The following is a 144,179-nucleotide window of genomic DNA, read 5'->3' as shown; positions in this document are numbered from 1 at the left end:
AGTGAATTTGAATGTCTGCATAGATCAGCATTATTGTTCATCACATCTGCACTTACATATATTTATATGCACACTCATAAGTGCAAAGATGCAGTTTCAAACTTAATTAAAAATAGGAAGCAACCTAAAGTGTGCTAGTATTTCCCCTGACTTCAGCATGATCTACCACTTTGACAAAATTTCATAAATCTCCTGCAATAGAAAATTCTACTGCATAGAACCATTTTATGTAGCAATATAGGTATTTAAAATATTCAACAACTTTCATCATGTTTTGCCTCATGGTACATAGGATTTTTATGTATTTAATAGTTACACATGTTATATATTTTAAACAGTATTTTTTACTAATGGTCCCCAACAGTACATTTTTCTGAAACTCTAACATCTGTGTTTTGTTCTTGTAGCTTATGATAATAATCTTAAATTGAGCACATCCAGCCATAGAGGATAAATTAGTAGCTAGCTTTCAAAGGTGGCTGGATCCAGCAACCAAAGCGTCAAAACTTATCAAGTCCTGGTGACAGAAAGGCCTCCTTCTTCACTTTTTGAAGGGCAATTCCAGATCTGGCATCTGAGTGGCTCCTGCTGTTGCCAGGCCTGCAGCAGGTACACAGAAACTCAGAGGAGAGGAACCGTGGGGAATGTTCATTTGTAATTTATTTATAAACTTGCCGTGCCACATCATGTAAAATTAACACCTTTAATGGACTCCTGCCTCAGTTGCTTGAAGGACGAGCTTTCACCAGCCAAGGCCACCCACTGGCTTCCAGGAAGTATTGCTGTGTGTTTGATTTGGGCTTCGAGTTCCATGGAGTTTACCTGCTGAAGTCATGCCTGTGCCCAGCCGGTCAGCAAAGGTCTGTCCCATTAGAGAGAATGTTCAGGAAGTGGAATCTTTGGGGTTTTTGTGCTGAAGAGATGAGTGATTACTTTGGAGCATAAATTCCTTTCTCCATCTAGTTAATGAAGAGATTTACTTCAACATTCATTTATTATAAATTGGAGGGGGGATGGCTTCTCCCATGTACCAGCATCGAGAGGGTCCCTTTCCTGTAAGAGTTCATAAATAATCAACGTTTGCAATGAAAAGGTTTTGTAAGCATTATCTTTTCCTGTCACAAAAATCTCCTCATGTTTCTAAGGGAAGACCAATATAGTTTGCAGACAATGATTCTGGAACAAAAATGGCTTTATACATAGGGAATGGATGTAAGCATTTGGGGATTTCTAAGAAAGAGCTCACCTTCTACACACATCCCATTGCTCCAGCTTCAGTGCCTGAAGTTCCAGTCTAATTCTGTAACATTACTGAAATGCAAATAATGTCTGTGAGAGTGGAGGAACAGGTTAGGTTATTCAACAAACATTTGTCAGCTTACCATATGCTGAGTATTGCACTTGATAGATATAAAGGCTGTAGAAGAGATCACGGTCTAATGGTGGCAAGAAAAAAAGTGACAGACCATTAAAATCCAACTTTAAGTACTATAGTTGAGGCCAGTGCTGAGTGGTAGGGAAATAGACAGGAAGGAGGATTAATATTGCCCAAAGAGATTGGAGAAGGCTTCAGAGAGAAGACACTTTTTGAGCTTGAAGAATGGATAAACTTATATCCAGATGGGAAGAAAAAAACAATTCCAGTTAATTTTTGAGGGAGCAATGACAATATGTATTTGAATCCTTGCTAGATGCCAATTGTTGTGCGAAGGGTCAGGCCCCGTGTAAAGTAGACCCATCATCCAGTCCAATTCTTACAGGGGAGGAGCATTGTCAGTGCCTTATGTGTCAGAACACAGAGAAGGCCCCCAGAGGTTAACTAACCTGCCCAGTGTTGGAATTCGAACATAGGGCTATATACTCCCCAGCCAGTGCTCTTATTGTGGCCCTGCAGCATTCACCGCTGCCTTTTTCCAGAGCCATGGGGAAGTATGACCTGTTGGGAGATGGCAGAACCATGGGGAAGTACAACCTGTTGGGAAATGGGTGACATCTAACATGGCTGTGAGTTGAGAGAGAGAGCGTGCTGGGAAGTCAGGTTGTGACCAGATTGTGAAGAGCTTTGAAGGCTGTAAGACGTTTGAACTTTGTGCTGTATCCTGTAGGCAATGGGAAGCCAGCCACTGGAGGTCTTTGAGTGTTTGTGCTTGTATGAGAGAAAGAGAAAGAGAGATAGAGACAAAGACAGGATGAGATTAAGAGAGAGAGAGGGAGGGAGGGGGTTATGTTTGTGGTTTAGAAGGATGACTATGGGCCGGTGCGGTGGCTCATGCCTGTAATCCCAGCACTTTGGGAAGCCAATACCGGCAGATCATGAGGTCAGGAGATGAAGACCATCCTGGCTAACACGGTGAAACCCTGTCTCTAGTAAAAATATAAAAAAATTAGCCGGGCATGGTGGCGGGCGCCTGTAGTCCCAGCTACTCAGGAGGCTGAGGCAGGAGAATGGCGTGAACCGGGGAGGCAGAGCTTGCAGTGAGCCAGAATGGTGCCACTGCACTCCAGCCTGGGCAACTGAGCAAGACTCCATCTAAAAAAAAAAAAAAAAAAAGGATAACTATGGCAATGTGTGGCAGATGAACTTCAGAGAAGGGTAGTAGTGGCAGGTGGGGTAGTGAGATGAGGAGTGAGTTATGTTATATCTTCTGCGAGATACAGCATAGGTCCGAATGTAGGCCTTCCATTCATTGTGGTACAGAAAATCGACCAATTTTTGGTTTAAGAACATGTAGATTTGAAAGGTGGACAGGTCTGTAAATTACTAGCTGTGGCATCCTAAGCCAATTAGGTAAGCTCCTTTTACATAGTCACAATGCCAGCCTCAGTCTCTTCACCTGTAAAAAGGGGATAATAGTAGTATTTTCCTCACTGGACTGTTGTGAAGATTAAATAAGATAGTGATCTATGGTCCAATGCCTGGCTCATTGCACATTTCCTATTATTGATAGCTATTACTCTATGAGCACTTTCCAAGGAGAGTTATTTTATCAGACTACTCAGTGAGCCACCCGTGAAGGCCATGAGGAAATGGAATTTGAACACTCATTGATGTGTACAATGGGTGGCAGGTAGAATAGAAATGAAGGAGAGGAACCAAGGTCTAGAGCATTCTCCCAGAGTGAGAGCTGGGCCTGGAAGCTGTGCAATGATGTCTACAGTTAGATGGGAAAGAGGAAACCAAGAGAAAATTGAAGGCAAGCATTCCTTCCCAAAGTGGCACTGGAGATGAACTTAGGTAGTGCACAGATGAGTATCGACATTGTGATGATGTTATATTTATTCTAGTTGTTGCCAATAATTACTTCTGTGTCTTTTCCTCCATTCACTGTGGTGTTATGAAGTGGGTCTGTCTGAAGATAAATATTAAACGAATAATAGTGCATGTGATATGTGGATATAGCAAAAATTGTGAATATGGTCTGAGGTTGGGGACATGTGGTGCTAGAGAATGTGGCCTTCTCCAGGACATAGAACTTATCTGATGCACGACTCTCTCTCACCCTGGTATGTAGCACCATAAGCCTGGCAGAATGGATGCTTGGTAGATGTTTGTTCCACCAAATCATGTTCCCTGCTGGTACTCTGGGAGCACTGTGAGTTTTTAGTATCAGCTTCATGCACTGCTACTGTCATCCTTTCTTAGAGTTCATCTCTTGCCTTCTCTATCTCTCAACAAGGGAATTTCCACTAACAATACAGATTCTAAATTCTATGGTGCATAATACATACACGCTGAATTTACACCAAATAAATGAAGGAGGTGTGCGATGCTCTCTGTAGCCTTCAGCAGGGAACATAATAAAATGATTAGGAGCAAGGGCTTAAAGTCACACAGACCTGGTTTCAAGTTCCTATTCTACTGTTCATAGCCACTTAACCTGGGGTAATTCATTTAATTACTCTAAGACTCAGATTTCTCATCTGTAAAGCAGTGATCTGATAATAAAAGTACTGAACTCATCAGGCAATTGTGAACAGTAGATTATATAAATGATGGAAAGTACTTGGCACAGGACTTGTTAGAAATACTTAGTAAATATTTATTATTATCATAGTAATATCATGCTAGCTATGGTGACTGGAAGTTTCTGGTTTCTACAGGTAGAGTGTCCAGTTTATGTCTGTTTTGGAAGACAGCACATGCTTCATCTGTTGCCTACCACAAGACCTGGCACATAAATGTTTACTAAATAAAGGGGGTAATGAATAAACATTAAAAGAGGAAGTGGAATGAGCTGATTTTAGGTGATTTGAAGACATTTTGCATACATGGTTTAGTAAGCTTTGTTATTAAACACAAGGCAAGATGACTTGTGTTTGCTGACACAAAAGTAAATGGCCACTCTCCTTTTAAAGAGTGATAATCTGTCAATATACGCATCAGCCAATATCGCCTTTGCTTCTCTGCTTTTTGCACTCCCAGAGATATCATAGGTGAAACTAGCATAGGAGTTAGATACCTTTTAACCAAAAAGCACTTGGGGCAATACAGGACTTGGCAAGTATAGCATAGCTCATGCAGTGTTATAACTCTGGAGTCTGAGAGGCTGAATTTTTTTACTCACCTAAGAAATGCAATAATCCCTTCTGAATATACTGCCTTAAGCATAACACTGCTCATAAGATAAGAAGTGCATTTTGACCAAGATGGCCAAAAGGTCCCCCTCAGCTTAACTCAACTTTAGCCAGGCAACTCTCGGGCCCTGACCTCCCTTTTCTTAGAGTATTTTACTTTAGAAAATTTGCAATTGTAAATTCTTTCTCTGCCTTTATGAGATGTAAATCTCCTACAACCTAGCAATGTGTTTCTCCCTGAGCTGGGATCTATCTCTCTGAAATGTAATCATTGAAGGTGATAGCACCCCTCTCGTGGTCTCTGTGGGAGGATAGGAGCCTAACTTCTATAAAGGACAATTAGCAAATACAGATGGCCTAATCACATTGACTACCCTCCCCCTAATGTCTTCTGGTACTTTTCCATCAGCTTACCTCAGGGTTAAAGTACTCCTGCCTTTTGTTTCAGTGAAGTTGAGTTCAGCCTCTCTCCCCATTGCAGTAGTCTTGATTGAATAAAGTCTCCCTTGCTATTTTTAGCAAGTGTACAGTGCAATTTTTATTTTATAGTTCCTTGAATTAAAAAGGGGGGAGGTGAAGATTCACCCTGTGAATTTACTGACTGTTGTTAAAATCAGCATGTTGCCCATCACCATCAATCAGACAAGTCCCACAATATCCAAAGCCTTCTGATAGTGAGTTTCACAATTAATTAATGAGACAGAATAGGGTGTGGATTGCATGATTTTAATCTGCACAGAAGAGGGTGCTGAAAAGCCTCAGGTTAAAGACCCAGCACTCTGAGGTCAGCCAATACAGAAGGAATGCTGCTCAACTTCCCAAGCCAGGGCTTGACTAATACGCTAATGTCTTTAACAAGCACACTGCTTTAAAAAAGTAAAGAATGAGGTTCAGTGGATCTGAGATGGGATGAAAGACAAAGAATTTGAAATATCTTTGCCAAAGTGGACTCAGTGAATTCTGAAAATTAGTCAGATAATTGATTTTATCAATTTGTTTTTATCAAAATATTCAGATCCAACTTCTTGTTGAAATAACAAGTTTTGAGGGGCACATCACTCCTTTCCCTAAAACTGTTTCCTGGTTTATGTTGGACTTAAGGATATCATTCAGCCTTCTTGAAGTGGCTCGTGGTCTTGTCTCTATCTCTCTGTCCTCCTTTCTTACTGACCCCCTCTCATGCCTTGTGGTCCAACCATTCTGACCTGCCTAAAGTCCTCTGGATGGGCCATGTACTCTGCTCCTATGACTGCTATTAGCTCTGTCTTAAAGACTTTTCTACCATTTTTCACCTGTCAAACCTAGCCAATCCTCTTGGAAGCCTCCAGCGGTCTCACAGGGTTAGGGTCTCCTTCTTGATATCCTTAACCATCCAGTTCATAGCCCCATGGCATGAGAGTCATAAGATGTATCAATGTTGCTTTTTTATTTGTCTAAATTCTCCACTAGGGTGAGGACCCTTCCTTGTCCATTCTGTGTATTCCCAGAGGAGTTGCTAGACCCAAGAGAAGTACTAGATAATACTTTTTGAAATAACTTACAGGTGCATAGTATCAGGAGTTCAGGCTGAGTCTACAAAGTGAAGGGAAAGATGGGTCTGCTTCTAGTGCTAGCAGTGACTATCAAATGCTAGCAGCAGCTCTAATACGAGCAATAATTTCCCAGGTCTTCTTGACTTTAGCCAAGTTTAGTAAATCTGTTTTTACTCTAAATATCAAAAAGTAGTAGCTTTAAAGGGACAGACTCTTTATTGACCTTAGGGACACTGAATGTTCCTCAAAAACATACTTAGAAGGCATGATTTCAGCGTACAGATTAATCAGTGTGATGCTTGCCTGATAAAGAGACCCATTTCACTGAAATAGAAAGATCTACTTTTGGGTCTTGATGTTTTACTTGGCTGGTCTCTGAGCCAGTCCTAACCATTACACCCCATGTGGGCCATGCCTATTGGCCTTAAGTCTCATGAGGTATTGGAGTTCAGCTACCTGCAGCATTCTTTACTTTGCTCTTTTGGTTCCTTTCCTGTCATCATTGGCACCCTTAGTTCTATAACACCTACCCTTTCTCCCATTCTTTTCTTCCTGTAAATTCTGGTGATCTTATGTCATTACATTGAAAAAGAACTACTCTGCTCACCATAAATTGGCCATTCCTGCTGAGAAAGAACAGAGACATTTCAGATGCCATGGATGTCTTTTTCCTGCAATGTACAGGTCAGCTTTGCTGCAGTTATGCGTGTCTGGTTGAAATGCTTCATGACTGGGCAAAAGAAGAAAGGAAATTTTTTTGAGTGTCAGCCTAAAAGTGATGCTTGAAGTGCTTTCAATATTCCAACATCTTATGGCACTTTCTCAGTTCAGTTTGCTTGGTAGTCATTAGATGCCTTCAACTTGATGACTGAGTGGTAAAAAGAAGTCTTAATAAGTCAGCATTTTTATTGTATAATATAAGAGTTTACCAGTAAATACTAAATTTTTTAAATAAACAATATGATTGATGCCCTAAGTTCTAAGTGTTATTTTGGATCAAACTCTACGTGTACTGATGAAAAAGCACTTGAGGAATGACAACCTGTGTGCTTCTCTATTAGAGGTAGGCAGTAATTCCAGGCACAGAGCTATTAAGGATTAGGGAGTCTGATGGATTGGCAGCCTCGTCAGTCAACACCTGATGCCTAAGTGCAGACAGGATTCAGTCCTTGGCATGATGTGAAAGGCCTTTTATGATGTGGTGCTTGCCTGCTTCTCCAGCCTCATTGGTGAATGTTCTCCTCCTTTATCTCACTTTCTTCTAAGTCTCAGCTATGTGTCCTCTCCCTAAAGATTTGTCGTATATGCACCCACAGAACCCTGTGAGTATCGCCATCCTAGAACTGAGAACAGTATATTGTAATTATATATTTACTTTCCTTTTTTCACAGGATTGTGAACTTTCTTGAGACTAGAGGCTGTATCTTATTTATCTTTGGATCTTCAGAAACTAGCACAGTCCCTCTTTCAAGGTTAGCACTGACAGAATCTAATTTTTTAAGATTCATCAATAGAAATATATTATTATTGTTTTTAGTTCAAGATTTAAGATATTAAGACTTTGGTACTATTTTGGATATTTACTTATCAAATATTCACAAATTAAAACTTTTACTATAAATTTCTTTTAAAAATCACAGAAACATTTGTAAAATATAGAATAGAGAAAAATCACCTATATTCACATTTTTTTCTGCTTCTTTTAGCAATATTTAAAAAATACTTTCTCAAATGAATTTCAGAATAGTTTCATCAAATTTGCATTCTAGAAATTCTTACTGGGACTAGAAATGCATTAAATCTATAATAGATTTGGAAAGAACTGTTTATAGTTTTTAGTCTTCCCATTAGACACATCATTGCTCCTGCCAGTTTTGCAAACTTTATTCTTTTAGAATGTGTGGAAGTTTTCTTCACTAAGATTATTTTAAGGTATATTGCTTTTCGTAGCTTTAGATTCTGATTAAAAGTACACTGGCCTCAGGCGGGTGCGGTAGCTCACGCCTGTAATCCCAGCAGTTTGAGAGGCTGAGGTGGTCGGATTACCTGTGGTCAGGAGTTCGAGACCAGCCTGGTCAACGTGGCAAAACCTTGTCTCTACTAAAAAAAAAAAAAAAAAAAAAAAAAATACAAAAATTAGCTGGGCAAGGTGGTGGGCGCCTGTAATCCCAGTTACTCAGGAGGCTGAGGCAGGGAGAATCACTTGAATCCGGGAGGTGGAGGTTGCAGTGAGTGGAGATCATACCATTGCACTCCAGCCTGGGTGACAGAGCGAGACTCACAGAGTGAGACTGTCTAAAAAAAAAAAAAAAAAAAAAAAAAAAAAAAAAAAAAAAAAAATCACTGGCATCAAATATTCAGCACGCTGTTTTCAGCAATCCACCTACTGAAGGGCAAAGTCCTGAGCCTCCCTTCCTGCAAATCTCCAGTCTACTTGTGGAAGTACCAGGACTCCAGAGGAGAGTGGGGAAACTGTGGGAATCCATACCTTGTGGGGCTCCTGTTCCTGCATCACTACTCTATTTAATATAAGTTGGAGATCAATATCAGTTCATGAGATTTCTTTACCCTGCTTCTGGATTGTTGTCCTAGTGAGTGAGAAAGAGGTCTCTAGTGGGAGACTCTTAGGGTATGAGGAATAGCTCATCCCTTCTCTATATACAGTTAGGAAATAACAATGGATAGAGTGAGCAGAAAATTGGTGTCCCAACTCTGATAGTCTGTTCTATTGATTTCCCCCCTAAAGATTTCTACAATGTATAGATTTGTGGTTTTTTTTCTTCCTTTCTTTCTTTCTTAAAAAAAAAAAAAAAAAGCAAAAACAGTTCATGGTTCACTCTACTAAACAGGTTCAATTTTGCAGGCAAGTGCAGTGTCACCATTATCAAATCTCACTTTCTTCAAATATCTTAACAGGTTGTTCTGTGACTCAGACCTGCTTTTCTCATGAAACTTCTAAACCCACCCTAAACTGCCAATCTGTGGAACCCATGAGCAAATAAATAGTCATGGTTTTAAGTCACTTGAATTGAGTAGTAGCTTTTTGTACAGCAATAACTAACTGATGCACTCTTCTTATTTCCAATCACCTTTCATAGTTTATGAGAAGGAAAATAAGATAATACTTGAAAATAGTAGTCACTGAATAAATAGTAGTAGAATAAATAATTAAATGAATGTACAAATGAATGAATGAAACAGTATAATTTTTTTCTTAAATTTCAGGTTTAAAACAATTCATCTTGATACCTTGAATGTTGGTTTTCCCCTCCGCTGCTATATCACCTGGTGCACACATTTCTAGTAGCAGCAGTTACGCTGAATTGCAGTTATTTATGCATGTGTTTCTTTACATTATGAGGAATTTGGGGACCAGGACTATTTTCTAGCTATTTTTGTATTTTTGGTGCTCATATATTCAGTGCTCCCAAAAGGTTGATTCTCTGGGGATTTTAGAAATTGGAAGTTTTGACCTTCGGAAGCTGAACAGCAGCTCTATAGGCTGCAGTGATTCTAAACTGTGGCTGAAAATTAAAATAATCTGAAGCTTTAAAAATATATCAGGGCCCAGTATCATTTCAGCAGTCAATTCAGAATCTCTGGGGGTAGGACCAGGCAATGCCAATTTGCAACCAGGACTGAGAACCTCCAGGTTTAAATGTCCTTAAGGTTTATTAGTATTAGCACCAAACAAATGATTCTCTCCAGCATCAAGGAAGACATATTAGGAAATAATTTGGGATCACTAAATATTCTTACTTTCCAAGTTGAAACATTAATGATAATTGAAGTGCTAAATATTATGCTATACATATGAATATATGAGTCTATGAATTACATAGGAAAATTCATTAAAAATTATGTTTAATATTTGACATAAAATTGTCTTTTATTTTTCCTTTAATATTTTATCAAAGCTATAAAAGTTTCTACAGTTTTAAACATTTTTTTGAAAAATGTCAATTTTATTTTTCCATTTTCTTTTCAATCAAGAATTTTATGATATTTCAGTGTTTATTCCTTGGTGTTGATTTTGAATATTTAAAAATGGGTCATTAAAATTTTTTTTTTTTGGTTCAACAATAGCTCATTTAGAACAAATTACTCAAGATATTCTCTCACATGAATAGTTGTGCTCCAAGGTTTCAATTTGACAACATTAAGCTCTATATTCTTATTTCTTAAACAACCAAAACACAGCTGTAGATTGATTTTAGTGCACCTTTTTTCCCCACTTGAATTCACTATGATTGAAAGTTCACAGCCTTGGTTACAATATATAATTTGAGAAATAACCAACAATGTCTCTAGTGATTAAATATTCAAGTTTGCAATTATTTTGTAACTTTTGTTCTGCTCTTTGCTCACTCTAAAAATTATCATAAAATTTTGAAAGATGTCCTCAGTGTAGAATATGTCCATAAAATATTAAATATTCAATTTTCCTCTATCATGGCTTGAAAAATTCATAATTACATGATGATCCACATAATAATTCATTCTGAAAAGTCATATATGGCACTCCCTCTGTGACTGAGTTAATAATTTACTGCTGTGTGGGATTTTCACTCTGCACTGTTAGTCTTGGGAACATTTATTAAGCAAATGTTCATTTTCAAAGATCAGGATGTGAATGAAGAGGGTAAGAATTTAATGAGGAGTGACAGACAGGTGAACTGATTCCATATAGAACTTTAGTACAAGGGAAAGCAGAGAGCTTTATCTTTCGTTGCCTCGATAGACACCTGAAATGAAATATAGAAGACAGAGGGCAGAGAAAAAAAATGATGCTCTCCTGCAGGGGCCAACTGAGGGATAAATCAAGGGAATTGAGGAATACAATTCAGGTCATTTGAAAAGATGCCACTGAATGTGGCTCTTTAAGCTTATAGAATAGAGGGGATGCTCACTTTTTATTTTAAAGTCACCAAATCCTGCCAAAAGAGAATATTTTATGTCTTATTTTTTTCCCTTTGGTATCCCAAATTTTTCACTGCCAAAAGCTTGAGTGACCAAAGCATGTGATTGAATAAGCAAAGAAGTTTCCACAGAACTGGTTACTTTAAGGGCTTGCAATTGCTTAGAGAGGCTTTTAGGAAACCCGTGTTATTTAAATGAAGACCTAAAATACAGCATCTAGAAATAAATCTTACAATGAATAATCTTTATTCTCTTATTTGGGTCAGTTCTGTGAAAATACAAGCAGCGTGAATGAAGCAAGAAGTTTGTGTTTGATTTATTAGATAATTACATTATGTGGGTAACTGTGACCTCACTTTTCCATGTTGCCTTGGGCAGATCTTGGATATTCAGAGAAGTGCTGGGTCACCAGGAGTCATCAGATGGAACCAAGAAGGAAAACTGTTCAGTTACCTTATTATTATATTAATTTTTGATTGACAAATGTTGAGACTCAATAAAAGGGTACCATGATAGGTTACTTCTATGCCCTTTTAAATGATTTTTGGAATATGATGCAGGTTAAACAAATACATAAATAAATAAAACTAAAAGAAATGACAATAAAAGAGGCCACACTACACACATATTATTTGAAATTTATTGAAGATTTCTCTGTAGTCACCAGTTTTAATATCTCCACACTTCAATTTTTTTTTTTTTTTTTTTTTTTTTTTTTTTTTTTTTTTTTTTTGAGACAGAGTCTCGCTCTGTCGCCCAGGCTGGTGTGCAGTGGCACGATCTCGGCTCACTGCAAGCTCAGCCTCCCGGGTTCACGCCATTCTCCTGCCTCAGCCTCCCGAGTAACTGGGACTATAGGCGCCCGCCACCACGCCCTGCTAATTTTTTTGTATTTTTAGTAGAGACGGGATTTCACCGTGTTAGCCAGGATGGTCTGGATCTCCTGACCTTATGATCCACCTGCCTCGGCCTCCCAAAGTGCTGGGATTACAGACGTGAGTCACCGCGCCTGGCCTGCACTTCAATTTTTGGTGAGGATAAGTTATGAAAACCAGAGTGGGGCACCAAGAAGGATGTTAAGGAAGAATCAAATTTTGTTGATTGAAAATAACTTTGCTTTGTTTTGTTTACCCTTAAAAGCAAAGTTGATGTTTGAGGTCCTGGATCATCATTATTGAACTTTGCCTGAGCCCTGTGCTTCTGAAAAACACCGAAGTTGAAAATATATGTAGATATAAGTAGACCCGATTCAAATCCCAGCTTTGCCATAAGTTGGCCGTGTGACCTTAAACATGTCACAATTCTGAGTTTGTAATCTCCACTGTGAAAATGTGCATCGTAAACAAGAATACCTTTTCGGAATTCACAGAGTTCTGAAAGCCCATGATTAGAGAGCGATGCTGGTGTTTCCATACAATTTGATAATCCTAAAAATTTCTTTTTCTTTCTTTACTGTCCCAATTATTATTTTAGGGACATATAAAATAGGTCCCTATAGTTCTTCAGGTTTAACTTATTTTAAAAATCAACCTTGTTGAAGTATGCGTAATACAGAAAACTGTACATATTTAATGTATACAACTTGATAAGTTTGTAGATAAATATATACCAGTGAAACCATCACCACAATCTATGCCATAAACATATACATTATCTCTAAAAATTTCCTTCTACCCTCTTTATTATTAATATTTGTGTGTGTGGTAAGAACACTTAACATACAGCAGAGTGCCTAGAGTTAACAATACTGTATTGCAGGGGTCCACAATCCCCATGCCCAATCAGTCCATGGCCTGTTAGGAACTGGGCTGCAAGCAGGAGGTAAGCGGTCTGTGACCAAGCATTACTGCCTGAGCTCTGCCTCCTGTCAGATCAGCAGCAGCATTAGATTCTCCTAGGAGTGCGAACCCTATTGTGAACTGTGCATGCGAGGGATTTTAGCTTGCGTGCTCCTTATGAGAATCTAATGCTTGATGATCTGTTACTGTCTCCCATTGCCCCCAGATCAGACTGACTATTTGCAGGAAAACAAGCTCAGGGCTCCCACTGATTATACATTATAATGAATTATATAATTGTTTCATTATATATTACAGTATTACAATAACAGAAATAAAATGCACATAAATGTAATGCACTTGAATCACCCTGAAACCATCCCCCACACCACCCCGTCTGTGGAAAAATTGTCTTCCATGAAACCAGTCCCTGGTGCCAAACAGGTTGGGGACTACTGCTGTATTGTATACTTAAACATTTGCTAATAGGGCAGATCTTGCATTAAGTAATGATAGCACATCTAATGTTTTGTTTAAAATGGTTTTTAATCCATATTAAGAGGTTGTGGATTCTTGGATTTGAACATGTATTCTTAGGGTTGGCCAGAAATATTTGTGCTAAAAATGTATCTTTGGACTTCCATTTTATTGCCTGGAGATGTTTACCATTTTGACCAATAATAAATGCCTGAGATTTCCCTCCTATGCATTTGTGTAAATCTGGGGCTTCAAATTTATCTAAAGATTTGGGTAAATGCCAAGGCTATGTTTTCAAACAGCCAGGTACTTTGAAGAGCTCTGTCTTCATTGTTCTCCTCTTGATGGCGATGTTAATGGAAGCTGACCTTGACTGGCACTCAGTGAGAAATCAATGAGATATTTTTTTCAAGGTGTTTGAAAAGGTGTAAAAAAGGTTTGGCAACTGTTTTTAACCAAGGCCCAGATTTTAAAACCAAGTTGCTCCTGTTTTATTAATAGAGAATAATCATTTTTGTAGTATTATATTTTACAGATAGTTTGAATGAAAGAGAAAGCCTACGTTCCATTTTGAATGTCCTAGATGGGTGAAATATGTCAATTACTCTATTCTATATGTGTTTATTAAAGAAAGCATTTAACATTAATGTTTATTTAAAAGTCCAAATGGGCCTAGTCTTTCCTCTTAGTCTCCTGGTTTTGTCCTCATTCTTTCTAGTTTTCACTTTCAAATAATATATAATGTAAATTCTAGCTTATTCTTGCTGAAACCTATATTGTACCAGTGGTCAACTTGCTTATATTCATTACAACAAGTCAACATCCTAAGAAAGCCTCAATTTTCAAGACTGATAAGGACTGGGAGAGGGTTTATCACCAATTTCTTTGCATCAGAATAAGTCAATTTCCTCATCAAAAATATTAGTTACCAAGGTCTAAATGAGGTCACTTTTAAATGCCAAGCGGGAATAGAATACTCAATAGTTTACCCTAAGTAATTTCTCTGACTATAAATTTCAAGATGAATGAAGGCAGAATTTTAATCATTGTACTGAAAAAACTCAAACTGATTGTGTTTCTACTATAAGAATTTGTCAAAACAATAATAACGGTAACAGTGAACATTGGAAACATATTTTTCTCAGATATCAAATACAAGTTCATCATTAATATGTGTTATTCTATGGTAATACCAAAAAGCATGAATATATATGTAAAATACACACTACTCACATACAGATCATTAAAAGTGGTGAACAATACAAAGTATAAATTTTTAACTGCAATAATAATATGTTGTAGGATATGTAAACTAGAGGCTCCATCGAGTTGCTCAAAAATTATTTGGTTAAAGGGTAAATACACCTTGTACATTATAATGAAAGTCTTATAGGTAGGGGTGGAGATTAACACTTCAGGCTGTCTACAGAATATTAATAAAATTCAATATATTTTCTAAAAGGTATAATTTATATTTTGTGGAAATGAGACCCTTTTCTAATAAAATTCTTCTGTCCTTCATTCTGTTCATATAATTTTGCTATAAATCATCCTGTAGGAATTTTTCCCCTAAATATTCATCTCAGGGAGAACCTATTTAAATAAGCCCTCTTAGCAAGATCTTTCAGAATTAAAATTGCACCACAAGCAATACTTCATCTAATATGCTTCCTTCTATAGAATTTTCTTATGCTAAAATGATGTTTTTGCTGAATTCCATTAGGATAAAATTGTTGATTTGAGGTGACTTTGATAGTAAAGAAACTCCGTGTTAAAAGATCATCAAATTATCCTTAGTCTTTTTAATTGTAGTGTCTCTGAATTTGTACCATTGCAGCTCCTTGCTGCTTCCCATCTACATACATAGTGAGAAAAACCTAAGGGCATTATTCTCAGCTTCACTGCAAAGAAAGAATAAGAAAGAACAAAAATTGATGCTGGATATACTAGGTTTCGTAGGCTTCTAGTAAACTAGAACATTATGGTCTTTCTTAGTCATTTAAAGCATATTTTACTCTACTGTCTGGTAGCCATTAGAAAAAAATTCTTTTATTTCTGATATAAATATAATAAGTAATTTGGTTTTCTAAGATGTGAAGTACAATGTGGCGAATGGACATATCAGGCATTCACAGGTACACATACATAAACACACACACACACACACTCTCTACGTTAATGTCAGGTCTTTGGAAGGTCTCAAATACTGGGAGTGTCTCTTGAGGGTATTATAGGAGGGTTCCATAGGAAACTCATGCTGCAGAGCTCAGAGAAGATTTTGGATAATGTAATTAGCAAAACTCTTGCTTTGCAAATTATCAGGTGCTTTACAAGTGAACATTCAGATGCTTTAATTCACCTGTTTCTTATATCTGCTCATTGAGGTAGGTGAAATGGGCTTTATTGCCTTCTTTTTCCATATGGAAATGGGTTCAGTCAGGTTACCTGACCTTAATACAGCTCACAGCATTGTTTTCTGATGCAGAGGCCAGGATTCTTTTACGTGACGTTTACATGACGTAACGGAAAGTTGACTTTCAGTCAACTAATACTTTTTGCTCTTGGGCTCTCACGAGACCTCCACATCATTTCAGTCCCAAGTATCAAGCAGGAGATGAGCTTGGGGATCAGATTAAATGTATACATTTATGGTTTGCTGTGGGATATATGTGGGAAGCGGTAATGTGCATAGGCTCCACAGTTGTTGCAAACATTAAACACCTGAAAAACCCTCTGTATGGGCCATGGGGCATCACAGACTATAGCATCAATGTGTTGGGGAATATCTATCTGCTCCACCATCCTCAGTGTCATCTGTCTCCCATACCTGTAGATCCCTTCATGATCTCAAGTTGGCTGCCACATCCCAGGAGTCATTGGCAGACAGACAATATCAGCAAACTTATCAGAGAGGAGTTGAGCCTCTTCTGATGCACATGGCTGCATGATACAAAATTAGGGTTCTTGTGGCGAGATATAAGACAGGAAGCATTTGAAGAGGCAATAACAATAGTGCCTGCCCAGAATGCATAGAGAAATAAGATAATATTTAGCTTCTTGCATTTAAAAAATAGGATTTTTACAGCAAGAATGGAGACCTGTTATCTAAATCCCTTCATCTGCTCTTCTGGCATGCCATTAAGCAGGTTTAGAAGGTGAGAGTTTGATGTAAAAGAGGTCTTCAGGCTGGAGAAGGAAGTGGGGAAGACATAGTCTTCTTTGGGTCCAAAAGATTGTGGAGAGAAAGAGAGAGAGAGGAGGAGAGTGAGCTGTTGTCCTGTTTTCCCTTCTTGGGGTTGGTTTGGGGACGTGCCTGTGGGGGAGGGGCACTGACATTAAGTAGGTGTCAGGGAGCAGTGAAAGCACAATGCCCATGTCCCACTCTCACATTTGGAATTCTGGAAAAATGCTAATTTGCCAAGAATCTTATTAGGAGGGACTAGCATTGCAGTCAGCACAAATAACTTGCTGGCACTATTTTTTTTTTTTTTTTTTTTTTGAGATGGAGTCTCACTCTGTCTCCCAGGCTGGAGTGCAGTGGCAGGATCTCGGCTCACTGCAAGCTCCACCTTCTGGGTTCACGCCATTCTCCTGCCTCAGCCTCCCAAGTAGCTGGGACTACAGGCGCCCGCCACCGCGCTCAGCTAATTTTTTGTATGGTCTCGATCTGCTGACCTTGTGAATCGCTCGCCTCGGCCTCCCAAAGTGCTGGGATTACAGGCGTGAGCCACCGCGTCTGGGGGGCACTCTTGAGGCTTTCTCAGGTTCTAGCGCAGTAGAAACTGAGTGGACACATAGGCAACCCGTCTTCAGGACAGCACGGCAGAGGACTGAGTTCCATGAGCAAAGGAATTGGCTAGTGGACATGGTGGAGATGCAGAATTTTCCCAGGATCCAAAAGAATAACCCCAAGTTCATCACCTACAGGACTCCCAGGCGACAGGTAACTCAGGACTTCTCATCAGAGGTGTGCAGTTGCTGGCCATGGCATACCAAGAAATAGCACATCAGCTAGTGCCAGTTTCCATCCTCCGCCAGAATCGTGAAGCCACTTACTCCTTCCTCTTTATATGTGGAAGCTCTATCTGGGATAGAAGCAAGGAAGATATTGGGCTATCTGAGAGCCTGCACCAACCAAGATGAAGTGAGCCAATATTTCAACCCGTTATGGTCTGAATGTTTATGTTCCTCAAAAATTCATATGTTGAAATCCTAACCCCCAAAGTGATGGTATTAGGAGGTAGGGCCTTGGGATGTGATTAGTTTATGGGGCAGAGCTCTCAGGAATAGGATTAGTGCCCTTACAAAAAAGGCACAGGGGAGACCCCTCACTCCTTCTATTATGTGAAGTTACAGTAAAAAGATGGCCGTCTGTGAACCAGCATGCTGGCCTTCACCAGATTCCAAATCTGCTGGCACCTTCATGTTGGACCGTTCGGCTTCCAAAACTGTGAAAAATAAATTTCTGTTGTTATAAGTTATACCTGGTTTATGGTATTTTGTTGTAGCGGCCTGAGCAGAGTAAGACACACTCCCTCCATGTTGTCTGCGGGCACGGGGTGGAGTTCGGAGATAGTTCAGGATTTCATAACATGGTTCCTTTTTCGCTGAAGTATTGGTTCCTCTAGTGTGGTACGACATGAAAAATATCAACATACTTATAACATACCCGTTTAGGAAAAGGAGGAAAATGTTTAACACGCCTGTATGATCCCTCCTCCATACTATAGGAATATTTTGTTTGTTCTTATGTATAAGAAGAAAGTACTTATTACTAACGTAGCATATTAATGTAACGAAAAGAAGTGTTTATGCTAAGGAAATCTTTACTAGGAGGTATTTTTGAGATAAGGCCTAATTCTTTAATTGCCATTAATTTGTACCCAATTAAATAGTAGGCACTAAAAACTGTAGTGAGTATAAATGAGGGAAGTCAAGGGGATGATAAATCTGAAAACGCTGGGGGAGTTTCACCTGTGGAAGATAAGACAAAGTTAAGTCTTCGTATGAGTGAGGATAAACTGCCGGCTATGAATATATAAAGGGTTCTGTTGATAAAATCACATAATCAAAGTAAAATTGCTTTATAAGTTCTAAAGCATTATGAAGGTGTTATCTCTTTATGTTTTATTTTATTCTCTAGTTCCAGAAAGCATGAGTAGACCCAATGGATAAAAAGTAAGAGGAAGCAGCTTGTTAGCAGTTCACTAGTGGAATGTACTACCTTAACCATGGGAGCCCAGATAAATCAAGGGCAGGGTGAAGCTCTCTCTTTCAGGGTGAAGGTGGATGTGCTTTAAGACCTCTGTAAGGCTCTAGGTCTCCACTGTTCCAAGAAACAATTTCTTTTATTTATTTTCATATACTGTATTTTATTTTTTATAATTTAAATAATATTTTATTATACTTTAAGTTCTTGGGTACATGTGCACAACGCGCAGGTTTGATACATAGGTATACATGTGCCATGTTGGTTTGCTGCACCCATCAACTTGTCATTTACATTAGGTATTTCTCCTAATGCTATCCCTCCCCCAGCCCCCAGCCTTCAACAGGCCCCGGTGTGTGATGTTCCCTGCCCTATGTCCAAGTGATCTGATTGCTCAGTTCCCACCTATGAATAAGAACATGCAGTGTTTGGTTTTCTGTCCTTGTGATAGTTTGCTGAGAATGATGGTTTCCAGCTTTATCCATGTCCCTGCAAATTTCTAGTAGAACGTTTGTCCATTTATGGGATTCCTTCCCCTGAAATTGAAGAGGCTAAGTGATACACTTAAGGCATAGATCAGGTAAATGGTGGGTTTTTACACCTGTGAGGATGCCTGAGCCAGATGCTTGCTACTGAGAATGTGGGGCTGGAGCCAGGATTAACAGCATCACCTGGGAGCAGGTTAGAAAGGCAGACTCCTAGCCCCACCCCCTGGGATTCTCAGGCCAGCATGCCAACAGGATCTTCAAGGCGTTCCTGCACACACGGAGCTAGACACTTAAAGAACTCCTGTAAATGTTAGACTCCCAAGTGGACCCAGAGAGCTCCTACCTGGGAGGCAGTTGAGTTCTCTGATCCAAAGCACCTGCAGCTGAGACTCCTGCTCGCCCTCACCCTCCTATCCAGACAAGTAGCTAAAACCACAGTGAACCCAACGTGTTATTTTGGGTTAAAATCGGTGGTGCCCATTGTAAGAACAAATGCAAATTAAAAATAAAAAGCTTAATTTCCCGTGTTGAAATGAGGAAAGAGATTCCCCTAATTGCCTGTACCTTCTTATCTCTTTGAAATGTATACAAATCCTTTTGAAAACTAAATAGGCCTTTTGTCAGCTTTATGACCTAGGAATGCTTTCTCTAGAACCTGGGAGACATCTCTTTGAAATGTAATTGTACAGGGAGCCAGCGTTTCTGTCTCCCAGTTTCTGTGAGAAGGAAGAATCCTAACTTAGGTGTGCACCTTGTTCCAAGTTGCAAACCTTCTATTTTTAAGATATTAGAAGTTCGTTTTGCTCTGGATAAAGTCACTTAGCCAACACAGATGGTGACCCTAATTACCAGATAAAGTTAGAATGAACAGTATGACAAAATATGGTCCTCTTACTTCAGGACTAGTTATTGCTTATCTCCAGAACATGTATGTAATGCATTGTATCTGCTTAGCTTTATAAAAGGGTGTAATTCCTTACTATTGTTGCAGTCTCTTAGTGGATTGTCTATAATGTGCTGATGCACATTCTGGTTTAATACTTAGTCGACAATGAAACTGTTTTCTCTACTACCTTTGTGGAGAGGTTTTCTGGGTGGAAGATTTTCATTTTTAAATTATATTTCCTCAACGACATACTATTATATTAATAAATAATTAAAGTATCCTATTTATTATTCTTATATTCCTGCAGTGCCATAGTCCTGCCTCCCTTCCTCCCTTCCTTTTTTTCTCTTTCTTTCTTTCTTCCTTTTCTTGTCTTTTTTTTTTTTTTTTTTTTTTTGGACAGTCTCGCTCTTTCACCCAGGCTGGAGTGCAGTGGCACAATCTCGACTCACTACAACCTTTGCCTACTGGGTTCAAGTGATTCTCGTGCCTCAGCCTCCTGAGTAGCTAAGATTACAGGCATGCGCCATCATGCCCCTCTCCTTTTTGTATTTCTAGTAGAAAGGGGGGGGGGGGTTTCACCATGTTGGCCAGGCTGGTCTCGAACTCCTGACCTCAAGTGACCCGCCCACCTCGGCCTCCCAAAGTGCTGAGATTCCAGGCGTGAGCCACCGTGCCCAGCTCGTCTTTCTATCCTTCCTTCCTTCCCGCTATCTCCCTTCCCTCCTTCCTCCATCCCTCACCAGCTGTCTTTCCTCTTTTCTTTCTTTTTTCTTTTTTTCTTTTTTCTTTTTCTTTTTTCTAAATTGGCCTTAAACCAATTCCTCTCCAGCCAAATTATTCAGTAGAGATGAGATCATAGATTTTATGAGTGAATATCTGTCCCAAATGTTCTGAAAAAAAGGTAATAGCATGGACCCAAACAATTAAAACACTGGTTTAATCCAAAGTTTGTTTTTTCTTTGCAGTGAGGAAGTTTTAGGACTGAGCTCTTTGGTGTTTAAACTTGAGAAGTTAGAACAAAGGGAGTTCCTTATATCATGGAGGATGGTAACTCACAGACATTAAAAAAATATGGACTTCTAATTTTGAGAGGTATTAGGTTGGCAGTTGTAAGATGTCATTATTATATTATAACTGGTCAACTGTGTGTGTGTGTGTGTGTGTGTGTGTGTGTGTATGTATGTGTATATGTATGTATGTGTATATACCTATATCCAACTATTATCTTCCTATATGTCAGGAGCCATTTTACTTGTACTTTTTGAGATTAAAGAAACATTCATTTGAAATATATGAAAAATTCCATGTGCTAGCCGACAAGGGAAATGCAAATTATCACCATTGTTCATTTCTAAGGCACCATTCTTTGCTTATAAAACCTATCCAAAGAGCATGTTAGCAAAATAGTGTATTCAAATTACTATTTGTACAAAAACACAGAAGCTCTATAATAATTTAAGCAAGTGATATTATAATTTTATTTCTGTTGATACCATATAGGAATTGATGAGCTAATGTTGTCCCCCAAATCTGTGGTGGCAAGGAAGTTCCTAGGGGGAATATAAGAACTACCTAGCTTAACCTAAAATCTACACAGCGTTTGTGCCCCTGAGCTTTTTAATAAGCAATAGCAGTGGGGTTTCTGATTGAATACTCTCCTTGGTCAGTATCAATAAATACTTAACCTTTTGGAGCCAAAACATGCATGTGAAATAAACAATGAAATATCTCCTGATTCTCTAAGAAGGCTTGGACTCTGAAATTGTTTTACATACTATGACTTAATTTCTGACCGTTACCTTTTTCACCCCTGATATTTTGATCCTGTCCTTGCCAGAGAGCCACAAAGCACCTTCTGACTAAAAAACAATACAAATAAAAACCTCACATTCTGCAAAACCACAGATATAATTCTACATCGGACAGCACTATTTAGTATCATCCGAGGTTTACTGAAGCATTCTATTTTTTTTTTTTTAACCACAAATTCAAAGCTATCTAGTGTTACTTTTCTTAATTAAGCTAGGCTGCTCTCACAATTCAAACAGCTTCATTTTTTTTTCTTGCTTAAATTAAACTCCCTGTGCAATGCAGTGACCAAAACAAATAATCTATGACCTACAAACAAGACACTTGCATTCCCTGAAGAATTACGTTCTTGTTTCCTCTAGGTTATACATCTTTGAACCTCTCTTTGCTGTAACGACCTTCTGGTGCTCATTAGCATGCTGATTACCATTAACACAGCTATAATGCAGCAATTTTCTTGGTGTATGTCGAGGAGAAATGCTCATCTGAATGCAGTCAGGGGACAAAATTAACTGCATAAATCTACAGCGCAAACTGGATCTCGTCCAACTTTGCATGAGTCGTCTTTCCTCTCCTGGTTGTGACATCATCATCTAGATTCCCACTGACGGCTTAATAAGTATCTCAGGGTTTCATATTTAATTTCCTTTCTTCTCTGTATATTACATTTCAACTTAATTTCAGGAATGCCTGACCACCTTATTACTATGTCTCATAATATATATTTACCTTTAATCTTTTAGCTATATCCCTTAATGGCTCTGTTATGAGATTCCTATCAACTCTACTTTTTACATCTTTTTTTTTTTAAACATTTATATCTTTAAAAAATATTGACTGATAGAGTAGAATTTAAGCACATGAACACACACACATTAATACATTTATAGAACTAAGAATGAGATTGAGATCTGTAAGTCGTCTGTATGTTTGGAGGCAGGCATACATACTACTCTTTTGCAAGAGAGAACTCAATGAATAGTCAGGAAAGGAAGAAATTTTAATGGAGAGAACAATGGATATATGAGATCGGATTTTCTTCTGGCTGCTGTCATGGGCATTCGATGGTTTTTTGATGATGTTGGTCTCCAAATGTAAACTGAGGGCTGCTGACTCTCAGCTTGCGGGTTCTGAAGCTAACAGGAAAGCTCCTGTTCCCCTCTAAAATTCCTATCCTGGATCATTCTTCAAGGGTGGCATTGCAAATATTATAGCTAATTAAATGAACAAATTGGCACCAAGAATATTTTGAAATGTGGTTCTCTTAATGCTTATATAAGTGGAATTATAGAAAATGTGGCAGAATAAGAATCACTTTTTTTTTTAAAAAAAAGAACATTTGATGTGATTACAAACTACATCACAGTATAAATTATCACTTCAAATAAGAAAGGTTATGCATTTTCTAATCAAGAGTGGGCTGACGTTTGCATTTATAATCTTTAAAAATGCTAAGCTCTGGCCATTTTAATGTTTAAAGACATAAAATAACTTCTGCCCCATACTTTAAGAAAAGCACAGATTAAGAACACAGGCTGTGAACCACTCAATTGCTACCTCAGGATGATTAAATCTGATGGAGAGTGGTCTCCTGGTAACTTCCTAGCACTTCCCGCATGGAGGGAGACTGGGAAAGGGTGGAGCAAGGAGAAATAAATGTCACTAGAATGCCACTTCTCTTAACACACTGTGATTCACTCCATATTAGCAATGTGAACAAAGAGCTTGTGGATGCTCATGGAAAAGGAAAGTTAATTCTGATTCTTCTCTGTGGGCAGAGAGTCAAGGGACATAACGGAGAAGATGTGGGGGAGCATCAAGAAAAAAGGAACTATTTGGATTGAGTTTTGAAGATGGTGTAGAATTTCATGACCCTGAGAAGGGTGAGAGAGAGAGTCTTCTTTTCTGACTTTGATCATTGCAACTATAGAAACAGAATCATTGGCTGGGACAGCTGGGAGGATGTTCAATGATCTCTTCTGTCCTACTCACCAACTTACAGATGATAGGAAGCACTACTTTCTTATAACCCTGACCTGTTGATGGGAGAAATGATAGATCATTAGTTTCGCAACTATATCACTAATACAAAGAATGATAGGATACTTTTTAATATTCCCATTTTCACTTTTATATGCAAATTAAACATTGTAAAAATGATGAAAAAAACTCGTCATTACTCTCACACAAAATGCTTGCATTTAGTATATATCCACATACTTTCTGAAAGTCACCTCAGTAAGGCTCAAGCTCTAGTTTGAATAAAATTCTTTAAATATTATAATAGTCATTGCTGTAAAAATGACTGCTTAATCAAGCCCAAATCTCTTTGTATGACCCATCTCTCCTATGTCTACATTCTAAAAGCATGATTTCTTTTATAGAAGCAGTGACCTCTAAAGGTTAATGTGTCTTTCCAACGTTCCCAACTGATTCTCAAGGAAAAACTCATCTTGAGCAAATGCTCGTGATATTCTATACACCATCCCGATCACACAGGTAAATTTTCTGCAACTTGGAAAGTTGCACAGATTTGCTAGATGGATATAGGTATAGATGGATATCAGAAATGATTTGCCCCAAATTAAAAATCTGTAAACTTGAGTATGTCTGAATCGTAAAATTCAGTTTGAAGTGTTTATCTTTCAATCTTTCTTCAATCGTTTAATTATTCACTCATCCAACACTCAATGCCAATCTGTTAGACTTCTGTCTACTATATTCCAGTTACTCTGCTACAAACTAGAGTTATAAAGACAACTGATGAACAGTTCACATTGCGAGACATCACAGTATTACAGGGGGAAAAAAAGTCAGGCTGTAAGTGATTGGTCAACAGGCTGCATTAGTCTGTTTGGGCTGCCATAAAAAAAACTTGCCACAGATGGGGTGGCTTATCAACAAGAGAAATTTATTTCCTCACACTTCCAGTGGCTGGCAGTCTGAGATCAGGGTACTGGTGTAGTTGGGTTCTGGTGAAGACTCTTTCTAGCTGCCTTCTCCATGTGTCCTCACGCAGTGGGGAGAGAAAGAGAAAGAGCCAGAATGCTGGTGTTTCCTCTTATAGGGGCATTGATCCCATCATGAAGTACCACCCTCATGACCTTATCTAAACCTGAATTCTTCCTAAAAGTTCCATCTCCAAATACCATTACACTGGGGGTACAGGGCTTCAACACATGAACTTTGGGAAGATAAAATTCAGTTCATTGCAACAGCTGTGCTACTTTGATAAAATTGTGTAACCTCTCTGGGAGTCCAATTCTTCCACTATAAAGTGAAAATAATACTGCACACATTTGAGATTATTGGGATAGTAATATAAGGTAGTATAAGTAAAAGCATTTATTAAAGATGGTGCCTGATAAATAGTAGGGACTAAATAATTAGTGTCACAGCCCTCTTCTACCTGCCCTTTCTCTGCTTAAAGCTCCCAATGGTAGGAATAGATTGGATAGTGGGACAGGGAAAAATAAACTGTAAAGGCACCTCTCATAAGGCATTATGATATGTTCTGTATTGGCAATACTTTATCACAGAAGAGAGACATTAATTCTGATTCTGACTTCTTGGAGTAGTGAGCAGCATGGCAGAGGGCTGCAGGGGAGTGACTAGGAAGGAGGAGATATTTGAATTGGGTTTTGAAAACGAGGTGGAATTGCCCTAGGCTGAGACCCTCTGTGCTGATGGACACAGTGCATCTGGGGAATCTGGTTGGCATGACTATGAGCACCTATCTGAGGAATTTCAGCACACTCTAAGGTGATTTGCATTTTTTCCTTTGAAAGCTCCTTTACCACCTCATCTTCTCATTGTAATAGTCTATCATCTCCAGGTAAGAAAAACATATGCCATGTATTACTGAGTGCAAACTGGAAAGATTACAGCACTCTGGGTTTCGGAGTTGCAGATATAAATCTCTTCACAGGGACTCCCAGACACAAGGAGGCACATGTGGCAAGTCTCAGCCTTCCACGGGGCCTGACTGAGCCTCTCAGCAGCTGCTATTTTATTTCCTTGAAAGCATGTCTGTTAGAGAAAATCCTTTTGCACACAGTCTCTAATGCTAACAGTTTCTTTCATAGATAAAAAAAAAGAAAAAAAAATTTATTTCACATACAGAAACCAAAGTAATAGAACCATTTAAATGCACAACTTAGGGTATCTGATTTTTCTTCTTAAAATAAAATATTAATGCCTTTTTTTTCTTATTACAGTGGTAGTTCATGTTCAGTTTAAAAACTACAAAATACAGATAAACAGGAAAAAAAACAAACATAAGTCACCCGAATTCCTACTACTTAAAGATAGTTAATGTTTAAATCCTAGGGGAACTTAAACTCTTTAATTTGTATTTTATGCATATAATATTTTACTTTTCTATATGGTTTTTAATGTTTTATCAAATATTTTTGGAAATAAGGTATTTTTCGAATATAATTATAGTAGCTGTTTAATATTTTAGTATAATGTGCTATAATTTGTTTTCACCAACTTTATATTCTTGTTTATTTAGCTTGTTTTTTTTGTGAAATTCTGTGATATCACATTTATAGCTTGTAAATTTTGCATAAGTTAATACTTCTTAGGATAAAGTTCTAGAAGTGGAAATATTTTAAGTTACAGGTATATATATTTTACATGCAGTTGATAAAGTATTACCAGTTTCTGACCACAAAGAATATGTTAATATAAAAATTTACCAAAATTTTGTGAGAAAATAGATTCTTTCTGCTTTTTTCAACACTGGACATTAGTATTTTTTAAAAATATTGCCCATTAGATGTCTTTTTCTTTTTAAGAATAAGCTTTAATAGGGAGGTACTACTTGAGCTTTAAAAGGGAGAGACCTGGGGAGAATAAAACCAGAACTAGAACAAAGGACTTAAGAGTCCAAGGATAGAGCTTCCCTAGCTTACGTTTTTGCCTGGGGTTAGCCCTGAGTTGCAAGACATATTGTTGCATTTTGTCTGAGATGCTATGACATACTTGTTTGGAATTCTAAAAAGACCACAAAACCACCTTTCTTTTTTCTCCATTTCTCTGTTGTTGTTTTTTTCTTCTTTTCTTTTCTCCGAATATACCCTTTCTCACTGGAGTTGCCTCCACTATTGCAGGAATGACAAGCAAGTAGCAGAGATTAGACTTTGGCTTCTCTACGAAGGGTGTCTATACTTTCTTCAAAGACTACTATGGAAGGGGGCCACAAAGATGCCTATTCTGCAGGCAGGATTACCTGGTGGAATACTTCAGTTCATTGTTTATTTATTCGATGACACACAGAAATGGAAATTTCTACCCGATAAACTGTTGAAGTGATCATGGAAATAAAACCAACAAAACAGAACTTTTAAAAATAATGTTTTTAGGGAATGTCATTTTCCTCACTCAAAATTTACTAAATCACAAACCTGGACCTGACTATGAAGTGCATGTTCCAGCCTTGGGGTTGACTTAAATTGTAAATAGGTAGTTGCAGTGTGGCCAAGAGGACTGTGTCTGGCCCAGTGCCATGTGGGAAGAGGACTGATTAAGGGTAGAGTGAAGTAGTTAGAGGACTGGCTATGAGACTGAGACCTGAGTTAGAATTCACTTCCATCATTCACTGACTGTGTAACTTTGGTAAGTGGCTTAAATTTCTAATACCTCAGTATCTTATCTGTAAAATAGAGATTATAAAAGCCCCCTGAAAGGATGTGAGGATTAAATGACATACTTGTAAAGTATTTAGCAAAACATCTGGCTCATTGTAAGTGGTCAACAAGTAGTAAATATGTAGATACAGTTGTATCTACTACCAAGAACCCAAAAGTCTCATTACTTCACACTGTAGCCCCTTGTGTTCACATTGTGTGAAATGAAGAGGCCACATTCCATTGAGTGTTAGTTTTAAAATGTTCACAAAGGATGAAAGCAAGAGGAGGAGGAGACCGGTAGAAAACTGTGAAATTCTCCCATAGAGGGAAAGATGCCATGTAGATCATAATCCTGCTACTTTACTGAGATTGTTCAAACTCATTTCAACTGGAAAATTGATCTTGGCTGGGGCATAATTTACAGATAGTATTTTTATTCTTTAGGACAGGCCTCAGTTCCTATAGTCTTCTTGGACTGAGATGAAAGATAGCTGATTTTTCCCCCCAGGAAACAGGTAAGGCAATATTAAACAATAAATTTATAAACAGGCTTTATCTATTGGTCTCAAGAAAGTGAGAATTCTGGTCAAGTGACAAATCAGATTCTTGAAAATGAATTTGGATGTGAAGACCATTTAACAAGAGGCTGGAAACAACTGATGAATGATTCAACCATATCTATCTCTAGATTGATAAATCAAGGGTGTTGAAGCTGGTGTAATGAATGGCTAGACACCAAAGTGCTTGTTTATCCTTTTTATCCTCCCCAAGTGTTTAGCAGGGCTCACATATGTAGGTGCTCAAGAGCTACTCATTTTTAATTAAATCAAATGCATATTTCATTACCATGTTTTTAATATTATATAATACTTCAGTGTAGAGAAAGTAGAGTATTAGTATTCTGTATGTGCCAACTGGTTTAATGTTTAGTTCCAGAAACAATCAGTTGTTTTTATAAAGAACCCATTCTCCAAAGATGGTGGGCTAACATTTTATCAGACGGGCCACACTCCAGAGATGGCTACCCCAAGATGTATAGCAAACTATCCATATTTCAACTAACATGTTAGGTAAAGTTAGTTAACACAGTGAATGTCAAAAATGGGTTATTATTGGTGAAATTGGTGGCTTGTTATTTAGTATGTTTAATATCAGATGAGTTCTCACTGTGATGTTAAAGTATACAAAACATGTGAATTGGCCAAAATATTTTTTAAAATCCTACCCCCTTTTCCTTCTCCTTGCATGAACGAGGATTAAGAATCTAGTGTTGTTGGTAGCCAGTGCCTTTAGGCACAGGAAATGAAGCCCCAAAATGGCCCTGAGCTCAGCCATTGGTTTAAGAAGCTTAGTGGCCTGGTACCAACTATAAGGGTAATAAAAATCTGCTTCTAAAATATGGGTCACATCTCAGAATTGCCTAAAAGGATACTGAGTTCACTGAAGAGATTATATGAAGTGTGTTGAGGGTTACTTGCTAATGAATGCTGAATGTGTGAAAGAATTGGGCTTGAAGTAGTTTTCATTGGCAAAGCTGTATTGTGCAGAGGTAGGAATGGAATCCTCTCACCCACCTCAAATTTCTTCAGGAACTACCATAAAGAACCTAAGAAATGTGCTTGTCCAAAATGGGTAACGTATAATTTGCAACATGCCTTGCTCTCTACAGAGTTCCTTTTTTCAGATCCTCTGATTTTTCGGAGGAGCTTCTATTTGTTCAGAAATGTTCAGAGCAGATTATGTAGACTATTCTACCATCCCTAATTAACATCATTATTATATTTATTTTTTTAAAAAAATTGATATTGTGTTCTCTTTCTTTCCTCTGAGTGTACTAGACTCATTGACATTTGGTTATATGGATAATATATTGCCTTCAATTTTTCCCAAAGGAAATGTTGGTAAAAGGAGAGAAAGGGCTTCTTCTCTATGCACAAATACAATGGTGCAGGGATACAACTTGTCATATGGCCCCAAATGTGAAGAAGGCCAAAGGAAGGAGCAGAGGAATGGGTGCATTGTTGGCCATGACAGGAGTCTGGAGGGGACAGAAGAAAACTCTTCTCTAAGAATAGCAATTATTTGTTTTTGTTTTTGTTTTTATTTTTTTTTTCTGGGGGGGTGGGGGGGATGGAGTCTCCCTTTGTCACCCAGGCTGGAGTGCAGCGGCACAATCTCGGCTCACTGTGGCAAGCTCCGCCTCCCAGGTTCACGCCATTCTCCTGCCTCAGCCTCCGGAGTAGCTGGGAATACAGGCGCCCGCCACCACGCCCGGCTAATTTTTTGTATTTTTAGTAGAGAGGGGGTTTCACCGTGTTAGCCAGGGTGGTCTCTATCTCCTGACCTCGTGATCCGCCCACCTCGGCCTCCCAAAGTGCTGGGATTACAGGCGTGAGCCCCCGCGCCCGGCAGAATAGCAATTATTTTTATGGTGACAATTTATTGAGGATTTAATATGTGTAAGGCAATGTGATAAACTCTTTTAGTACAGAGTCTGCTTTTACTTAGCCTCTATGAGGTAGTTACTATTATCTTCATTTTACAGAAGAGAAAACTGGGACTCAGAGATGTTAAGCAACCTGCTCGTAAGTGTTAGGGACAGAAATCAAACCAGCTGACCAGCAACACTCTTTCAAGCTCTCCTTTCTTCTTCTTAAAAGAAACATTTTTAAGAATAGAAGTTTTTATATACTTTTGAGACAATTCTACACAATTTCACATACCCTTTTTACGTTTCGTATTCTTTCAGAAATTTGGTTACTGAATCCTATACTTGCTTCTACTAGCACTTGTGAAGATTCTGTAACCAGGGAAAGAAAGGGAAGAAAGTCTCCATTTTTTCTGTGACCTCCATTATAGCAGGGATCCCCAAACCCTGGATCATAGACTGGTAGTGGTCTGTGGCCTGTTAGGAACCAGGCTGCACAGCGAGAGCTGAGTGATCAGGCAGTGAGCATTACCGCCTGAGCTCCTACTCCTGTCAAATCAGCAGCACGAGAGCACGAACCGTATTGCAAACTGTGCATGTCAGGGATCTAGGTCTCGTGCTCCTTACGAGAATCTAATGCCTGATGATCTGTTGCTGTCTCCCATCACCCCCAGATGGGACCATCTAGTTGCAGGAAAACAAGCTCAGGACTTTCACTGATTCTATAATGATTCTACAATTCTATACAGTGAATTGTATAATTATTAATATTTTATTATATATTACAGTGTAATAATAGAAATAAAGTGCACAATAAATGTAATGCACTTGAATTATCCTGACACCATCCACCGATCCCAGTCTGTGGAAGAATTGTCTTCCACAAAACCAGTCCCTGGTGCCAAAAAGGTTGGGGACCACTGCGTTCTACCATTCTAGCACAATTCTAAGTGTTTTAGAGGAGCTCTAACTGAATAATACTATCACTCAGAGGACACTGCTATTAAATTTTTGAATATTTATCTGTTAGGTATTTTCCCCCAATGCACATGTAGCAAAATGGAATCACATTATAGACATTATGTTATAACTTGTCTCTTATTAACAACACATTATAAACACCTTTTGGTGTCACTAAATATAAACATGGAATATGTAGTCTTAAGAATTATGTAATTGGTTTCAACAGCACATCCCCCCATCCAGGAACTCTTAAAATCTCCTTACTGTAACTCTGTTGAGAGGATGCATATGACATTATTACCCAAGAGGAAATCAAAGTTATCAAATGCATCTGTACTATTCTCCCACAGCATTGTTTTGACAGGAATTGCAGTATTTTCAACCACTGTTTTGGCACAGTCTGAAAATTCAACCTCTCTTTGATGATCACAGATGGCATAACTGAAGCAACTTGATGCTGCTGTTGTATAAATTTTGTTACATTTTGTTCTGGGAATGGGGTCAATATGGTCATAGATCGAAGCTGGGCACTTTGGCAGCAGTGAAATCAATGCTGTTTTGCATTTCCTTTATTGATAGGCTCTAGAGGACCACACTTAGACCAATTCTGAATTCACATTTTGGTAAACACTCATCCAAAAAGTAGATGTTAATGATTTGACATCTGATAGGGTAGAGAGCAAAGTATCCATCCTTCAAAGTGAAAGAAGTACAAACTATCAACAAAAATTTTCCTTATTTTATTTCTTAGATTGCTGTGATATTCTACCCACTTCCCTCTCTTTGCATACCTGATGGTTATGATTGTTAATCTTAAGTAATTGATATGCATATAGATATGTATGTATATCTCCACATTACAGTTTTTAAAAATTGCAGTTCTTTACCGACAATACCCAAATATGGCAGATAATCTTACAAAGAAAAAAAAAATCAGAAACAAACCTCAGATGAAACAAGAATACCAAAAAGAATTCAAGGTTTTTATCTACCAACTTAAGACGAAGGCAAGGCACTTAGTTGATCTTGCCTTTTGCTGGTGTTTAGTCTCTCAGGCCCTCCTCGGTTTTATGAACCAAGAGCCACCAGAGGGAAATAGAAAGTTGAAACATATTAATATGTCAAAGTGTGGAAAGGTGAGTCTCAGCATTTCCCATGTGAGTGTGTTTTGATTTCATGTCGATTTGCTTATTTCCTCTCTTACCTGGAGCTTCAGAGGCTAAAATTGAAAGTGCAGGAGATCCTGACTGAAATGCTAAATTACTCTTCCAGAGGCTATGATTCCACATAGCCTAGTACCCCGGCATTCAAAGAATCCATGGAGGAGGGCATTTTCTTTATTAATCTGTTCATTTTTAAACCTTAATCTATTATAGACTAATATTTTGGTAAAATACAAAATCTTGCTCTTGGCTGTCATGGCAATGCCAAATTGTTATAAAAGATTTTAATCATGTATTCTCAATCTCTGTACCAGTAACAAACAATTTGAATAGTACTGGTCTACTGAACTAAACATTAGTTTGACAGTTTAGAGATTGGGACTAATCTCGATTTGAATGCTAAAAGTCCAAACGACTCAGTTAGATCATTTAGCTTTTCTAGGACTCTGGCTTTTTTAAGCTTTAAGTTTCTATATCATAGGAGATGTTAGATGTTAACCAGCTTTGATTAAAGATGTTTAAGCATGACACACAAGCTGGTGGGAGAATTTGATAGCAGCTCATTTGGTAACTGGGAACAACTTCAGTGCATCTGATTTCAACATTTTCTGTGGAAATTGGTTTCTTAACTGAACTGCTGGAAAGAATCATTAATAACAGATAACATAAAACTAAACACCCACATACACACACACACACACAGACATCCATGTAATACAGCCATTGTAGATATGTGTGACTCTTACAAGAATTGGTCCAAGAAGCCCAAATGGATATAAAGTACGTGAGATTAAATGTGTCTTCTTTTAAATTATTTTAGGCTTTTTCAAAGAAATGTGAATTTTCTTACACAGAAAGTGGGTTGCATAATGCTGATTATGCTTACCTTAGGTACATTTTTTTTCCTCCTTATTTTGAGGCAGAAGATATTGGAGGAAATAAATGTGACTTGGATGAACTTAGTTTATTATAATTTGCAATGGGAAACATGGTGTTTTCGAGAAAACATTATATTTTAATTATAGTTGACACACATAGAAAGTGCATAAACTGTAAGAGAACAGTTCAGTGAATTCTTATAAAATGTATAAACCCACCAAACCAGCACTCAGTGACTGAAGAATATGAACAACCTGGTACCTCTCCCTCCCTTAATCTCCCTTTCAATCACCAATCCCCCCATGGGTAATTATATCCTGGCTTCTTATGCAATAGATGAATTTTGCCTGTACTTGAACTTTATATAAATGGACTTATACACTAAGTTCTCATTTTTGGCTGACTTCTTTTGCTCAACATTGTTTGTGAGATTCATTTCTGTTGTTGCCTGTAGTTGTGGTTTGCCTATACTCATTGCTCTACAATGTCCATTATATGAACATACTCATGTTTTGTTTTTAAATTGGGGAAAACTTGAATGTATTTGAAACTTTTTGAACCCATCTACAAGACAGAATTATAAATCCATGAAATGTTTATAAAGATGTTGCTCCTGGGGTGTTAGACTTCTGTGTGCCATCCCATTTTCTCTTCCCAATTTTCATTCTACAAATAGTCCGGCAGGTTGCCTAAGCTGAGTCAGAAGAAAAAAGGTGAGCAGATCCCATCCAAAAGCATCATCAGCCAAACAGATGTGGTAAGAGTGATGGTTCTGATGTTAGAAGGCACCTGGCTACTGCCTCCCTGATTTGGGAAAACAGTACCCAGAGAGTTGCTTTGGAAATGAGTCAACTGATCCATGATAAGAGAAGCTGATTTATTTGTCGAAATTTAGGCAGGAGGTATTGAAACTAACCTCACTCATCAAGGTTTATGCAAGGCCATTATAGTATTTCCACATTATCTCTGCCTTTATTAATTCATCCAAGCAGCCTATTCGCTTTTTGGCCCAATGTAGCCCATTGAGCAGACATCTTTCTGAGTTGTTCATAATGACGCCTAGATCTTTTTCGTGAGAGGTGCCAGCTAATTCAGAGCCCATCAGACCCATTAGTGTGTGGGAATGTTAAACGATCTTTTTCAATATGCATTACTTTGCAATGAACTATTTGGGAGTGTGTTTTCATGCATAACCTAATCAATTTCTCTTTTAGTTTCTTTCTTTGGGAATGCCACAGAATCTCTCAATGTTTCAATAAGGCTTAAAAGTGATGTTGAGATCTCATAGTTAAACGGGTCAAGTTTCAATTCTTTTTTCTTTCAGGATTTACATTTTGAGAATTTATTTGCCTAGCAAAACCCTAAGGTTTTTATTTCGAGCTGAAGTTATAGTTGAAATATATTTTGTTTGTTTCAAAAAAGATCTACTTGAAAAAAGCCTTGGGCATTACAAAGCTCCAAAGAATGAAAAATCAGAATGTGTACCTCATAATGAAATCCTACACAGAGAAAATGAATTTAAAATTCAACTATAGTAATGGATCCTATAAAGGAAACCCCATCTAATAATTCTGCATATATTTGAATCAAGCAAAGCACTGTTTTGTTTATATTCTATGATTTGAAATTAGTTGAAATGAGCTGGAGGTTTTTCTTATTTTGAAAAATTCTCAATAATCTTAATAATTTAAGACTGGAAGCAATCTGTAGGATCCATCCTTTTTTTTTTTTTTTTAAGAGATTGACTTAATTTAACTTTCTCTGAGGAGGTGGGCATCTAATGTATTATAAAAGAGGCAGAATTATGCTCTATGATATGATGACTCTTTAGTTCATCTGTAGTTTTACAAATATAAAGGGAAATCAATCATAATATTTTATCTCTATAATGTAGAATATTTAGACTGGTTATAAGGCTAACCTACAATTAAGCCTATTAGTCTTTCAACTTTGACTTGAGACAATTTCAAAGCTATATAAAAAATAATTTGGGAATTTTCTAAAAATAGAGATAAATTCTTACTCTGTGTGGGAAAATAGATTTTGGCTGCAGCTCTGCTGACCACCACCCTCACCACCCATAGGTCAGGTTCTTGTTCTTTACAACATTTTTATAAAACAATATATAATGATGAAAGCACATACTGATCATATGATGTCTTTGATTTACTTAATTCTAATTGACTTAGGATCTTAATATTATATTAAAAGAGTAGTAGCAATAATATGCATTATAATCCATAATGATATTGTCATGCACGTCCATGTGAAGAGACCACCAAACAGGCTCTGTGTGAGCAACATGGATGTTTATTTCACCTGGGTGCAGGTGGGCTGAGTCTGAAAAGAGTCAGCGAAGGGAGATAAGGGTGGGGCCGTTTTATAGGATTTGGGTAGGTAAAGGAAAATTACAGTCAAAAAGGGGTTGTTCTTTGGCGGGCAGGAGTGGGGGTCACAAGTTGCTCAGTGGGGGAGCTTTTTGAGCCAGGATGAGCCAGGAAAAGGAGTTTCACAAGATAATATCATCACTTAAGACAAGGACTGGACATTTTCACTTCTTTTCTGGTGGAATGTCATAGGTTAAGGCGAGGCAGGACATTTGCACTTATTTTGTGATTCTTCAGTTACTTCAGGCCATCTGGGCATATATGTCCAAGTCACAGGGGATGCGATGGCTTGGCTTAGGCTCAGAGGCCTGACAGATATAAAGCAACAAATATATCTGTATTTTGAGAGTAATTTTTTTCCCAGGTGGTAAGTGAAGGTCAAGAGGAATCTGTTGATTTTTCAGCTCCAGACTCTTAAGTATAATTTCATCTTGAAAATGGCAAAACAAAATATTTAGTATTGCACGAGTCAATGACAAATAATGCCAGGAGCCCAAATATACTTCATCAAATTCAGATATCCCTCTGGAACCACTGGCGGATTTTGATCACCAAGGATGATCAGGTGAGAAGTTATTTATTGACAAGGTTTTTCCTGGTTGATAGAAGCCAAACATCATGCTCAATTGGCTGTTTAGTAAATGATTTTGCTGATAATGATATCAATTTTACATGTATGTGTTACCCTTTATTTACTCCTTTATTTTTAAAAATTATTATTTTCATTTTGTAGAGGTGGGGTCTCTCTATGTTGTCTGAGTTGGTTTTGAACTCCTGACCTCAAGTGATCCTCCTACCCTGGTCTCTCAAAATGCTGGGGTGAGCCACCACTCCTGGCCAATGTCACCATTTTTTAAAACTTTTAAGTTCAGTGTTACATGTACAGGTTTGTTATATAGGTAAACTTGTGTCATAAAGATTTGTTGTGCAGATTATTTTATCACCCAGGTGTTAAACCTAGTGCCTATTAGTTATTTTTTCCTCATCTTCTCCCTCCTCCCACCCTCCAAGCTCAGGTAGGCCTCAGTGTCTGTTGTTTCTTTCTGTGTCCATGTGTTCTCATCCTTTAGCTCCCACTTATAAGTGAGAACATGTGGTATTTAGTTTTCTATTCTTGCATTAGTTTGCTAAGAATAATGGCCTCCAGCTCCATCCATGTTCCTGCAAATGACATGATTTTGTTCTTTATTTATGGCTGCATAGTATTCCATTGTGTATATATACCACATTTTCTTTATCCAGTCAACTGCTGATGGACATTTAGGTTGATTCCTTGTCTTTGCTGTTGTGAATTGTGCTGCAATGAACATATGCATGCATGTGTCTTGATAATATTTACAGAATATTTATATTCTACATTATACTATATTATATAATTTATATTCGTTTGGGTATATACTCAGTAATGGGATTGCTGGGTTGAATGGTAGTTCTGTTTTTAGCTCTTTGAGGAATTGCCACAGTGCTTTCCACAATGGTTGAACTCATTTACTCTCTCACCAACAGTGAATTGTCATTATTTTAAAAGTCAGCTTTGGCAATTTGCCTCCTTACATCTTTCTGGTGTTATCAATTACTTCCAGATCCCTGGATCCACTCAAACATTCTGGAGAATGATTGACACTTACTGGTAACCAGTGTCATTAAAAAGGATGTAGCAACAGAGAAGTTATATTAATAATATGACTTTCTAATGATTTGAATCTGAAGAAATATCTATGCCTTTGTATGTATAATATTAATGCATTGAGAACTCAAAATTTTATGTGAGAAGGAAATATAATACTTTTCTGTGATGACACTTTGGTCCACTTTTTCTCAACTCAAAACTGTGGAATTAAAAATACAGCAGGACCTAAAAATTCATCATTTCGATAGTGAGCACAAATAGATACTCAATACTTCATCTTTGACAAACCAGAAATATAGAACTCAATTTATATTTCATGTTCTTAGCAGTTAAGTTATTTGAGGACAAAAATTATTTTTTAATGTGTTTTGTGAACAACTCTTGCAGGAATGTGGGTTATTAATAAATTTCAGTTGGGGAAGATGATGATGGATCACACATGAGATTGGATGGACCCTTAATGGTGGATTAGATTCTTTTAGCATGCCTCAGCCACTTGGAAATAGCAACATAATACATAAAGATCAACTTTGGGAGTTCTAATGCAAGAAGAAAAATGGCAATACACTGGAACCATGAAAGATACCCCAAATCCTAGCAGGAGGATGGATGCCAGCAAACAACCTCTGTGACAGTATCTGGCTGAAAAAAGTGAGTGAAGCCCCAGTACCTGAGAGAGGCAGAGTGCCTCCCCCTGTGACTCACCTTTCCACCTGGAATTCAAGCAACTCAAGCCAAACAAGAGCACTTTGTTTATCCCAAGCTCTGGAGCTAACTTGGGGAGAGGCTTGGAGGCTCTGAGAGGGAAAGACACTGGAAAAAGCTACAGGCATTTTCACATACCCAGCACCTAGAAGAGGATGCCATTTTTAATCCAGGTGCATACAAAATCAGCCTTCTTTGGGGACCCAGCAATGTGGCTGCACAGACACGTTAGTCCCGGGTCAGAGATTGGAGCATCTCTTGGGCCAGAGATTGCAGTTGGGTAGAGGCCTCCACAGCCAGAACCGTGGAAAGTGCCTCAGCAGTAGGCACTGGAATTGTGCTCTCCCCTATTGTAAGCCTAGGGCAGGAGGAGAGCTGCTACAGCTGCAGTTTCTCCTGGATGGCAAGACTTGTAGCCAGAACCAACTTGGTACTAAGAACTGGTCTGCATGTGCCATGGCTGGGTGCTCCAGCATGCTACCCTGAGTTCATGGTGCAGAAAGGCCATCTCTGCTCCATCCCCAGGCAGATATGTGGGCATTTGGTGCACGTGCTTGCCTGAACCAGCAGCCTTGAGCTTCCCCATCCTTCCTGAACATAGGTCATGGAGCAGCAGGGCTCTATCCACTCCACACCCAGACAGATCTCCAGGCATTCAGAGCACCCATTCACCTGGTTCAGCAGCCTGAGCAACTCTACCCTTTCTGACATAGATTGTGGTGCAGTGAGGACCTCCTCATTCCATGCCCAGGTAGATTTTCAGGTATTCAGAGCACCTGTTTGCCCAGTTCAGCAGCCTGAGTCACCCCATCCTGTCTGTACAGAGATCTTAGTGTAAGGGGGCCTGCTCTGCTACATACCTAGGGAGACCTCCAGGCATCAGGAACACCCAATCTCCTGGTTTAGGAGTTTAGTCCACCCTCATCCCCATATATAGAATTAGGGCAGAATACAATGGATGGCCACCAAGTGCCCGGAGGTGTGCCTAGGCATGGAGCTAGGAAACCATGGAGCTGCTATCCCAGTTCCATGCCAAGGCACACCTCTGGGCACTTGGTGGCCACCCATTGTATTCTCCCTCAGTACTGGTGCTTGTGCTTGTCATCGGGTGACCTGTAGGTGGACCTGCCTGGTCTGGCCCTGCTCATTGTGGCCCCCACTCACCCTGACCTGAACAGGAAGCTCAGACCACTGTGCATACCACAATCAGCCCACTTCCTGAGGCAACAGAGAACCTCTCCCACTAAACAGGGATCAAGGATATACCCAGCCACATTGTACACAGCTGGTTCTTACCTGTAACTGCCATCTACTGGCTTGCAAAACAAACTGCACAGCCCAATATAAAACCTGCAGACAAAGGTACATAGGGCTATAGGAAGCAAAACCAAAAGACCCTACCTAACATTCTCTATAGTCTCACCCCTAAGGAGCAGTGGGGAGGAAAAGGGAAAGAAAAAACCCAATATTATGGGGGGGAAAAGGGGAAAACCCTACATACACAAAAATTACAAATATTGGAAGTGCTATTGTCTCAGATGAGAAGGAACCAACTCAAGAATTTTAGCACCCTAAAAAATCTGAACGTAGTGACACCACAAGAGGATCATACTAGCTCTCCAGCAATGGTCACTAAGCAAAATGGAAACTCAGAAAAGATGGATAAAGAATTCAAAGCATGGATTGCAAGAAAGCTCAATAAGATCCAAAACAAGGTTAACAATCAATCCAGAAAATAAAGGAAAAGATAAACATCTTGAAATCAATTAGAGATTCTGGAATTGAAAAACTCACTTAAAAAGTTTTAAAATACAATTGAAAGGTCTATAAATAGATTGGACCAAGCAGAATAAAGAGTTTCAGAGTTTGAAAACTGATCTTTCCAACTAACAGAAATTTTTTAAAAGATTATAAAAAATGAAAAAAGTCTTTGAGAAATATGGCATTGTGGAGAGTGACCAAGCCTAAAATTATTGACATTACTGAGGGAGAAAGAAAAAAGTAAACAACATGGAAAACATATTTGAGGGAATAATTCAAGAAAATTGTGCTAATCTTGCTATAGACATAGACAACCAGATATAAGAAATCTAGAGAACTACTGTGATATACTATAAAAAAGTCAATAATGCTAAGGCATATAGTCAATAGACTGTCAAAGGTCAATGCCAAATAAAGTATTTTAAATGCAACTAGAGAAAATCATTACATCACATGTATAGGGCAGCCCAGCTTGCCAAAAGTGGACTTCTCATCAGAAACCTTATAAGTCAAGAGAAACTGGGATCCTATTTTCAGCATTCTTAAATAAAATAAATTCTAACCAAGAATTTCACATCCCACCAAACTAAGCTTCTGAAATAAAATCTTTTCCTGACAAGCAAGTGCTAGGGGAATTTGTTACCACTAGATTAGGTTTACAAGAGATCCTAATGAATGTTCTAAACATGAAATGAAAGAATAATACCTGCTGCTACAAAAACATATGTAAGTACATAGCCCACAGACCCTATTAAACAACCACACAATAAAAACAACAAAGCAACCAGCTAACAACTTCATGATAGGATCAAAACCTCACATATCAATATTAATCTTGAATATAAATGATCTAAATGCCCCACTTAAAAGACACTGTGCAAATTGGATAGAGGCAAGACCCATCTGTTTGCTGTTATCAAGAGACTCATCCCACATGTAATGATGCTTGTAGGCTCAAAGTAAGAGGTTGAAGAAATAGCTATCATGCAAACAGAAAAAAAAAAGAGCAGAGGTCACTATTCTTACATAGGATAAAACAGACTTTAAACCAATAACAGTAAGAAAAAGGACAAAAAAGAACATTACATAATAATAAAGGGTTTAATTCAACAAGAAGACTTAAATATTCGAAATATATACCCACCCAACATTGGAACATGCAGATTCATGAAACGAATTTGTCTAACATATGAAAAAGACTTAAACGTCCACATAATAGTAGTGAGGGGCTTCAACACCCCACTGTCAGCATTAGTAGATTATTGAGGTGGAAAACTAACAAAATAATTCTGGACTTAAGCTTCACACTTAACCAATTGGACCTAGTAGACAAGTATAGAACACTCCACCCATCAACTATACATCCTTCTCATTTGCATACTGTATTAGTCATGGTTCTCTAGAGGGACAGGACTAATACAAAGGGGAGTTTATTAAGTATTCACTTACATGATCACAAGATTCCATAAAAGGCTATCAGAAAGTGAGGAGCAAGGAGATCCACTCTGAGTCCCCAGACTGAAGAACTTGGAGTCCAATGTTCAAGGACAGGAAGCATCCAGCCCAGGAGAAAGATCCTCATACTATTAGGAACATCTCTATGCACACAAACTAGAAAATCTAGAGGAAATGCATGAATTCCTGGAAACACACAACTTCCAAATATTAAGTCAGGAAGAAATCAAAACCCTGAACAGACCAATATTGAGTTCCAAAAATCAATGAATAATTGAAAACTAACCAACCAAAATAAAGCCCCAGACCAGATGGATTCACAGATGATTCTACCAGAAGTACGAAGAAGAGCTGGTATTCTACCTTCCAAAAAATTGAGGATAAGGGGCTCCTCCCTAAGTCATTCTGGGAAGCCAACATCACCCTGATACCGAAACCTGCCAAAGACACAACAGAAAAGAAAACTACAGGTCAATACCTGTGATGAACATAGATACAGAGATCCTCAAAGAAATGCTAGTTAACTGAATCCAGCAGTGCATCAAAAAGTTAATTCACCACAATCAAATAGATTTCATTTCTGAGACTCAAGGTTGCTTCAACATAAATTACTAAATGTGGTCCACCACATAAACAGAATTACAAACAAAAACCATATGATCATCTCAACAAATGTGCAAAAACTTTTGATAAAATCCAACAATCTTTCTTTTTTCTTTTTTTTTTTATTATTATACTTTAAGTTCTAGGGTACATGTGCATAATGTGCAGGTTTGTTACATATGTATACTTGTGCCATGTTGGTGTGCTGCACCCATCAACTCGTCAGCACCCATCAATTCATTATTTATATCATGTATAACTCCCAATGCAATCCCTCCCCTCTCCCCCCTCCCCATGATAGGCTCCAGTGTGTGATGTTCCCCTTCCTGAGTCCAAGTGATCTCATTGTTCAGTTCCCACCTATGAGTGAGAACATGCGGTGTTTGGTTTTCAGTTCTTGTGACAGTTTGCTAAGAATGATGGTTTCCAGCTGCATCCATGTCCCTACAAAGGATGCAAACTAATCCTTTTTTATGGCTGCATAGTATTCCATGGTTTATATGTGCCACATTTTCTTAATCCAGTCTGTCACAGATGGACATTTGGGTTGATTCCAAGTCTTTGCTATTGTGAATTGTGAACACAATAAACATACGTGTGCATGTGTCTTTGTAGTAGAATAATTTATAATCCTTTGGGTATATACCCAGTAGTGGGATGGCTGGGTCATATGGTACATCTAGTTCTAGATCCTTGAGGAATTGCCATACTGTTTTCCATAATGGTTGAACTAGTTTACAATCCCACCAACAGTGTAAAAGTGTTCCTATTTCTCCACATCCTCTCCAACACCTGTTGTTTCCTGACTTTTTAATGATTGCCATTCTAACTGGTGTGAGATGGTATCTCATTGTGGTTTTGATTTGCATTTCTCTGATGGCGAGTGATGATGAGCATTTTTTCATGTGTCTGTTGGCTGTATGAATGTCTTCTTTTGAGAAATGTCTGTTCATATCCTTTGCCCACTTTTTGATGGGGTTGTTTGTTTTTTTCTTGTATATTTGTTTGAGTTCTTTGTAGATTCTGGACAATAGCCCTTTGTCAGATGAGTAGATTGTAAAAATTTTCTCCCATTCTGTAGGTTGCCTGTTCACTCTGATGGTAGTTTCTTTTGCTGTACAGAAGCTCTTTAGTTTAATGAGATCCCATTTGTCAATTTTGGCTTTTGCTGCCGTTGCTTTTGGTGTTTTAGACATGAAGTCCTTCCCCATGCCTATTTCCTGAATGGTACTACCTAGATTTTCTTCTAGGGTTTTTATGGTATTAGGTCTAACATTTAAGTCTCTAATCCACCTTGAATTAATCTTCGTATAAGGGGTAAGGAAAGGATCCAGTTTCAGCTTTCTACTTATGACTAGCCAATTTTTCCAGCACCATTTATTAAATAGGGAATCCTTTCCCCATTTCTTGTTTTTGTCAGGTTTGTCAAAGATCAGATGGCTGTAGATGTGTGGTATTATTTCTGAGGACTCTGTTCTGTTCCATTGGTCTATGTCTCTGTTTTGGTACCAGTACCATGCTGTTTTGGTTACTGTAGCCTTGTAGTATAGTTTGAAGTCAGGTAGCGTGACGCCTCCAGCTTTGTCCTTTTGACTTAGGATTGTCTTGGCAATGCGGGCTCTTTTTTGGTTTCATATGAACTTTAAAGCAGTTTTTTTTTTCCAATTCTGTGAAGAAACTCATTGGTAGCTTGCTGGGGATGGCATTGAATCTATAAATAACCTTGGGCAGTATGGCCATTTTCACGATATTGATTCTTCCTATCAATGAGCATGGTATGTTCTTCCATTTGTTTGTGTCCTCTTTGATTTCACTGAGCAGTGGTTTGTAGTTCTCCTTGAAGAGGTCCTTTACATCCCTTGTAAGTTGGATTCCTAGGTATTTGATTCTCTTTGAAGCAATTGTGAATGGAAGTTCATTCATGATTTGGCTCTCTGTTTGTCTGTTACTGGTGTATAAGAATGCTTGTGATTTTTGCACATTAATTTTGTATCCTGAGACTTTGCTGAAGTTGCTTATCAGCTTAAGGAGCTTTTGGGCTGAGACAATGGGGTTTTCTAAATATATAATCATGTCATCTGCAAACAGGGACAATTTGACTTCTTCTTTTCCTAACTGAATACCCTTGATTTCTTTCTCTTGCCTGATTGCCCTAGCCAGAACTTCCAACACTATGTTGAATAGGAGTGGTGAGAGAGGGCATCCCTGTCTTGTGCCAGTTTTCAAAGGGATTTTTTCCAGTTTTTGCCCATTCAGTATGATATTGGCTGTGGGTTTGTCATAAATAGCTCTTATTATTTTGAGGTACGTTCCATCAATACCGAATTTATTGAGCGTTTTTAGCATGAAGGGCTGTTGAATTTTGTCAAAAGCCTTTTCTGCATCTATTGAGATAATCATGTGGTTCTTGTCTTTGGTTCTGTTTATATGCTGGATTACGTTTATTGATTTGTGAATGTTGAACCAGCCTTGCATCCCAGGGATAAAGCCCACTTGATCATGGTGGATAAGCTTTTTGATGTGCTGCTGAATCCGATTTGCCAGTATTTTATTGAGGATTTTTGCATCGATGTTCATCAGGGATATTGGTCTAAAATTCTCTTTTTTTGTTGTGTCTCTGCCAGGCTTTGGTATCAGAATGATGTTAGCCTCATAAAAAGAGTTAGGGAGGATTCCCTCTTTTTCTATTGATTGGAATAGTTTCAGAAGGAATGGTACCAGCTCCTCCTTGTACCTCTGGTAGAATTCAGCTGTGAATCCATCTGGTCCTGGACATTTTTTGGTGGGTAGGCTATTAATTATTGCCTCAATTTCAGAGCCTGCTATTGGTCTATTCAGGGATTCAACTTCTTCCTGGTTTAGTCTTGGAAGAGTGTAAGTGTCCAGGAAATTATCCATTTCTTCTAGATTTTCTAGTTGATTTGCATAGAGGTGTTTATAGTATTCTCTGATGGTAGTTTGCATTTCTGTGGGGTCGGTGGTGATATCCCCTTTATCATTTTTTATTGCGTCTATTTGATTCCTCTCTCTTTTCTTCTTTATTAGCCTTGCTAGCGGTCTGTCAATTTTGTTGATCTTTTCAAAAAACCAACTCCTGGATTCATTGATTTTTTGGAGGGTTTTTTGTGTCTCTATCTCCTTCAGTTCGGCTCTGATCTTAGTTATTTCTTGCCTTCTGCTAGCTTTTGAATGTGTTTGCTCTTGCCTCTCTAGTTCTTTTGTGATGTTAGAGTGTCAATTTTAGATCTTTCCAACTTTCTCTTGTGGGCATTTAGTGCTATAAATTTCCCTCTACACACTGCTTTAAATGTGTCCCAGAGATTCTGGTATGTTGTATCTTTGTTCTCATTGGTTTCAAAGAACATCTTTATTTCTGCTTTCATTTTGTTATGTACCCAGTAGTCACTCAGGAGCAGGTTGTTCAGTTTCCATGTAGTTGAGCGGTTTTGAGTTTCTTAGTCCTGAGTTCTAGTTTGATTGCACTATGGTCTGAGAGACAGTTTGTTATAATTTCTGTTCTTTTACATTTGCTGAGGAGTGCTTTACTTCCAATTATGTGGTCAATTTTGGAGTAAGTGTGATGTGGTGCTGAGAAGAATGTATATTCTGTTGATTTGGGGTGGAGAGTTCTATAGATGTCTATTAGGTCCGCTTGGTGCAGAGATGAGTTCAATTCCTGGATATCCTTGTTAACTTTCTCTCTCGCTGATCTGTCTAATGTTGACAGTGGAGTGTTGAAGTCTCCCATTATTATTGTATGGGAGTCTAAGTCTCTTTGTAAGTCTCTAAGGACTTGCTTTATGATTCTGGGTGCTCCTGTATTGGGTGCATATATATATTTAGGATAGTTAGCTCTTCCTGTTGAATTGATCCCTTTATCAGTATGTAATGGCCTTCTTTGTCTCTTTTGATCTTTAATGGTTTAAAGTCTGTTTTATCGGAGACTAGGATTGCAACCCCTGCTTTTTTTTGTTCTCCATTTGCTTGGTAGATCTTCCTCCATCCCTTTATTTTGAGCCTATGTATGTCTCTGCATGTGAGATGGGTCTCCTGAATACAGCAGACTGATGGGTCTTGACTCTTTATCCAGTTTGCCAGTCTGTGTCTTTTAATTGGAGCATTTAGTCCATTAACATTTAAGGTTAATATTGTTATGTGTGAACTTGATCCTGCCATTATGATATTAACTGGTTATTTTGCTCGTTAGTTGATGCAGTTTCTTCCTAGCCTCGATGGTCTTTACAGTTTGGTATGTTTTTGCAATGGCTGGTACTGGTTGTTCTTTTCCATGTTTAGTGATTCCTTCAGGGCCTCTTGTAAGGCAGGCCTGGTGGTGACAAAATCTCTAAGCATTTGCTTATCTGTAAAGGATTTTATTTCTCCTTCACTTATGAAACTTAGTTTGGCTGGTTATGAAATTCTGGGTTTAAAATTCTTTTCTTGAAGAACGTTGAATATTGGCCCCCACTGTCTTCTGGCTTCTAGAGTTTCTGCCGAGAGGTCTGCTGTTAGTCTGATGGGCTTCCCTTTGTGGGTAACCCGACCTTTCTCTCTGGCTGCCCTTAAGATTTTTTCCTTCATTTCAACTTTGGTGAATCTGGCAGTTATGTGTCTTGGTGTTGCTCTTCTCCAGGAGTATCTTTGTGGCGTTCTCTGTATTTCCTGGATTTGAATGTTGGCCTGCCCTACTAGGTTGGGGAAGTTCTCCTGGATGATATCCTGAAGAGTGTTTTCCAACTTGGTTCCATTTTCCCCCTCACTTTCAGGCACCCCAATGAGATGTAGATTTGGTCTTTTTACATAATCCCATACTTCTTGCAGGCTTTGTTCATTTCTTTTTCTTCTTTTTTCTTTTGGTTTCTCTTCTCGCTTCTTTTCATTCATTTGATCCTCAATCGCTGATACTCTTTCTTCCAGTTGATCGAGTCGGTTACTGAAGCTTGTGCATTTGTCACGTATTTCTCGTGTCATGGTTTTCATCTCTGTCATTTCGTTCATGACCTTCTCTGCATTAATTAGTCTAGCTGTCAATTCTTCCACTCTTTTTTCAAGATTTTTAGTTTCTTTGCACTGGGTACGTAATTCCTCCTTTAGCTCTGAGAAGTTTGATGGACTGAAGCCTTCTTCTCTCATCTCGTCAAAGTCATTCTCTGACCAGCTTTGATCCATTGCTGGCGATGGGCTGTGCTCCTTTGCAGGGGGAGATGCGCTCTTATTTTTTGAATTTCCAGCTTTTCTGCCCTGCTTCTTCCCCATCTTTGTGGTTTTATCTGTCTCTGGTCTTTGATGATTGTGACGTACTGATGGGGTTTTGGTATAGGTGTCCTTCCTGTTTGCTAGTTTTCCTTCTGACAGTCGGGACCCTCCGCTATAGGTCTGTTGGAGATTGCTTGAGGTCCACTCCAGACCCTGTTTGCCTGGGTATCAGCAGCAGAGGTTGTGGAAGATAGAATATTGCTGAACAGCGAGTGTACCTGTCTGATTCTTACTTTGGAAGCTTCCTCTCAGGGGTGTACTCCACCGTGTGAGGTGTGGGGTGTCAGACTGCCCCTAGTGGGGGATGTCTCCCAGTTAGGCTACTCAGGCGTCAGGGACCTGCTTGAGCAGGCAGTCTGTCCCTTCTCAGACCTCAACCTCCCTGTTGGGAGATCCACTGCTCTCTTCAAAGCTGTCAGACAGAGTCGTTTGCATCTGCAGAGGTTCTGCTGCTTTTTTGTTGTTGTTTTTTATCTGTACGCTGTCCCCAGAGGTGGAGTCTATAGAGACAGGCAGGTTTCCTTGAGCTGCTGTGAGCTCCACCCAGTTCAAGCTTCCCAGCGGCTTTGTTTACCTACTTAAGCCTCAGCAATGGCGGGCACCCCTCCCCCAGCCTCGCTGCTGCCTTGCGGTTAAATCTCAGACTGCTGTGTTAGCAATGAGGGAGGCTCCGTGGGCGTGGGCCCCTCCCGGCCAGGTGTGGGATATATTCTCCTGGTGTGCCCATTTGCTTAGAGCACAGTATTGGGGTGGGAGTTACCCGATTTTCCAGGTGTTGTGTGTCTCAGTTCCCCTGGCTAGGAAAAGGGATTCCCTTCCCCCTTGCACTTCCCAGGTGAGGCGATGCCTCGCCCTGCTTCAGCTCTCGCTGGTCGGGCTGTAGCAGCTGACCAGCACCGATTGTCCGGCACTGCCTAGTGAGATGACCCCAGTACCTCAGTTGAAAATGCAGAAATCACCGGTCTTCTGTGTCGCTCGCGCTGGGAGTTGGAGACAGAAACTGTTCCTATTCGGCCATCTTGCTCCGCCCCCCCCCCCAACAGTCTTTCATGTTTAGAAACCCTGAATAAACTAGGAACTGAAGAAACGTACCTCAAAATAGTAAGAGCCATCTATGACAAACCCACTGTCAACATCATACTAAAACTGGAAGCATTCCCACTGAGAATTAGAACAAGAATGCCTACTCTCACCACTCCTATGCCACATAGTACTGGAGGTGCTAGCAAGTCTCATCGGGCAGGAGAAAGAAATCAAAAGCATCCAAATAGGAAAAGAAAAAGTCAAATTTTCTCTCATATCATGGATGATATGATTCTATACCCAGAAAACCTTAAAGACTGCCAGAAGGCTCCTGGAAATGATAAACAACTCCAGTAAAGTTTCAGGATCCAAAATCAATGTACAAAAAATCAGCAGCATTTCTATACACCTATAACATTCAATCTGAGAGCCAAATCAAGAAAATAATCCCACTTATGATAGCCACAAAAAGTACTTAGGAATACATCTAATCAAGAAGATGAAAGATCTCTACAAGGAAAACTATAAAGCCCTGCTGAAAGAAATCGGAAATGACACAAATGGAAAAACATTTTATACTCATGGATTGGAAGAATCAATAGCGTTAAAATGGCCATACTGCCCAAAGCAATCTGCAGCTTTAACACTATTCCTATCAGGCTACCAACATCATTCTTCACAGAACAAGAAAAAGCTATTTTAAAATTCATATGGAATCAGAAAAGAGCCTAAATAGTCAAAGCAATTCTAAACAAAAGAACAAAGCTAAAGGTGTTACATTACCTGATTTTAAACCATACTATAAAGATCCAGTAGCCAAAATAGCATGATACTGGTACCAAAACAGAGACATAGACCAATGGAATGGAATAGAGAACCCAGAAATAAAGTTGCACACCTACAGCCATCTGATCTTTGACAAAGTTGACAAAAATGAGCAATGGGGAAAGGGCTTCTTATTCAATAAATGGTACTGGCATCGCTGGGTAGCCATATGCAGAAGAATAAAACTGGACCCCCTAGCTTTCACTATATGCAAAGATTAACTCAAGATGGATTAAAGATTTAAATGTAAGACCTCAAACTATAAGAATCCTAGAAGTAAACTTAGGAAACATCATTCTGGATGTCAGCAAACTCTAAGAATCCTAGAAGTAAACTTAGGAAACATCATTCTGGATGTCAGCCCTGGGAAAAAAGTTTGACTAATTTCTCAAAAGCAATTGCAACAAAAACAAAAATTGACAATTAGGACCTAACTAAACTAAATAACTTCTGTAAGGCAACAGAAACTATCAACAGAGTAAACTGACAACCTACAGAATGGGAGAAAATATTAGGACATTATGCATCTTACAAAGGTTTAATATCCAGAATCTGTAAGGAACGTAAACAACTGAACAATCAAATAAATAAATAAATTTATTTTCTTAATAAATAATTAAGAAATGGGCAAAAGACATGAACAAGAACATAAACTTATTTTTCAAAAGAAGACACACAAGTGGCCAGCAAACGTATGAAAAAATGCTCCACATCACTAATCATCAGAGAAATGCAAATCAAAACCACAGTTAGATACCATCTCACATCAGTCAAAATGGTGATTATTAGAAAGTGAAAAAACAACAGATGCTAGAGAGGCTGTGGAGAAAAGGAAATGCTTATATATCATTGGGTGGAATGCAAATTGATTCAGCCACTGTGAAAGCTCTGTGGTGATTCCTTAAAGAGCTAAAAGCAGAGTTGCCATTTGACTCAGAAATCCCATTACTGGGTATATATCCAAAAGAAATGGATATTCATCGCAGCACTATTCACAATAGGAAAGACAGGGAATCAATCCAGGTGCCCATCAACAGTGGACTGGATAAAGAAAATGTGGTACATATACATCATGGAATATCACCTGGCCATGAAAGAGAATGACATCATGTCCTTTGAAGCAACTTAGATGCAACTGAAGGACATTATCCTAAGTGAATTAATGCAGGAATAGAAAACCAAATACTGCATATTCTCCCTTATAAGCGGAAGCTAAACATTGGGTACTCATGGACATAAAGATGGTAACAATAGAAACTGGAGACTACTAGATAGGGAAGGAGGAAGCGGGCAAGGGTTGAAAAACTAACTGTTGGGTACTATGCTCAGTACCTGGGTGAAAGGATCAAATATACCCAGCTAACAAATCTGCATGTACATCTCCAAATCTAAAATAAAAGTTAAAAATAACACAAACAAAACAAGAGCAAAATAAAATTTGGGAAAAAGAGGCACCAACATGGAAAGACAGCCACTGCCATAGAAAATTTAATATCTGATGCCTACATGGGGGTTAGACAGAGAGATATAGCTATCTAATTGCATTTTTCTTTGGTCCAAGGATCTTAATTATTACGTTTGGAATATTTCAATAGTTTCCAGAGTACACTGTCATTTACCTAGCTCAATACAAATGTCTATGGAATAAACTATAACAACATATATTTTATACCCAGAACAGAAAGAAATATAAACTAATATAATCAAAATTATGGAAAGAAAAAAAATGCAGAATGAGGAGTAAATTTGATGTGGTTCTAAAGTGAAAAAACAAATCAAGATTAAAGGAATGCCATAAGAAAAAAAAATGTTCAAGTTGTAAAAGGCCTATTCCAATGACATGCAGTAGCTAGGATTTGCTGATTAGGAAAGAAGGAAAAGTTGATCAGATAAGTGTAATGGGAATAATATTTTAATGGCATCTTATGTGTGACTGTGTGTATGTGTGTGCATGCATGCATGAATTTGGCTGAATATTTTAAATCAACTTGAGGCTGAATATTTTAAATCAACTTGAGTGACATGTAACTTACATATAAGAAAATGTACATATGTTAAGTATGGAGTTCAATGAGATTTGAGGATACATGTACCTATGTAATCTTCACAATCAAGATGTAGACTATTTCTTTTTAACTAAGAACCTTTTTCTCTCATTGCAGGCAGCATCTGAAGCAGACATAGAAACTGCATTGAGAAAAGTAGGAACAAAATATAAACTCTAAATAGAGTTTTTAAAATCTTAACTGAGGATATTGGTTTTGGAAGAGAGTTTAGGTTCAGAAGTTTGGGCATTGGAGTATGAGAGCCAAAACTCCAATTAGCCATCCAAAAGGCTTGTGAAAAATGCTGAATGAGCTTTCTATAGGAATCTTTTCCTCTCTTAGTCTTGCTTAAAGAATTTCTTGGGCTGTAGAGAAGAAGCTGAATCAGAAATACTAAGATTTAGCCAGTTTGCACCAGTATTATGGAGTAGGAGGATGGTAGAAAAAGTGATATGGTGTTTTTCAGTACAGATGATCAGTTTCTCAAATCTCTGGTCGTCTTAGGAGTGGTAGGTGAGAGCATCCCAAAATATCTCATCACTCCAAAAGAGGAAAGGGTACCAAAGAGACAGCCTGTGGGCCTAGGGTGAGGAAAGCAGGGTACACTATCAGCTGGAGGCTGATGAAAACTCAGACATCAGCAGTGAGTGGCTAAACCAAAGAGCAATGTGAGCCAAAAGCCAGAAGTCTCTCTCCTGCCCTCACTCCCGGTAGCCTAGCTGTGATACAAGTTTCCCAGAACTTGAATTAACTCTGGGGAGAATGGTGAAGGAGAAATCCTGGAATGTCAGAAAGCACCAGTTTGACAAAAATTAAGTTCTCTGCTACTAGGTAAAATGAGGCTTAATGTAGAGATTAGGTTGAATAGTAGAAAAATAAAATTACATTTTCTTTTTTTTGCATATCTAAATTCTGAGAAATGTGTACCCACTACATAAGCAGAATAAATAAATCCAATGTCATATTAGAAACGAAAATTAGTAATGAATGAACATTATTCAACCATATTGAGTAACTATGTTTGTATGGCACTTGAGAGTTGACGAGTGGTTTTATGTACTTAATCTTATTTGGTCCACTCAATAGCCTGCAAGGTAAGCAAGTCAAAGACCTTTCCTTTACATGAAAATATAGACAGCTATAAAATACCATCCCTGAATATTCATTGATTCAATTCATCCAAGAAATCAGTGAAATGCCACATACTTGCCACCTACTTGACATTTCATTTTCCCTGGAGTGCATTTCCAAGAGGCTGTGAGGGATATAGAGCAGGGTCACAAAAGCATCATGAGGGGTAGGAATGTAGTAAGACCAAGGGGTGGCTATGCCCATAAACAGAAATGGGCATAGAGGTAATAAGTATAACACAATGAGTTCTTGACATTTTATGTTACTGTTGCAGAAAGGAAAGTAATATGGTTTGGCTGTGTCCCTACTCAAAATCTCGTCTTGAATTGTAACTTGAATTATAATCCCCATGTGTTGGGGAAGGAACCTCATGAGAGGTGATTAGATCATAGGCATAGTTCCCCCATGCTGTTCTCATGATTCTCAAGATAGTGAGTGAGTTTTCACAAGATTTGATGGTTTTATAAGAGGTTTTTCCCTGCTTCACTCTGTACTTCTCCTCCCTGCCATCATATGAAGAAGGACATATTTACTTCCCTGTCTGCCATGGTTTTAAGTTTCCTGAGGCATCCCCAACCATGCAGAACTGTGAGTCAATTAAACTTCTTTCCTTTATAAATTACCCAGTCTTGGGCAGTTCTTTACAACACCATGAGAACGGACTAATACAGAATGGGAATTCTAGTGATATCCTCATATCTGCTGGTGGTGATTTAGATGGTGTGGAGAAGAAGTGAAATGTTCACAGGGGAATAGTCTTAGTTATCTGACTGATGAGCCAGTGGAGGCATCAGTAACCCTGCTGGGTGGTGATGCTGGACAAGGTAAGAAAAGGGCTTGGAGAAATAAAACTGGTTTTAGAGACTGGTCTTTGCATACAAGATGCAAAGGGGTGTGGTGTTCTTGAGCTTGCCCTGTATCTGAATAAGTCTAGACGTGCAGATCTGCAGTTATTATCCGGGAGCAGGTGATATCAAAGCCTGGCAGGTGGCTGGTCAGTTCCTTCACAGCCACTGGCCAGGATACGGAAATTCATTCAAGCAGCTCAGAGATTAGAACAGAGTTTCAATTCCAGCTGCAACTGGAGTCCTGGAGGGAAATCAAGGTTGTAATCTTGTCTGCAGTCTAGTGCAAAAGAGAGGCGAGCAGAGAAAGAAATAGTGGAGATGAAGTCAATGGCAGCAGGGCCCCTTTCCTGCCACTGTGGGCTGAACTGCTGCTGACCTTCCGACAGGGTCAGGATGAATGTGAACTCAAGGGACCTAGACTACAGATGAAGGTCATCCATGGTGCCAGTGGTGTGTAGAGAAGACAGAGATTGAACATCACAGCACCTATACAGGCTAGCTTTTGAGCCAGACTGGAAATCCCTTTGATTTATTTAAAGAAAATCAAAAATAATTTTAACCAGATGGCTAAATAATTTTGATAGTAATTTGTAATTTTTACAGGGTTTAGGACATAGGAAAATTTCCTAGATAAATAGTAAGAAATGTTCCAAGCTGGACTCAAGAATTAAATGAACAATAAAATAATTCCTGATTACTTCTGTCATATATAGAAGCCCATTCGACTTAACTTGTTCATCTGACCAGACTAGTCGTGTAGAAAACTGGCCAGGCCAGGCCAGTCCCATGATTTCAATTTCTCCCTTAAGTCCTTTTGTCCTGTCAGTCAATTTTGGCAGGATCCTGAGAGAGGCATTTAAGAATACCTAGGTTTTTTGTATGTTGGTTGGTTGGTTTTTGCTTTTTTTGTTGTTTTTCTCTATTTCTGTTTACTTGAAGAGCTTCCGTTCTCAATGCACACAGACAAAAAAAAGTATAAATTCTGGAATAATAGGAGCAAGGTCTTATATACCTGTAACACATACACTATCTAGTCGAGTTACTACATGACATTAGAAGCTCCCAATGCACCAGGTAATTGATCTTTAATTTTATTTATTCCATTTTATTAGAGAATTTTGAACCAGGTTTTCTGTATAAGTGCCTAGTTTTTCCTATGTAGCAGAAATAACAAAGATGATAAGAGAAGAATGAACACCTATAGAATGTGTACTGTGTCCTAGGTATCCTTTGAGTTGCTTTTCAAGGATTATCTTATCTGTCTTCACAAACTTATGAGGTAGGTACTGTTATTATCTCTTTCTGGAATCCACAAGATTTTAGATCTGAAAGACATGTTAGCAAACATGTTGCCCTGTTTTCCAGTTAGCTCTTATGCCATACCAGTGTCTCACACAAATAAGAATGAATTAGACACCAGTGTCTTGCACAAATAAGACACTGAGGTCCAGACCACATAAGTCAGTTGCCTAAGGGCTTGCTTTTGTTATATGACAGGCCTGGAATAAATGTAGGTCATTTCATGTTCATTTATCTTTCAACTATACCATGCCTTCTCTTAATTATAATTTTAAAAAGTATCTTCTCTTAGAAATACAAATGTATGAAACAGATGAGGTCTGGTACAATCACCAGAAGTAAATAAATAAAATTCTATGTGAGCTGATTATATATATATATTTATATATAATGCTGCCTTTAACAAAATATCAGCAAAGGAAATAAAAGAATACATAGAGATTTCAAATCTTTGAAAGCTCACCAGACTTCCTGATAACCAAGTTTGTGTCAACGGTTTGGAGCCACTTTCATCTGAGCTTCTACAAAAGATCCGAAGAAGGCACCTATTAAAATTTCATAGGTCATAATTAATGATCCTGCTCATAAAATTGCTGCTATTATCTCTGACTCTAGATAGACGGTTTACCTGCAGGGAGAATTTTCTTTGCAGCAACACGTGGAAGACCATAAATTGGCCTGGTTCATTAATTTAGTGGGTCTTGGAAAGCTAAGACATCTTTCTTTCTAAATTAATGATTTCAAAATAAATTTACTGCAACAAGACATGGAGAGATTGCTATATACCCACTTTCTAAATCTACTACCATGGCCTGAGGTTGTGAAAATTTGAGGAAACTTTTGATTTTCAACTCTTATTGTAGTTTCCCCATGTTCATGTCCTTGTGTTTGCAGGGCATGCATCCACAGCTCTATGGTACACATTGGGAGCACAAGAAAAATCTGCTTCTTTTGTGATCTCTGCTGTATGCAATACAGTGTGAGGAACAAGGTGTAATTCCACATTTGTTGAGCCATTGAGACTTTTCCTTTTACCTATTTTGTCCTCTTCCCTACTGTTTCTTCCTCTCTTTCTTTTCTACCATCTCAACCATTACACCTCTGAAAGATTCTCCCTAAAACAATCTCTTAATTGTCAGTGTACAGTTGAGCCAGGAAAGCATTTTGTTACCACACTGGCTTCCTCCAACCTCCCCACCAGAGTGTTCTTTGGTTTCTCCTCCACTGTTAGAGGAAATGAGCTATAGGGATATTACCTTGACGTGAGTGTGCTTCACAAATGCTTATCAAATTTAATACTTGTTCTTTTGTTGAATTTAAAAAAATGTAGAGATGGGGTTTTGCCATATTGACTGGTTTCAAATTCTTGGGCTCAAGTAATCCACCCACCTTGGCCTCCCAAAGTGCTGGGATTACAGGTGTGAGCCACTGCACCCTACTATTTGTTCTTGAAATGTGTAATTATAAAGATAAATCTACCAGGGGTAAAAAAAATTACACTTTAATTTAAACAGTATGGCCAATTGTTCCATTTGGCATTTTGGATTATCTGCACCTTCAGGGATTACTGTCTGAACCTAGCATTTTATCTGCAACAGTTTTACATCCTTCACAGACTTTTGGATGGAAATGCAATAAAAGTTGTTAGTTGGCAGGAGAGAGTGCTATTAAATTTGTTTTAAATAATAGACCCAAGTGACATATCAAAAATGTTGACTTTGTTTTCTAGACCTCATGGAAACAGACTAAATGGGAAGGGAGTAAGGGTGTTAAGTACAAGGGTGAAGATATAATTTACACTTGGTTATTAACTTCACCAATGTTGTCAATAGTGTATTTCCTGTTGCCTTGGGGCTAGATGGAAATGGTAAAATTATCTCCAGTCCAATAAACTGGCATCTGCCATTCACGGTGTGAATAATACCACACTTAAAACTTGATAGAACAACCCATCTCATGTAGACTTTGAAACGTCACCACTTGGAAATTGCATCTCAAGAAACCAGAATCAAATATGACACATCGACCTAAAGTGAGGAGGGTCAATAGCCCATTAGCAGTTCCCCGGAGAGTTTGTGTTATAAGTGACCTTCCCCTTCTGCTGCCACTCTCATCCAACTGCATCAAAGCTGCTTGGGGAAGAGACAAACTAATCACTTGCATATACTAAACTTGCTGCAGGCCATTGTATGATAAATTGTCCAGTTTCACTACGCAAGGTAGCTTTGAAAAAGAAAGAAAATTCAGTCTCACAGAATATAACATCATTGTGTGGTCAGGTCTTCAGCTGTAATACAGGACTAAAAATATCTACATTTTCTGTCAACTTCTCCCATCTTGCTGGGTGTGTGTGTGGTGCATAGAGGGTGTCACTGTTATAAAACAGTCACCAGATGAGTCTCCTTGGCTAGAAGAACTTGATTTTTTAAAAAATATGTCACCTCGTTGATTTGAAGGTTGCATTTTTATAATTTTGTTCTTGTGAGAAACTAAAGCATGAAGTATGAACCCTAAGAGTCACGTCAATTTGGAACACACTTACATGACGAATCAACTTGACAGCCTCTGAAACAACTTTCAATGGCTTTAAAAATATGAATAATAATTTGAGTTATAGCAATTTGAGTATTGAGAATGATGGTATCATAAATTCTACTGCGTGATTTAAGGATTAGGTAGCTTGGGGGAATTTTGTTTTGCTGCAAAACACACTTATGTTTAACTGTTGTTGCTAATCTTGTCCCAACATTTCTAGGCAGTAATGTTAGGGATACCAATTTTTCTGTTGGCCAATTCTGGGCAGGTGGTAGGTGGGACGTTAAGTGGGGTTAAAAAATGGGTGGCCATATCTATTGTCTCCACAAATTGTTCTTGGTCCTTGTTTACTGTACTGTTCTATCTCAAATGTTAGTTTCTTTCATTTATGGAGTACCTCAGATGGGATTTGCCAAAGGGTATGTCTCACAAAACTGGTTACACAGCAAGAAAATAGATGCTACTCCAAAAATGATAAGTTATCATTTAAACTTACTAATAAGTTTAATAAATTGTTTAAATTTATTTAAACAATAAAATAGGTGCTTTTCTCAGAGCTTTAATTACTAATGTGCATTGTGGCTAGCCAAAAGAGATAGAAAATAGGTGGCATTTACCAACCTTATTTGTCCAATTATTTACTTTAATTTAGGGGAATTTTGCGAGAGTGATGTTCTATGGAGCATACTTGGCCAAACATTTAAATTGCTCAGTTTCAAATGAAAGCAGTCCTTAAAAATGATCTGCAATAGCTACCATTTGAACCTACTATAAAAGAGAACCGTAATAGAGATGGCAGCAATATAGAAAAATAAAAATTCAATGTGAACTGACACTATGAATAGTTTTGAAACTCTCAGACTAGCGTACAGAAATTCAAGGGAGAACAGAGGATAACTGCCTCCACCTGCCCTCTTGCAGGTTGCCTGGTCAGTTTTCAGGGGTGATGAGAGATTATGAGATGCTCCCACATTGTGAAAATTGTGAGGAGCATGAAGGTCTTAGAAGTTTTTTCTCCTGTGACAAAGCAGCTTTGGGAATTGTGACTTGCCTTGGAAGGGCAGTTCACTAGGGAAGAAATGTGGCCACGGAGGCATCCATCCTGCTTAGATGGCGTGTTACCCTGCAGGAGAGCACAGACCTCTTCTCTCTGGGGCACGCTTAACGAGACTCCCTTTCCCTCTGGAACCAGATACATCCATTACCGATCAGAATTCTCGTTAAAGTGGTTTATCTTGGTATAGGAAACATGCCTATAAATTGTACTTCTTTATCATTTGTAGATTAACCTGAATAACTTGAAAAGCCATGTAATTAAAATGCTTAATAGAACAATAGAACCTATTATATTCATTTATTTAAATATTTATAATTTTATTTATTTTTGAAACCTCTCTTAACAATTACTGTATCAGCTCTCTTCTAAGCCTTGACCCCTCTCTTTCCACATTGTCTCTTCCTAGACTTTCCCTGATTTTCCTGCTCCTGCTTTCAGCTCCTGAAACATAGCATCAATGGATTTGTAACAATTGTATCTAATATCTTCACACGAACAAGAATGCAAATAAATCTCCAACCAAAAAAACAAAACAAAAAAAATGAATGAATAGAACTTCATTCAAGGCAATGAATGAACTTGTAGATCTTCTTTGCCCCAAATTTAAGAGTCTATCTACATAATCTGCCACTTCAAAACATCCAATGTTTTTAAAGCCAGAAGCATTTTGTGTATTCATCATTTCTTACCAAATATAAGAACAGCCACAGAAATGCCTAGCTTTTAAAATTCTATAGCAGAATTAAACAATCTCAAGACTAAGCAGAAAATCAGAATGCCGAAGCTAGAAGAAGAAAAATGAATGTAGCTTAGTTTTTTCTGCTGACAAGCCAATTTGTAGTTCTCTCTTTAGGTGAGTGTTCCTACAAAGCTGGAGGCTTCCAGCGGTTGCACTGGAATCTCCATACTCAGTCGCTGAACTGTTGCAGAGCTGAGCACCCCTGCCTTGTTTAAATCACGAGGGAAATCTCAGCTATCCTTCTCTTTGAACAACTGAGGTGGCTCATGGGTCATCATGGCGAATAGCCAATAAACCAAAGCCAATACCTCGTTATTCCATGACAGAGGGCAATGAAGCCAGGTTGTGGGGATGATTGCCCAAGGTTGCAGAATCACAATTTGTCTTCAGGTCCCTGACATCTAGATTAATAGTTATGTTCAGGCTTCTTTGTGATGGTGGCTCTCAAAACTCTGTAGAAGGTACTAATCCTGCTGATTTTCAGAAGACAGTTCTTGCTGTCTCTATTCAAAATACCTGACCTAATGATCTTAACATGTTTCATGAAGAAATCGCCTCAAAATGTTTAGAATATGGGTGATGAGAGGAAGCATGGAGAAGCTGTCTCTTGCCTCCTAATAGAGGAGCTGGGAGTAGTGCCCAAGCCTGAAAAAGAAAGATCTCCACTGCAGCAGGGCTTGCTAAGGCTTGCAAAGGTCTTAGGGAGGTGAACGATGTTTCAAGAACAACAGTTATTTCCAAAGGCAACTTCCTTAAGAAGTACAGCTTTTTGACAACTCTTTCTGATAAAGCTATCTTAGATTTAGAGACTACCACCCAAGTTCCAGATGGTCTAGATTAAGCTTGGGATATCAGTTTAAGAAGAAGAAACTAGTCAAGAATAAAGAATTTTTCTGAAAGAAAAAATTAAAAACCTTACTAGGTAAATTTAGAATGTTCATTATATGTTGGTAATTTTTAAATAATTTCTCTTTGATGCCATTCTGCTAATGTTCTTGGTGTCTAGAAAGAAAACAAGTACAATTTTATTAGATCCAATATGTGAGTAGTTTTGACTGCTTTAACACCTAAAAAATTCTTATCATTATTATAATTATTAGTTAGAGATGGCAACTTATTTTAATATGATTGCCTTCTACCATTCTGTGAAGAAACCTCTGGAGCCATGATCCTTTTGAGCAGAAGAAAATGAGGTCTGATGAGCTCAGTGATTTATCCTCAGAATCAAAATTGACTGGGCTGGGATAAACCGCAGGTTCTTACTCACATGAAGTATTTATACTTTTTAAAGATTTTAAATAAAATTTTTTGCTTCTCTCCACAATATTCATTAGTTCTAATCACATTATGGTCCCAATGTAGCTATTTTAAAGTGAAATTAAAAGGCAGCCCAGCTTTGGAGGGTAAGAGTTATTGAAAGAGGTGTCTGGAGAGCCATTTAAAATTTTCAAGTAAAAAAAAGAGTGTGTGTGTGTGTATGTGTGTGAGAGTGAGCTGTTCTTTTCCTTTTAAAAATTAAGAAATCAAATATAGAAATAGTCTAATTTACATTAATGATCTGCAATCCATGAGACAATTTTTAACCATTTTAAAGTGAAAGGCTAGTGATTATGTGGGTGAGTAGACGGCGATAATAACCATAAATCTTTGAAAGGATGTGCTAGGTAATAGTATATAAAAATGAGGTTGGTTGGGTTTCTGGCCTGTGTGAGAACTTTCCTTTACTTTTCTTACTTTTCTTTCTTTCCTTTCTTTTCTTTTTTCTTTTGAGACGGAGTTTTGCTCTTGTTGCCCAGGCTGGAGAGTGCAATGGCACAGTCTCGGCTCACTGCAACCTCCGCCTCCAGGGTTCAAGTGATTCTCCTGCCTTAGCCTCCCAAGTAGCTGGGATTACAGTCACTTGCCACCATGCCTGGCTAATTTTTGTATTTTTAGTAGAGATGGGGTTTCACCATGTTAGCCAAACTGGTCTCGAACTCCCGACCACAGGTGATCTGCTCACCTCGGACTCCCAGTGTTGGGATTACAGGTGTGAGCCACCATAAGGAAAGCCTAAGCCATTATTCTGAGCCCTTGAGAGGTTGAAACTTACTATTTCTGCTTGTCCTTATACTTGAAGGGTTAGTCTTTTCTTTTCTGGCATCTTCTCTACCGCTATGGACACTGTGTAGGATACAGTTAGGTCTGCAAGTGAGTACTGGCTCTTCTTAACCCCCCTCTCAGGGAGCGTAGGGCTAAGAGCAGTTCAGAAAGTGGGAATACTGGCTGTGAAAATAAAATCCCTGCAGAATGGCAGCTAGACCAGGTGGACTCCAAGGAATTCCCCACTGGTGTTGCTGGGAATCAGCATTCTTTCCTCCTAACTTGTATCATGAAAGTACGGTGTGTGTCGACTGCTGAAATTGTGTTCTCCTTACTGCTACGCCCAGTCCCTCTTAGAGAAATAAACATTATTGCTTCATACGGGCGTGGGTGTGGATAAGGGACTGAGGATGGAGGGTGAAGACACGAAAGATGGAGGTGAAAGGCAGATTTGTCTGAACCTATCAATGAGATGAATGAACCTCAGCTCATATGCAAATGGAAGATGAGTGTCCACCAGATGGTTTTACTAGGAAACAGAGGCAGTCATGACACGCACAAACTGCCCAGATGTGCAAATTGAGCCGGAGACTTTTTTGAAAATAGAGTCTACTTGCCCTGTTTCCCAGTTCTAGGCCCCACATCATCACTGGGAAAGAACATATCATGGAAATCCACATGTAAAGCATAGTCAGAAACAAACTGTACATTTATGTGGGTATGATTTTAAACATACTCAGTGATACTTTCAAATATGTCATGAACACACTTTTAAAGAATTCCCCTTTACCACTTAAAACATGTAAGTGCAATGAAAAGTATGCTTGACTGCACTGCAATAAATAGTATGTTTCTTAACAATTTTAATATCTCAACTATACCCCCAAGTCTCTTAAGATAAATAGTTAATGATAATTCTTTGTAAATGTTATACTTTAAGGGAAGTCTATTGCATGAATTCGGTTTTATATGACAGGCCAATACTATGAAAATAATTTCAAAATTTAACCTTATTTTTAGAGACAAAAATGGATTTTTAAAAAATGCCTGTGGAGAATTGGCTCTAGCAATGCCATTATGTGTTATACATATTAGAGAAGGGGGCATGGCATGGACTCAGAGAGTTTTAGAGGAAATTAGAATGCTACAAATGATTCCCTTTCTTGAACCCTAAAAAATTCCACTTTGATTTAGCACTGGTGGAATTGTTAATAAAAACTTCTTTGCACATGGTGTATAAACAGCACAGCCCAGCCTGTATCAACTTTATGCTCCAATAAACAAGACAATAATGACAAATTATCAAAGCAGGCCTCAGATGTGACCCTCAATTGGGAGAGCAGCAATTTAATGAAGACAAAAGCTAGGTGAAAGCTGCTAATATCATTTACTGATAAACAGATTTTCTCGAGAGGCTCCTAGCTGAATTCCCCAAGGACCCATAAACCTGCATAATTCCATTTAAAATATTGTGCAATTCACTAAATTAGTCTTTGAACATCCTTACTATCCAATTACGAAGCCCCAGCATGGACAGAATAATGAAATTTTTCAAACTGTGGAATGCATGTGGTCTTAACAAACTTATGACAAACACCAAAATTAGCTTTCAATTTTGAGGCCAATGTAGCTCCCTTTAATACCTCAAGTCAGAGAGTGGCAACAATAAAACACTATTGCAAGGCTAAGCAGAACAGAAGAAAAATAAATCTTGACTTACTCAGAATTCTGAACACGGTCTACCTTCAGGAAAAAAAAATCATATGAAGTTGAATGATGTTTTGCATTTGCAAGCTATTTGGTCGCTTAAAATCTAGTAAAAGCTTTACTGAATAAAGGGGACAAAATACCTCCTGGACAGTTCTATCTTCCAGGCAGGCAGAAAAAGGTGAGAGTTTGAGGAAGTGAAATTTATTTCTGTTCAAGCATTGCAAGCTGCATTATTAAAGTCATTTGTCATGGTTTGAATATTTCTGCCTGATTCACCATTAAATTGGCCTTCTAATTACCAACTTTGTCATGAAAAGTGGTCTGGCTGTTTCATTCACCAGAAAACTTTAATTCTTTAATCATCACTTGCTGCATGAAAATAAAATAAGAATTAATAAAAGAAAAGCCCAGAAAACAACAAACCATATATTTTATCCTAAAATCTTAAAAGACATGATGTCATCAAAACTATGCTTAAATTATCACATAGCTACCCATTTAAAAGATGGTGATAAGTATTTAGGAAGTTAGTTCTTTAATCTTTTTAAAGAAACGTTGCCAACATAAACTCATCATCTGGTTATGTAACTCAGTTTGCTGTTTGACCACATAACCTCATGTGATGGTTTCAAAACCAACGCATACCAACTGTAATCATAGTGTGCCAGGTGAGTTATTTCTCCTCCTCACATTTTCTAGGTTCTTGGCTTTTTGGTTGCTATATTTAACTCTATCAACAGGAAAATATCTGGAATCCGTGGCTTCTCTCAGCAGCCTGGCGAGGTCATCAAGTTAACTGCTTGTTCACCCTGTAATGGAGGCAGGGGTAGGCAAGTGTGGCGACAATCACAGTATCTTTCATTGTATATTAATTACTGCTCGGTTGTGATCATGTTACAACATGCACTAATATTTTAAACTATGCAGCATAGTTTCTTTCAATGTTGGGGGAAAAAAGACGAACCTATCAATATGACTCCAGTAAAGGCTTAGTAATACAACCATATTTGGGAAATATTCATATATCAAAACAGAGATTGGCAAAAAAAAAAAAAAAGAAAAAATGTAAAACACCAAATTGTGAGAAACCGTAGACAGAGAAACTAAAGCATAGAGGGTTTTGTAAATTTCCCAGAGGTCACGCAGCTAATAAGAGGCATAATCATAATTTGAATCACTGTCAACCAGACCTTCTGGAGTTCATGAATGGAACCATGCATCTCCCTGGGTGTACGGAAAGCACTTAACACAGTGGCTGGGATGGGTGCATGCCTCAGATCTCTAAATGAGCTAATTTTTATGTTTAGGCTATCTTTATAAAGAAATATATGCTTTAGATATTTTCCTTTTTAGACTCCAAATAAAGGGATCAGTATTTTAGCTACTGCAAAGGCAACTGGCAATAAACCCAAAGAACTTAAAAGTTACATCATTGGGATTGACATATTAGTATCTTATGATCACCCTCATATTATGTATTATGAGAGGAATCTTTGGATAAGCATTTTCTGTTGACCTATATGAGAAGCAAAAATGAGTAGAATATCTGAATAAAGTTTATGAATGTTGAAAACGTATTTTTATATATTTTTGTCTTATTTCGTTACTAACTTTACTCAAAGGAAACTTGCATCTGCTAATGAAAGGTTTAGTCCCAGCATAATTATCTTGTAGTTACAAGATAATCATGTATATTTTCTAATTCATTTCCCAGAATTTATATAAATTGAGTCATTGTTTTCATCATGTTTTTCCACATTGAATCAAAATGAGGAAATCTGATTAAGAATCTTGAACATCATAAAATGTGAGTTTAATATACAGCTTTTAGAAATAAGTAGGACACTTTTGAGAATAAAAGGAGTGCTACTAATAATTATGTCCAAACACTAGTGCTAAACCAAGACTGTTCAAATAAACCGGGACATCTTTTCACTCTAACATTAGAGTATTTATATTCTGTATTTATATTCTCTCTTATTTCCTACTTTTTCTGAATTATATAACCTGCAGTGGGTTCCAAAAAAAAATGTGATGGTAGGTAACATTTTTGGAGTCCTAATATGTTTAAATATGTATTTATTCTACTCTCAGACTCAATTGAGAATACTAATAATATAAAATTTAGGGTTTATGGTCATTTTGCCTTAGAATTTTGAAAGCAATTTTTCCTCTTCTTCTAGTTTCCAGTGTTGCTTTTGGGAAATTCAATGCCATTCTAATTCTTTATTCTCTATATGCAATCTATTGTTTTGTCTGAGGTTCTTTTCTTATCCCATTTTTTTCCTTCCTTTCTTTCTTTCTTGATGTATTTAAGATATTGTGTTTATCCTCAATGTTCTGAAAATTCATGATGATGTGCCTTGGTAGTGCATTGGTTTGGTCTCTGTTTTTTATTAATTGGGCTGGGTACTTGAAATATTCTTATAACCAGGAGACAAATGTCTTTCAGTTCTGAATGTTTTTCCTCTGTTACTTCTTAGACAATTTCATTTGCTCTATTTTCCTTATTCTCTCTAGACTTTCTATTAATAAAATGTCGTGTCTTCTCAGTTGACTAATTTTTAAAATTTGTACACTTTCCATTTCTTTGTGTTTTTTTTTTATATACTTTGAAGACTTTTTCTTACCTTTATCAACCTTTCTGTCAAATTGTCATTTTTGCCTTTCTTTTTCTTAATTTATAATAGCTCTTTGTAGTTCTCTGATAGTTTATTTTCACAACACCTGTTCTTGTTTTATGAACACAATATCTGTTCTTGACTCTCCAAAGATATTTTTGATTCTTCTGTTGTCTGTATTGTCTTTCTGCTCTGGATTCTTTTCTTGTATTATTATTTTATAATATTTTCACAATGGAAGCTTCAGCCCAATGTCCTATGATCCCTTGTTGCTTGTTAAGGTTTATGAATGAGGCATTAAAAGCAGATTGGAGGCTCCAAATGTGTGGATGGGACTTGTACACGGAAGGGCTTGACTCTGGGCTCAACAGGAAGCAAGATGACCCTTTCATTGGAAGATCTCTAAAAGACCAGTTCCTCCACAGAAGACTCCTTCAGCTTCCTGCTGGTTGGTGGGAGTATTCTATGAGCTTGCTTTCTCTTAAAGGAATTATTCTGTTATCAGCTCCACACCCCAATCCTGACCACCTTTGTTTCTGTTGTACCTGAATCTGGGAACACTCTGCCCAATTTCTCCCAAAAAATAAAATTCCAGTCTCCTTGGGAGATTCAATGACCATACATACAATTTTAGCCCAAGCATGTCTTCATGGCTTTGTACCCATCAGATACCTGACGTTTCCAAGTGCAGAACCTCTTAGGGGTTTATTGGACAATGTAGCTCATCTGTGTTGCTGCCCCACCAGTGCCAGCAGGTATGTTCTACTTCTAGTCTGCTCTACCCTACTCTACTTCCACTCTGGTAAGTCTGTTACCCCGTGGGTTAAATCCATTACCCTCCATCTACTTCCCATCTTAAAAAAATCTGATAAAATCTCTCTTCACATTTTTATAATTTCAATATCAATGGGTAATACGCTCTAAAAATCAGGTCTTGCTCTGATTACTGTTTTCAATGAATAAACAATGTGATGGATTGGATATCTGCTGATGGCCAAATTTCAGCCATTGTTTCAAAACAACTGAAAACTCAGAGTTCAGGCAAAAATTCAGATCTGAGATCTGAAACCAAATACTTTTAACTTCACAAGATCCCTGCTGATGTATCAAAGCAGGCAGCTCTGGCACACAGGATGTTGCGTATCTTGAATCAGAAAAAAATTGGAAAAGAGGTGGTGAGTTTGCAGAGAAAAAAAGTTAAGTAAAATACAGACCTGCAGTGTTAGCAACTGACATTAAAAAAAAAAAAAAAACTTAAATGATGAGCTTGTAGTTTTAATATCACTGCTCTATCCAACCCTCTGAATCTTTTTATCATACCTAAAGAATTGTTCATTCATCTTTCAGGAATACATTAGAGTAGGAGACTTTTCCCATAGGCAAAACCATTATACATATTTGCAAATGTCTTACATAATGATGCAAATACTATGCACAGATATGTTTTGATGAAAGGTAGAAACAATGCAGCAATTTTCATTTCGTTTCATTAGCTATCTTAGCTCCAAGTAAAGAGAGTTTTCTTTGTTGTTTATGCTTTTTCAAAATGCATAATATCTAGAATATTTTTTTAAAATGCAGATATTTAGAATTCATGGTACTGCCTGTAAAGAGAAAATCAAGTTATCTGATGGAAAATATTTGTTTCTGATCTGATGCAAAATAGATGTTTCATCTCATAACCATATCTCTGGTCACTATTTTTATAACTTTATTTAAAATACCTGCTTATTCAGAAATTATGGCCAGGTTTTTCTTGGATTTAAAAAGTATTTCCAATATATTGTAGAGAGAAAAATATGTATATGTCGGCTGCAGATACAAAATAAAGGGTTGTCTTCTTATTTTGCTTGTTTTGGTCAATTCGGGTTTAAAATTTTATTTTTGCAGCAGAAGCTTAAATACAACTACTTACATTAGACCTTAGCTGTCAATGTGAAAAAAATAAAAGTCCCAATCATTTAGTACCTGCTTTGCATCTACATAAGAATTCCCCTTTCAATACACCCCTGCTCCTGACAGCTTATTATGGCCATTGTTTAATTTGTGCTCTGTTTTTACAGATGACACTTGTACAGGTCTCTTGGGGCAGCTGATAGAAGTCAGGCTCCTCTCTTTCCCTTGTGTCAATTCTTTTGTGAACCTTTATAATTAGCCACTTAACAAATTGAGGGAAATGAACCTTCAGCTGCAAAGTACATTCTGAAGTTAAGTCAACCATATGACAGGCAAAACCGATACATGAAAATCTCCTTAACTCAATTGTTGAGTTGCCTCAAGGGTTAAGAGGGATTCTACCAGTAATAGCCTAAAAGAGAAGCATTAGGAGTGATGTTTTTGATGGTTCGCTACCTAAATACCTCTTAGCCTTCCCAAGAAACAGCACATATCAGAAAAAGGGACATATTTTAAAGCATGTTGGCTACTTCTTTTTAAAATCTTTTGTTTTGCAGGAGAAAAATGTCAAAAGCCTGATTTTTGAAAGAAACAAGGTCCCTAGGCTTCAGCCTTACAGGTTAAATGTAGATAAATAAAGTTTACATCTTCTGGGCTGAAGTATTTGAGTATTGAAAATGATATAATATAGATTAAGATATTAATGAATTTGTTTTCAGAATCTGTAATAAGGACCCTAAGAGCAGGGTGCTATCAGTACAAACTCTTCCCTTTTTATTACTAATTAGACTTCTAAATGTGAGTGTAAATGTACCTCAGAGAGTATGTATTAAAAAGTTGCATATGCATAAGAGATCATTTCAAATTCATTTTCCAACAAAAACTTCAACTTTGATATTTTCTCATGTTCCCATTTATATCACATTAACATAATCTTTTGTATTTAATTTATAAATTCCATTGTGATCATTCAATCAAGGTATTTACTTTGGGGAACTGTCTGATATCTTAATCCCCAGTTTAACAACCAACAGTCAAATATTATCTATTTAATGTATCCTATTATTCATCAGTGATTCTTTTTCAAGTTATACATGTATTTTCTCTAAAGTGTATAATAAATCTGGTTTAGTGGCATATCCAAATCAAAAATATATATGGAACCTTTTATGCAGAGCTGGGGAGACATAAGTGAGGGTTTAGAATATTAGAAGATCAAAAATGTTAATGTGCTATGTGACATTAAGATGCTAGAATCCTTATCTTGAGAATAACAAAATGGAGCACAATAACATTTTGGTATTGGCCAGCGAGATTAAGAAAAAAAGAAAGTTTCACTTCGCATAAGCTCAAAGTGTTACTGTAAACAAAACCTTTATTTTTATTATGATATAGATCTCAAATATCTTAATTATAGCTTATAGCAAACTGTCATTTGTTTTGTAGACTATTGAATTGGCTGTAGTCTATTGAAGTTGTTTGACATTGCTCAATGAAGGCTGCATCTATAGTAGGACTGTTAATTTATGCATGTCTATCTTTTTAATTGATAATGTAGTGAGAAGAACCCCTTATTATATGATTGACAGTATGTCAGGCACTGTTCTAGGCACTTTACACATATTAATTCATGTAATCCTCATTGAAACCCTATTGAGGGTATGTGATATGGTTTAGCTGTGTCCCCATCCACAGCTCATCTTGAATTCCCATGTGTTGTGGGATGGACCCGGTGGGAAGTAATTGAATCATGGGGCAAGTCTTTCTCATGCTGTTCTTGTGATAGTGAATAAGTCTCACAAGATCTGATGGTTTTAAAAGGAGGAGTTCCCCTGTGCAAGCTCTCTTCCTTTGCCTGCTGCCATCCATGTAAGACATGACTGGCTCTTCCTTGCCTTCCACCATGATTGTGAGGCTTCCCCAGCCATCCTCTTCCTCTTGTAAACTGCCCAGTATGTCTTCATCAGCAGCGTGAAAACAGAGTAATACAGTAAATTGGTACTGAGAGTGGGGCATTGCTGAAAAGATACCCGAGAATGTGGAAGCAACTTTTGAACTGGGTAACAGGCAGAGGCTGGAACAGTTTGGAGGGCTCAGACGAAGACAGAAAAATGTGGGAAAGTTTGGAACTTACTAGAGACTTGTTAAAGGGCTTTGACAAAAATGCTGATAGTGATATGAACAGTAAGGTCCTGGCTAAGGTGGTCCCAGATGGAGATGAGGAACTTGTTGTGAACTGGAGCAAAGGTGACTCTTGTTATGTTTTAGCAAAGAGATTGGTGGCATTTTGCCCCTGCCCTGGAGGTTTGTGGAACTTTAAACGTGAGAGAGATGATTTAGGGTATCTGGTGAAAGAAATTTCTAAGCAGCAAAGCATTCAAGAGGTGACTTGGATGCTGTTAAAGGTATTCAATTTTGTAAGGAAAATAGCATAAATATTTGGAAAATTTGAAGCTTGAAAATGTGATAGAAAAGAAAATCCCTTTTTCTGAGGAGAATTCAAGACAGCAGCAGATATTTACATAAGTAATGAGGAGTCAAATGTTGATCCCCAAGACAACAGGGAAAATGCCTCTAGGGCATGTCAGAGGTCTTAGTGGCAGCCCCTCCCATCACAGGCCCAAGGCCTAGGAGGAAAAAGTGGTTTCATTGTCTGGGTACAGGGTCCTCGGGACTTGGTGCCCTTCATCCCAGCTGCTCTGGCTGTGGCTGAAAGGGACCAATGTAGAGCCCAGGCTGTGGCTTCAAGGGGTGCAAGCCTCAAGACTTGGCAACTTCCACATGGTGTTGAGTCTGCAAGTGCGCACAAGTCAAGAATTGAGGTTTGGGAACCTCTGCCTAGATTTCAGAAGATGTATGGAAACACCTGGATGTCCAGGAAGAAGTATGTTGCAGGGGCAGGACTCTCATGGAGAACCTCTGCTAGGGCACTACAGAAGGGAAATGTGGGCTCAGAGCCCCCAACACAGAGTCCTTACTGGGGCATTGGCTAGTGGAGTTATGAGAAAAGGGCCACAGTCTTCCAGACACCAGAATGGCATATCCACTGACAGCTTGCATTGTGTGCCTGGAAAAGTTGCAGATACTCAATGCTAACCCATACAAGCAGCCAGAAGGTAGGCTGAACCCTGCAAAGCCACAGGGGTGGAGCTGCCCAAGACCATGGGAACCCACCTCTTGCATCAGCATGACCTGGATATGAGACCTGGAGTCAAAGGAGATCATTTTGGAACTTTAAGATTTCACTGCTCTGCTGGACTTTGGACTTGCATGGGGCCTGTAGCCCTTTGTTTTGGCCAATTTCTCCCGTTTGGAATGTCTGAATTTACCCAATGCCTGTACTCCCACTGTTATCTAGGAAGTAACTAACCTGCTTTTGATTTTACAGGATCATAGGTGGAAGGGACTTGCCTTGTCTCAGATGAGACCTTGGACCGTTTACTTTTGTGTTAATGTTGAAATGAGTTAAGACTTTGGGGGACTGTTGGGAAGGCATGATTGGTTTTGAAATGTAAGGATGTGAGATTTGGGAGGGGTCAGGGGCAGAATGATATGGTTTGGTTGTGTCCCCACCCAAATCTCATCTTGAATTCCCACATGTTGTGGGAGGGACCTGGTGTGAGGTAATTGAGTCATGGGGGCAAGTCTTTCCCATGCTGTTTTTATGGAATAAGTCTCATGAGATCCAATGGGTTTAAAAAGAGGAGTTCCCCTGCACAAGTTCTCTCTCTTTGCCTGCTGCCATCCATGTAAGACGTGACTTGCTCTTCCTTGCCTTCTGCAATGATTGTGAGGCTTCCCCAGCCACAAGTAACTGCAAGTCCAATTAAACCTCTTCTTTTGTAAGTTGCTCATTTTTGGGTATGTCTTTATCAGCAGTGTGAAAATGCACTGGTACAGTATGAGATAGGTACTCTTATCATTCCCACTTTACAGATGAGGAAACTGAGACTAGGGAGGACAAGGTCACAAAGAGCAGAAAGTGGCAGCACTGGAATGTGAACCTGACAGCCTGGCCCCAGAGTCTGTGCTCTTGACCACTGGGCTATGGTAATTCATTTCCCTGATTTATTAATAGCTCTGCCAATCAAACTGTGTTTAGTATCATATAATTAGCTCCAGAAACCCTTATAGCAGTTCTCCTCAGTTAGAAGCATTTTAACCTATCAGAAGTCTTCTTTCCAAAATAGTTGATAAGATTAGATAGCTTATCCAAGGGTGAAGTCAGCTAGTATTAATGTGACTGTATAATTTATTGTGTCAGTGGGGCACTTTTAAGAAGAAAGTAAAGTGCTATTAATAATTACACACCTGGGCAACTGACAAAAACTGGGACTGTCTTGGTCAAATCTGGGCATATAATCAGCCTAGTAGTGTACCTCAAAATCAGAAGCTCAGCTTTTTTATAGTGCAGACAGAAGGACAGGTGGCAATCCTGCTGATTCTCCTGATGCCCTTACAAAATAAGTACAAATACTATATGAAGATAGAGTCACCTCGCTGACCTTCTACTTTGTACATCAGAATTCTATTTTAAATTTAGTTTGAGAGTCCTAGGTAGACCTACCTTTTAGAAATTGTCAAAATGAGCCAGCACTCTGGCCACCCTTAAAAGAAGTCTTAGTTTTTCATATTACCAGTGGGAAAACATTTAACAATCTTTGCAGGGTAAGGGGCTCAGGAGGGGGTAGTTATTTGGTCAGTGAATGTACCCTGCTGTTTCCTTGTTACTATCATCTACCACTCACTGGTCATAGCCTTGGATGATTACCTTAGTCCATTAACTATCATCATAGTCACTAGGTGATAAGGGATACCAAGTACCATTCCCCTCAACTCATTGGAGCTGCTCATGGTTTAGCACAAAGCAGGATACCTCATACCTGTTTAACCCTGATTGCTGATTACACATGCATAAATGAATGAATAAACATGGGAAAAGACTGTTGCCTCCTCGGCATTATTAGTAGCAGTAACACACTGAGCTGCTAACAGGATTATAGGTGGTGCTTTCATAGCCCTTCATGTTTAAGGAAATAGGTTATAAAATATTTGAACTGAAAGTCAAGTTGCCCATATAAGATAGAAAATCTACAATATTTATGCCTATGTGGACTATTAGAATAAATTAATTTTGGTGGTATGGCTGCTAAGACACCTATAATTTGATGATAATATTCCTTATGTTCAAAATGTTCCAACTTTGATGGCTTGAAGAAGGAAAAGTCCAATTCCACAAACAGTGAGTGTGCCTAAAGTGTTCTCACCTCTGGACTTTTGTTGGTTCCTCCCTGCTTAGAATGTCTTTGCTGACTTTCCTTGGGACTTGGGTTCAAGTTTAACTTCTTTTGTGGTTGTTTTCTCCATTACCACAACTGTTCCACAGTAAAAGATACAGTATGTACTGCTTGAATTGGTAGGCACATATTTATTTGTATAATAAGTTCTATAATGAGGTTTTCACAGAACAGATTGTGTGTGTGTTTGTTCCTGCTTACTGATAGATATTGAGAAGTGTTGCAAGATTAATTATTGCTTCCTTTGTAACAAATCATCAGATAACAATGTTGAGGCAGAAAAATTTTAGCTTGCACCTACCTCTAACTATTAGAAGCTTTGTGTATCTACCCAGAAGAACTTAGTAATTGCAAATGCCTAAATGGGCTCAGATCAGTAACAAGACTATTACTAAAAGGCACAGGGACTTAGTGTTATAATTTTTATTAATAATACTATGTGATTACTCAGTTTATATGTGAGTGCTAGATTTATATAGTTTATTTCTATTAATGGCTGACAGAACATATGTGTAAATTATATATATTTACAGCATTCATTATATAAATGCAATCTTTTGTAGTAATTCAAAGTATTATATAAATAAATGCAATCTTTTGCAGCATATTTGTTGTTAATCAGAATGACATGGATAACAGGTAATATAGGAGTTAAGATAAGTGATAGATTACTATGAATTTTAAAGTTCTTTTCTGCTACTAAAGCAACCTCTAAGGATATAAGAATACCCACTTAATATGAGGGTGAATAATTAATTATGGGTGAATAATTAGTATGAAAGTGAATAATTTTATACTAATTATAGTGCTAAATATAGCCCTCCTGCTCTAAAAGGATTAAAACATCCCTATGTGAGTTCAATATACACCAGTACTCAAGTGAAATAATCTGTTGGGTTTTTCTTTCCCCTTGGCTTTCCAGTTATACTAAGTAAGAAAGAATAAAAGGATAAACTGAGGCACAAGGATGTGTGTTACTTTCACAAGGGAAACAGAGAGGGTTCCTGATTCCCAAGGCAGTGTTTTTTGTTTGTTTGTTTGTTGTGAGGATGTTGCATAATGCATTTAAATTTTTTTTAATTTTTTTTTTATTATACTTTAAGTTCTAGGGTACATGTGCATAACGTGCAGGTTTGTTACATATGTATACTTGTGCCATGTTGGTGTGCTGCACCCATCAACTCGTCAGCACCCATCAATTCATCATTTATATCAGGTATAACTCCCAATGCAATCCCTCCCCCCTCCCCCCTCCCCATGAGTTCACAGAGGACATTGGCAGGAGGATGTACCTCCATGTTTTCCCCTTGGGCCCCTCTATGCTAACTGTCCCTGAGGGGTGATAGTTGAATTTAAAATAGTATAATGATATTGGGTGTTATTAGTTTTTCTCATAACAGCTCCACAATACTTTTCACATACAGATACTCAATATTTTCTGGTGCTGCTTATGAAGAATTCATATTCAAGAGAAGTGATTTGGTGAGGCGTGAATGAAAACCATTCTCTTCTTCTCTAATAACTTCTTTTCTGAATGGTGCTGCAGGGGACAGTGAGAAATTTTTCAGCCTAGGCACAGAGACAGTCTCTTTTGTGTTGGTAAATACAGAACATACTGTGCAGGTGTGCTGTTCCAACAAATTAATACAAATGAATAATACATCCAAGGTATTACATGTCCATGGTAAACCAGGAGGCAAGAACATGTATCTTTTACAAATCTTATGCCCATATAGCAATTTTAGAAATTCTTTTGTCAATTTTACATATCATTCTTCACAGTGACAAGTTGAGATTTTAAGCATATTGTTCTTAACTATGTGATCATGATGAATATAAACAAATTACACATATTACTCTATGTAGCAGGCAGTATTGACCTACTCTAAAATGCATTATTGGACCAATTTTGAAACAGAAGAATCAAAGTAATTGATTGGTGGTGGTGGGATTGTCCTCCCATCAATATTTACATGTATTTTGAATTCTCTATATACAGTTAAGCAAACCTAATTGAAAATACATACACATGATTGTTGATGCAATGAAAATAGAAAAATATTCTGAAGGAAAAGTTTAAAGCTACATCTCTTTAATATTTTATTCAAATAAAAATGAAAAGTCCTTGCTGACATTAGTATAAAATAATTTTTTATCTTTGAAAATAATTTGTAAAGTAGGCTATTTCTCACCTTGAGAAAATGTATTTTAGAAAAGTTTCTGAAGTGAGTTTTGAATAAGAAAAACAAATATGTAAGACCAATTTTAGACTGCCAGAACTTTAAGAATGTAAAAGAAGAATGTAAGAATGCAAAATTTAAGGATGTAGAATTTTGAGTGATAATTTTGTTAATCTCTACAAGAATCACTTCTTTAATTCCAGGTTTTATATAAAATATGCTAAATACATATTGTTTCTACTGCTTTTTCATTTAGCATATCTTGACATATTATGGTATCTATACCTTAATTTCTTTATAATGTTCAAGTTACTTTTGCTAAAAGTGTCACAAAGAGCAAGCAAATTATTTATTTTCATTCAGTTGAAACCAACCAAAGGGAAAATCAAGACATATCTACTTGCACATATCCAGTCCTTTATGCCCTTGCATATAAAACAGCCATGAGGCAGATTGAGAAATGAAATCAAGCTTCACATGAATTGCGTGGAAAATTCTCTTTTAATGAAAATTCACTGATTATTGTCGTGGATGCCTTAGTTTTCAATTGCCCCTTATATTGCTTTCATGGTTGAGAGATACTCATTTTTCTTAAGCAAATTTGGGGGTCTACAAAGCACATAACAACACAATTCACTAATATACGTCTATTTGTTGATCTCTTAAAGCTTAGTGCACTCTGATGGACGCAATCCAAACTATTTTCCTCCACCCTTCACTTAACAAGCATAAGAATAAATGAATATTTAAAGTAGCAGCAAATATATTAACGGGAAACAAATAGCTTTTATTTGTAACAAGTGCACACAGGTTAATTAACAAGAAGGAGGTTTTATGTTGAAACAAGGCTCCCTGATGCTGTTCGGGCAGGTGCCGTTAAGGGCCAATTGAGCGCTATAGGATAATTATGAAGTAACAGTGTGTTCTTCCGTTTGTTAACAAAGTGCTGCCCACAATTTGCCTAAACCTATAAACCATCATCTGTGATCCTCGGTAGCAATTAAATGACAAACATCTCCTCATCAGAGACTCGGGGAAACAAAAAAAGACATGATAGCATTTAAGTAGCCAGATGGATTTTTTTGAACTTTTTGAAGACCTCTTTTCAATAAGAGAATATTAGATGAAAACATATTTGGTACTATGTGAAAGAGGAAACACTGTGGTTTTTTTTTTTTATGGGAAATTAAAGTGGGCATATTGAATAATTGAAGCCGTGCATATTTGAACAGCTTTGGTTTTAAAATCTTGGGGTGTTCAGCAAACTTAATAGTAGATGGAAACCTAACTCATCTCCTCAAAGCGCCATTTAAACACTTTGCCCTTACCATTCTAGCTACTCACTTACATTTGAGGAGGGGCTATGAAGAGCATAGTAAAAGTTCTCAGGCAGCATGATAGTGAAAGTCTAACCAGTCTCATGTACTTTCTCTAAGGTATGAGTTACTAATTAGTTCCTTTTTATAAAAAAAAAAAAAAAAGCTTATTACTGAAATCCTATATCAGCACAAAAAAAGTAATTTTAGACCTAAAGATTGCCTTCTATCACAAACTAATTGATCTAGAAGTTTTAAGGATGTAACATTTAAAATGCTTCTGTAAGCATAGCAATAGTTCCAGGAGCTATAAACCTTATAAAGCCTTCGCTGAGTTAGTTAAATTAATTGTCTGATTGGAAGAATCTCCAAAACTTGCAGTAGCTCTTGTTTTTATAGTTAAGGATCTTCCGGGCATTTAGTTGCTTACATTAAACAATGTTGTCTAACTGGTTTGCATAATTGGTAGAGCTAAAAGGCTATTCCGTAACATTAAAAAATAAAATTATAAATGTATGAATTTCCCTCAGTCAGAAGGTGCTGATTTTTTTTTTCCAGTGCCAAAATAACAGTATTTACAGATGTTTTTATGAACCATGAGAAGCTACTGCTCAGTGTGTTTTAATGTAGTAGTAGGTCAACAGCTCTCTTGAAAGAACAAAACCAACCTAGGGCCAAACAGGCAGACAGGCCTAATTAAGCACTCCAGAGTAAGAAAACCTCTCAGAGAACTACAACTGACTCGACCCCTGCTTTGTACTTCACCGGGTTTCTCTATACCTTTGCCACTTTCCTCTGGATTTATTTTTTATGAATTATTTAAACATGGCCGTTTCACATCCACAATTAATTTTCAAAGAAAAGGCAACAAGAGAAAATAATCACAAGTTAAACAGCTTGAGAACGACTCTAGTTTTGGCAGAATGTAAAAGGCCTGAATCTCTGTTTCAGAGCCTGCCTTCGGAGGTGGCTTCCCAAATCCTCATTTGTTTAAGTCCCTTAGATTCAGTCTACCTGACAGCCCAAACCCCTATTTCCACCAGGGAAGGAAAGCAAATTCAAGAGTCGCTTTTCTAGGTTACCTGCCTGTGTTTCTTTTATTTAAATGAATGAGAATTAATGATTATAATTTGAATAGTGGAAAAAAGTAGCCTAGAAAGACTGAAAAATTTTTCATTATCATTAAGGGGTAACAATCCATTGAAAAATGGAAGTATTTGCACCGCTAACCATTTGCAAAAATGAAAGTGCTTGACAATTGTTTTATTCTAGTTATCCTTTCCCATCAGCACATGATACTCTGTCCTGTTATAGCAAGGAATGGTCTCCAAAAATGATGGTATCTTGATTCTTATTCTCCATTACAGAACCATTCAATTGGAATAGAAATCAAGGGATCATTAAATTCATCCTTCTGCCTTCAGGTGTGGCTACACTCCGCTGGAACTCATCATACTAAAATATAATATAAATATGACATGATATGATATAATATAGAAGAATTTCATCTAAAAACTTGTCCAGTATAGGAGCTGAGGCTCAGTCATTTGCTATTACCAGAATACTCCTAACATGATATATCCCTAAAATGTCTGTACAGAAAGAAATTATATCTCTAGACATGCAAAATATATATTTCTTTTGGGGAAAAGAAAAATATTTGAGGAAAAAAAACAGACTTTAAAATTCACTTGCTAATTTTTTCTGACCATTTTGATGTTTCATAATACCTGCTCTGGCAGGTATTATGTTTTCCATGAAGAGGGCTCAACAGGACCCTCTCTCTTCATTGTCTCAGGAATGACTTTACAGCCCCCCCCCCCAAAAAAAGCATTAGTTTCCACTTTATTGTTATAGGCCAGTGAAGAAATTATCTTGAAAATAAATTTTTCTAAAATGTTAATGGACTCAATAGTGCCGCTTATATTTAAAATTGAAAAAAGTCATTAATTTATTATATGGCTTAAAACTAAATTGCTAAAATAAATGACTAGAAATAGTTCTATTTGATATAACCTTAAAACTATTTAAGATTATAAGTGGCATTTATTAAAAAGCCAACATTTGTCAGGTCCTCAGTAAAAGATTATTCCTAAAACTCACCACTATTACAAAGTAAGTTTTGTCATTTCCAACTGACAAGTGTGGAAGCCAAAACTCACGGAGGCTAGGTAACTGTCCCAAGGTCGCGCAGCAAGAAAGGAGAGGAGTAGAGGGGCCAGCATCCTGAGGCTACACTACGTGCTGGTTGTCTGACTCGAGGTTGGACCACTGTAACCAATTTCTTTTCTGTGACTGAGTAAACCCTGAATTAGAGATCGGACTTTTCTTCTCTAACTTAGAGGCCCATATCCACAAGTAGTTAATGACCATGGCCAAGTTAACTGGAATGGGAAGCGTAGCAACAGTCCAAAAGTGGCTCACACCATTTCACCTATAATACAGTAGCAAGCCATGCACACTATGTCAGGGTACCATAAACACCAATATGATATGCACAAAATGCCAGGATACTTTGTGTTTTCCATGAAGAGGTCTCAACAGGACCCTCTCTCTTCATTGCCTCGGGAATGACTTGCAACCATGGCAAGAAAGATGGTGTCCTGTTCCCACCATCTGCCAACATGGAGCCAGCACATGAGGCAGTGCTGTTCCTTCTCCAACTTTTTCCTCCTGGTGACAAATCTTTAGTCAACTCTCCGCTCAATAGTATTTACGAGGTAACAGAAGAGGAGAAAAAAATCCAAATAGGCACAATTTAAAGTTTTTTTATTTGCTAGTAAAGCATCTCTGATGAAAGTGATGTAGCCAAAACCTGGATTGTAAAACCAATTGCTTATTTAAAAATTTAATGGAATACTAGTCGCAACATAAATGTCATTATTTTATGCACTGACAATTGGGGCAGAAATCTGATATGTTAGCAGAAGCTATTTTAAAGTGATTTCTAGAATATCTACAATTATAAATGAGATTTCAAGAAGACCAGAAGCTTCTGGGTTTTGGATTAAAGGGGAAGGAAAAATCCATGGACTGCCACACTCACAAGAAGCCAGAGCTGCAGCAAGGACAGTGTATACCCTTTTCTTCAGCTTTTAAAATCTTTGTTGTTTTCTGAGCCTAGGAGTGAACAGAAGAAGATCAAGAGGCAATGATGTATCATTATGATCTCCATTTCATACACAAAGAATGGAGCTTCACAGTGGTTAAGTAACTTGGCCGAACTTACACCAGCACGAAGATTCAAATTCCAGTCCAAAACTTATGGAAATATCTATTAGAGAAGCCTAATTTTGTTCTCTAGGGAAGCCACCTTTGTTCTTACCTCCCTCTGTCTAATTCTCTTTCTTCAGTGTCCTCTGAGAGCTCCTAACCAAATGTTTTATGCATAGTAGGTGCTTTGGTTGAGTGAAATAATGTTTTTTGAGAAAATGAAAACTATAGTTATGTGTCGCTTAATGACGCGATATGTCATGAGAAATGCATTGTTAGGTGATTTCATTGTTCTAATATCATAGAGTGGACTTAAACAAACCTAAATGGTATAGCTTCCTACACCCCAAGCTATAGGGTATAGCCTATTGCTCCTGGGCTACAAACCTATACAGCATGTTACTGTACTGAATACTATATGTATGAATTTAAACATATCTAAACACAGAAAAGGTAATGCATTGCACTACAACATTATGACAACTCATATTTCTGTCACTAAGTGATAGGAATTTTCCTGCTCTGTTATAATCTTATGGTACCACTATCAGATAGGTAGTCCTTCATTGACCAAAACATCATTATGTGGTCTATGACTGCACCTGAGTATGAGTATTTCCTCCTTGCTGACTTATAATAAAAAAAAACCTTAAAAATAATGCTAATATGTGAATTTATACTGTGAAAATTATATTCCATACAAGATAGCTGTCAAACATTATAAAATAAAATACTACAGAACTTAGAACCAGAGGCTACTAACCTAATTAGTATACTAAGCAGGAAATATAAATGGTTATACTATATTGTGAAAAAATAATTGAAAATAATGGTTAGCCACATTTCAGAATTATACAAAAGATACAATTATTTTATCTTATAAATGTTAAGGTGATAGGAATATTATTAAGTAAATGAATTAAAAAGATGAATTTTAGGGAATTCTATAATTTCAATATTACTTGCTAGAATTGAGCATAAAGCTTTCAGGATAGTTTAAATTGGCTACTTTAGGGTTGGCTAGGGAAAGGCAAAGTTTGCCTTATACTGCACGGTAGTTTATATCAAGTACGTTCTTCCTCTAGCTTAATAAAGACAGCAGGTTTAGGATTTCTAGGGAGAGGTTAAGAAGCACAAATAAATAAAAGGGCAGACCAACTACAGCTTACAGTGGTCTTTAAATGTGGCCCAATTTTGTGTGGTAGAAACAACTGGGAAACAAACCAAAAAAGCCACAGAGACTCCAGGATGAAAATATTCTATAAAGATGGAAACCATATATTTTTGGTCATATGTACCTCAAACTTGTGCAGTATCTGACCTAAAATGGTCATTTAGTGAGGAAACAGTAGATAAATAAAACAACTAGACAGGGAGACTGAGCAGCATAGAACCTTCTAATAAATCTAAGCACATCACAGTCTTGCTTAAAACCCTCATGGTTTCCCATCACCAAGCAATAGAATTCAAATTCTGTAGTTGGGCAAACAGTTTCTGACATAGAGTCTACCTCCTGTGCAGCTGCATCCCTGGCCACCGACCCAGTGCTCCAGCAATAGTGGGTCACTGGGAGAGCCCTCCATAAACTGCCCACCTGCTACCCCTCAGTGCTTTCCATCTCCCCACTGCTCCCTACCAACTTCTGCCTGCATAATATACTTCTGTTCCCTTGCCAAGATTCCTCCTTAATGTCATCCCTTACAATGTTCCCCCTTGGTTTTTTTACCTTTATTACACCTATGAAACATACATACTCTCCTAGAATTAGCTATGTGTGTTTTCACCTGGGAGCTGAGTCTGACTTATCTTTGAATTCCCAGAAATTCACAGGGTCTGGTTGCAAATGGGGCACAATAAAAAGATTTTTGAATAAAAGAAGAAAGTGTGGGAAAGAAAAGAGAAAATATGAGACTCAAATAGGAAAGGAACTGATGTACAGCTGGATATGCAAAGAGGGTACTCTGAAAAGACATGATTTCCAAATTCTGTCTTCAATGCTTCAAGTCGAGTCTGCATAAAACTAAAACAACTTGCTTTTTAAATAAAAAATTAGTTACCTGTTATTTGGCAAAGTAACATTTACTCATTAAGAGCCAAAAGATGTGGCAGTGTCATCCTGTTTTTACTGATTATTTTCTTTTACTTTTTGCAACTGTTAGACTTGTAGAAAAGTTGCAAGAATAATACAAATAATACTTATATCCTAATATTAGCATTTATCATTTTTTTGTAAGAATTGTAGGGATGAAAGTGCATTCCCTTTAAATACTTCAGTTTGTAATTCTTAAAAACAAAAAATTCTCAGGCCGGGCGCGGTGGCTCAAGCCTGTAATCCCAGCACTTTGGGAGGCCAAGACGGGCGGATCACGAGGTCAGGAGATCGAGACCATCCTGGCTAACACGGTGAAACCCCATCTCTACTAAAAATACAAAAACTAGCCGGGCGAGGTGGCGGGCGCCTGTAGTCCCAGCTACTCGGGAGGCTGAGGCAGGAGAATGGCGTAAACCCGGGAGGCGGAGCTTGCAGTGAGCTGAGATCCGGCCACTGCACTCCAGTCCGGGCGACAGAGCGAGACTCCGCCTCAAAAAAAAAAAAAAAAATTCTCTTCTGTAACCACAATACAATAAATAAAGTCAAGAGACTAACATTGAGACAATACAATTACCTAAAGAACCAAACTTTATTCAGATTTTGCTAATTGACTTGATGTCTTTTCTAAGAAAGAAAACACAAGGTCATGTGCTACACTTAACCATTGGGTCTTCAGTCTTTTAAAATCTAGAACAGTATTTACTATTTCTTTGTGGTTCATGACAGTGACATTTTATTAGTATAAGTCAATTATAGGGTTGGTCGAATATTTCTTCATGAAGTTAGATTTAGGATTTGGGCTTTTGGTAGGAATACCACAGAAGCAATACTTAATTCTCAGTGCTTTCTCTCAGGAGGCATAAACTAGATTTGTGCATTTGTTGTTGATGTTAACTTTGAGCACTTGGTTAAAGGGAGATTTACCACCATCCTCTACTTTCAAGTCTTTAAAAGTGGAGAAATACTATGATATGATATCAATAATTCTTCTCAAACTTTTATGCACGGGTTGTAGTCCATTAATGATACTTTCCTGAATCAATTATTATTATTAAGGCTGCCAAATGGTGATTTTTCTGATTTCATAATTTCTTTCACATTTATTACAAATACTGCCTTCCTATTATTAGAAAACTCTCTTCCTTCCCATTCGTTTATGTGTTTATATTAACATGAACTCATGGAGTTTTACCCTATCCAGTGGGTTACAAACTTCTACTGTTATTATTTATTTTGATTCCAAACGGTCCCAGACTTGTCCAGTGAGGGCCCCTCAGGCTGGCTCCTAAATTTCATTTATTTCATTTTATTTTGAGACAGAGCCTGACTGTGTCACCCAGGCTGGAGTGCAGTGGCATGATCTCAGCTCACTGCAATCTCTGCCTTCCAGGTTCAAGCAATTCTCCTGTCTCAGCCTCCCAAGTAGCTAGGATTACAGGAGCCTGCCACTATGCCCAGATAATTTTTGTATTTTTAGTAGAGACGGGGTTTCACCATGTTCGCCAGGCTGGTCTCAAACTCCTGTCTTCAGGTGATCCGCCTGCCTTGGCCTCCCAAAGTGCTGGGATTACAGGTGTGAACCACCATACCCGGACAAATTTCACCGATTTTTAATCCATTTTCAAGTGGTTTTCTTTGCATCTTATATTCACATCCCTACCAACCTCACACTTTGATCTTGTTGTTCTTTTAGTTTTGTAAACACTGCAAAGCAGCCATGTGTACCCTTCAACGAAGAAGGATAAGTAATCAAAAATTGGAATAGTCTTAAAAACTTATCTTTGAAGATTTTATTCCTCATAATCAATTTTACATAAAGCCAATCCCAATATCAATTTAGGATGATAATGTAGGACAGTAACAGCAGCTGAATTTCGTGTTTTAAAGCAAACCTGCATTTTGATTTTTTTTCTGATTATTTCATTCTTGATCACTATTTGTAGATTCAGAAATGCCTGAATATGCAAAACATTTGAGTTTCGATCATCATAGGCAAGGTGAAATAGAAAGTCGAAGAAATCATCTCGATCATTACAGTAAAGTACCACTTCTTTCTGTGGGTAAAAGTATTCTTGGTTTTCTGTTTGTTTTCAGGGCTGAGAGTGTATGTGTGGGTGCAGAGGGTGGGTGTGTGGGCATCAGACGGAATAGGGGAAGACGGATAAGGTAGTGTGGGAGAGGGCCACCTACCCTACCCAAGAACCTTAGCAGGCTACATTGATAAAGTGTAAAGAACAATTACTCAATTCAGATTACTCTGTCTCTGTAAATCTATTTGCCTCTCTAGACACATTTAAAATGTTACAGGATTTTAAGGTTTCCAGGGCCAATTTTAAGACACAAACCCCTAAGCAATGCACTTATAGCAGATACATTTATGAAATGAGTGGCCATGGTCCTCTAGAAGTCCTTCAGCTAGGATGGTCAGCTTCGTGACAAAGGTATGTTAGCATCTAGCCAGGACTCCAAAAGCCATGATCCCATAATTGCTCCAACTGAGACTGTGGAGGAATTTAAGCAGAACATAATTCCTCAAATCATCTTTTGGCCACAATTGCATGTTAACAGTTACACAGAAATTAGCTTACACGTGTATTTGTTATTTTGCAGCTTTGCAGACACGACAGTATATTCCCCCATCTGATTTCTTTGACTGACAGAGGCCTTGTTTCGGTTGCTGGAGCTCCATTTCTCTGGCTCTAAGAAATTCAGAAAGTGGCAACCAGGGAAAAGACAGGCAACCAAATCTCCTGTTTTCACAACTGCAGTGCTGTCTGAGCTTGTGTCTGGACTATCATACACCATTACAGTTGATCAAGCTTAAAAAGCAAACTCAGATTTTCAAGCACAGCAGTCACTGGAGTACATTTATGGATCGTGTTCTCATTCCAATACAGTCCCCAGGGGAGAAAGTGAACAGCACCAGGAACGGATCTGCTGTTTCCCTTCAATATAAGTTTTGCATAAAACAGAAATGCTAGTCTGTAAACAGTATGAGCACCTGTCATACACATGGCAACCAGAAGGTGGCATGATCTTAACATTGACCGAGGTCTGTCAGCTCTACTCTTGAATCCAAGCAGATTTATTTGTGAAGGTAACTGCTGATTGCACTACATACATGCATTTATGCATTTGTGTCTTTCCTCAACTACATAGAAACAAACCTCTTCCTAAGCCTGAAAACTGAGAACTCTTTGCTTGTTTCCATTTTCTTTTTATCCCCTCTCCCCTCCTCACCTATACAGTTAATATTGTTTTGGTTAAGCTTCAGGGGACTTGAATACAGCTCTGTATTTATCTTCCTGTTAGAAGCATTTGGTTAATGAAACCTAAATGTAGCCTCATGATTTGCATCTTTCTTATGTCTCATTTGTAACCACTTGCATCATGAGAAGACCATAATTTTATATTCATTCATTAATAGAGTTTCATTCAAATAGTAATTAACTCTTTGGTCAAAATTAACAAAATGAATTACTAGTATTGAGTGGTGTGCATGCATATAATTCAAAAGGACATTATAAGTTTCTGATGTGTTACACATTAGATTTATATTGCAGGTTCCATTATAAAGAAAAGGCCATGAATTCACTAGCATTTTTCTTTAAGAGAAAAGAGAGCATGCCTTTGTCTTTTATGAAACTGGCTATATGAAGATTCATGAGAGACCTTAATGACAAAAGTGAACAATGTGTAGACAAGCTGGCAACATTTCATCACAATCTGTGAGTGCTCACAATTGGCATCATTTTTATACCCAAAAAGTACACTTCTCATGGCCACCAAGTAAACTCTTTAAAATTAGTTACCCTTTAATTGTGAATAAAACCAATTTTCCTGATGTGAATTATTGTATTTATCATTTCTTTCTGGGTCATTTAGGTGGAAGGTCTAGATTGAAAATGGACCTCCTGTTTTCCAATATTTGGGCAGCTCCCTTCCATAGTATCCCTCCATGCCTCCATGCTCACATTGCTCCACAAATGGGGTATTTCCCTGTAAATCGTTCCTTTCATTTGGTCTTCTAGGCATTCCCTCCTTCTGCCTCTGCCATCTGGCAGCCTTCCTGCCATGACATGATATCCTCTGTCCTTAGTTCAATATGCCTGTCAGAATGCTTATTGGGAGGGCAACCCTCTCCACTGGGAAGCATACTTAGCCCCTACATACAGGCAGCATCTAACACTGATTGAACTAAACCATCACTTAGTCATGGGGAGTTCAAATAACAACACAGAGAAAAGTCTACATTTACTTTTTAATAAGCACAAATCCTTATTAAAGTGATGGCTTTAATAAGCATCCTTTATTTAATAAGCATCCTCATGCCTATGAGCATCCTTCCCTACTAAATCCCCCTTTAAAAAAAAACAAAGGCACCACCTAAAAACCAGATTCTAGATATTTCTCTTTTCAGAATACGAAAAAAGTAGGCTTAAGTGAAGCCAAGTGGGTAAAATTTACAAATATACAACGTTTTTCATTGTTGGACATTTTTAAAGGCGATTTTACAGGTATAAATAGGTCATACCTCAGAGAACCTAAATGTTTTATCTTATATGCCCTAACCTCAACCTTCTAGGCTTTAGAATCAATAATGGCATTTTTTGTCCCCTCCGGTTCCATTTCTACTTATGCCATAAACCAGAGAAATGGAAGCTTAACCTCATACTGGCTCTGTGACATTTTGACTCTCCCCTCAGGGTCCTGAAATATCCCAGCATATGCCCATTCTGGCATAAATCAGAGAACAGCAAGCTCAGGGGACACCATATGGCCAAGCGCCTGCATGTTACACTGGGGTGTGCTGAGGCTTCAGGTACTCCCAGTTAGGCTTAGATCTGGTATTGGTCTTGTGGACCAGAAGTGAATTCTAAGAAGTCCTCTGGGGAGGACAGTCCAGCCTATGGAGGGCTGAGAATAGCTACTTCAACCTGGAAATGTTTCAAGAATCTATGATTCTATGCTAATTGAGATTGAATTGTCATCCTGTCATGTGAATCAACTACAGCCCTCTTCTGCTCAAGGATAAATGGTGAAGTGAAGACGATTTACTTCCATAGGGGCCAAGTGGAGACAGAGCTCCACTCCTCCCTGACATAGTCTGGGTGTTTTAGGAACCAGGAGGTTTTCCTCCTCTCCAACTGAATAACACCATAGTAGGTCTAACAGATAAACAATAAAGCCTCAGGAGTCTCATACCAGTATACAGTAGGTGCTAAATAATGTTAAAGTGAACAAATAAGGTCTCAGGTTCCATGAAGTTAAATATAGGTGGTAAAAATTCATCCTGAAACTTTCCTTCTGCTCCCTCTTCCCTGTGTCTTACAGATTCTGATTTTCTATTTAGCTCCAGAGTCTACATCAGAAGTTGTAGATTTCCCTTTGTGGAGATGTTGTTGAGGGTGTGATAAAGAAGGCTGGCCTGCAACAAAAGTCAGGAGAGGCCTTATGCTGTTTCCTTAATAAAGCGTAATAATTCAAATCAATTAAATTTAAACTTCTTAGTAGTATAATATAATCAATTATGTAGGCGAAAAATGAGGAAGACAAAGTAGATACAGAAAGGAGAATTTGGGGCCAGGTGCAGCAGCTCACACCTGTAATCCCAGCACTTTGGGAGGCCAAGGCGGCAGGATCACTTGAGGTCCGGAGTTCAAGACCAGCCTGGCCAACATGGTGAAACCCCGTCTCTTCTAAAAAATACAAAAGTTAGCTGGGTGTGGTGGCCTGTACCTGTAATCCCAGCTATTCAGGAGACTGAGGCAGGAGAATTGCTTGAACCCTGGAGCCAGAGGTTGCAGTGAACTGAGATCGCACCACTGCACTCCAACCTGGGTGACAAAGTGAGACTGTCTCATAAAAAAAGGAGAATTTGGAAAGGAATGGAAAATAGAAAAAAAATGTGAGGGTAAGAAAGTGGGAAAGAGGTAGAGAGAGAGTAGGCTGTGATAATGTGTACCAAAGAAAAACAAACACACAATTAGTTAGGCCAGTGATTTTTTTAAGGATTGCTTTCCACATTGTGCTTGAGTGCCCTCATTTGTAAATGTATACTTTCTTCTGAAAACTGTCATAGAGATAATATGAGTTTGGTAGTGAAAATACCTGGTATTGGCACATGGCATACGGCAAGCCCTCACAAAACTTGATTTTCCTTATGGGTAAATCAATATAAGGATGACATATCTTTACAATTTAATTTTTAGATTTAATGAAATTACAACAAAGATCCCAGTGGGATTTGGAGTGGAGGGAGATAAATTAATACAAGTATTAAATTCATTCAAAAGAATAAAACCAATAATTAAGAACACTTCAAAAAATAAAAAGGATTCAGGTGTTTCTTTGTTTTTTGACACAAAAATGTCTCGCTCTGTCATTCAGGCTGGAGTGCAGTGGCGGGATCTTGGCTCACTGCAACCTCCGCCTCCCAGGTTCAAGAGATTCTCCTGCCTCAGCCTCCTGAGTAGCTGGGATTACAGGTGTGCACCACCAGGCCCAGCTAATTTTTGTATTTTTAGTAGAGATGGGGTTGCGCCATGTTGGCCAGGCTGGTCTTCAGGGGACTTCTTTTACTTGTTATAAAACAGACTAATAAAACAGGAGCAGTAGAGGAAGAATTACAAGAAAAATCAGCAAATTGAATATATAATCTTTCAACAGACCTAGTATAACTTCTTTTAGTAATAAGAAAGTATCAAATACCAAATGGTGTTTAAAAACAATTGTTTGGAAAGACCTTGGTGTCCTTTTATGTCACTCACTATTATATGAAGCATTACATGAAGTCTTATTTCTTCCCCACTGTCAGGTAGTCATATCTTCTGGTTTGCAGGTGAGGAGATGCAACTTCACTGGTGTGATACTCCCTCTACTGTTTGAGGTCCCTCCTGATTTTACTTTCAATTAGCCTTTCCTTTTACAGATGAAATCATTTTAGTTAATACTCAACTGGCACTATGAGCCACAATAAGTATAAAATAAATTGGTGATTTAAATGTAAAACCTGAAACCAAAACAAGCTAAGAAAATACAGTAACTATTTAATTGATCTCAATTATATAAAGGACTTTTAAACACCAAAGGAAGGAAAGGAAAATGGATATTTTAAGTGAAAAAAATTAACTCTTGTATGTAAAAGAGTCATAAAAAATAAAAAGACCATTGTCAAATTGGGAGAAATATTTGTAGTGAATGTAACAGACACAGAACCACCATCCTAAATGAATAAGGAATATTTGAGGCTAGTTAGAAAATCCTCAGTGTGCCAATAGAAAAGTAGGCAACAACTATTAACAATTAAGAAAAAAACAGTTAATACAATGGACAATAAAGATATAAAAATTACTCAGTAGTAATCAAATAAATACAAGTTAAAATGATTTTTTCAATTACGGTTATTAAAGATTTTTCAATTTCATAATGTACGTGAGACAGCCCTGTGTTCTAATGTTCAGCAGATAAGAATGCAACAGAAATAGGCTTTCATTTTTGTGGTGGTTGTTGTTTTTTGTTTTGAGATGGAGTCTTGCTGTGTCTCCCAGGCTGGAGTGCAATGGAGTGATCTTGGCTCACTGCAACCTCTGCCTCCTAGGTTCAAGTGATTCTTTTGGCTCAGCCTCCTGAGTAGCTGGGACTACAGGTGTGCACCATCATGCCTGGCTAATTTTTTTTTTTTTTTTTTTTTTTTGTATTTTTAGTAGAAATGGGGGTTCACCACGTTGGCCTGACTGGTCTTGAACTCCTGACCTCAGATGATCCTCCTGCCTTGGCCTCCCAAAGTGTTGGGATTACAGGTGTGAGCCACCACCCCAGGCCAGAAATGGACTTTCTAAAAGCTGTTTGGCAATACATGTTGTCGGATATATGTTTAATATTCTTAATTTTTGAGTCAGTAATTTCACTTTGAGAAACAAACTCCAGAGAATTACTTACATTTTGGGGCAAAGACATTTTTATAAAATGAAAAATAAGCTAGATGTAATTTCAATGTTTATACATGGAGTAAATACATTAATAGGTGGAATATCATATTTCCATCTATGAAAACATTAAAAATGTTTTCAAATAATTTTGAAAAAGATCATAAGATTAATAGAACCGTGTGCAACATGATTTCTGTTATGAAACATAATCACAAAGAAAAGCTAGAGAGAGGACTGAATCATTTTGATTTTCTGTTACTTTATTTTTTGAAAATTCTATAAGAAATTTCTTTTACCTTCATAGTTTAAAAAGTCATTGATTTTTTTGTTGTGGTCTTACTTTTTCTAACTCCACACACTTAAGACACAAGAAATATGCAGAGATAAAAAATAAAAGTGAATAAAATTGAATATTAGGATGATGAGAATATTACTAGAGATCATTAGTATGAATAGGGCAGAAATACATTTAATTATGAAACATAGGAGGGAAAAGAGAAGAGTTAGGAACAAAAGAGAAAAAGACACAGAGGCAGACTGACACTGAAGGCTTTGATGTAAGTAATTTTCCAGAGTCATACCCCAAAATTTACCAAGATCCTGGACTTCCCAAGGCATCTGCATTAAAAAGTGACTAGGTTACTACTTTGCTCTCTTGTTATTTAAATCCTTACAGTTAAGCTGAACTCTGAGTAGAGTTTTCAGAGTAGCAGAAAGTGTGCAAAGTATGCTCTGGTTTGAAGCAGCCATTACCAAAGCTGCCTCACCCTGGAGGCCAGAAGAAGCCAGTCTAGGGCTTCCCTGGTCAGAGGGTCCAGGTATGTCAACATTCATTCCTCATATTTAGTCTGACAATCAGAAGACTGCTCCATTCTGAAACCACTCACCTGAAAATTGTTCCCAAGGGGCTATAATGTTTAGGTACTATTCTGATGGCTTATGAGCTGTACATGACATTTGTGGCAAACCGTGGTAAACTAAGGAGAACTGGACCCATGGTGTACATTTCAAAGACGGCGGCCATCACTAAACTTCAGTAGCTGCTTCCATGTTGAAACGTGAACTCGGTGTTGCCTAATCTCCTAATTGTTGTTCTGTTTGTTTGTTAAATATTGAGCTGGGATTCTGGATTTTGAAAAATGATAAATCTGTCAATTCTTAAAGTTGGCAATTATTTGAAAATATTAAAGCCCTGTGCTGGGCAATTTTTTGAGTTGAACAGAATATGCCTGCTGGTCCCAAAGACGGCAATTTGAGACTTCTATTCTATAATGTTGAGTGTGACTTAACGGGCTCTAGTCTAAAAATAATGTACAAGACTGAACAACCAGAGGTGGAAAGATGGAAAAAACACATTTTCTGCCCTTAGGGAGTTTCATGTCTCGTGTAGGAGAAAGACCTTTAAGAGGGCACGTCACAGTACAGCAGTGTGGTATTATTATAGAAAACAGAACAAAGTACTGTCTAATGTAAGGAGGTAGTTTTGTCCCAGGAAATAAAGAGACGCCTAATGAGGGAGGTGTCCCTAGAGCTGGTGTGTTCTGTGATTCCCAAACATAAAGGACCCTACAAAGTTTGGTTTGCTTTCTGAGGAAAAGAGGTCATCTGAACTGAAGCCAAAAGCCAACTGTTTTCTGATCAATGGCAGTTTTCTTAGGGGAGAAAAATAGTTCAATCCTCTAAGTAAAAACAGGAATTAAGGAATAGTAGACCAAAAAAAAAAAAAAAAAAAAAAAAAAAGAAAGGAAATGGACAGTGTTGATATGACAGAGAATACTAATATTAGAAAATATAAAAGAACAAGAAACTCCAGGACACTGAACATGTGCATGAGAAGAAATTTAGAAAATGACAAGTGGGCTCATAATGACTTTTAGAAATGCCTTAAATCTCTGGGATTATCTGACATTTGATTCCTTGCAGAGGGTGAGCATTGTGGTTAATGAAGGGTGATTTAGACTCAGCTTCCTACTTCTTCTAGCAAGGAGGAACTGATGGTCAAAAATATATGTATATACATACACACACGTGTATATATATACACACACACATATATACACACACACATATATATATATAAAATACCTAGATAGTTTTCTCCTAGGATATAGACTATATATAATCAGTGGTTCACTGCAAACTCTAAATGCATAGTAAGCGTGATTATAATGCTTCCCATGTTGAGTTATTTGGGGGATAAACTTTTCACTTAATGTCCTACTTATGAAACCCCAATAAAATATCTGTGGCATGTATTATTTTGATCACTCTACCAGTATTCCAGAAGGTATATTATCCCTGACTGGGTCAGCCTGTGTGCTACACACTCAGCAGAGAGAAAAGAAGAGTTATGAATAAAAGTGGTTGCATTATTCTCGCACACAATTAGCTCATAATTATCCTTCAAAGCAAATACGATTACCCTTTTCATTCCACACATAATTCTTAGGTTGAATATTGCCAAATTGGGACTTTGAATTCCATTTCAAGGCTTCCCTTGATGCTAATTTTAACCTGAATTCATTTAGATAAAAATGTCTGTGGGACAAGAAAGGGACATGCAGCATGATTTGCCCTGAACATCACTCTTCTAGAAGAGAAATAATACTGGTACCCAAGGACATTATACTGGTTAGGATAGGCTAAGTTATGTTGCAGTAACAAATAATCCTAAGACATCAGTGCCTTCATATAACAAAAGTTTATTTCTCACATTTTATGCAACAAATTTTTCATTCACACATCCTTCCTTAATCACTGCAGCAAGAAGAAGGGGATGTGTCAAATTACGAACTATTTTTTAAAGCTTCTGTCCAGAGATCATCCAGTCCTTTCTATTTCATTGACTGAATCAAGTCATGCCCACCTAACTTTGAAATGGGCAAGGAAGTGCAATCTTACAATACACTTGGAAAGAGAGTATACCTGCAATATTTATGAATAATTCTGGGGGTTATGATAGGCATAATCTTTTGAGAGAGAAATTTTCTCTTTAGGTTATTGCAGAGTATAAGTTAATAGCTACCAGCCAATGAGATGAGCTGCTTGACTCGTGTCTCTACTCATGACTCAAGAGGACATATGCATGACTGAGAAGTACAAAGATGAAAAGATTATCCTTTTTCTTAAGAATCTTTCAGGCCAGCGATGAGGAAAGAGGTAATGATATGCATATAAGGAGGGGCAATGTCTCAATTTCTGAGATGGAGGGAAGCACCAGAAGCAATGGGATTATGGGAAAGATGAAAGACTTAAGAGATATAGAGAGTATAGAACTTAAAGCACTTGATGATCAATTAGTTACTGGAAACAAGACACAAATCTTTGATGATTCCCAGACTTCTGATTTGGTTAATCAGACAGACATTAGTACATTAGTCAAGAAAGGAATGGCAGAGTTAAGGACAATCTTGAGCAACAGAAAGGAAAATACAGGAATTTAATTTTATCCAAGTCCTTAAGTACTGATGGGAGGATTTAAACAGTGGTGTCCTGTAGATGTCTAAAAGCACAGAGGTCTGGGCTAAGAGCTATTTACATTTAGTTGAACAACTATTTATTGAGTGACCACTGTATGAAGTACTTTGCAAGGTGCTTTGGATACAAAGTTAGATAAAACATGACCCATGCCACTGAGGGATTACATTTAGTGGAAGTACAACAGATATCAATCAGGTAATGATACTGCAAGGTGGCCTCTATTATAAGATGTGCAGAATCCTCTGGGAGATCAGTAGAGAGACCTCAAACTGAGCTTAGAAGGGTGATTGTGTTTATTGTTCAAGGATGTTTTCTTAAAGGTGATTTCTGAGCTGAGTGTGGAAAGTTGGATAGATCTCTGGATACTATGAAGTATAGTAATTTGCAGTTTCTGGAGTTATAATTTATGGATGTAGGTTTTGGGCTTATTATTTTCTTTTGTAAGTCACTTAAATCTTTCTGTTCCTTGGTTTTCTAATCTCTAAAATGGTGATTATAGTAGTTCTATAATACCTAGCTCAACGTGGTTCTGAGGATTAAATGAAAGGGTCCCTATCAAGACAAAGCTATTGCTAGACATAGTAAGTGTTCAATAAATATCAACTATTATAATTATTATTTGTAGAGGCAGGATGGGGGAAGGCTATTACAGACAACCGACATAAAACAAATGTTTATGAAATCATAACCACAGGGTTATTTGGATAATTGTAAGTAGTTTGCTACTGTTAGAGTTTAAAATGTGAGGCAGGGAGTGGCAAGAAAGGAGCCTGGAAGGACTGCCAGAGAGGAGATAACACAGAGCTGGGAATTATTTCACAGAGAGTAGCAGTAATTATAAGTTTTAAGAAAAGAACAGTAATCATATTTCTATTGCTAAGAACTCTACATAGGAACTGTTTGGAATTGTAGGGGAAAAAGAAAGGAAGCTGATTATAGGAGTATATTGCAATTTTGTAGGTCAGAAATGGATTAAGATTGAATTAAACAATAAGAGTGCAACAGACAGAAACAGTGAATTGAGAAATACTTAGGAAGTAAAACCAGCAAATCTATGTGACAAGATAGGGCCAGGGTAAGAAAGAGGGATGATTTTTATCAAGTTTTTTCCTAGGGTCTCAGGAGCATGATAGTACCACCAAGGGTGCATTTTATAATGCAAAAAGAGAATCAGGTTTAGGGGTGTTAGTGCTGTTAAGACGTTTAAGTGGAAATGAGGATTTGAAAATTTTTCGACCTACAGATAAATAATTTAAACGTCAATAGTATATAGCCTTTAAGCCAAATTAGGAGAGTTAGTAATATTCAGGTGTTTCTGTTGAAAAGGAAGACCAGTAGGCTGATTATAAAACTCTGGTGAACACCAACAATTAATGGGTGGGGAAAGCAAGAGGAACCCATAAGGGAAATCTAGAAAAATGGCCAAAAGGATTTTCATTTCTTAAAAAGAAAAATTTTGTTTATGTGGGAGCTAAGGGAGTAGCCATTCACTAATTTAAATAATAAATGTATTGAAGGTCTAACTCTACCTAGTACTGTGGCCACCAGAAACACATTCAGAAAAGAATATTAATAATATGAACTAAAAATTGTGCATTGCATTTAGCCATAAGGAGTTTCACTGACTAATTGAATTAGAGCAACTTCTGTGGATTGTTGAAAGCAAAAAGCATAAAAGCCATAGTACAAAGAATGAATGGTAGGTATAGAGAAAAGATAGTAGGAGTAGATAAGTTGTGCATAAGCTTACATATGAAAATATATAGTAAAATGAGAAGAAATCAGTGACAAAAATGAGATCTTGGTGGAAGAAGAAAAAACAGTGAGGAAGACAGAGAAGGATCTATCAGATTCAGATTGAAAACGTGAGAGGAACTGCACAGTAGAAAGCAAATTGTTGGAATTAAAAAAATAAGTTATAAGATTTATTTCAGATAGTTGCAATATTTTTTACTTATGATTTCTATTTCTCTATTGAGAACTTTCATATTTCTATTCAGGAGTGTTTGCCTTTATCTGATGGAACGTACTTATAATAGCTGCTTTAAAGTCTTTGATAATTCTAACATCTGGATTATCTCAAGATTGGCACTTATTGATAATCTTTCCCTTTGGAATTTGTCACATTGTTTGAGTACTTTGTAAATTGAATACTTTTGTATTATAACCTAGGCATTTTAAATATGTTCTTTACATTCTAGGTTATATTAAAATCCTCAGGAAAATGTACATGTTTTTTTGTGGTGGTTTGTTTGGCAATCACCAAGTTAGGTTCAGATGGCAATTTCTGTCTCACTTCATGGAAATGATTATTCCAATGTCAGTTCAATTGGCAAAGCCTTTCATATGCCATTTGGGGTCTACTGTGAGCATGTACCACTCAGGGGTTAGTGTAAGACCTGGGTGATATTTCAAAACTGAGGTTCCACTATCAAAACTTTTGCTGTGCACTTTTGGATCTATCCTCCATAAGTACACTTCAAGAGTAAGCCCAGAAGCTAAACTTGTTTATTCGCAGAATTAGGGGACTCCTTTCTCTAAATCTCTCATCTCCAGGTTTTCCCCCACACTTTTCCGTTGGAAGGGACCTCTTTCCCTGATCTTCAGGCCAAAAATATGGATTTTAGCTTGGGGTTAAATTCCTTGCTGCCTTTGCATACTGAATAACTCCAATGATTGTGGCCATCTCAGGCAAGAATAAAGACGGAAAGAAAATGGGACTCATCCTAATACTCTCCTGATTGAAGAGTTCCCTATAACCTATTCATCAAGCCAAAAGGATATGGTTTTTACTGGAGTTTAAGCTTTATAGCACTGCCCACGATATAGGCACCACTGGAAGTGTCATTTCCACTCTTATCAAGCCACAAGAGAAAAAAATAAATGGTGATTCCCCTCATGTTCTCTTGCTCATAGAGGCCTATATCTTAGCCTTCTAGAGAGAAAGAATTATCTCAACATGTTAGATGCCCATAGTGATGTTGTGTCACATTCACTGGAAGCCTGTCTTGGCTCAAGTCCATGATAGAAAAAAGAGAAAATAAAAGGGAAATTAACTTACATATAGATCATTTTTAAATGTCTTGACATCCTTCTCCAATCTACCTGCTTTTGTTTATTTTTCAGAGTCCTCAAGTAGTTGCTTTTTGTACTTCAAATAAGGACTTTAGTCATAGTGGGAGAGACAGACTGTAAGTGACGTACTTCACCATGGCTGCACCACAGGTTCCAAGAAGGAATAAGTTTTGGGGTACTAGGAGAAGCCCCGAGTGAAATTTAAAGCCTGAAAATTATTTACTGGACATGGCTCTGAGGAAACTATTTCAGGCTTAGAACATATTTAGTGGAGCATAGGGCCAGAAACTGCAGTGGGATGAGGGGTGAACGGGGAGTAGAAAAGTGGAGATGGGTGTGGACTGTTAAGTTTGGTTGTGGAGGAAAGTTAGAAAAAGGGCAATAATCAGGGGAATGAAGATTGAGAAATATTTAAAAGTAAAGAGGATAGAGTTTGTGCCCAAAGATAAAGGTCAGTTGGTAGATTTGCTGGTGGTAAGATGAGCTAGTTCTCTCTGATTTTCTATTTTTCCCTGTGACATAATATGTGAATTATTAGCTGAGAATCAAAAGAGGAAGAGTTGAAATCTCAAAAAGAGAAATGTACAAAAAGAATCTTGATAAGAAAGAAAGTTAACATTCCAGTGAAAGATTGTAGGATTGAGAAGCAATGTTGGGGGAGCCACTTTTATGTAGTGCTAACCTGAAAATCAATTTCATCCAATCTTCTAGCTCAATACTTTCTTGTCTTCTTGTCCTCTAGTGGCTTTCAATTTCAACCCACATCTACAACCCACCACTGTAGCCACACCCTACCCCCTGTGGTTATCCAGCTGTGAGTCCTTTTGGAGAGGATGAGGTAGGCCCATTGGGGAAAACCTAAGGATGAGAGGTACAGAGGTTGGATGAAAACATGGAAATACTATCCTCAAATTTATTCAGAGAGTCATAGAGAAAAGAAGAAAGCAATAGTTAATAAGGAGACTTGGGTTCCTTAGAAGGAAATTAACCAGCCATCAAACTGATGGTGTTTAGATTGGAAACACAAATCGATGATGAGTTAACCAACTGAACTAAATCAGATCAGGAGTATAAAACTGAGGAGTGAGGAGGGAAGCCTGACAAGTGAGGAGGTACAAAATGAGAACCCATGGGCATCTAGCTGGTCATTCTTTCTACATCAGCTACTGTGCAACTCACAGAGTGAGGATGGATGCTTACAAATAACAGATCGGAATGAGCAACTCAGGATTGCTACACCTCTAAAGCAAATCACAATATTCCATTCTCTTCCTGTAATCTACTGTTCTTTGCTATTATTGTGCTTGCTATTCATCTGCATCAATTCTTTTAATTCTATGAATTTTATTCCCATCAATTGTTCCTAATTGATCAGTCCATTCTGGTTTAACTTTTGTTTTGTTCGCATCCTGAACACTGGTCTTTCATTTCAATCTTTCTTCCTGGGCACTCACAAATCTCTCAATCCATTTTCTTCCTTATATCTGTCCTTAAAACAACTTCCCTCCACCTTCAGATAAATCTAATTCTCTGATCTCTACTCTCCTACTGAAACTATTAAACACAGCTGAAATGCCTTCTGTTTGGGGCTATTACTCACGTCTTCTATCCCAGCAGCTTATTCATACCACCATCTTCCTTCACCAGGATCACCACCACTAGCCTTATACACTTGACTATCACTCATACCTATTACAGTCAATTCTCTCCACATCAGACAAAGTGAGCTTTATAAAGCACAAATCAGCTTGCATTACTTCTTTGCTATAAACCTTCAAAGGCTTGACATTTCTATTAGGACTCTGGCCTACACAGGCCCCCATGATTTGACCCTGCTCGTCCATTCCACCTTTGCCATAACAATCTCCTCCTCTTTCCTGGTCTTCCTGCCATTTCTTAAAAATGACACGCTCATTCCTATTTGAGGCTGTTACACTTGCTCTTGTCTGCCCAGAATTCCACACACCTTCTCCATCTTACACAGGTCAAACTCAAATGTCACCTGTTTGTCTCTGTAAAAAATGAACCTCCTCCTTCATTATTATCTTTGCCTTTATTCTGCTTTTTCCCTAGTGCTTATCACTCTCTGAAACTATGTTATTTGTCTGCTTGTTTATTTCTCTGCTGTAGCCCACACTAGACCAGAAACTCCTCAAAAGCAAGACCTTAAAACTATCTTGTTTGGCTACCATATCCATAACTTATAAAACAGTACTCAGCATACCCTTAGACACCTGGTAAATACTTGTTGGGTATGTTGAATTATCACCATTAAACCTAAAATTCTCTAGAATAATGGTGGGAGTCAGGGTGAGAGTGAGGTGTCAGTGTCACCTGATGAGTTGAAGAAAAGATAATTTTACTATTTGAGAGAAAAGACTGAAATATGATATGCTAAGGAGTTGTTGCTGAATTTAAAATTTTTTAGGGAATCTATATTAAAATATGCTGTATATTTTATGTTAGAGCTGGAGGTCAAAGCAACCCATTTACAGGGTTTGCAAGTATCATTTGTGTCATCCTCAGTTTTGCAAATAAAATGTTGCACTATTAAAAGATAAATGTAAGTAGCTTAAGCAGAAGTAATTAGGTATATTTTTTTCACCTTTTCTTTTTGGTCCAGATCTGGCATGGTTCCTAGGCATGTGAAATTAGTGATGGGGGAGAAATGTAAATATATCGCTAATGCAATAAACTTCACAAAAATATTTTGCTCTATACAGTGTTCAGCATTTTAACCAGCTCCACAGATTTCAGTAGCAAGTCTCAAAAATGTATCATGCATTTTCTGTATTTTATAGGAAGAATATCATGAATGTAGTTGGTATTAGAAAGTAGGACTTGGAAAATAGAGTGTAACTGGAAAATGAAGGGGCTTACCTGAGACAAACAGCCTCTTCTTACCCATTTTAAAATGTTCAGATTTAACTAGATGACCATGACCATGAAGGACTCCTCAAGCTCTTTGGTTCTACAGGTGTATGGCAGTTTCCTGGAGGGGGTCATATGGATCTACCACTACCTTCCTGCTGAAATTAAGCAGATAGATGTTCATTGGATTGGTTTGATAGGTGTGATGGTTAATATTGAGTGCCAACCTGATTGGATTGAAGGATGCAAAGTATTGTTTCTGGGTGTGTCTGTGAGGGTGTTGCCAAAGGCGATTAACATTTGAGTCATTGGACTGGGAGAGGCAGACCCACCCTCAATCTGGGTGGGCACCATCTGATCAGCTGCCATTGTGGCCGGCATAAAAGCAGGCAGAAAAATGTGGAAGGAGCACACTGGCTCAGTCTCCTGGCCTACATCTTTCTCCCATACTGGATGCTTCCTGCCCTCAAACATTGGACTCCAAATTCTTCAGTTTTGGGACTCTTGGACCTTTGACCACAGACTGAACACTGCACTGTTGACTTCCCTACTTTTGAGCTTTTAGGACTCAGACTGGCTTCCTCGTTCCTCAGCTTGCAGATGGCCTATTGTGGGACCTCACTTTGTGATCATGTGAGTCAAAACTCCTTAATAAATGCTCCTTTATATATGCATCTATCCTATTAGTTCTGTCCCTCTAGAGAAACTTGACTAATACAATAGGGAAGCCAAAGTGACTGTCACTAATATTCTTAATGAAAGAATTATTATCTATGCCAACTCTAGAGAGCCACAGATACGCTATACATACGTCAGAGTATAAACCAAGGATTCTCTGAGTGTGGTTCCTGGACCAGCAGCATCTGGTGACATTCAAAATGCAAATTCTTGGGCACCACCTCAGACCACTGAATTAGAAACTCCAGAGGTGGAACTCAGCAGTTTGTTTTAACAAGTTCTCCAGGTGATGCTGAGGCACCTCCCAGTTGGAAATAGTGATGTTAGTAAGGAATTTCAGCAGTTTAACTGCTAAAATGTAGATCTTAAAGTGCTAAATGAATACAGAGGAGAAAGGGATAAGTATCTGAGACATTTAGACCTTGTTTCATGAATAGGAGGTCAGACGAAGTTAGGGAGGCCTTTTGAGGCATAGGAAACAAGACATGCAAAGACTGGGGAGGATAGGAAGATCAGACCGATTCCAAGACATACAATGGCCCAGTGAGGCTTGGGGTAGCAGGTTCCACTCTTTTTCTTAGATATGTTTCGTCCTCTCTGCTCCATAGTGCCACACGTGATGCTGGTGATAAAGGAGACTGAGCGAGGGTGAAGATTCACAGTGCCAGCAAAGGCTTGGACGTTGGCAGCCTATGGGTCAAATTGTGCTCATGGATGGGCTGTATTTGGTATTGTACAAACACTATGTATTTGGCATAGCATTATACAAAGAAATGTGAACTGACATTTAATAACTAGTTTGGATATGTGTATATACTTACGTATAAATAACATATATATGTTAACATAAAATATATGTAATATATTTATATTCTATATAAATAACCTAAATATATATGTTAACATAAAAATATATGTAATATATTTATGTTATATATCTGTAAAATCTTCATTTTGGCTTTTCATCTTCATTTTTGGCTCTTCTCAAAGACACGGATGACTTCACCCGCATTTCTAACAGTAACAATTTGCTGATTCTAGGAGCAGCTGCTGCTTTTTGTTGGGTCATGTCTTCTCCATTTCTCCACAATACCCACAACTCCCTTTTATATCCACAGTAATTATTACACTTGGACTCTTCTTTTCATACAGTAAAGAAATCGTTCTCCATTTTCATGTCAAAGTCAAAGATGAGAAAATACAAGAAGGATCAAGAGTGCTTCCTGCCTCTTTCAAAACCAATGGGAAAGAGTATAATTTTGGGTGGAGGTCAGGGACAGAGTATTTCTACATGTTTGTTAATAACTCCAAAGAAACTTGTAAATATAATTTAATAGGAGTAAAAATGAAAAAATGATAAACTCTGACTTGGAAAAACTTCACAAATTAAGTAATAATGGAAAAGGGTATTCAAGAGTGAATAGGAGTTTTTCCAGATGAAAATTAACCCCTTAGATAGTCACCCATTCAATAAAATGTGGAGTCTGAGGCAATCATTTTGGAAGTGTTTAGCTTTTTTCTGTAATTAAATTGATAATCTTTCATTAGGGGGACACATATCATCTGGCCATGTTGTTCACGGCTACATTTTAATTACCCTGGCCTGAGGCCTTCCTTGAGCCCAAAGGTACCTGGAAGTCCTTTTTAATAAGGAATTCATGCTCAAGGCTTGCTGCGATGCCATAGCTATTCATATTTGAAAATGAGCAGTGGAGATACATTCCGTAAATCAAAAGCCTGAGGAAAAATAGTTAACCCAACATGTTCTGAGCTTGTTCATGCTTCCTTGAGGGAGTTTATTGTGAATGAATACTTGGCTATGTCACTAAAATATTTAAAGGAGAAAAGTAAAAAGCACCAGAACCTAACCTTGTATGCATATATACAGATGTTACTTTGAAAGACTAAGGCAAAGTAACCTTTCTTAAGAATCATGACTGGCCACTTAAACAGAAGCAGAGGTGGTAGATACTCCTGCCATTCACTAATTGAGAGACTTCTCCAGTTTCAGCAGTGGCTTGCTGTTCTCAAGTGGAGTTTGCAGTTTAGATCTGAATGGAGACAAATTCCTTATGGAGGTGCCCAATTATGGGTCCTGATGGCCTGAGCCAAGTGCGGCATGACTCAGTTAGTGCACACCTGCTGGAGAAGTCCCCGTGCCAGGGACAGGCTCAAGAGCCGCTCAGCCTTGTCTGCTTGAGCGTTTGTTGTCGAGTGCTTTGCGACTAGACAGGGAGAGTGTAATGGCGTCCCTCATAGCTGGAGGCCTGGAAAGAGGATGTAAGTGTGATAACTGCAGACAGCTAATGCAGCATCACCGTCAGAGCCAGTGGTGGAGATGCTGCTTTTGCATCCCAGGTACTTTGGTTCCCATCCCGGAAAATTTCTCATAGGAAATGATTGATCTTTCAAACAAAATAACTAAATTAACCAAGTTGTTTCTATCTTTTGTGTTTCAGTTCCTCATCCCTAAAACACAAAGACAAATGGCAGTTAAGAGGTAAAGTATTTGCTGAGCAACACAAAGGTTTAGAGTGAATGCCTGAAGATCTTTGCCGTCACCTTCTCTTCTGCAGATAGCACAGTGACTGGGAGAGGAGAAGGGGGAAATGTGAGCTGTCACATACGATTTGCATGCATCTGAATACACACTGTATACACACTAACTCAAAGTGGTTCATAATATATTCCCATTAACTCACAGTCATGGCATCTGCATTTTATAATGTCAGAGGAACTCACTGGAAATAATAGACTTGAGAATAATGTAAGTGTATAAGAATAAAATAAAAATAAAAAATAAGTAGTGTGGCCAGCTTGGCTACAACCACTACCTTTTTGTGCTTTCTCTCCTGAGGCATCCTGGTTCATGCTTCCTTCATGGTCCCTGGATCTGGAAATCTTCACACTGTTCCACATGTAAACCTCTATTGAGCCATTTAGTTCTAGTTTCAGCTCAGAAAACTTTTCCCTGAAATTTATGGTAATTATTATATCATAATTATTCATATCTGTAACTGAGTCTGCGACAGTGACTCCCTTATTTTCCCTCATAAATTCAACTCTCGTTCATTAAGCAGTTATGTGCCTGGCCATATTCCAAGTACAAAAAATACACAAAGGGAGAAAATAGTAAACAAGTAAACAATACATGATAATTTCAAATATCAAGTGCTGTGATAGAGTACTTAGGCACTCAGAGGTGAAACAGAGGCAGAAGAGGCTTCAGAGGAAATTGAGGAGTACTGCCCATTAGGTAGGAGTATTCCAGAAAAGAAAGTGTGTGAAGAAGAAAAGACTGCCCAGTTTCATCAACTGCAGTCTGCTTGTGAACTTCGGCAAGGGGGAAGCCAATGGAGACCTTAATAAGTATATTTGGATGGAATGATGGGAACAAAGGCTTTTCCTGGGGGGAGAACGCAGAAAATAAAAAGACAGGCATCCTGTTTCATTCATCTTTGTACCATTTTTGTACCTCCATTGTCTAATACATAGTAGTCATTTAATAAATGTTGCCTAAATATACAAATTTCCTGGTCCTTTACCCCAGCCCATGTAGACTTGAATTTCATTGTTGGACCCCATGATGTCTTACATAAGTATCTTCCGCAGCAATGACATGTGCAGCATTAATTTATCTACTTGGATATCTGCCCCCTACCAAACCATACAATCTTTGAGTGAAGGATTTTGTCATATTCATTGTTGTATCCTGAGATCTCAACACAGTTTCTGGAATATAGGAGTGATTCAGTTAATAAATATTGGAGGAATAAATATTTATCAGATAACAATATTTGCCTCATTTTTTTCCCTAAAATTAGCTAAAATTTTCAGGCCCAACTAAAGAATAGCCTAAGACTTGGGCATATAGAAAGGATATTTTAAACACACATAAGCCTTGAGAAATATAATAAAAAATTTATAAAGGAGAGGCATAAAAGAGCAAAGTTTAGACTTGTTACTTTTAGGAATTAAGTTCATACACAGATTTATTACTCTAAGAAGAGCCACTAACATTTATTAAATGCTTTTTTTTTAATAGAAACTGTGCTAAATGATGTACTTACATGGACTACTTTAATTTTCAGAACAATCTTATTAGATAAGTAATATTATTAGTCTCATTCTACAGATGAGAAAACTAAGACTTGGAGAAGAGTTACACTTGTCACATTTAAAGCCATGTGTGACTCAAGAATGTGAACTTTTGCTCTGTGCTCATCTTTGAGATAAAATTTTTAATGATGTGGGCAGGAGAATGCTTCACTCAAGTTTCTATTCAAACTGTTATGAACCTTAGTTCTATTATCAAAAAAGTCACAGATACAATAATGAAAGAACTATCAGTTACTGTTCACTTACTGGATCCCATACACTGTGCCAGGCACTTACATCCATTAACTCTGTTCTATGTAGATAAATATCATTGTCCCCATATACAGATGAGAAAAGTGAGATCGTTTCTCGGCCTTTTGGCTAAGATCAAGTGGAGAAAAGTGAGGCACTAGGAACTTATATACATGTCTTCCAATATTACAGAGATAATTAGTGGTTAGGAGGGAATTTTCATCTTTTCAGATCCCCAAGTCCACGAGTTTCTACTTTCATGTTATTTTCCCTTACATTCAAATAAAGCAGTACCACAAGTACCAAAAAACAAAAACAAAACACAACAACAGCACCTTCTTAACTTGGGTGAGAAATACCACCAAACAGAACTAAGTGCTGTCCAACAAAGAAGTCCAGAGTCTGTTTTTAAGCAACCAATTTTGCAAAGGTTCTCGGTGTGTCCAAGAAATAAGACAATAGAAAAGTAGATCTATATATGTTTAAGGCAATCTCTCTCTCTCTCTCTCTCTCTCCCTCCCTCCCTCTCTCTTTTCCCCTCTCTCATGCCCCTCCCTCCTGCTCTGATAGCCAGCTTGGTTCATTTATTTATTTTCCATGTTCTGGACACCTTTGATGAGCCACCCAGCACTGACTCAGCGGAGCTGGACCTTCACTTGGGGTCCAATTCTCGGCAGCTGCTGCAGCTCTGCGTTTGCCTACAGCGATGTGCCAGCTGTCTCCGACTGCATTACACCACAGTAATGTGAACAACTGGAAGCAATAATGTGTCTCCCCATTTGCCTAACAATACCAACATGGACAATAACTCAGAAGCCTGAAGATTTGTGCTGTAATTTAATAAACCCCATGCACATTTCTACAATTGAGTATCACATCTGTGCAATGGATCCTAGAAGTGTAATATTCTTTTATAAGGGACCATTAACCAATCTTAAGTTTATAGGTTTCCTTAAATCTTTTTCATCAGCTGTTAAACTACAGTAAAGAGAAAATTGCCTCTTATGAGATGAGGGATAGTAAAATACAAAGACTGTGATTAAACGTCAATCAATTAAGGATTATAATATAATAAAATGCTGACTGATGATTAAAATGAGCACTTTCTAGGAGAATTGTATAAGCGATATTAAGAATTATTTTTAAAGTCAGTAGAATAAACTTCAATTAGATAACATTATATATGAATCCTTGCTCTATTAAAACGAAAGATTCATAAGAATTATTCCTCAGGTACAAAGATCCCAAAATTGGCATTGAACTTCTGCACTAAAAAGTATTTTTTTAGTTTCTCATTTTAATATTCCCTAGTCTACAGAATTTTAAATTTGTTTCTGAACAGAATAAATAACAGCAATTTTTTTGCTTCAACTAGTTTTCCACCAGTGTATGCAGCTGGGCAACAGTTTATGAAAATGGGTTGTGTAGTAAAACCACCAAACAAACAAACAACATTGCAATTGAGGTAACAAAACACTGACTAGAACTTAGGGCCCCAAAAAGGAGCTTTGGGGCTGTTTATAAAACTTAGCAATCTAAGCCTTCCTGAAATGGTCCCTTATAGAATTTTTCCTTGAAGACCAGAACACATGTCTGTCTAGGAAGAGTTACAAGTAATGTAAAACTATTCACTTTATTCATTTTCTGCCTTCCATCCTTCACACATCTGTAGCCATCGGCTTCTCTGCTTTGGACTGGAGTTAGAAGATCCAGGCTAATTAGGTCAGGTTTGGCAGGGTAGCATGCAAGGAAGACTAACAGAGGCTTTTTCCTCTTTGCTCTTGCTGCCATATTTTTTTCTCCCAGTTCTCTATTATCTTCCTCTCACTAATATTACTGGCAAAAGTCCTTTTTTCTCTTTTCTGTACTGAGCTACTCCTTCCTCAGACCTTCTCTCCCCTATGCCTTCCCAAAGCAATTTTCCTGCTACACTGCTTGTACCTGGTCCCTTTGCAACTCTGAGGGCATTCCAACTCCTGCCAGTTTGCAGGAAGCATTTTGAAGCTTGTTGCAACAGCTGGCTTATATGAGCCTTGAAGGACAAGCATGCATACACGTGGCAGCATATTTGAAGCACTAAAGCATCTGGTAAAGTAGGCAGAGACCAAAAGGTGCAAGTAACTTACAGCTTTGCTAGAAACTGCGCTGGAGGAGACTTGCACAACAGTCAGTGTCAGAAGCATAATTAATGAGTAAATCCCAGTGCAGCCTGGCTTCTGCCCTTATTACTCTATGGAAACTACTCTGGTGAAGGTCACCACTGACCTTCTAATTACCCAATGCAATAGATGCTTTTCGGTCAATGCTTTTACTAGGCACCTCTGCTGGATGCAGCAGGACAGCTGAGTGACAGGCAGAACATCACACACTCACTAAGTTACAAAGCAGGAATTTTAAACAAGTAGGTTTAAGCCCAAGTTCAGGATATTTCCATTAAACCAAGTTACCTCTCGACGGTTCACAGATACAATTTAAAAGAAGAATGAAATGACAGGGAAATGATGGATTGACTACACACTTATTTTTTCTTCTTTGTAGAACAGATCTAATGTGACAGTAATGGTATTTTAAGAAGGCATATAGCCACCAGGACCAAGAGAATGGCAGACAACACTGTGAAGAAAAGAGATTTTTAAAAGAAAGAGGCAAGAACCCAAAGTGCATTCAGGGATTAAAAGGAAACCTAAAAATCTGTGATTAGCATCCTAAAAGAAGTAAAATCTGTACAGACACAACTTGTTTATTGTGCTTCACTTCATTGCACTTCACAAATTTGTGCTTTTTGCAAATTGAAAGTTTGTGGCACCTGTTGACCAAGTCTAATTGGTGCCATTTTTTTCAACAGCTTGTGCTCGCTTTGTGTCCCTGGGTCATATTTTGGTAAATCTCTCATTATTTCAAACTTTTCATTATTATTATATCTCTTATGGTGATCAGTGATCTTTGATGTTTCCACTATAATTGTTTTGGGGCATCGTGAACTGCAACCGTATACAATGGCAAACATAATCAGTACATGTGTGTTCTCTTGAGTGCTCCACAGACTGGCCGTTCGCCATTGCTCACCTACTCTTCAGGCCTCCTTCTTCTATGAGACACAACAACATTAAAATTAGTCCAATTAATATCCCTATAATGGCCTCTACATGCTTAAGTGAAAGGAAGAGTCACTAGTCTCTCACTGTATAGCAAAAGCTAGAAATAATTAATCTTAGGAAGATGTGTTGATGGCTGAGACAGGTTGAAAGCGAGGACTCTTTTTTTTTTTTTTCATGTTCATGATGGTGTCCTTTTAATTTTTATTTTTTTAAATTATACTTTAAGTTCTAGGGTACATGTGCATAACATGCAGGTTTGTTACATATGTATACTTGTGCCATGTTGGTGTGCTGCACCCATCAACTTGTCAGCACACATCAATTCGTCATTTATATCAGGTATAACTCCCAATGCAATTCCTCCCCCCTCCCCCCTCCCCATGATAGGCCCCAATGTGTGATGTTCCCCTTCCCGAGTCCAAGTGATGTCATTGTTCAGTTCCCACCTATGAGTGAGAACATGTGGTGTTTGGTTTTCTGTTCTTGTGATACTTTGCTAAGAATGATGGTTTCCAGCTGCATCCATGTCCCTACAAAGGATGCAAACTCATCCTTTTTTATGGCTGCATAATATTCCATGATGTATATGTGCCACATTTTCTTAATCCAGTCTGTCACAGATGGACATTTGGGTTGATTCCAAGTCTTTGCTATTGTAAATAGTGCCACAATAAACATATGTGTGCATGTGTCTTTATAGCAGCATGATTTATAATCCTTTGGGTATATACCCAGTAGTGGGATGGCTGGGTCATATGGTACATCTAGTTCTAGATCCTTGAGGAATTGCCATACTGTTTTCCATAATGGTTGAACTAGTTTACAATCCCACCAACAGTGTAAAAGTGTTCCTATTTCTCCACATCCTCTCCAGCACCTGTTGTTTCCTGACTTTTGAATGATTGCCATTCTAACTGGTGTGAGATGGTATCTCATTGTGGTTTTGATTTGCATTTCTCTGATGGCGAGTGAAGACGAGCATTTTTTCATGTGTCTGTTGGCTGTATGAATGTCTTCTTTTGAGAAATGTCTGTTCATATCCTTTGCCTACTTTTTGATGGGGTTGTTTGTTTTTTTCTTGTATATTTGTTTGAGTTCTTTGTAGGTTCTGGATATTAGCCCTTTGTCAGATGAGTAGATTGCAAAAATTTTCTCCCATTCTGTAGGTTGCCTGTTCACTCTGATGGTAGTTTCTTTTGCTGTGCAGAAGCTCTTTAGTTTAATTAGATCCCATTTGTCAATTTTTGCTTTTGCTGCTGTTGCTTTTGGTGTTTTAGACATGAAGTCCTTGCCCATGCCTATGTCCTGAATGGTACTACCTAGGTTTTCTTCTAGGGTTTTTATGGTATTAGGTCTAACATTTAAGTCTCTAATCCATCTTGAATTAATTTTCATATAAGGAGTAGGGAAAGGATCCAGTTTCAGCTTTCTACTTATGGCTAGCCAATTTTCCCAGCACCATTTATTAAATAGGGAATCCTTTCCCCATTTCTTGTTCCTCTCAGGTTTGTCAAAGATCGGATGGCTGTAGTTGTGTGGTATTATTTCTGAGGACTCTGTTCTGTTCCATTGGTCTATATCTCTGTTTTGGTACCAGTACCATGCTGTTTTGGTTACTGTAGCCTTGTAGTATAGATTGAAGTCAGGTAGCGTGATGCCTCCAGCTTTGTTCTTTTGACTTAGGATTGTCTTGGCAATGCGGGCTCTTTTTGGTTCCATATGAACTTTAAAGCAGTTTTTTCCAATTCTGTGAAGAAACTCATTGGTATCTTGATGGGGATGGCATTGAATCTATAAATAACCTTGGGCAGTATGGCCATTTTCACGATATTGATTCTTCCTATCCATGAGCATGGTATGTTCTTCCATTTGTTTGTGTCCTCTTTTATTTCACTGATCAGTGGTTTGTAGTTCTCCTTGAAGAGGTCCTTTACATCCCTTGTAAGTTGGATTCCTAGGTATTTTATTCTCTTTGAAGCAATTGTGAATGGAAGTACATTCCTGATTTGGCTCTCTGCTTGTCTGTTACTGGTGTATAAGAATGCTTGTGATTTTTGCACATTAATTTTGTATCGTGAGACTTTGCTGAAGTTGCTTATCAGCTTAAGGAGATTTTGGGCTGAGACAATGGGGTTTTCTAAATATACAATCATGTCATCTGCAAACAGGGACAATTTGACTTCTTCTTTTCCTAACTGGATACCCTTGATTTCTTTCTCTTGCCTGATTGCCCTAGCCAGAACTTCCAACACTATGTTGAATAGGAGTGGTGAGAGAGGGCATCCCTGTCCTGTGCCAGTTTTCAAAGGGAATTTTTCCAGTTTTTGTCCATTCAGTATGATATTGGCTGTGGGTTTGTCATAAATAGCTCTTATTATTTTGAGGTACGTTCCATCAATACCGAATGTATTGAGCGTTTTTAGCATGAAGGGCTGTTGAATTTTGTCAAAAGCCTTTTCTGCATCTATTGAGATAATCATGTGGTTCTTGTCTTTGGTTCTGTTTATATGCTGGATTATGTTTATTGATTTGCGAATGTTGAACCAGCCTTGCATCCCAGGGATGAAGCCCACTTGATCATGGTGGATAAGCTTTTTGATGTGCTGCTGAATCCGATTTGCCAGTATTTTATTGAGGATTTTTGCATCGATGTTCATCAGGGATATTGGTCTAAAATTCTCTTTTTTTGTTGTGTCTCTGCCAGGCTTTGGTATCAGGATGATGTTGGCCTCATAAAATGAGTTAGGGAGGATTCCCTCTTTTTCTATTGATTGGAATAGTTTCAGAAGGAATGGTACCAGCTCCTCCTTGTACCTCTGGTAGAATTCAGCTGTGAATCCATCTGGTCCTGGACTTTTTGTGGTTGGTAGGCTATTAATTATTGCCTCAATTTCAGAGCCTGCTATTGGTCTATTCAGGGATTCAACTTCTTCCTGGTTTAGTCTTGGGAGAGTGTAAGTGTCCAGGAAATTATCCATTTCTTCTAGATTTTCTAGTTGATTTGCGTAGAGGTGTTTATAGTATTCTCTGATGGTAGTTTGTATTTCTGTGGGGTTGGTGGTGATATCCCCTTTATCATTTTTTAGTGCGTCTATTTGATTCTTCTCTCTTTTCTTCTTTATTAGTCTTGCTAGCGGTCTGTCAATTTTGTTGATCTTTTCAAAAAACCAACTCCTGGATTCATTGATTTTTTGAAGGGTTTTTTTGTGTCTCTATCTCCTTCAGTTCTGCTCTGATCTTAGTTATTTTTTGCGTTCTGCTAGCTTTTCAATGTGTTTGCTCTTGCTTCTCCAGTTCTTTTAATTTTGATGTTAGAGTGTCAATTTTAGATCTTTCCAGCTTTCTCTTGTGGGCATTTAGTGCTACAAATTTCCCTCTACACACTGCTTTAAATGTGTCCCAGAGATTCTGGTATGTTGTATCTTTGTTCTCATTGGTTTCAAAGAACATCTTTATTTCTGCCTTCATTTCATTATGTACCCAGTAGTCATTCAGGAGCAGGTTGTTCAGTTTCCATGTAGTTGAGTGGTTTTGATTGAGTTTCTTAGTCCTGAGTTCTAGTTTGATTGCACTGTGGTCTGAGAGACAGTTTGTTATAATTTCTGTTCTTTTACATTTGCTAAGGAGTGCTTTACTTCCAATTATGTGGTCAATTTTGGAATAAGTGCGATGTGGTGCTGAGAAGAATGTATATTCTGTTGATTTGGGGTGGAGAGTTCTATAGATGTCTATTAGGTCCGCTTGGTGCAGAGATGAGTTCAATTCCTGGATATCCTTGTTAACTTTCTGTCTCGTTGATCTGTCTAATGTTGACAGTGGAGTGTTGAAGTCTCCCATTATTATTGTATGGGAGTCTAAGTCTCTTTGTATGTCTCTAAAGACTTGCTTTATGAATCTGGGTGCTCCTGTATTGGGTGCATATATATTTAGGATAGTTAGCTCTTCCTGTTGAATTGATCCCTTTACCATTATGTAATGTCCTTCTTTGTCTCTTTTGATCTTTGATGGTTTAAAGTCTGTTTTATCAGAGACTAGGATTGCAACCCCTGCTTTTTTTTGTTCTCCATTTGCTTGGTAGATCTTCCTCCATCCCTTTATTTTGAGCCTATGTATGTCTCTGCATGTGAGATAGGTCTCCTGAATACAGCAAACTGATGGGTCTTGACTCTTTATCCAGTTTGCCAGTCTGTGTCTTTTAATTGCAGCATTTAGTCCATTTACATTTAAGGTTAATATTGTTATGTGTGAACTTGATCCTGTCATTATGATATTAACTGGTTATTTTGCTCATTATTTGATGCAGTTTTTTCCTAGCCTCGATGGTCTTTACATTTTGGCATGTCTTTGCAATGGCTGGTACCAGTTGTTCCTTTCCATGTTTAGGGCTTCCTTCAGGGTCTCTTGTAAGTTAGGCCTGGTGGTGACAAAATCTCTAAGCATTTGCTTATCTGTAAAGGATTTTATTTCTCCTTCACTTATGAAACTTAGTTTGGCTAGATATGAAATTCTGGGTTGAAAATTCTTTTTTTAAGAATGTTGAATATTGGTCCCCACTCTCTTCTGGCTTGTAGAGTTTCTGCCGAGAGGTCTGCTGTTAGTCTGATGGGCTTCCCTTTGTGGGTAACCCGAGCTTTCTCTCTGGCTGCCCTTAAGATTTTTTCCTTCATTTCAACTTTGGTGAATCTGGCAATTATGTGTCTTGGAGTTGCTCTTCTTGAGGAGTATCTTTGTGGTGTTCTCTGTATTTCCTGAATTTGAATGTTGGCCTGCCCTACTAGGTTGGGGAAGTTCTCCTGGATGATATCCTGAAGAGTGTTTTCCAACTTGGTTCCATTTTCCCCCTCACTTTCAGGCACCCCAATGAGATGTAGATTTGGTCTTTTTACATAATCCCATACTTCTTGCAGGCTTTGTTCATTTCTTTTTCTTTCTTTTTTCTTTTGGTTTCTCTTCTCACTTCATTTCATTCATTTGATCCTCAATCGCTGATACTCTTTCTTCCAGTTGATCGAGTCGGTTACTGAAGCTTGTGGATTTGTCACGTATTTCTCATGTCATGGTTTTCATCTCCGTCATTTCGTTTATGATCTTCTCTGCATTAATTATTCTAGCTATCAATTCTTCCACTCTTTTTTCAAGATTCTTAGTTTCTTTGCAGTGGGTATGTAATTCCTCCTTTAGCTCTGAGAAGTTTGATGGACTGAAGCCTTCTTCTCTCATCTCATCAAAGTCATTCTCTGACCAGCTTTGATCCATTGCTGGCGATGAGCTGTGCTCCTTTGCAGGGGGAGATGCGCTCTTATATTTTGAATTTCCAGCTTTTCTGCCCTGCTTTTTCCCCATCTTCGTGGTTTTATCTGCCTCTGGTCTTTGATGATGGTGACGTACTGATGGGGTTTTGGTATAGGTGTTCTTCCTTTTTGATAATTTTCCTTCTAATAGTCAGGACCCTCAGCTGTAGGTCTGTTTGAGATTGCTTGAGGTCCACTCCAGACCCTGTTTGCCTGGGTATCAGCAGCAGAGATTGCAGAAGATAGAATATTGCTGAACAGCGAGTGTACCTGTCTGATTCTTACTTTGGAAGCTTCCTCTCAGGGTGTACTCCACCCTGTGAGGTGTGGGGTGTCAGACTGCCCCTAGTGGGGGATGTCTCCCAGTTAGGCTACTCAGGGGTGAGGGACCCACTTGAGCAGGTAGTCTGTCCCTTCTCAGATCTCAACCTCCGTGTGGGGAGATCCACTGCTCTCTTCAAAGCTGTCAGACAGAGTCGTTTGCGTCTGCACAGGGTTCTGCTGCTTTTTTTGTTGTTGTTGTTTAGCTATGCCCTGTCCCCAGAGGTGGATTCTACAGAGACAGGCAGGTTTCCTTGAGCTGCAGTGAGCTCCACCCAGTTCGAGCTTCCCAGCGGCTTTGTTTACCTACTTAAGCCTCAGCAATGGTGGGCACCCCTCCCCCAGCCTCGCTGCTGCCTTGCGGTTAGATTGCAGACTGCTGTGCTAGCAATGAGGGAGGCTCTGTGGGCGTGGGACCCTCCTGGCCAGGTGTGGGTATAATCTCCTGGTGTGCCCATTTCTTAAAGCACAGTATTGGGGTGGGAGTTACCCGATTTTCCAGGTGTTGTGTGTCTCAGTTCCCCTGGCTAGGAAAAGCGATTCCCTTCCCCCTTGCGCTTCCCAGGTGAGGCGATGCCTCGCCCTGCTTCAGCTCTCGCTGGTCGGGCTGTAGCAGCTGACCAGCACCGATTGTCCAGCACTCCCTAGTGAGATGACCCCAGTACCTCAGTTGAAAATGCAGAAATCACCGGTCTTCTGTGTCGCTCGCGCTGGGAGTTGGAGACTGGAGCTGTTCCTATTCAGCCATCTTGCCGAAAGCGAGGACTCTTACTCCAAACAGTTAGCCAAGTTGTGAATGCAAAGGAAAAGTTTCTGAAAGTAATTAAAAGTGCTTCTCCTGCAAACACACAAATGATTAAAAAAAAAAAAAAAGTAAAATAGCCTCATTGCTAATAAGGAGAAAGTTTGAGTGCTCTGGATAGAAGATCAAACCAGCCACAACATTTTCTTAAGTCAAAGCCTAAGTCAGAGCAAGGCGCTAGCTTCCTCAATCCTATGAAGGCTGCAAGTGGTAAAGAAGCTGCAGAAGAAAAGTTTGAAACTAGTAGAGATTGGTTCAAGAGGTTAAGGAAAGGAGTCATCTCTATAACATAAAGGTGCAAGATGAAGCAGCAAGTGCTGATGGAAAAGTGCAGCAAGTTATCCGGAAGATCTCGCTCAGATCATTGATCAAAGTGGCTACATTAAACATGTTCAATGTAGACAAAACAGCCTTCTAGTGGAGGAAGACACCATCTAGGACTTACATAGTTAGAGAGGAAAAGTCAACATCTGACTTCAAAGCTTCAAAGGACATGTTGACTCTTCTTAGGCCAATGCAACTGGTGACTTTAAGTTAAAGCCATTGATTTTTTTCCCCCATTTTGAGAAATCCTAGGGCCCTTAAGAAGTATGCTAAATTTATTCTGTCTGTGCTCTATAACTAGAACTATAAAGTGTGGATGACAGCACATCTGTTTCTACAGCATAGTTTACTGAATATGTTAAGCCCATTGTTGAGACTTATTGCTCAGAAAAAACATTCCTTTCTAATTATTATTGCTTATTCTCAATGCACTTAGTCTCCCAAGAGCTTTAATGGAGATGTACAAGAAGATTAATGTTTTTATGCCTGCTAATACAACATCTATTCTGCAGCCTACAGATCAAAGAATAATTTCAAATTTCAAGTCTTATAATTTAAGAAATACATTTCATAATACTACAGCTGCCACAGGGAGTGATTTGTGTGACAGATCTAGGCAAAGTAAACTGAAAACTTTCTGGAAAGGATTCACCATTCTAGATGTCATTAAGAACATTCATGATTCATGAGAGGAGGTCAGAGTATCAACGTTAACAGGAGTTTGGAAGAAATTGATTCCAGTCCTCACGGTTGACTTGGAGGGACTCAAGGCTCCAGTGGAGGAAGTAACTACAGATGTGGTAGAAAAAGCAAGAGAACTAGAATGGGAAGTAGAGCCTGGAGATGTGACCGAATTGCTGCAATCTTATGATAAACCTTGAATGCATGAGGAGTTGCCTCTTATGAATGAGCAAAGAAAGTGGTTTCTTGAGATGGAATCTACCCTGTAAAGGTTCTGTGAACATTGTTGAAATAACATCAATGGATTTAGAATACTACATAAACTAAGTTGAGAAAGCAGCAGCAGGGTTTGAGAGGATTGACCCCCAACTTTCAAAGAAGTTTGACTGTGGGTAAAATGCTATTAAACAGCATCACATACTACAGAGAAATCTTTCATGAAAGGAAGAATACATTAATGTGGCAAACTTCATTGTCTTGTTTTAACAAATTGCCACAGCCTCCTCAACCTTCAACAACCACCACCATGATCGTTCAGCACCATCAACATCAAGGCAACACTCTCCACCTGCAAAAAGTTTACAACTCACAAAAGGCTCAGATTGTTAGTATTTTTAAGTAATAAAGTATTTTTAAATTAAGACATGTACATCATTTATTTAGACATAATGCTCTTGCACACATAATAGACTGAAGTATAGTATAAACATAACTTTTATATGCACTGGGAAACCAAAATGTTTGTATGACTTGCCTTATTGGAATATTCATTTCATTCCGGTGATCTAGAATTTACCTTACAATATCTCCGAAGTATGCTTGTATATACTGCAAAAACAGGGAAAAAAAAAAACACCCAATAACAACTTGCCTAGCAGAATAGACCTGGGGGACACCAAGTCATGTGGGAAGTACAGATGAGACTTGGATGAAAAGAATCGATGTTGGTTGAAAGCCTATTCACAAAGGAGCTGCTGTCCTGGATCCCCACTCCTTCCCTACAAAATGAAGTCACAATTTCTTTCTACCATCTTAAGAAAAATGGGAAGTTTAGTCACCGAACAAATCCAGCCAAAAAAGCTTCAGACTTGAGGTACAGAAATGAGTAAAGTTGGGAGCTGAAGATGAGGAGTGTGCAAATTCTACACAATCAATGGTAGAATACCCCATCTTTCCAACCTGTTCTTCAGTTCTATTTCCAGAACTCCTATAGTCAGAAGTTCTTCTTTCTCCCTACCCCCTTCAATTCCTAGATTCATTTTTGTTTGTTTGTTTGTTTTTGTTTTTTGTTTGGAGAGCCTGAAATGCCACAAAGACAGAGCTTCCAGATACTGACATGAGACAGCCAGGTTGCTGCCTTGTCACACTGCACGGTGAAGCTAACGTGACTCACTCATGCAGACAGAGCTTCCAATCAGGTACAACTGTAGTTTTGCCTTTTAATTATGAGTGAATGGATATTGAGTAATTCCTTCAAAATGAAAAGGTGAAAAACAGAACAAGGAAATTTGGAAATGTCTATCAAGATAAGGAGAAGAAGAAAAGTTAATGTTCTCAGAGAGGTAAGAAAATATTCCACTCATGAAATAAAACTCCCACATAACAGAATTATTGAAAATTGAAAATTAAATAGCTACACTGAAAAATGCATTAGAAGGGTTAGAAGACAACAAATATGAGAGAATAATTATTAGAAAATTAGTAACATGTTACATTGAGGAGGGACAAAATAACTAAAACAAAAAACATGGAGGAGGGAAAACTGTCAAATTAATAAAGTAATACTTTTCCTAACACGGTTAAACATGAGTTTCTATTATATAATGGAAGGGCCCACCAATTCTTCAATGCAAAATTCATCAACACAAAAAACAAAAAAGAAATCCTAACCTAGACTCATCACCATGAAATTCTAGGATCCTAGAGATAAATAAGTAATATTAAAAGTGTTAGGCCGGGTGCGGTGGCTCACACCTGTAATCCCAGCCCTTTGGGAGACCAAGGTGGGTGGATCACTTGAGTTCAGGCGTCGGAGACCATCCTGGCCAACATGGTGAAACCTGTCTCTACTAAAAATACAAAAATTAGCTGGATGTGGTGGTGTGTGCCTGTAATCCCAGCTATTCAGGAGTCTGTGGCAGGAAAATCACTTGAATCCGGGAGGTAGAGGTTGCAGTGAGCTGAGATTGTGCCATTGCACTCCAGCCTGGGAAACAGAGCAAGAATGCGTCTCAAACAAAGTGTTGAGAGGAAAAAAAAAGACAACGTAAAAAATATCGAGAATCAACACTGCATCAGCCTTCTCAACAGCAACACAAGAAGTTAATAGACAAAATGTCGCTTTCAAAATTCTGAAGGGAAATGATTTCCAAATCAGAATTTTCTAACCAGTCATGTCTGAGAGTAAACTTAAGACATGTTTAGATGTGGCAGGATTTTCTTAGTTAGATGCTGGAGCATGTGTTCCAGCAAAGTGAGGAAGTAAATCAAAATTGAACATACAAGAAGGACATCAGAATTTTTCCTGAATATAGAACAGTTCCAAGCAATAGCTTTGTGGCAATGCCAGAAAGCAGAAGAGAGAAGAGGCAGTAAGAGTGAAGTCTCCAAGAGGAAATAATGGAAGCAATACAGTATCCATTTCAATACTTTGAGACAATATTAATAGACATCAGATAGTTATATTGAACCACCTGGTAAAAATAAATAAGCATTGGATTTATAGGAAATTAAGCAAATGAAAAATAATGTGCTTTTACTAAGGGAAAAACAAAAGTTGAACTAGAACACGTCATCATTAAGGTTTACTCCTTGGCTCAAGAATAAAGAATACTCATATTTCATATTAATATAAATGTGGTCTATGGATTTTTAAAAAATTGTTACAAATCTATCACAGAAAAGTTCAGAAAACTTTCATTTACCTAACAAGAAATTAAGGAGATAATGTCTACAATATGAGCATGTTATTTAGAAATATGAGGGTGAATATTAAACACCCAAAAGACTTAACAGTGGTGGCCTCTGGGATGGTGTCCTGAGGCACAACAAAAAATATGGCAAGGGAAAAAGATGAAAGAATAGAAACAGCTCCAGTCTGCAGCTCCCAGTGAGACCAACGCAGAAGGCGGTTGATTTCTGCATTTCTTACTCAGGTAGCCGGTTCATTTCATTGGGACTGGTTAGCCAGTGGATGCAACCCACCGGAGGGTGAGCAGAAGTGTAGGGGGGCAGGGGGAGAGGTGAGGGGGGAGGGAAGGGAAGGCAGGCGAGGGTGGGGGGGTGCAGCGTCGTCGCACCCAGGAAGTGCAAGGGGCTGTGGAACTCCCTCCCCTAGCCAAGGGAAGCCTTAAGGGACTGTGCTGTGAGTAACCATGTGGTGCACTACAGCCTAGGTACTACGCTTTTCCCACGGTCTTCACAACACTCCACGGCAAATGCAAAAGAACAAAAATTATAACAAACAGTCTCTCAGACCACAGTGCAATCAAATTAGAACTTAGGATTAAGAAACTCACTCAAAACTGCACAACTACATGGAAACTGAACAACCGCTCCTGAATCACTACTGGGTAAATAACGAAATTAAGGCCAAAATAAAGAAGTTCTTTGAAACCAATGAGAAAAAAGACACAACATACAAGAAGTTGGGAAACAGCTAAAGCAGTGTGTAGAGGGAAACTTATAGCACTAAATTCCTCCAGGAGAAAGCAGGAAAGATCTAAAATCGACACCCTAACATCACAATTAAAAGAACTAGAGAAGCAAGAGCAAACAAATTCAAACACCAGCAGAAGACAAGAAATAACTAAGATCAGAGCAGAACTGAAGAAGATAGAGACACGAACAATCCTTCAAAAAAATCATTGAATCCTGGAGCTGTTTTTTTTGAAAAGATTAACAAAATAGATAGACTGCTAGCAAGACTAATAATGAAGAAAAGAGAGAAGAATCAAATAGACACAATAAAAAATGATAAAGGGAATATCACCACTCATCCCACAGAAATACAAACTACCATCAGATACGATAAACACCTCTACACAAATAAACTACAAAATCGAGAAGAAATGGATAAATTGCTGGAAACATACACCCTCCCAAGACTAAACCAGGAAGAAGTTGAATCTCTGAATACACCAATGAAGAGTTCTGAAACTGAGGCAGTAATTAATAGCCTAACAATCAATAAAAGCCCAGGACCAGATGAATCCCCAGCTGAATTCCACCAGAGGTACAAAGAGGAGCTGGTACCATTCCTTCTGAAGCTATTCCAAACAATAGAAAAAGAAGGACTCCTCCCTAACCCATTTTATGAAGCCAGCATCATCCTGATACCAAAACCTGGCAAAGACACAACAAAAAAAGAAAATTTCAGGCCAACATCCCTGATGAACATCAGTGGGAAAATCCTTTATAAAATACTTGTAAATCGAATCCAAGAGCACATTAAAAAGCTTATCCACCACAGTCAGGTCAGCTTCATTCCTGGGATACAACGCTGATTCAACACATATGAATCAATAAACATAATTCACCACATAAACAGAACCAATTTATACCAATTTATGTGATGATAATTCATCACATAAACAGAACCAGAACAAACGAAAAACCACACAATTATCTCAATAGATGTTGAAAAGTCCTTTGATAAAATTCAACACTCCTTCATGCTACAAACACTCAATAAACTAGGCATTGATGGAACATATCTCAAAATAGTAAGAGCTATTTATGACACACCCACAGCCAATATCATACTGAATGGACAAAAGCTGGAAGCATTCCCTTTGAAAACCCACACAACACAGGGACACCCTCTCTCACCACTCCTATTCAACATAGTATTAGAAGTTTTGGCCAGAGCAATGAGGCAAGAGAAAGAAATAAAGGGTATTCAAATAGGAAGAGAGGAAGTCAAGTTGTCTCTGTTTGCAGATGACATGATTGTATATTTAGAAAACCCCATCGTCTCAACCCCAAAATTCCTCAAGCTGATAAGCAAATTCAGCAGCCTCAGGATACAAAAATCAATGTGCAAAAATCACAAGCATTTCTATACACCAAAAATAGACAGAGAGCCAAATCATGAGTGAACTCCATTCACAATTGCTACAAAGAGAATAAAATACCTAGAAATACAACTTACAAGGGATGTGAAGGACCTCTTCAAGGAGAACTACAAACAACTGCTCAAGGAAATAAGAGAGGACACAAACAAATGGAAAAACATTCCATGCTCAAGGATATGAAGAGTCAATATCATGAAAATGGCCATACTGCCCAAAGTAATTTACAGATTCAATGCTATTCCCATCAAGCTACCATTGATTTTCTTCACAAAATTAGAAAAAAACTACTTTAGATTTCATATGGAACCAAAAAACAGCTCGTATAGCCAAGACAATCCTAAGCAAAAAGAACAAAGTTGGAGACATCATGCTACCTGACTTCAAACTATAATACAAGCCTACAGTAACCAAAACATCGTGGTACTGGTACCAAAACAGATATACAGACCAATGGAACAGAACAGAGGCCTCAGAAATAACACCATACATCTACAACCATCTGATATTTGACAAACCTGACAAAAACAAGCAATGGGGAAAGGATTCCCTATTTAATAAATGGTGTTGGGAAAACTCACTAGCCATATGCAAAAAACTGAAATTGGACTCCTTCCTTACACCTTATACAAAAATTAACTCAAGATGGATTAAAGATTTAAATGTAAGACCTAAGACCATAAAAACCCTAGAAGAAAACCTAGGCAATACCATTCAGGACATAAGCATGGGCAAAGACTTCATGACTAAAACACCAAAAGCAACTGCAACAAAAGCCAAAATTGACAAATGGGATCTAATCAAACTAAAGAGCTTCTGCACAGCAAAAGAAAAGAAACAATCATAAGAATGAACAGGCAACTTACGGAATGGGAGAGAAATTTTGCAATCTATCCATCTGACAAAGGGCTCAGGACTCATATCCAGAATCTACAAGGAACTTAAACAAATTTACAAGAAAAAAAAACCCCATCAAATAGTGGGAGAAGGATATGAACAGATACTTCACAAAAGAAGACATTTATGCAGCCAACAAACATATGAAAAAAAGCTTATCATCACTGGTCATTAGAGAAATGCAAATCAAAACCACAATGAACTACCATCTCACACCAGTTAGAATGGTAATCATTAAAAAGTCACAAAACAGCAGATGCTGGAGAGGATGTGGAGAAATAAGAACACTTTTGCGCTGTTGGTGGGAGTGTAAATTAGTTCAACCATTGTGGAAGACAGTGTGGCGATGCCTCACGGATCTAGAACTAGAAATACCATTTGACCTAGCAATCCCATTACTGGGTATGTACCCAAAGGATTATAAATGCTATGAAGACACATGCACACATATGTTTATTGCAGCACTATTCACAATAGCAAAGACTTGGAACCAACCCAAATGCCCATCAATGATAGACTGGATAAAGAATATGTGGCACATATACACCATGGAATGCTACACAGCCATAAAAAAGAATGAGTTCATGTCCTTTGCAGGGACATGGATGAAGCTGGAAACCATCATTCTCAGCAAAGTAACACAGGAACAGAAAACCAAACACCACATGTTCTCACTCATAAGTGGGAGTTAAATGATGAGAACATATGGGCACAGGGAGGGGAATATCACACACTAGGGTCTGTCGGGGGGTAGTGGGCAAGGTGAGGGATAGCATTAGGAGAAATAGCTAATGTAGATGACGGGTTGATGGGTTCAGCACACCACCATGGCACATGTATACCTATGTAACAAGCCTGCACATTCTGCACATGTATCCTAGAACTTATAAAAAGAGAAATACTAATACTTTACAGGTTATTTTGCTATATCCTTTCTAGCTGGACCTGCTCTCACCTCCTCTGGCTGGGAATCACTGGGCTTTAGAAAGTAATGCACTGATCATTAGCTATTGGGGATTTGGCCTTTTTGACAGTTACTTTGCAATCTCTGTTAATAATTTAGTGTTCAAGTTTGTGTGTGTGTGTCTCTGTGTATGTGCATGCATGCATGCATGCCCACATGCATATATAGACTTCAGTAAATAACCAGATTTGGGAACCTAGAGGAAAGATGAGCTGAAAGTTGTACCAGGATTTCTAGTTTAAGTATTGGGCTTCTACCATTTTCTGATTCTTTGTTATTCAATATAAACAGTTGGCTTATTCATGGCAGTAATATTTCTTTATCCTAGTTATTTCAGGAAACAACTAGGACAATCACTGAAGTGCGTTTTCTGAAAACCTTTTATTATTGTGAAATACAACTCACATCAAGAAAAGTGCATAAACTATAAAGAAAAGTTTAATGAATTATCACAAAATGAATCCCAGAAACCAGCACTCAAGTCAAGAAATACAGTATTGCCGGCCACCATTGGAGTCTTCTGCACTCACTTTTTAAATCATAACCCCTCCCCTCCTTCCTAAATATAATTGCCATCTTGACTTTTATGGCAATTTCCTTGCTGCTTTCTTCATGGTTTTATCACTGAAGTATGGATTTAATTTCACTAAGTTCAGGCTTGTTTGGGAGCTTTAGCAAATTGGAGTGCCTACTTGGTTAAATGGAACCAGAGTGCAGTAGCGGTGGTTTGGCAGAGAAAGTGAGGTACTCCTACCCCTCAAGAGACCTTAACTACTTTAGATTAGGGTCTTGTAACCTCAGCACTATTGACATTTTGGGCTGAATAATTCTTTGTTCTGGGAAGCTGTCCCATGCATTGTAGGATGTTTAACAGCACCCCTGGTATCTACCCAGTAGCTACCAGTAGCATCCCTCTTCCCGTTATAACAACCATAGATGTCTGAAGATACTGCCAAAGAACCCCTGGGGAGAGGGAAAAACCATCCACAGCTGAAGGCCACTACTTTAGACTAATGTTAGGACTACTGTTGTCCAAAATGGCACTTGACTCAAGTGAAAGAATGCCCAGCAACTTTCTCAAAGAGTCAGCAAATAAAAAGGGTTCTATTTTCATATCTCAAACCTTCCAAAATTGCCAGTTTATTTAGGTGGTTTATTTGCCACTATATGTCAAAGAACCTGAATATCAACTGTAATTATGTGTGCACACATATATTTATAAACACATTATATAAATTGGAATGTAATATGTAACTATTAGAGGTTATAATCTAAAAGCAGAGTAGATGATAAAAAGTCTCAAATCTGATATTTACATGCTATTCAACCTTGAGCATGTCCCTTAACCTCTCTGAATCTCAGTTTTCTCATTCATACTACAAAACTCACCAAGTGCCCCTCTGAGGGTAGTTTTTTTGATCCAGCGAGGTCAGAAAATGTAAAAATGTATTATAAATAATAAAGTACAATACTAATGATTGCATTATATTCTAAAGACTCAATGAGAAAAAGAGCTTCAAAGCTTACAGAAAATTAATAATAGTGTAGAATGTCTCTCAATAACGTGTTTTTGCTAGACTTATGGGCCAATAGTAGAATAAGAATTGACTGCTATACTTTAGGACTCTTGAACTTTAGATTTGAGGCAGAATTCATGTTAAAAAAATTCAATGCAGGAATAAAAAGATTCATATTCTCATCAGCTTGGTGCTGTACACTCTGTCGTGGTGTTAATCTTCCTGATTTTTGGAATCTTGTTACTTCCACTAACTATACATTTTGCTTTAAAATTAAGTATTTAACTATATAATTAAGTATATAAGTATTTATTGGATTTTTAGATAAGTCTCAGATGTCATTGTTCATTCCATGTTGCAGACTCCTATGGCCAGGGGTTTATGCTTATGCTGCTTGTTAAATGCAGTGACAAACACAATATTACATGCAAGAAGTTACCTAATGAAGCTATGGAAGAATTAGAGAAAGAAGTTCTGAAGGAAGGAAACTGAGGATTCCTGGGGGAAGGTGAGAACCAGATTCCTCTGTTGGTATAGAGAGTGACTGTAGGGTAAGAGGTAAGAGAGTATTTTCATAGGGTAGCCAGGGAAGGCCTCTAACTAAGTAGGTAGTATTTAAGAGGAGAAATGAAAAGGCATGAAAAGGCAAACAAACAGTCATTATATATTTTGAGTCCATGTTATTAAGAGCATATATCATTTATATAAAATTCTAGATATTATTATTGTATTACTTGATCAATATTCATTTAGACTTACCTATTTTTCCTTTCCATTACTCTTCATTTTTTTCCTGCCCATTTTATGCTGCCTTCTGGAATTCTCTCTAAAGGAATCCTTTCAGTTTCTCTTTTAGTTTGGGCTGCTGGTAACAAATTCTCTGTGTCTGTTTGTCTGAAACCATCTGTTTCACACGTACTTTTGAAGCATTTCATTTTACATTCATTTTCACATTCCTTTGACTTTTAGTTTGGTTAGTTATTTCTTTTAGAATTTTAAGATGCTATTGCCTTGATACCTGCCTCTTCTATTGAAAACTCCACTGTGAGTATTAGATTTTTCTCTTCTTCTTTCATTTTTTAGCAGTTTTAGTATGGTGTGTCTAGTTATAGATATCTTTGTATTTATCCTCCTTGACATTTGTAGAGATTCTTGCATCTGATCCTAAGTAACTTTGCATCTGTATTGGAAAATCCTTAGTCAACATCTTTTCAAATGCTGGTTATATTCCATTCCCTTTCTTCTCTCTTTTGTAACTCCAACATGTTAGAATTTCTCACCATGTCCTATATTTTTTGTATGCTCTTTTCTGTGTATTCTACCCTTTTTATTCTTTGTGCTTCAGTTTAGATATTTTGGGCTAACTTATCTTCCAATTCACTAATCTCTTCTACTATGTTTCTAATCTGCTGCTAGATCTACCTATTCATTATTTTTTCAATTTTTTTTTTTTTTCATTCCAGTGATAAGTTCTTTTTTTTTTTTTTTTATTATACTTTAAGTTCTAGGGTACATGTGCATTACGTGCAGGTTTGTTACATATGTATACTTATGCCATGTTGGTGTGCTGCACCCATCAACTCGTCAGCACCCATCAATTCATCATTTATATCATGTATAACTCCCCAATGCAATCCCTCCCTCCTCCCCTCTCCCCCCTCCCCATGATAGGCCCCAGTGCGTGATGTTCCCCTTCCCGAGTCCAAGTGATCTCATTGTTCAGTTCCCACCTATGAGTGAGAACATGCGGTGTTTGGTTTTCTGTTCTTGTGATAGTTTGCTAAGAATGATGGTTTCCAGCTGCATCCATGTCCCTACAAAGGACGCAAACTCGTCCTTTTTTATGGCTGCATAGTATTCCATGGTGTATATGTGCCACATTTTCTTAATCCAGTCTGTCACAGATGGACATTTGGGTTGATTCCAAGTCTTTGCTATTGTGAATAGTGCCGCAATAAACATACGTGTGCATGTGTCTTTGTAGTAGAATAATTTATAATCCTTTGGGTATATACCCAGTAGTGGGATGGCTGGGTCATATGGTACATCTAGTTCTAGATCCTTGAGGAATTGCCATACTGTTTTCCATAATGGTTGAACTAGTTTACAATCCCACCAACAGTGTAAAAGTGTTCCTATTTCTCCACATCCTCTCCAACACCTGTTGTTTCCTGACTTCTTAATGATTGCCATTCTAACTGGTGTGAGATGGTATCTCATTGTGGTTTTGATTTGCATTTCTCTGATGGCGAGTGATGATGAGCATTTTTTCATGTGTCTGTTGGCTGTATGAATATCTTCTTTTGAGAAATGTCTGTTCATATCCTTTCCCCACTTTTTGATGGGGTTGTTTGTTTTTTTCTTGTATATTTGTTTGAGTTCTTTGTAGATTCTGGATATTAGCCCTTTGTCAGATGAGTAGGTTGCAAAAATTTTCTCCCATTCTGTAGGTTGCCTGTTCACTCTGATGGTAGTTTCTTTTGCTGTGCAAAAGCTCTTTAGTTTAATTAGATCCCATTTGTCAATTTTGGCTTTTGCTGCCGTTGCTTTTGGTGTTTTAGACATGAAGTCCTTGCCCATGCCTATGTCCTGAATGGTATTACCTAGATTTTCTTCTAGGGTTTTTATGGTATTAGGTCTAACATTTAAGTCTCTAATCCATCTTGAATTAATCTTCGTATAAGGGGTAAGGAAAGGATCCAGTTTCAGCTTTCTACTTATGGCTAGCCAATTTTCCCAGCACCATTTATTAAATAGGGAATCCTTTCCCCATTTCTTGTTTCTCTCAGGTTTGTCAAAGATCAGATGGCTGTAGATGTGCGGTATTATTTCTGAGGACTCTGTTCTGTTCCATTGGTCTATAGCTCTGTTTTGGTACCAGTACCATGCTGTTTTGGTTACTGTAGCCTTGTAGTATAGTTTGAAGTCAGGTAGCGTGACGCCTCCAGCTTTGTCCTTTTGACTTAGGATTGTCTTGGCAATGCGGGCTCTTTTTTGGTTCCATATGAACTTTAAAGCCGTTTTTTCCAATTCTGTGAAGAAACTCATTGGTAGCTTGATGGGGATGGCATTGAATCTATAAATAACCTTGGGGAGTATGGCCATTTTCACGATATTGATTCTTCCTATCCATGAGCATGGTATGTTCTTCCATTTGTTTGTGTCCTCTTTGATTTCACTGAGCAGTGGTTTGTAGTTCTCCTTGAAGAGGTCCTTTACATCCCTTGTAAGCTGGATTCCTAGGTATTTTATTCTCTTTGAAGCAATTGTGAATGGAAGTTCATTCCTGATTTGGCTCTCTGCTTGTCTGTTACTGGTGTATAAGAATGCTTGTGATTTTTGCACATTAATTTTGTATCCTGAGACTTTGCTGAAGTTGCTTATCAGCTTAAGGAGATTTTGGGCTGAGACGATGGGGTTTTCTAAATATACAATCATGTCATCTGCAAACAGGGACAATTTGACTTCTTCTTTTCCTAACTGGATACCCTTGATTTCTTTCTCTTGCCTGATTGCCCTAGCCAGAACTTCCAACACTATGTTGAATAGGAGTGGTGAGAGAGGGCATCCCTGTCTTGTGCCAGTTTTCAAAGGGAATTTTTCCAGTTTTTGCCCATTCAGTATGATATTAGCTGTGGGTTTGTCATAAATAGCTCTTATGATTTTGAGGTACGTTCCATCAATACCGAATTTATTGAGCGTTTTTAGCATGAAGGGCTGTTGAATTTTGTCAAAAGCCTTTTCTGCATCTATTGAGACAATCATGTGGTTCTTGTCTTTGGTTCTGTTTATATGCTGGATTACGTTTATTGATTTGCGAATGTTGAACCAGCCTTGCATCCCAGGGATGAAGCCCACTTGATCATGGTGGATAAGCTTTTTGATGTGCTGCTGAATCCGGTTTGCCAGTATTTTATTGAGAATTTTTGCATCAATGTTCATCAGGGATATTGGTCTAAAATTCTCTTTTTTTGTTGTGTCTCTGCCAGGCTTTGGTATCAGGATGATGTTGGCCTCATAAAATGAGTTAGGGAGGATTCCCTCTTTTTCTATTGATTGGAATAGTTTCCGAAGGAATGGTACCAGCTCCTCCTTGTACCTCTGGTAGAATTCAGCTGTGAATCCATCTGGTCCTGGACTTTTTTTGGTGGGTAGGCTATTAATTGTTGCCTCAATTTCAGAGCCTGCTATTGGTCTATTCAGGGATTCAACTTCTTCCTGGTTTAGCCTTGGGAGAGTGTAAGTGTCCAGGAAATTATCCATTTCTTCTAGATTTTCTAGTTGGTTTGCGTAGAGGCGTTTATAGTATTCTCTGATGGTTGTTTGTATTTCTGTGGGGTCAGTGGTGATATCCCCTTTATCATTTTTTATTGCATCTATTTGATTCCTCTCTCTTTTCTTCTTTATTAGCCTTGCTAGCGGTCTGTCAATTTTGTTGATCTTTTCAAAAAACCAACTCCTGGATTCATTGATTTTTTGGAGGTTTTTTTGTGTCTCTATCTCCTTCAGTTCTGCTCTGATCTTAGTTATTTCTTGCCTTCTGCTAGCTTTTGAATGTGTTTGCTCTTGCCTCTCTAGTTCTTTTAATTGTGATGTTAGAGTGTCAATTTTAGATCTTTCCTGCTTTCTCTTGTGGGCATTTAGTGCTATAAATTTCCCTCTACACACTGCTTTAAATGTGTCCCAGAGATTCTGGTATGTTGTATCTTTGTTCTCATTGGTTTCAAAGAACATCTTTATTTCCGCTTTCATTTCGTTATGTACCCAGTAGTCATTCAGGAGCAGGTTGTTCAGTTTCCATGTAGTTGAGCGGTTTTGATTGAGTTTCTTAGTCCTGAGTTCTAGTTTGATTGCACTGTGGTCTGAGAGACAGTTTGTTATAATTTCTGTTCTTTTACATTTGCTGAGGAGTGCTTTACTTCCAATTATGTGGTCAATTTTGGAATAAGTGCGATGTGGTGCTGAGAAGAATGTATATTCTGTTGATTTGGGGTGGAGAGTTCTATAGATGTCTATTAGGTCCGCTTGGTGCAGAGATGAGTTCAATTCCTGGATATCCTTGTTAACTTTCTGTCTCGTTGATCTGTCTAATGTTGACAGCGGAGTGTTGAAGTCTCCCATTATTATTGTATGGGAGTCTAAGTCTCTTTGTAAGTCTCTAAGGACTTGCTTTATGAATCTGGGTGCTCCTGTATTGGGTGCATATATATTTAGGAGAGTTAGCTCTTCCTGTTGAATTGATCCCTTTACCATTATGTAATGGCCTTCTTTGTCTCTTTTGATCTTTGATGGTTTAAAGTCTGTTTTATCAGAGACAAGGATTGCAACCCCTGCTTTTTTGTGTTCTCCATTTGCTTGGTAGATCTTCCTCCATCCCTTTATTTTGAGCCTATGTATGTCTCTGCATGTGAGATGGGTCTCCTGAATACAGCAGACTGATGGGTCTTGACTCTTTATCCAGTTTGCCAGTCTGTGTCTTTTAATTGGAGCATTTAGTCCATTAACATTTAAGGTTAATATTGTTATGTGTGAACTTGATCCTGCCATTATGATATTAACTGGTTATTTTGCTCGTTAGTTGATGCAGTTTCTTCCTAGCCTCGATGGTCTTTACATTTTGGCATGTTTTTGCGATGGCTGGTACCGGTTGTTCCTTTCCATGTTTAGGGCTTCCTTCAGGGTCTCTTGTAAGGCAGGCCTGGTGGTGACAAAATCTCTAAGCATTTGCTTATTTGTAAAGGATTTTATTTCTCCTTCACTGATGAAACTTAGTTTGGCTGGATATGAAATTCTGGGTTTAAAATTCTTTTCTTTAAGAACGTTGAATATTGGCCCCCACTCTCTTCTGGCTTGTAGAGTTTCTGCCGAGAGATCTGCTGTTAGTCTGATGGGCTTCCCTTTGTGGGTAACCCGACCTTTCTCTCTGGCTGCCCTTAAGATTTTTTCCTTCATTTCAACTTTGGTGAATCTGGCAATTATGTGTCTTGGAGTTGCTCTTCTTGAGGAGTATCTTTGTGGCGTTCTCTGTATTTCCTGAATTTGAATGTTGGCCTGCCCTACTAGGTTGGGGAAGTTCTCCTGGATGATATCCTGAAGAGTGTTTTCCAACTTGGTTCCATTTTCCCCCTCACTTTCAGGAACCCCAATCAGACGTAGATTTGGTCTTTTTACGTAATCCCATACTTCTTGCAGGCTTTGCTCATTTCTTTTTCTTCTTTTTTCTTTTGGTTTCTCTTCTCGCTTCATTTCATTCATTTGATCCTCAATCGCTGATACTCTTTCTTCCAGTTGATCGAGTCGGTTACTGAAGCTTGTGCATTTGTCACGTATTTCTCGTGTCATGGTTTTCATCTCTGTCATTTCGTTTATGATCTTCTCTGCATTAATGAGTCTAGCTGTCAATTCTTCCACTCTTTTTTCAAGATTTTTAGTTTCTTTGCGCTGGGTATGTAATTCCTCCTTTAGCTCTGATAAGTTTGATGGACTGAAGCCTTCTTCTCTCCTCTCGTCCAAGTCATTCTCTGACCAGCTTTGATCCATTGCTGGCGATGGGCTGCGCTCCTTTGCAGGGGGAGATGCGCTCTTATTTTTTGAATTTCCAGCTTTTCTGCCCTGCTTCTTCCCCATCTTTGTGGTTTTATCTGTCTCTGGTCTTTGATGGTGGTGATGTACTGATGGGGTTTTGGTATAGGTGTCCTTCCTGTTTGATAGTTTTCCTTCTGACAGTCAGAAGGACTGTCTGTTGGTCTGTTGGAGATTGCTTGAGGTCCACTCCAGACCCTGTTTGCCTGGGTATCAGCAGCAGAGGTTGCCGAAGATAGAATATTGCTGAACAGCGAGTGTACCTGTCTGATTCTTCCTTTGGAAGTTTCCTCTCAGGGGTGTACTCCACCCTGTGAGGTGTGGGGTGTCAGACTGCCCCTAGTGGGGGATTTCTCCCAGCTAGGCTACTCAGGGGTCAGGGACACACCTGAGCAGGCAGTCTGTCCCTTCTCAGATCTCAGCCTCCGCGTTGGGAGATCCACGGCTCTCCCCAAAGCTGTCAGACAGAGTCGTTCGCGTCTGCACCGGCTCCCGCTACTTCCCCTGTTGGTCTTCAGCTGTGCGCTGTCCCCAGAGGTGGAGACTACAGAGACAGGCAGGCTTCCTTGAGCTGCTGTGAGCTCCACCCAGTTCGAGCTTCCCAGCGGCTTTGTTTACCTACTTAAGCCTCAGCAATGGCGGGCGCCCCTCCCCCAGCCTCGCTGCTGCCTTGCCGATAGATCGCGGCAGACTGCTGTGTTAGCAGTGAGGGAGGCTTCGTGGGCGTGGGACCCTCCCGGCCAGGTGTGGGGTATATTCTCCTGGTGTGCCTGTATGCTTACAGCGCAGTATTGGGGTGGGAGTTACCCGATTTTCCAGGTGTTGTGTGTCTCAGTTCCCCTGGCTAGGAAAACGGATCCCCTTCCCCCTTGCGCTTCCAGGTGAGGCGATGCCTCGCCCTGCTTCAGCTCTCGCTGGTCAGGCTGCAGCAGCTGACCAGCACCGATTGTCCAGCACTCCCTAGTGAGATGACCCCAGTACCTCAGTCAAAAATGCAGAAATCACCGGTCTTCTGTGTCGCTCGCGCTGGGAGTTGGAGACTGGAGCTGTTCCTATTAGGCCATCTTGCTCCGCCCCCCCAATTTTTTTGTATCTAAAATTCCCATCAGATTATTTTGTTTGATTACAGTTCTTCGATGAAATTCTCCATTTTGCAATCTATTTTCTTGAATATATTAATTATAGTTATTTAAAAATCTACATCAGATAATATCAATATCTGGATCTCCTGTGGTAGGTTTTTATCTATTACTTTCTATTTTCAACATTTGGCTCCGTATACTAACAACCTGGCATTTTGTGTTGGGATGTCAGAAATTATATATGAAAAATACAACAGTTCTGTGTTATGTTATCTTCCTCCAGAGGGGATTTAATTTTCTTCTGTCAGGACTTTGGGGAAGGAGCAGGCAAATTTGATCCAATGAGGGGTGAGATAATTCGACTGGGTTCAGTCTTCACAGAACTGATCTATTTCTTGTTTGTTTTTACTTCCAGGTCATAGCCTTTTAGAGGTTTCAGCTGAAAGCCTGGAAAGTTTAACATGAATCCCCCACCTTGGCAGGCCCTGAAATCAAACTTCTATCTTCTTGGCAGTGTGAAATTGTCAAAAGTTCTGTTCAGATTTTAACTCTCTTAATTTGTATCTTTTAAAATTTTTTTTTTATTTTTAAGAGACAGGGTCTTGCTCTGTTACACAGGCTGGAGTACAGTGACACATAGTTCACTGTGACCTCAAATTACTGGGCTCAAGAGATCCTCCTGTTTTGCCTTTCAACTAGCTAGGACTACAGGCATATGACACCACATCCAGCTAATTTTTAAAATTTTTGTTGCGACCAAGCCATGTTGGTCTCAAACTCCTGGCCTCAAGTGATCCTTTCACCTTTGCCTCCTAAAGTATTGGGGTTACAGACGGGAGCCACTGAATTGAGCCTTCATTTGTACTTTATTGTTGTTGTTTCTAAACCTCTCAACCACTGCAATTTAAGAACTGGCAGATATGTTGAGGAAAAAAGTGGCATAGAATGTTGAACTCACGTTTTTGAAGTTTCCTTTTTTTCAAGACTTATACCTTTTATTTGTGGAGTTAATAGTAATGTCTGAATAAATTTCGGGCCTTAGTAACCCTGAAATACACTTTTTTGTCTTTGAAGTCCCATGAGGCTGCTGAATGCTTCAAGCCACTGCTTTTGACTTAGCTTCTGAATGCGTGCCACAAATCAGCAACTGTTACAAGGGGAAAGGCAGCAGAAATTACTACCCCCTGCTAGAGAATGAATTGTGCTCCTGCACCCCCAAGTCATATGTTGATGGCCCAATCCACAGTGTGACTGTGGTTGGAGATGAGCTTTTAAGAGATAATTAAGGTTAGGCTGGGTGCCGTGGCTCATGCCTGTATTCCTAGCACTTTGGAAGGGCAGGAGTTTGAGACCAGCCATAGCCAACATGGTGAAACCCCGTCTCTACTAAAAATAGAAAAAAATTAGCCAGGCATGGTGGCTCATATCTGTAATCCAAGCAACTCTGGAGACTGAGGGAGAGAATCTTGTGAAACCGGAAGCAGAGGTTGCAGTGAGCCAAGATTGCACCACTGCACTTTAGCCTGGGTGACAGAGTGAGACCCCGTCACAAACAAAACAAAACAAAACAAGAGAGAGAGACTTAAGGTTAAATGGAGTCATAAGTGTAGGGTCCTAATCCAATGAGATTGGTGGCTTTATAAAAAAAAAAAATCAATCTTGGCTGGACGTGGTGGCTCACACCTGTAATCCCAGTACTTTGGGAGGCCAAGGCAGGCGGATCACCTGAGGTCAGGAGTTCGAGACCAGCCTGGCCAACATGGTGAAACACTGTCTCCACTAAAAATACAAAAATTAGCTGGGCATGGTGGCGGTTGCCTATAATCTCAGCTACTCAGGAGGTTGAGGCAGGAGAATTGCTTGAACCTGGGAGGCAGAGGTTGCAGTGAGCCGAGACCGCACCATGGCACTCCAGCCTGAGTGACAAGATCAAAACTGTTTAAAAAAAAAGAGAGAGAAAGGAGAGGAGAGGAGAGGCGAGGAGAGGAGAGGAGAGGAGAGGAGAGGAGAGAAAATCAACTTCTCTATTCCCCCATCCTGTGAGGACACTGCAAGAAATGCAGCCATCTACAAACCATGAAGAGAGCCCTCATCAGGAAGTTAATTGGTTAGGACTTCGATCTTAGATTTCTCAGTCTCCAGATCTGTGAGAAATACATTTCTTTATAAATTACCTAGTGTCAGGTATTTCTTTATAGCAGTGTGAGGAAAAAAAAATATATATATGCATACATATGAATGAAACGGATCATAAGCAACACAGAAGTAGACATGGAATGTTAGGAGGCTATTGTAGAAATCCAGGTGGGAGAAGATTTAGCTAAGGTAGTAGCCAAGAAGGCAGTGAGCACAGGTTAGATCTCTGCTATACTGCAGGTAGCAGGACTTTCTGATAGTTTGAGTATTTATTATATTGGGAGAGAAAGCAGTCTAAGATGACTTGGATTTTTTTTCAGCTTGAATAACAGATAATAGAAAATTCTGAGGGAAAAGCTATTGTTTTGGAGGACTAGTCAGGGGCTCTCTTAAGTTTGAGGTGTGTATTAGATAACTGTGATGGATACTTTTATGTGTCAACTTGGTTAGACTATGGTGATCTGCTTTTTTTTTCGATTCTTTTTTTTTATTTTTTATTTTTATTATACTTTAAGTTCTAGGGTACATGTGCATAACGTGCAGGTTTGTTACATATGTATATTTGTGCCATGTTGGTGTGCTGCACCCATCAGCTCGTCAGCACCCATCAATTCCTCATTTATATCATGTATAACTCCCCGATGCAATCCCTCCCCCCTCCCCCCTCCCCATGATATGCCCCAGTGTGTGATGTTCCCCTTCCCGAGTCCAAGTGATGTCATTGTTCAGTTCCCACCTATGAGTGAGAACATGCGGTGTTTGGTTTTCTCTTCTTGTGATAGTTTGCTAAGAATGATGGTTTCCAGCTGCATCCATGTCCCTACAAAGGACGCAAACTCATCCTTTTTTTATGGCTGCATAGTATTCCATGGTGTATATGTGCCACATTTTCTTAATCCAGTCTGTCACAGATGGACATTTGGGTTGAATCCAAGTCTTTGCTATTGTGAATAGTGCTGCAATAAACATACATGTGCATGTGTCTTTGGGTGATCTGCTTTTTGGTCAAACACTAGGCTAGATGTTGCTGTAAAAAAATTTTTTAAAAGGTGTAATTAACACTTACAATGAGTTGCTTTAAGTAAAACAAATTATCTGGGAGGGCTCACATCCAATCAACTGAAGGTCTTAAGAGCAAAGATTGAGATTTCTCAAAGAAGGTGGTATTCAGCTCTCAGACTGCAACAGTGAAACTCTGCCTGAATTTTAAGTCTTCAGCCGCAACAGTGCAACATCAACACTTATCTGTATCCCCAGCCTGCTGGCTGCCCCTATAGATTTCAAACTTGCCAGGTATCATTTCACATGAGCCAATTCCATTAAAATTAATGTTTCATATATGTGAGATTTCTCTCATATAGATGAAATCTCTCATATTTTGACCAAACAACTGTTGAATTCTGTTTCTCTGGAAAACCCTGACTATTATCACAACTAAGTGGAAGTATCAAGAAGGCAGCTGCATATATGAGATCTGAAGCTTAGGCAAAAAGCTGGGTACAAATCTGGACTGAAGTGACTATCACAAAACTATAATGATATATAGTTGTAGTAGTTTCCTTGCACTGCCACAACAATTTATCACAAACTGGGTGACTTAAAACAACAGAAATTTCTTGCTCTCATAGTTTTGGAGGCAAGAATTCTGAAATGAAGATGGCAACAGTGTTGGTTTCTTCTGGATGTGCCAAGCCTTTTCCCAGTTCCTGGGGGCTGCCGGCAACCCTTGGTGCTCCGTAGCTTGCAGAGACATCACTCTGATCTCTGCTTCTGTCTTCACATGGTCTACTCACCAGTGTCTCTGTGTCTTCTCTTTTTTTTGTCTCTTATAAGACACTGCCATGGGATTTAGGGCTTGTCCTAATCCAGGATGATCTCCTGTCAAAATCCTTACATTAAATACATCTGCAAAGACCCTTATTCCAAATAAGTTTAAGTGTGGAGTTGGTTCCAGGTAGACAAATATTGTGGGGGACACTATTCAACCCACTGCAAAAATATTTTTAAAATGTAATGTTCATACTATTTCTACTGTTAATAACTGATATAAGTAACACTACAAGATCCTGTTTGCTTTACACTATCACCCTTATAGAGAATTACACTCACCATAGAATTACATAACCCATTGTCAACCAAGTTACCCTTTCATAAATCACAAAAGTTACCTGGGACTGTTACCCACATTTTAATTTTAACTTTATGCTCAAAGCAAAATTATATCAAGGTTGTATGTCTCAGAGGGTAGGCACTGTGTCACTTTCATCAGCTTTGCTGTAGACACAGTGAAAGCTTTATTCAATAATAATGTATCAATCCATAAAACTGACTCAAGCATCTGATGGATTGGTGTGCATAGTTTGCATCAGTTTAAGTTTCCATCTTTCAGAGGGTGAAGAAAGTTAGATGATAAATAGTCTTGACCTACTGGCTCTGCTCAACTTTTATGCGTGCCTACCCCAGGAGATATGCATTTTTTTTTTTTTTAACACTAAAAGATCTGCAAGGTGTCTGGACTAAAGTGACAAGAATTGCCCTCATTTGCAAAAGGCCTCAGAAAGGAGATTAAAGACAAGCTCCCTCCTCCACTGCCTTTTCATCTGACTCTTGTGGTCATTTCTGCTGATGTCAGCTCCACTCTCTTCAGCTTTCACCGTCGTCTTCCTACAGAGATGGATGGCTGAGCAGACTGATGGAGTAGCTATCCATCACTCATGCCTATGGATGATCAAGGCCACATTTGTGGTCCCAAATTTGGCAGCAATTAAGTATGGGTTGCATCTAGTAAAACAGTTCTCTTGTGCCACCCACAGAGAATCAGAAAGATTTTCTGCTTATTTCAGAATGCTGCGAACAGCTCACCCACTGAGACTGAAAAGTGGAATTGAAGATCAGAGGAAAAATGAAAAAGAAGTGAGAAAATGGAATAAAGATATTCCAAAACAAAGGCTGTGGGATCTAGTGTGTCTTTGAGCTTGTTGATTTTGTGGGAAGCATTTTGTTATGTGGGCCAGGGATAGTACATGAACAGTAATGCCTCTGTGGGTCAAAGAAACTGGATGCATTGAACTAGCCATAAACCTGAAAGTGAAAAAGGTGGATTGCTGCTCACAGACATGGAAAAATGTGTTTTCTTGATGGCTCTCTAATCTTAAAAACCAAGATACGGTGACAGCTTAATAAAAATTCCCTCCAGCAGGATCTGGTTCATTCTCTAGGGCAAGAATTTGTTGCAATTATTCATTTAGCATTTATTAGGTAGGCACCATTACCAATTCACTGGTGAAATGCCAAGAGACGTAGTGAATGCATTGTGCAACCTTAAGTAAAGAACTATTTGAGAACAAGCATTCAGATGTTTAACTCCAAGTCACTTAAGACCCATTTAAAAATGGAAAAAGAAATAATCATGAAAAATACAGATTAAACTTAACATATGAAAAATGTGAATATTTTCTTCTAAGTGAAGAGGGAAAAGTTTTCAGGACCCACATAAGTCATCATGTTCTCTAGGGCTTTTCCTCTCTTCTTTTAAGACAGTCATTCAGAAAATACTAACAGAGCATCTACTGTTTGGGTACAGGTAAAAGATATTGCATTCTAGGAGTTTATGGTCTGTCTGAAGATGCTGAACTCATGTATCCTTATTTTGTTTTCCTTTTGAAATATGCTGACTTATGCTTCTCACTCTCTAAGCTGGGAGCTTTGTGTCTTTTGGGGTAGCAAATAGAAGATACAATAAACTAATGCATGTTAATGTTGGAATTATAGAGAATGCTCTGAAGGCCTCCTGTGTCCTTTGAGGTAGTGGGAGCAGTTGACAGGTGACCCCTGGAGACAATCTCATGGCTTGTGTTCGGGTACCATCTTCCCTGAATTGTTAAATTCCCACTACAAAAAAATGGAAAGACCTACATGAAACAAGTCAGGAAGATACTTTTAAGAGGCTTATACTCTTCCTATTTAGTTGTCTGGTGCTGGATCACAAGGTAACTTTTTACATTTGATTTTATGTATTTATATAAATTATATACATTATGTATCAGTGTATTTTACACATTGAATTAGTCAAAGTCATATCTGCTTTAAAGTTCTCTGTATTTACTGAGACTCATTAGAGGAGATAGTTGAAATGCTATGAAAAAACACAACTGCATTACATTATGAGTGCAGCTAGCACCATTTTTCATTCAGTATAATGCTGTTCTGATTGGAAATCCATAATCTGCTGTTAACCCTGAAATTTTCCTTCCAACCAGTGGACAAACAAAATGATTTTTTTTTCTCTTTAGAATTACTATTCCCCGGAGACTCATATCCTAAATGTGCAGAGTTTAGCTCTTTATTCTTATCACAACATATTGTGCCTGCAAGAATGTTGCAATATTTAAAGGCCCACAGTAGATAGACATCTTTCAGGGGCTTAAGCTGCTGCTGTTCATTACTTTGCACACACACTTTATTCGATATGAGGAAGAAGGTTTGAGGGATCTTCTCTCAACACTTACCATTCCAAGATTGGCTCATCACATCGTGACATTTGGTAAAATGTGTCATTTATTCTGTCTCTGTTGCATCTCTAGGACTTGAGAATTCAAAGCACCCACCTGGGAGATAAGTGGGGACTGGAATCCAACTTTTACTCCCCAAGCTGTGTGCCCTGGCATGATGCTGAATACACTCAGAAGAAATGGCATCCAATTCTAATTTGCACCAAGGCACCATATCATCTGCTAGCAGACCTGTGCAAAGCAGGATTCACACAAACCCAGCCTAGGGGACCAACTGAGCCTTCATGCTTTTAGATGCTCTCTTGCCTTCCTAAGCACATAGCTTGTTCTTGCCATCTGTAGAATCAGGTCTCAAAGAAATCCATGACATCTCTTAATTTCAACTAGTTTGGAGGAGTACAAGTTTTCACGTTGCCCTTCCATTTGAAACTGTTTTTGATGACTTGAATTTGCTATTACAGCATGGCATGGCTTATGCATATTCTGTAGCATTTCAAGTTTGGGAAAATTAGTGCAGTATAGCTAGTGCTAGGTTAGATGCTACTAGGAATGGAAAAAGAAAAACAATTGTAGCCATGTGTGTTTATATGCATCACATAGATGTGTGTGTCTATGCGCACTTGGCAGTTTTGTTCTTCCTTTTGCTTTATTTTGACTCTAATTTGAATAATTAGAATACCTTTCCTATCTCTTTCATTTGCTGCATAATAAATTGTTCATTTTTCAAGGCCCTACTTCAACTTCACTTCCTCTGGGTAGCCTTCACTACCACCACCATAGGGAAGTTCCATACATTTATTATAGCCTTTACCTCTAGTAGTTTTCATTTGCCTGCTCTATTGGGACAGCCAAGCTATGAATGAGTTCTTTGAAGGGAAGGACTTCACTTAATGCATTTTTGTAGCTCTTGAGTCAGTATAGGATCTTGCATATCTCAGTTATTCTGGAAATGCTAAATCAGTCCACAGTGAATGACATAATTCTTGCAGTGTGATCACTAGTCTTTGAGGGTTATGACTTTGAAAATGTTATAAATTCTCTCCCCAGCACAACCACCACCAAACAGTCATATACTGTGCATGAAACATTTGCATGAAATTTTAGGCTGTTCTTGGACCTTCTAAAGTTCTTTCACAGACCTGCCTAGGGGACCACAAAACTTGGAGTAAGAACCACTTGCTGAGGAAAATAAATGAATATCCTTGGCAAATAAAATGCAGAACATTTTTATACCATGTCCTTCACGAGTATTTATTGTGCTGGTGACTAAGGATACCATGGCGAATATCATGCACGTATTCACAGTCCAGAGACACTAACGAATGAGTCAATAATTATACTATAGCATTGTAAGTGTTATGGTAGTGTTATACATAGGTCACTAGCCTTAGGGGAGTGTTTTTCAGATTCATGTTTCATTGACTAAAATTTTTTCAAAAACAAATTGGGCAACTGATACGGGTGGCCAAGTTTTTATTATTCCAAATCAAAACATTTAAAACTTTTTTCTACTATTACTCTCATTTCATAAAATGTTGTAACTCAAAAAGAATACATTATGATTTGGGGGTAAAGGACAATCTTTTAAATTGATCACATATAATTTTGTGAAAATTTGTTTAGCTCATTTCATCGTGGACCTCTGAAAACTCACACCCTGGCATCAGGCATTCAATATTTGAATGCCCCTATCTTAGGGAGTCATCAAAGGCTTTGCAGGAGAACTGTCCAAATTGAATTTCGTAAGAGATAAATAAGGGGTAAGGATGGGAAGAAACCAGTATGAAGGGTCGATTCCAGGCAGATGAAATCATAATTGAAAGACTCAGAGACTATACTAATATGTAAAGCTTGTACATATTAGGTAGTAATGAGGTGAGTTCAAGTTAGCAGGAAATTCCTCATGGAAAAGATGAAATGAGTAGGTGTTGAAAAGTCTTAGGAACTGGACCTGAACAGAGGAGGGGCATTAGATGCCAGTAGGACCCAGAAGCAGCGACTGCTGCAGGCTGGCATAGAAGGGAGCTGTAAGAAGTTTGGGGCCCCTTTGTGAAGACTCACTTACCCTGAAGCCATGTGTAAGAGCAAATCAGCCAGCAAGACACTGGGTGGCCATGGCAGCTTGGGAGAAGGTGAGATAGGGTTTGTGGGCAATCAGAAGAGCCTGTGAGTCCCTACGCTTGAAGAGGCTAAATGCCTGGGGAAGGCTGGTGGAGAGTGGCATCTACACAGGTGACAAATAGGAAGAGGGGGCATCCAGAGTCAAGGCAAGCATCCAGAAAGCTGTTCAGTTGGTAAGATCTTCTTTTGCTAGGTGGAAAGTAGATGAAAATCAAGATAGAGTTTAAGGGTGAATGGAAGACACAAGGAAGAAAGTGTAATTAAGGTAGATAGAGATGTATAAAAATCCACAAAGGTAATATTACCTTATTTTAAAAATAATTTAAAGTTATTCTCTTCTATTGTATATATGCGTGATTTTCTCCAATTAGCATATTAGGCTACTCAAACCTTAATAAACATGTAATTCACATGTTAAAAATTTCTTACAATTGGATTAATGCTATTGGATGGTATTTGTTGACCAATGATATTTTCTTTTAAGATTTCAGCTTTGAAAGAGTTTATGAGTCAATTAATTACCCAGATACTCAAGCCTATTTAGTGTCAAACATTCCAAAATTATTTTTTTCAGATGAAGTGCAGGTGTATCTGCACAGGAGACTCCTCATCCAACCCAGGACCACTGCTACTGAATAATCCCTTATCAAGGAAAATAAGTGTTTAATGAAAGGACTGCTAACATTTCTGTGTGTGTTTACATGTGAGCAGATGCAGAAAAAGACCATTCTGACAGAAAATTCTACCTGTGCCACAAATTTCCTTTTTCCCAAATTCTAAGCATTTTACCCTAGTGGAATAGCTGGTTAGTATTGTGAGAATATTGTGTGTTATCAACAGCTCATTGTCAGATGCTTTCTACTTATGGCATGTGAATATTTAAAAGCCATCTATGCCTGGAACCACCATTTCCTACCTGCCTTTTCCTCCACCTAAGATTATCCTTTTAAATCTGTAGCAAGTAATTTTTAGGCACATTTCTTATTATAGCATTACCACAGCCAGCACAAACATCTTTTTCCTTTTTCTCACCATGTGTACACATAATGGAGTTTCTTATTAAATATACATGCAATCCCTCGTTGCATATAAATGTACCTCATCAAAGAATAAGGAAGACCCTGCAACACTGCTATCGATTGTTCATAAAGACAGTAATATCTGAATGGTGTTCTCGGGCTTTCTCTTAAAAAAACAAACAAACAAACAAACAAACATAAAAACCACCAAGAGTCATATAACCTTGCCAGCCATCATGAGGAGCTCTAATGTGACTGCTTTCTTGCATATTTACTAGGCTGCTTCACTTCAGATTTCTGAGACCACAGAAAGTAGGAGGTGATTTTCTACTTCCTGAAGAGAATTTACAAAGTCTTGGGTTGTCTTCATGGGGCAATACTCTCCTCTTTGGGAAAAATGCCGGTCTAAAGAAAGCCACATTGCTATTTTGGAGAGGCGAGGAGGATGGTTAAGATTAGCCAGTAGTGAAATGCTTCCTGGTGCCTCTCAGAGAAAACACCAATCAGTGATATAGAAGATATCCTTTGAATGTGAGAAAAGGAAGAATATTTCTCACATTCACTTTCACTTTAACATTAGATGCTACTGACTTGAAATTCACAAGAATGTTATCCAGGGGAGAAGAAAATCAGAATCTTATTAAGGAATACTAAAATAAGCACTTGGAAGGACAATTTATCATTTTGTCGAAGGCACAGGCTTCTTGGGAAGTGCTTTCTCCCTCTGGTTTGGCAGTATTAAATTACATTGTTGGAAAACACACTTGGTTGGGTGACTTAAGCAGAGTCTGCACACACTAGGTGAAACCGTATCTATTGACTTACAAGCTGGATGCATGTGTCAAAATGCAATCCGGTATTTTTGTAATAATAGCTAGCAGTCATGGTTGTAAATTATTTATGGAGAGTATTCAGTGCAAACAGGTTAGTGCACACATCCTCTTCAGCTTGACTGCCCTGGTTTTAGATCACTCAGACATTCAACTCCTCAGAGATCTGCTCTTATCACTGCAAACCCTAAAAGGGGGCCCCAACTGCAGTCAGTTCAGAGACTCAAAGCTGCCTGGGCACTTGCTTGCTAAAGCTCTACCTCAAGGTTCAGTGAGTGAACACGGTCCCTCTGCCCCCCTCTCACACCCGCCTGGCCCCAGCGATGTAAGGTAATATCAGACATGAAGGCGGATCGATCTCCAGAGCAGAGGCATGGCCGTGCTCCGCTATCTTTGTGCAGAAACATGGAAGAATGTGCGCAGCAAAGGCCACTGGTGATCTTAACGCAAGGTGACATTTCACTAATGCCATGTTTCAGAGGCTGGGAACGAGATTGCTCTCCAGCGAAGCCCTAAGTTTACATCTAAATAAGCATAAAGGGCCCTATTGCAATGCGGGGCATGGATTTCCTTTTCTGCCCTGGACTATTTCAGCCATGGCCATTTCCAATTTGCTCTCAGTGATCAATTTAGGCAGGTGGACCTCTCTGCAGTGCCACGTAGATGGTCAGAAAGGTTACAGCATCTTTTACGTTTTAAGGATTAAAGCCACAAGGGAAAGCAAACTCTGTTAATACTGCAAGAAGGCTACCCTGTCTCCCCATCAAACAGGCAATTAATGAGATATGGACCTTAGATATCCCAGGTCAGATAACGACACATTTCACTGTATCTTTTGTCATTTAAAATGAAAAGATATTACAGACTTTCCACCGCTTAATACTGATAAACTATTTTTGTCATAAGAGATCACAGTTTTTATCTGTGAACCAAGAACAGGAAGTGGGTTAAGCTATGTGTTCACCAATTTATAAATGAAGAAGATGCTAGCACAACAACCAGAGCTAAACTTGAAAACATGATGGGCACTACAAGATGGTAAGAGCAGGAAAGAAAAATCTGTGTGTTCTAGAATCTGCTTTCTTTTGGATTGGACATCAATGGTTTACCTTCCAAATGGTTTTGCAGAGTGTTAGAAAGCAATTGATAATAACATACGCATATGTCAGAGATATTGTGGATTTGGTTTTAGACCACTGCAAATATCTCAAGAAAGTGAGCCACATGAATTTTTGGTTTTCCAGCGCATATAAAAATTATGTTTACACTATAATGTCATCTATTAAGTATACAATAGCATTATGTCTAAAAAAAAGTACATACCTTAATTTAAAAATACCTTATTGCTAAAAAATGCTAATAATCATCTGAACTGTCAGCAAGACATAATTCTTTTGCTGCTGGAGGGTCTTGCTTGTTGATGGCTGATAAATGATCAGGATGGTAGTTGCTGAAGGTTGGGATAGCTATGGCAATTTCTTAAAAGAAGACAAGTGAGCTTTGCCACATCAATTGGCTCTTCTTTTCATGAAAAATTTCTCTGTGGCATGTGATGCTGTTTGATAACATTTTACCCACAAAAGGACTTTCAAAATTGTTGTCCATCCCCTCAAACTCTGCCACTGCTTTACCAACTACATTTATGTAACATGCTAAATCCTTTGTTATCACTTCAACACTGTTGACAGCATCTTTACCAGGAGTAGTTTCCATCTCAAGAAACCACTGTCTTTGCTCATTCATAAGAAGCAACTCCTCATGCATTCAAGTTTTATCAGGAGAATCAGCAACTCAGTCACATCTTCAGGCTCATCTTCTAATTCTAGCTCTCTTGCTATTTCTACGACATTTGCAGTTACTTTCTTCAGTGATATGAACCCCTCAAAATCATCCATGAGGATTGGGGGCAACTTTTTCCAAAGTCCTGTTAATGTTGATATTTTGACTTCCTCCCATGAATCATGAGTTTTCTTCATGGAATCTACAATGGTGAATCCTTTCCAGAAGGTTTTCAACTTACTTTGCCCAAATCTGTCAGAGGAATCAGTATCTGTGGCAGATAGCCTTACAAAATGCATCTTTTAAAAAATAAGACCTGAAGGTAGAAATGACTCCTTGATACCTGGGCTACAGAATAGATATTGTGTTAGGAGGTACAAAAACAGTATTAATCTTCTTGTATATCTCCATCATAGCTCTTGCATAAATGTACATTGTGAATTAGCAGTAATATTTTGAAAGGTATCTTTTTTTCTGAGTTCTGGGTCTTAACAGTGGGCTTTAAATATTCAATAAGCCATGCCATAAAAAGATGTCCTGTCATCCAGACTTTTTGTTTAATTTATAGAGCACAGGCAGAGTAGATTTAGCATAATTCTTAAGGGCTTTAAAGTTTTCAAATGGAAAATGAGCACTGGCTTTAATGTAAAGTCACCAGCTGCATTAGCCTCTAACAAGAAAGTCAGCCTGTTCTTTGAAGTTTTAATGCCAGGCATTGACTTCTCCTCTGTAGCTATGAAAGTCCTAGATGCCATCTTCTTCCAAAAGAAGGCTGTTTTGTCTTCATCAAAAATCTGTTGTTTGGTATAGCCACATTCAACAATGATCTTAGCTATGTCTTCTGAATAACTTGCCACAGCTTCTCCATCTAGCACCTGCTGCTTCACATAGTGCTTTCATACTTTAGAGATGGCTTGTTTACTTAAACGTCATGAACCAAACTCCACTAGCTTCAAACTTTTCTTCTGCAACTCTCTTACCTCTTTTAGACTTCATGGAATTGAAGAGAGTTGGAGTCTTGCTCTGGATTAGGCTTTGGCTTAAGTGGATGCTAGGGTTGGTTTGATCTTCTAACCAGACCACTCAATATCAGAAACAAGGCTATTTTGCTTTCTTATCATTTATATGTTTGCTGGAGTGCTCTTTCAATTTCCTTCAACAGGTATTCTTTTACATTAACAACTTCGTTAGCTGTTTAGAGCAAGAGGCTTAGCTATTTTGGCCTTTCTTGGCTTTCAACATACCTCCCTCAACATACCTTTTACTTTAAATCAAAGCTTAATCATTTGGAGCTTTTATTTAAAGTAAAAGACATGCAACTTTTCTTTTCACTTGAACACTTAGAGGCCACTGTGGTGTTACTAACTGGACCAATTTCAATATTGATGTGTCTCAGGGAGTAGAGATGCTTGAGGAGAGGGAGAGAGATGGAGGAACAGCTTGTAGGTGGACCAGTCAGAATACACACATTTATTGATTAAATCGTGGTCTTATATGGGCACAGTTTGTCATTCCTCAAAATGATTACAATAGTAACATCAAAGATCACTGATCACAGATTACCATAACAGATGTAATAATAATGAAAAGTTTGAAACAATGCATGAATTACCAAAATGTGACACATAGGCACAAAGTGGACACAGGCTGTTGGAAAAAGTGTTGCTGAAAGACTTGCTCAATACAGGGTTGCCAGAAACCTTCATAAAAAGTGTAATAAATGCAATACAGTGAAGTGCAATAAAATGAGATATTCCTGTATGTCTTTAAACCATTCATTTAACCGTTCATTTAAAAGCCTGTATGACTTTAGACCATTCATTTAACCCCTCTGAGTGCAGTTTCTCCTTCTTGAGATACTTTGATAATCTTCTTTATATATTTCAAAGGCAAATTGAAATGATTAATTTCCTTGAATTTACAAAATGCTTGAGACAAAACGGGTCTGAAGAGTAGAAATTAGACTACATTTTAAAATGCTTTAGAAACAAATGATAGGTAAATAATGGCAGGTGTTTTCACCATGGGAAGGACTTTATCCAGACATGGCAGTGCTGATATCCCTTCCACATACTGATTTGATGTCCCTACAAAGGACATGAACTCATTCTTTTTTATGGCTGCATAGTATTCCATGGTGTATATGTGCCACATTTTCTTAATCCAGTCTATCATTGATGGACATTTGGATTGGTTCCAGGTCTTTACTATTGTGAATAGTGCCAGCAATAAACATACGTGACTTCAGCACCATTTTTGCATCAGTTCTACTTCCCAGCCCTAGCTGCATTAAGTGTTCCAAGTCAAGTGTCACA

The sequence above is a fragment of the Rhinopithecus roxellana genome, chromosome 18 (assembly GCF_007565055.1).
Source record: "Rhinopithecus roxellana isolate Shanxi Qingling chromosome 18, ASM756505v1, whole genome shotgun sequence".
Lineage (NCBI taxonomy): Eukaryota > Metazoa > Chordata > Mammalia > Primates > Cercopithecidae > Rhinopithecus > Rhinopithecus roxellana.
The sequence above is the reverse complement of the archived record's forward strand: the minus strand, read 5'-3'. Positions refer to the sequence as shown.